This window comes from Telopea speciosissima, chromosome 8 (assembly GCF_018873765.1).
Source record: "Telopea speciosissima isolate NSW1024214 ecotype Mountain lineage chromosome 8, Tspe_v1, whole genome shotgun sequence".
In the NCBI taxonomy this organism is placed as follows: Eukaryota; Viridiplantae; Streptophyta; class Magnoliopsida; order Proteales; family Proteaceae; genus Telopea; species Telopea speciosissima.
This window is the reverse complement of record NC_057923.1, coordinates 39,787,840-39,932,018: the sequence shown is the minus strand read 5'-3', so window position 1 is coordinate 39,932,018 and position 144,179 is coordinate 39,787,840. Positions and strand designations below refer to the sequence as shown.

The following is a 144,179-nucleotide window of genomic DNA, read 5'->3' as shown; positions in this document are numbered from 1 at the left end:
ATTACTCCCCTGAGTCATGACCGCTCCTCTTTTTTTTTGTTTTTTTTTATTTGGAAGTATTGTTACAACTATGTACATTTACTCTCCTTCCCCTCTTCTTTTTTTGTTTATACATTTTGGTATGGATAATGGTGCAATTTTTATGTAAACTTTTCTTCTTCTTCTTTTTTTTGTATAGCTAAATGAATTGTTTATGAATTCATTGGATATTTCTTTCTTTGAAATGCACATGAGACTCCATCCCTTTCCTTAGAAGCACAAATTCCATTGGTAAATGGTTTCATTACATGAGAAAGGACAAACAAATTGAGAAAGGACAGACAAACAAGTAAAGATAGGATCATCAAATTGGTATCACTTACTTATAATATTTTTCGGATAATAGAATCACCACTTCTTGTGTCACATCTCTGGGGTTCTGAAATTCTCCATCTTAGGTTGTTCCTGTCTTGGAGATACTAAGGAAGGGATATAAAAACTGTTGTCAGTTAAACCCATGAACCTCACATAATTGTACCCTGATGTTTCTAATTTTTCTATCTCGGCCTTCATCCAAGGGCAGTTCCATTGGATTTCTTGGACATCTCTCTCCTCCAAATATTTCTTCCAGTCTTGGACCTTGTGGAATTCTGACTCTTCCCTTTGTATTTGATAATGCATAGGCCGTAGGTGAGGACACAGAATTGGTGTGACCAATTTTAGTTTTTCCAACAACCACATTTGGAACACCGCCGGAGATCCATGAAGGAAGTCAGTTCCGTATTTCTGAGACTGACTCATGGTATCAAACCCTTTGAATGTTTCTGCTAAAATGGTAGGAGCGATGTCACATCCTTCTTCAATTTGCCTAACCACTTCTGCAATTATAGGAGACATGCCTTTTCCCGGAGATGCTAACAAGTACCTCCCAATCATACAGAATAAGTACGCCCACTTTCTGCGTTGGATCTGTCTTTCTTCTTCAAATCCATTGTTGTTGAAGATCTTCGCAACTTTCAACGCATCCACCTTGTCATAATTGAGAACTTGCTTTAACTCCTTCTTATTCAAGGCAAAGAAATCTCCCAAATTTTTGAAGAGTTGTTCTTTCTTCATAGTTGGGAGGAACAACTTTCCTCGAGGGGGTAACATCATGCAAGCCCGAAATTCTTCAATGCTCGGAGCCAGCCAGACTTCTCCGAAGCGAAACGCATGCAATTGGGGGTTCCAGCACTTCGACACTTCCCTTAGTAAATCATGATGGAGCTTGAAGCAACCGATCCTTCCCAATACTATTAGATGGTGACCCTCTAGAAGTGTAGGCTCGTCCACATTCATTCGGAGAGTCCACTGACGCAACTGTTCGTCGAGTCCTTCTTTCTTTGGTCCCCTCATACTACCTGCATCAAGGATTGGGTTAGCATTTTACGACACAAAATGAATAAATCCTTTGTTAATAACCAGCTCTAGATGACTTTACTCCTAAGCTAGGTCAAGGAATAGAAGGCCAAATGGCGAGCTTTACTCATATGTGCAACGGACGCCGGCTGGCGGAATTTATGGGACGAAACCAATACAATGCCCTCTCTCTTTTTTCTTTTTTTTTTCTTTTTTTTTTTTTGAGACCATACCCGAATACATCGAGTTGCTTACGTATCCCTTCGGAGGAATCAGGTCGAACGTAGTTCAAATTGCTTCGCATATCTCAGACAAAATACTTCTTTAGCTGGTCCATATTGACCAGACCCCGAAGATCTTCTCCGTCAAGATCAGAGAGTTGGACCGCCTGTCCTGGCAATATGGTCTTGACTTTGTAGGGTCCACTCCAATTGGGTCAGAACTTTCCTCTTGGGTCGTGGATTGGAGCTCGTTGCTCTCTAAGGACCAAATCTCCTTCTTCAATGCTCCGAGTGCGGACACCCTTATTGAATGCCCTAGCCATTCTTTGCTGATATTTCTTGAGATTGTCCATGGCCTTCATCCTTTTCTCATCCAGGAGATTGAGCTCTTCGTATCTGGCCCTTACCCATTCCCCTTCTGGCAATTGACTATCGAGTAAAACTCGAAGAGAAGGGACCTAAATTTCTACCGGTAATACGGCTTCCATCCCATATACCAGGGAATATGGGGTAGCTCCGGTAGAGGTTCGGATGGATGTCCGATATGCCCATAAGGCTAGTGGAAGTTTCTCCGCCCAGTCATTGTGTGTATCTGCCATCTTTTGCAATATGACCTTCATATTCTTGTTGGCTACTTCTACTGCTCTGTTAGTCTATGGCCGGTAAGTAGTAGACTTATTCCTCTTAATGCCAAATTGGTTACAGAGTTCTTCCACTTTTCCCCTAAAATGCAGGCCTTGATCTGAAATCAACTATTACGGCACACCGTATCTACAGATGAGATTCTCTTTTATGAATTTTGCCACCTTGGCGGAAGTTAAAACTGCATAAGATTGAGCCTCCACCCATTTTGTGAAATAGTCGATGGCGACTAACACGAATTGATGTCCATTTGAAGCCTTTGGAGTTATTTTACCAACTACATCAATTCCCGAGGTAGAAAATGGCCAAGGGGCATTTAATGAGTGCAAATCTGTCAGAGGAATATGAATGATGTTGGCAAATATCTGGCATTTATGACATCGCCTTAAAAGGCAGCACACTCAGCCTCCATAGTGACCCAATAGTATCCCATCCTGAGAATTTTCTTGGCCAGCATCCTTGCATTCATGTGTGGTCCACATATTCCTTGATGGATTTCTTCCATAATGATTTGAGCCTGATCCTCATCTACACATAATAGTTGGATACCATCATAAGACCTCTTATACAACAAGTTTCCTTGGAGGATGAATTGAGTAGCATATTTTCGTAAATGCCTCTTCTCTCTTTCTGAAAACTCTTCAGGATATCTCCTTTCCTTGATGTATTCGACCACTAGAGCATACCAAGGTCTTCCATCCTCAGTGAGTGTATTGACTGGTTCTCCATATGCTGGGTGGGTCCTTCTTTCTATTAGGAAGGGCTAGATCTTGTCCCAAGTATCACATTCTACCATGGACGTCAAAGTGGCTAAAGCATCGGCGAACCGATTGCTATCCCTGGGCAGATACTCAAAAGAAACTTCCTTGAAGCATTGCGTCAGTTGTTCCAGATAAACTTGGTAGGGCTTCAGCTTCTCATCCTTAGTCTTCCACTTTCCTTGTGTTTGACAGATCACAACAGAGGAATCTCTGTAAACTTTAATTTTGTCAACTCCTACAGACAGAGCCATTTCTAACCCAATAGCACAAGCTTCATACTCTGCTATGTTATTGGTACAACTAAATTCCAATCTGAAGGCCATTGGCAAGTAAAAGTCCTCTGGAGTTATCAATAATACCCCAGTGCCAAATCCTTTTTGATTGGCGGCTCCATCAAAGTACAATTGCCACCCTCTAGTTGGTTCGGCTTCTATGGAGTGCAAATCTTCATCTGGGAAGAGGTCCTCTATTGCTCGGGAATCATCCTCTGAGGAAAATGCTGCTAGATGGTCAGAGATTGCCCGCCCTTTCACAGAATTTTGACTGACATAAGTTATGTCGAATTCTGATAATAGCAACAACCACCTAGCCATTCTCCCTATCAATGCTGGTTTCTCGAAGAGGTACTTAATTGGATCCATTCGAGAGATCAACCTGACGGGATGTGACACCATGTAGTGCCTCAGGCGCTTAGTTACCCAAACCAGAGATGTACATGTCTTTTCTACTGGAGCATATCGAGTTTCATACTCAAGGAATTTCCTGCTTACATAGTAGATTGCATGCTCTTCTCCATCGACCTTGCCAACTTGGGCCATCATTGATCCGACCGTTGTTTCTCCTACTGATAAGTATAGCAGCAAAGGTTCACCGAACACTGGAGGGACAAGTATAGGAGGAGAAAGTAGATATTCTTTGATTTTCATAAAGGCATCTTGGTATTTCTCGTTCCATTCTTTCGGCTCTTTCTTCCTTAGGAGTTTGAAGATAGGTTCACAAGTGGATGTCAACCGAGATATGAATCTGCTGATGTATTGGATGAGGCCCAAAAACCCTTGTACCTCTTTTTCTGTCCGGGGTGGTGGCATTTCCGTGATGGCTTTTATCTTGTCAGGGTCCACTTCTATCCCTCTTTCACTGACAAGAAATCCCAGTAATTTTCCTGCTTTGGCCCTAAACACACACTTCTGAGGGTTCAGCCTTAGCTTGTATTCTTTGATTCTTTCAAAAAACTTTCTGAGAGCTGCAAAATGGCCTTGTCGGTCAATAGATTTGACTATCATATCATCGACATATACCTCTACTTCTTTGTGTATCATGTCATGTAGGATAGCCGTGGCCGCTCTTTGATATGTTGCCCCAGCATTTTTCAACCCAAAAGGCATTACTTTGTAACAAAATGTGCCCCAAGGTGTGGTGAAGGCAGTTTTCTCCCTGTCCTCCGAGCACATACTAATTTGATTATATCCTGAGAAACCATCCATGAAGGACAATAGAGCTTGGCCTGCAGTATTGTCTACCAAAATGTCAATGTGGGGTAACGGAAAATCATCGTTCGGGCTGACCCTGTTTAGGTCACGAAAATCCACACACATTCTGACATTCCCATCTTTCTTAGGGACTGGGACAATATTGGACAACCATTGAGGGTACTGGGTTACTTGAAGAAATCCTGCATTCCATTGTTTGATGACTTCTTCCCTGATCTTCTCACTCCATTTCGGCCGTATCCTTCTTAACTTCTGCTTGACTGGGCGAGCCTCCGAATATGTTGGTAGTTCATGTTGCACAATCTTTAGATCGATGCTGGGCATATCCTTGTAGGACCAGGCGAAGACTTCCTCAAATTCCTTGAGGAGAGAGATCATTTGGGATGTCTCATCATTGTTGAGAGAAGCACCAATTTTAATTATTCGAGGGCATTGATTGGTCCCTATATTTACGGGATGGGTGTCCTCTCGGATGGGTTGAGCTCTTCTTTGCTCCAATTGTTCTAACAGATTACGATGTTCTAAGACATTATCATCATCAGAGGAAGAAGAAGAAGAAATATACTCAGAATCAGTAATTTCATTCATGATAAGGGGAAGAGTACAGACAGACCCAATGGACTGGACATTTTCATCGGACTCAGATACAGACTTAGACAGGACTATGCTAGAGCTGGTTACAACTTCAGACTCATTAATATGGAAATCTTCCATCATTCTTGCCCAATTTGCTATGGATCCTTGGAGAGGTTGTATGAGAAGATGTGGTGCCGGTCCTTCTTCCTCTTCTTCAATGAACACCGCCACTTCGCACAGTTCACCGATCCCTTGATCCCCTGTGACTTCCTTCTTGCTGGCTTGATCCAATTCCATGCCTATCCAGTCCACTTCATCTTCGAAGAATATTTCGACGCCTAGCAGACGTTTGCCCTGCTCTTGATCGAACCATGGTTCTTGATTTCCACAGTAAGGGAAGTCTTCTCCCTCTTTCACGAAGTATCCATTTAGAGTCTTGAAGTATGGCTCACCATTTACCGCACTATTCTTCTGTTCGGTGGCTTTCTTCCTTGGGTTCTTCAGGTTAAACCCTAATCCACAACGGTTGGCATTGGCTGGTATTTCTGGGAATGCCGGTACCCCTTGTTGGTTTTTTCCCATTCCTAATCCAGGGAAATATTTCATCTTTTTCATAATCTTTACAGAGGCCTCGCTCCATCTTGTCAGGAATTTCCCTTGACTCTGGTCTTCTTCACTTGCAGAGGTAGTACAAATGTGGCCGATTTCAAACCCACCCAGCTGCACTTCTAGCGAGGATGAACCACCTACTTCAATGTTGGCCAAACTGTGTACCATTTCAGGGTCTCCAAAGATGGTAATTACTTTTTGGTCATATATGAACTTCAGCTTTTGATAAAGACTTGATGCTAGAGCTCCTGTTGAATGCAGCCATGGTCTTCCAAGCAACATATTGAAGGATGCTTGAATGTCGATGACTTGGAAGTCTATGGTAAAGCAGGCTGGTCCAATCTTGACACTGGTGGTAAGAATCCCAATTACCTCCCTTCTGGAATTATCGTATGCCCTGATGGTTTGACTGGACGACTTCATCTTGTCTAGAGATAAACCCATGCATCTGGCTGCTTTGAGGGGCATCACATTGAGGGCGGACCCATTGTCTATCGTAACACAGGGGACTGATTCTTGTTACATTCCACCGTAATGTAAAGCGCCCAGCTTGTGATTCTTTCCTCCTGGGGGTAAATCCTCTTCTGAGAAAAAGAGTGACTGAATGGCATAAGTGGCCCCCACTATGTGAGATAATTCCTCAGGCCCCATTTCTATGGGCACTTGAACCTTGGTAAGAGTTTTCAAAACAGCTTCTCGGTGGGTTGGCGACGCCATTAATAATCCCCAGATTGAGATGTTGGCTTGGGCTTTCTTCAATTGGTCTAGTACTCGGTTTTCTGGCTCAACAACCGCCGTTGATTGGTTAGACCGATATTTTTCCACTGTCAACTCTTTATTCTTGAAGTTTCTGCCACTCTTGGTTTCCGCCACATCTGACTCTCTTTCTTTAATGACCAACTGGACTAGGCAAAAGTCCCCATCTTCTTCGTCACTATCAGTGATGATAAGAGGACCCTTGGGACAAATTCGGGTTTTACCTCCTTCATCAGACAAGGCCACAATAGACTTCCAGGCTTGATTTAGGATTCCTGACAGGGTTTCTTGCTTTTCAGCCACCTGCTGGACTGTATGGGATTCTTCTGGTATCAATTGGCCAATGGCATGAAAGGCTTCCGAAGCTGCTTGGTACATCTTTCTTGCTTTCGCCAATGACTTATAGAGGTTGCGATCCTTCTTTTCTCCTTGAGAAACTGAACTTTGGGACCTCTCTTCTGGGCTTGAAATAACTGGGTGGATATTCCCTTTTGGGTCATTTACTGCTCCTTCCTCATTGACATGACACATATAGAAATCATCATGTGCTCTTTCCCACGCACAGTATTCTCTGTTACCTTGATACAGAGACGGGGGAGGAGTCCCACATAGGTCTTGTGCCAAGGCCAAAGTTAGCTTTACAGAGTTTTCCAAATGACGAATTGCTTAAGGGAGTGCCCACTGTTCTCTAACAGGTTCCAGCTATTAAAGCTCCTCCTGGTACTTATCATCCAAGACCACCGTTCTCATGAGCATTTCCTGGATTTTGTCCACATCCCGGTGGATCTTGTTCACCGGGAATGATAATTCCCATGGTGCGGGTCCGTAAATGTTCTCATACTTCTCCAGACGCGTCCTTGGTTGCCAAGGTTCCTCATCCTCCGTTTCTTCTTCCCCTTCGAACACTTCATCATTGGATTCCTCTGATGCAGATTCTTGCTCACTTTCCTCTTCTTCAGATGATTGTTCTTCTTCTAACGGCTCCTCCCCTTCAACATCGATGTCCATGGGAAAAATACCCTTGGTGGGGTCAATCTAAAATTCCCCCAGGCTGATATCATTGATCCATGCGTCCCATGTTTCACTTCTTCGGGGTGGATCCGGATAGGAGAATGAATCTGAATACAAGACCAGGTCTTCTAGAGGAGTTCCGAACAGATCACAGACCAAAGCATTGACTAACCAAGTCATGTTTTTCAGCTCATGGAGGGTTCGAGCGAGTACATCGCTCTCATTTGGCATCACCAAGCTCTCACAACGTGCTTCGAAGTTACTACACACCAGATCTGGAAATAGAAAAGTAGCCTTGTACAGGATCTCTTGAGTATTAGTGGAAACATCGAGTATATCTGCGACCTGGTAGAAGGCGCTCATGCTCCAACGCTCAAAATCTTCTCTGGACACCGTCCAATCGCCTCTGGGAACCTCTGGAGATGATATCTCCTCATCATCTCTGCTTTCATCCTCATCTGATGATATGGGTTTAATAAGGCTAGTAGGGTCATTATTATCATCGCTTCCGATATTATTTACCCAATCCATTGCTTCTACTCCTTTGTCCTCCATCGTTGGACTTTGATCGGCATACTCTATCCATCCCTCATGGATTTCTCGATCGTCTTCCTCATCTGAGCTATTGTCAGTATCCCCCCCTATATGGACAAGAGAGACTTCTTCGGTCAGAGCTTGTCCAATAGCTAGTGCTGAGACTGCTTTAAGGAGTTGAGGTGTGACTCTGGTGATTTCATTCCCTTCTTCTTCTTCAGGAACCAGGTGACATATTTCAGATGATGAGAAACCATACTTGCACAATGGTGTCATTGTCTCGAGACCCTCTAATCCATACTCCAAGAAATCCAACTTTCGAAGCCGGTTGATGGATGCTATACCTCTGCCTTGGTCACATGGTTGCCCGCCTGTTTGAATATTCCCGTCACAGTTGGTTCGGGCGTAATAAATGCAAACCTGCATCCTTTCTGCCCGTGCTTGCCATGACTGCTCATCTCTTCCTAAATACCACGGGATGGGCTGGATCAATGTAATAGGATCTTGGAATGGTGTCTCTTCCTGCAACATGTTTACTGACCCTGTAGATGACTCTGGGGAATAGGTCCCCTTGGTTGTGAGATTTTCCAAGCAGGTATCTGGTTTTCTACCCATGTGGCACCTTCTGACTTTGGATGATAGAAAGGGGAATCGGGCCGATCCACTTCCTGAGACACCTCTTGCCGAATCTGTGGCTCTTTTCCCTCCTTAAGTTCCTTGGTCAACATTGCTATATAGACGTGTACCTTCATTAGCTTCCTCTTCCCGACTGGATGGATCAAAGTTGTAGGATCTGCTTGCTCGACATCCTCTTGAAGCATGTTTACTCCATGGTTAGGTAGAGGATTTATGGTGACATTTGGCGGCTGCTTCTTCTGAAGTTCAATTTTGCCCTCGTCAATCAAGTCCTGGATCGCATGCTTAAGAGCTAGGCATCTATCCGTATGATGGCCTTGTTGGTCGTGGTAATGACAGTACAGATTGGGCTTATACCAAGTAGGTGAATTGTTCAAATCCACAGGCCTAGGAGGAACTGAATTGATCATTCCCTGCTTCTTGAGCTTGGTGAATAACAATGAGGGTGTCATTCCTTTAAAGTTGAAATTCCTCCTGGATGCTTCAGATTCAGTTTGGATCACAAGAGGGGTGGATCATGTGGCTACCACCTGGACTTCTGCCGCCTGGCTGCTTGTCCCTACAGTATTTCCTCCTTTGGCTCTTGGGCTTTTCCTTGCCAAATAGCTTCCAGATGCTTCACGGGTCATACCCTGATTCTGCCTTTCTTTAAAGATCTTATCTTCAATCTTCTTCCCAATTGTTATAAGAGCATCAAAGGTCTTGATGTGCTGGTAGTATATCTTCTCACGGTACTCCCCGTACAAATTTTCTAACAATATCTCGACCTGCTCCTCCTCAGTAGGGCGGTTCCACATTTTTGCGGCTTTCTCCCTGAACCGCATGATGTAGTTTGAGAACTCTTCACTTGGTTCTTGCCTCAAGGTTTCCAATTCTCTTTGAGTAATATCCATCTCGGTGTTGTATGAATATTGCTTAGTGAAAGCTTTAACCATCGAGGCCCATGACTGGGTTTGAGTGTGATCAAGCTGGGTTAACCACCTCAAAGCAGATCCGGCCAAAGAATACAAGAACGCCTGTCCCATTTGGTTTTTAGAAAGTCCCCATGATCTGGCAATAGTGGCAAAAATCTTGAGATGAGCCCTAGGATCTCTCGATCCGTCGAACTTATCCAATTTCCACTTGAAATCTTCGGGGATTTTCCCTTCGGGAAAGAACACCAGGTCTTCCTCATCCTTCTCTTTGACTTTGCCCTTGACAACCACTTCCAACTCGGCTACTTTTTCTCTCATTTTCTTCTCCCTTTCAGTCTCAGGAGGGTCCATAGGGTGGCTATCTTCCCCTTCTTCTACTGGTATGATGATTGGAGTCTTGAGGGTTGCGGGGTTAGTTTTCCAGACTTCTTGCTCTGCTGGTCCAGCTATGGATCCACCCTTAGATAGTTCATTGATCGATTGAACTAGTTGTGCCATGAGTTGGCGCATTTCGGCCATGCCTACTTGCAGCCTATCCACTCGGTCTTCGACGTGACTTTCAGACAAGTGATCCTCCGGAGCATTCATGTTACTCACAAGTGATATCTCAGAAGATGAACTAGAAGAATGAGAAGGAATCAGGGATCTTGAGGAGAATGGTGGGCTGGCTCGAGTCAACCTTCCGCCGTGTAGGACCCAGATGGATAAGGACGGAATCGTGCTTCTACGAAATAGAGAAGAATACCTAGTTTAGACCCTAAGTAGCCTAAAGAAGAATTTCATTTATTTTTTTTTTTTTTTTGTCATTTTTTCCTTTTGAGTTTTTATGATTTTTTGGTATTTTATAACATTTGTTTTAAATTATTTTGTTATTTTATTCGACTCAAGTAATCGGAGTGGTCATCAGAGTTTCAGCAGACTCCTTCTGAGACCAAACTTCGAATGCCGTCATTGCCCAAGCATTTTCGAACACAACAAAAAAAAACAAACAAAAGAAAGATCCTCATTACCGGGTTATTGATGATTATGTCTGCAGTCAAGATGAGATGCCTTCTCTTTTTTTTTCGAGGGACATGTAAGGTTCCATTATATGGAAGTGGACTTCCATTTTTCTTTGAGGGACCATCGTGGGACTATGGAATTCCTTATCTTTGGTGGCATCTCATATCAAAACCAGGTTAATCGTCAAATGACCCTAAACTCGATCTTTCTTACAGCTAACAAAGGTTAGTTTGTGTCGTACCCTAATCATATGTGGTCTATTTTTCTACATGATGCATGTAATGGGTAGGCTTCTATAGGACAGAACAAGGCCACCCTTGACAGAACCGATATACCTATCGCTCGTGGTCGCGAATTGTAGGCACGTGGTTCTTTTGATATACCTGGAGAATAGGTCACACAAACTCAGAGTAATCGAGCTAGTGCCTTTTTTGAGTGGCAAAGCACTCCACAACACACTAGTAAATACCCTCGCTGGTGATTCTAAACTCGTACAGTAAATATCAAGGGCTGTAGCTTCACCGCGAATTACCCATGACTACTCATGGGATCCAACGACTAACTACGGGGGTAAGAGGAGTTCCCATGCAGTGTGTGTGTGCAAGAAACTGGTACAGGAAGCGGCTATCATCCGATCTCAGAGTACTTAGTATGACGTGCCTCACCTCCCCGGGGGTAAAGGCACGACAGGGAGTACCCTCGCCATTTGATTTCACTTCGAGCACTATGCATGATGCGGTTAGTACACACAAGGGTTAGCCAGACAAACATATTATGGTATTTATTTATTCATTTATTTATTTTTTTGCATTTTTTTTTTGTATATATATTTTTTTATTATATTCTTTTATTATTATATTTTTTTTTCTCTTTTTTTTTTTTATAAAAGTTTAGAGAGAACATTCTGTCATTTATTGATAGCACCTATTTAGAGAGTTTGACCTCGGGTGGACATTTGTCCACCAAGTCCCCAGTGAAGTCGCCACTGTAAGTACCGTGGTCCCTCGGGACGAGGGTTTCCTCAACCCTTATGGCATATGGCGATATAGGGTTCTGGGAGATGTATGTGTGTGTGTATATGGATATGGATAATATTGATAAATAGGGGATTGGGATCCTGCATTAAAATATGCTAATATAATGTGAAGTCGCCACCTAGGGTTAGGGCCTAGGACCCATTAAGTGTAGCCCTACCCGTTGTGAGCGGAATCGGGCTACGTGACTCCATATGGTCTGACCAAAGGTTCGGGTAAGGGGTTAGGTTACGAGTGTGGGAAGGTGTTAGGCACCCACCTCGCCCGGCCGAGACCGGTCTCTCTGTGTTAGATGCTACATAAGGACGAATGTTCTCTCTCTTTTATTACGGGGATGGGGGACATTATAAACTACATTTAGATGCTATGAATTGAACTAAAGCATAATAAACTACATTACATACATGAAAAATATGGACTAAAACGATGAAATATGAAAGGACTACATTGAATCAACAAAAATGCAATAATTACACCTGTATGGTTGTATTCCCCTGGCTCAGGGGAGATAGATGCATGGACTGACGCCGATTCTTTCCCGGCAGAGTAACGGCTCTTTCAAATGATTTGGAGAGGAGTAAACAGACAGAATAATGTCTATAACAAAGGAGTTTTGATGGTTATCCATGCACAGACGGGATACCAACGCCAAGGAGCAAAAGCACTCTACACTCAGAGGAACAATCGAAGGATCTGTCCGCCACAAGAAAGCTTCAAGCACTCACATTCCCATGAGAAAAGGAGGAGAAATGAGGGTGAAAAGGGAAGAAAAAAGGCTAGGAATCACTTGGGGAGGGTCTCTCCACCCAAAAATTCCTTGGGAAATGTGGGAGGAGACCCTCCTATTTATAGGGAGGGACCCCTTCTCTCTCCTGGCCAGATAAGTCCTCCACGGTGCCGTGGAGGTGTCCACAGTGCCGTGGGGAACTTTTCCACGGTGCCGTGGGTGACGTCAGCAGGCTGATGTCACACCCCCTCATGGCACCGTGGAAATCCGGTACACATCCCCACGGTGCCGTGGGAAGGCGTCCATGGCGCCGTGGGAAGAGTCCACGGCGCCGTGGGAGCGCAGTGCCATTTTTCCTTGTTTTTGGACTTAAAATGAGCCATTTTGTGTTCAGCATGGTTTTTTGTCTTATGGGTTAGGTATCTTGGGTCTAAAAAGAGGGAGAGTGCGTTGTCCATCGTCCATGTCCCGTTGTCATCATTGCCAATTAGGGGGTGACAAAAAATCAGTGTCTACACATAGGCTAAGCATGCTCTGGCTCCCTCAAAGTAGGTATTGTGCCTCCTTGGGACATATCTTGTACTGTTTGCAAGATTTGGACCATAAGTTGCTTCATCTCTGCCACCTCAGCCTGTAATTGGTCCATTTGTCGACCTAACCGTACTTCGGGTTGATCACTGCCTAACGAATCCATGGTGATTCTATCCGGGAAAAGCCTGATCGAACTCTGCCTCACGATGTTGGGTGGAAAAGGGGAAGTCCTGAACACCTCTGGATTGGATCGGACCAATGTGGGTTAGCCTATTGTCATAACGGGCTCACGTGGGTAACTGGAAGTCCTTTGATGTGAATTGTGCTTTACATAAGTCAAAGAGAAATTTTTTTCTTTTTTGATGGGAAAGTCAGAAGAATTATTACTGGTCACAAGGAATTTACTTGAATAAAAAAATATTATTTTAAACATTTTTTTTTTTGTATTTTATTTTTAGCCTTTTTTTTTGTATTTGGCTCAAGTAATCGAAGTTGTCATTGGAGCTCCTGACATTGTAGGAGTTCTCTCAGACCATACTTCAAATGCCATCGTCGCCCCAAACATTTCTTAAAAAAAGAAAAATAAACAAACAAAGAAGAAAGCCGAGTTTCAGGTTCCTGATGATTATATCTTGAATCAATACGAGGTGCCCCATTTTCGAGGGACATGTAGGAATCCATCATACGGGAGTGGGCTCCCATCTTTCTTCGAGGGACTATCGCGGGACTATGGAATTCCTTACTTTGTGCAGCGTCTCGTATTGAGGCCAGATTAATCATCAAGCAACCTTAAACTTGGCCTTTCTTACAGCTAACAAGGGTTAGTTTGTGTCGTACCCTAATCATATATGGTCTATTTTCCTACATGATGCATGTAAGGGGTAGGCTTGATAGGATAGAAAAAGGTCACCCTTAACAGAACCGATATACCTATCGCTCGTGGTTGCGAATTGCGGGTACGTGGTTCTTTTAATATACCTGGAGAGTAAGTCACACAGTCTCAGAGCAATCAAGCTAGTGCCTTTTTTGGGTGGCTAAAGCACCCCATAGCACACTAGTGAATACCCTCGCTGGTGATTCTAAACTCGTACAGTAAATATCAAGGGCTATAGCTTCACCGCGAATTACCCATGACTACTCATGGGGTCCAACGACTAACTATGGGGGTAAGAGGGGTTCCCATGCAGTGTGTGTGTGCAAGAAAGTGGTACAGGAAGCGGCTATCATCCGATCTCAGAGTACTTAGTATGACGTGCCTCCCTCCCCGGGGGTAAAGGCACGACCGGGAGTACCCTCGTCGTTTGATTTCACTTCGAGCACTATGCATGATGCGGTTAGTACACACAGGGGTTAGCCAAGACAAACATATTATGGTATTTTTTATTTTATTTTTTGTATTTTGTTTTGTACATTTTTTCGTTTTTTTTTGTTTTGTATATAAATATATATATAAATATATATATATATATATATATATATATATATATATATTTTTTTTTTTTTTTTTTTTTTTTTTTTTTATTTATTTATTTATTTACTTTTTTTTTGTACATAAAAGTTTGGAGAGAACATTCTGTCATTTATTGATAGCACCTATTTAGAAAGTTTAACCTCGAGTGGACGTTTGTCCACTCACATCCCTAGTGAAGTCGCCACTGTAAGTACCGTGGTCCTCGGGACGAGGGTTCCTCAGCTTTATGGGCGATATGGGTTTGATATAAATATATGGATGGATAATAGATAATATTGTCAATGTATAATATTGATAAATGGGGGATTAGGATCATGCATTAAAATATGCTAATATAATGTGAAGTCGCCACCTAGGGTTAGGGCCTAGGATCCATTAAGTGTAGCCCTATCCGTTGTGAACGAAATCGGGCTACATGACTCCATATGGTCTGACCAAAGGTTTGGATAAGGGGTCAGGTTACGAGTGTGGGAAGGTGTTAGGCACCCACCTCGCCCGGCCGAAGCCGGTCTCTCTGTATTAGATGCTACATAAAGATGAATGTTCTCTCTCTTTTATTACGGGGATGGGGGATATTATGAACTACATTCAGATGCTATGAATTGAACTAAAACATAATAAACTACATTACATATATGAGAAATACAGACTAAAACGATGAAATACGAAAGGACTACATTGAATCAACAAGAATGCAGTAATTATACCTGTATGGGTGTATTCCCCTAGCTCAGGGGAGATAGACGAATGGACTGACGCCGATTCTTTCTGGGCAGAGTAACGGCTCTTTCAAATGATTTGGAGAGAAAAAAACAGACAAAATAACGACTAAAATAAAGGGGGTTTGATGGTTATCCGTGCACTGACGGGATAACAACGCCTAGGAGCAAGAGTGCTCTATGCTCAAAGGGATAATCGAAGGATCTATCCACGACCAAGAAAATTTCACTCACTCACACTCTCATAAGAGAAAGGAGAGAAAAGAGGGTAAAAAAATGAGACAAAGAGGGTGAAAATCACTTGGGGAGGGTCTCTCTACCCAAAATTCCTTTTTAAATGTGAGAGGGGACCCTCCTATTTATAGGGAGGGACCCCCTCTCTCTCCTGGCCAGATAAGTCCTCCACGACGCCGTGGGGGACTTTTCCACGGCGCCGTGGGTGACATCAGCTTGCTGATGTCACACCCCCTCATGGCGCCATGGAAATCTGGTACACATCCCCATGGCGCCTTAGGAAGGCGCCCACTGCGCCATGGGAAGGAGTTCACGGCGCTGTGGGGGCGCAGTGCCATTTTTCCTTGTTTTTTGGCCTAAAATGGGCCATTTTGTGCTCAGCATGGTTCTTGGTCTTATGGGTCAGGTATCTTGGGTCTAGAAAGAGGGAGAGTGCATCGTCCATCATCCATGTCCCGTTGTCATCATTGCCAATTAGGGGGTGAGAAAAATCAGTGTCTACAATTCCCATACCAATTTGTGTATGGTTGAGGGTTCCAAGGTCATTGGTTTTGAGACATTCTAGATGACCCTTGGTTGTTGGGTGGTCTTTGCACCTTTGGTGGACTTCTCCTATTTTGAGCATTGAAGGGTCTCTTTTGACCATTGAAGGGTCTTCTAGGAGGTCGAAAAGGTTGCTTCATATGATAGCATTCCCAAATAGTGTCCCTTTGTTGCAATTGTTGCATGGATGCACTGGTGAGGAAGAGTGACCAGATTCAGTTTGACAGAGCTAAAAGAGGTAGGGGCAGGCCTAAGATGACTATTGGAGAAGTAGTAAGAAAGGATATGCATGCGGTAGGGCTCAATCCTAGTATGACCGTAGATAGAGTTGTTTGGAGGACTAGGACTCGTGTAGCCGACCCCTAGTAGGGGAATGTTTCTGGGATGCTGTTTTGACCTTTTTTTCCTTTACTTATTTTCTATTCTTCTCTCTTTTACTTCTTGTACTTCTTTTTACTTCTGTTATTTCTTTTACTATCATAGCCTCTTCGGATCCATATAGCCGACCCCATTTAGTTGGGATAAGGTTATGGTTGTTGTTGTTGTTGTTGTTGTTGTTGCATACAACAGTTTGATGAATATTTGGGCTAAGAGTCTTCCCTTAGGGATTTGATTTGTTTAACTGAGGAATTTTCTTTCTAACATAACATTCCTCAATCAAATGTCCTTTCTTTTTGCAATAATTGCAGAACTTCTTCTTCACTTTCTTACTTATTATTTTACTTGAACTTGCCTCATTGGTTTGATTTGAACTCTTGTTCATATCATAGCCTACTCCTTCCTTGTTGAAGGGTGCTTTGGAGGCATTTCCGAGTAAAATATCAAGAGTCTTTTTACCATTTGTGAAAGACTCTAATGCTTTACACAATTTCTCTTTTTCTTCTTTCAAAGTCTCTACTTGAGAAGTTAGAGATGTGTTTTGGTCTTTAAGGGTGTTTATCTCCCTTAGGAGATTTTTCTTAGTAGTGGTCAATTCTATACTACTTTGGTATAAGTCTTCAAAAGCTTCTTCCAATTCTAAATAATCTTTATCTTTGGAAGGAGAAGTAGGAGTTACCTCATTTTGAGTTCCTTCTTCCTCTTCGATAGCCATTAAGGCGAGGTTGGTTTGTTCCTCTTCTTCTTGTGATTCTTCATCATCTTCGTCTTCATCACTTGAGTCGAATGTGTGTTCAGCTTTGTAGGCCTTCTTATATTTCTTCATCTTAGGACAGTCTCCTCTAAAGTATCCAAGTTTCCTACACTCATAACACACAATTTCTTTTGAAGAGGAATCAGAATTATCCTTAGAAAGATTTTTACCTTTTTGGTCTTTGGAGAACCTTCTCTTGTTAAATGAAGTTTTGCCTTTGTTCTTCAAGAATTTTGAGAATTTCTTTGACAGATAGGCAATCTCATCATCTAAGAGTTCTTCATCATCATCGCTGAAGTCATATGTTTTGAATGCGACAACCTTCTTCTTAGGCTCCTTAGACTCATCCTCCTTGGTGTCTTTCTTTAGCTCCATCTCATGTGTTTGGAGTGATCCCAACAGCTCATCTAGGCTTAGCTTGTCAATGTCTTTTGATTCTCTTATGGCTGTAGTCTTGGGTCTCTATTCCTTTGAGAGGGATCTTAGAATCTTTCGGACGTTCTCACCATTGGAGTAGACCTTACCTAATCCTTTCAACTTGTTCACAGGGTATTTATAGGCTAGAGGTCTAGAACCAATTAGGAATCTAATTAAGAAACGGATTCCACATACTATAAGTAATCTGGTATGCTGGATGGGAATCCGGTAAGCCGGATTACCTAACTCCCTTTCAGAAAAATAGCAATAACGGATATATTTAAGCAGTTATAGGTGATCCAGTATGCTGGATTGGGATCCGATATACCGGATCAGTGTACACTGTAGTACACCAGGAATCCGGTATGCTGGATCTCATCCAGCATGCTTAAGTTAAACACTGTGAGTAATTCCTGAGATTTTACCGCTGATCCGGTATGCCGGATTGGGAACCGGTATACCGGACTGGGCAACAATAGTGTAATTTCAGCTTAATTTCCTTGGGGGTTAATTTGGGTATTTCAAACCTACTTGGTCACATAGTTAGGGGGTCAAATGGCCTCCTAAGGTCATTCTAGATGCATGCATGCGTGTGTGTGTGCATTACATCAAATGTGACTCAAGAAATAGAAAAATTTACACAAATATCTAAATTCATACACAGTCTTCAAAAGTGTCTTCTTTTGACTTTCTCCACATATGTTTGACTTTGACTTCCAAGCTCCAATCTTCTTAATGATCTTTGAACACTTGTATATGCTCCCCCTCACTTGGTGCTATGCTTTGACTCTAACACACTTAGAACAAAAAGCATTAGTCCAAGACTTATTTGTTATCATCAAAACATCATCATGGGGATGACTTGGAGGATGTGGAATGTAGGGTCATTTCCCTAATAAGAAGAAGCTCAGAAATTTGAATTTGATTTGGAACTCGTGATCGAAGGAACGGCTATGTAATTAGCAGCTATGCACCTACAGCCGTCGATACGAGAGGAAATAATTGCGAAGCAACCATTGGACCCCAAGCTGGCCAAGATAATTTGGGAAGTTCAATAAGGTGTCCATAAGGACCCAGATTTTTCCTTGCCCCATGATGGTGCATTGAACTTTTGAGCTAGACTGTGTGTGCCTGATGATTTTGATGTCTAAGATCGAATCCTTAAAGAGGCGCACAACTCACCCTACACAATCCACCCCAGGAATACAAAGGTGTACAAAGATTTGAAGAAGTATTACTGGTGGATGGGAATGAAGGAGACCATAGCAGTATACGTGTCCAAGTGCCTCACCTATCAACAGATAAAAGAAGAGAGACACCAACCATATGGATTGTTGCAGCCACTTCCCATACCTGAGTGGAAGTGGGAAAGAATCACTATAGATTTCGTAACAAATCTGCCCAACACCAGGAAGGGCATGAATGCAATTTGGGTGATTGTAGATGGACTAACAAAGGCGGCACACTTCATACCAATCAAGATAAGTTACCCAATGGAGAGGCTTGCCCACATATATATTGAAAACATAGTCCGGTTACACAGCGTGCCTGTCAACATTGTGTCCGACAGAGATCCTCGGTTCACCTTAAGGTTTTGGAGAAGTTTACAAAAGGCACTGGGATCTCAACTAAATCTTAGCATAGCTTTCCATCCGCAGACGAACGGACAATCTGAAAGAACTATTCAGACTCTGGAAGACATGCTCTGAGCCTGTGTTTTGGAAATGAATGATAGTTGGGATGCTCACCTACCTCTGGTGGAATTTGCATACAATAATAGCTATCACTGCACCATCGGCATGGCACCATTCGAAGCATTATATGGACGGAAATGTCGAACTCCGTTATATTGGGATGAAGTTGGCGAGCAGAAATATCTCGGACCTGAGATGATACAAGCGACATGCGACAAGGTGGATATTATAAGAGAAAAGATCAAGACAGCCCAGTCAAGATAGAGAAGTTATGCGGATAATAAAAGGAAGGACATTGAATTTGAAATTGGAAAAAAAATATTCCTTTGAGTATCTCCAACTAAAGGATTGCTACGATTTAACAAGAAAGGCAAGTTGAGCCCAAGATTCATTGGTCCTTATGAAATACTCAATAGAGTGGGACCCATAGCCTACCGACTGGCATTGCCACCTTTTCATGTGTCAATGCTGAGAAAGTACATTAACAATCCGACACATGTATTATCAGCTGAACCTGAACAGTTGAATGTGGATATGACCTACGAAAAATAACCCACGGAGATATTGGACAGAAAGGAGCATAACCTCCGTAACCGCACTATCGCTTTTGTAAAGATTCGTTGGGGAAATAACCCAGTAGAGGAAGCTTCATGGGAACATGAAGAAGAAATGAAAGAAAAGTATCCTCAACTCTTCAAAATGCAAGGTAAGCAAATTTAGAGGATGAAATTTTTGTAAGGTGGGGAGAAATGTCAAATCCTGCCCCTGGCTGACTGGAATTTTGATTGAAGGACAGGAACCCTTGATCAGGCAACCAGGAACACTGTGGAGTATCACTCCAGTGGTTTGGATTGATGAGAAAACCCTGTGTGGATCATCCTACATACCTATCAGAAGATGGACAGCAGACCCCTGCAAATGTGCAGCTCATTGGATTATGTATGGCCTGGACTCCAGGTAATCCCTCTCCTCCCCAAACAGTGGGATCCACTGATGAGCACATTTATGTGTGAAATCTTAGGACATAAAGCATATATTTTACCACATTGGATAGAGTTACTTCGGTGTTGTCTTGTGCTTTTTAGGTTTTAGGTGAATTCTTGTGAAAATGGAGCAAAAGATACTAAGAATAGTTGGAAGCGCCTAGGAGTCGAGAAAATCAAGTTTGGATTGAATACTGAAAGAATCATGCCAATCAATCAAATTTGAATGTGATTACAGTGGCCCCCTTAGCATAATTTTGAGGTGTTATTAGTATGGATACGTAGCCTGTCAAGTCAGCTTCGCAACAGTTCAAACGACACTTGATTCCGAATTGAAACGAAAAATTTACGGCCGTTTCTGTGAATAGAGGTTTATTTGTAATTATTGATAGTTGGTCGGAGACAAAGTAAAGCGTAAGTTCGGATTCTAGGGGCCTTAGTGCAATTATCAGAAATTATCTTTCTGTCAGCTGAAAGATTCTATTTGGAAGGCTCTGGAGTAGTCCAACTTCAACTTGAGATATCTTGGGCTCCCGAACTCCAAATTGGACGAAATTTGGGTCTATTTTGGGTGATTTTTCGTAAGGAATACAACAGTGATCCCTATATAAGCATCCCATGCTCCATGTTTCTTGAAGGATAGATTTGATATTTCATTAATTATGAGTGGAATCCTAGTCATCACCCTTGCTCTCTCTCTCCTCCAACTTTTCAAGGGCACTTTTGGAATTCTACTTGGGATAAATTTCTTTTGAAAGATATTCTCTCATCTATGGAAGGTTGAAAAGTCAAAGATGTCTTTATCTCATTGCTTGGAGAAGACACCTACAAAGAAAAGGAAGCACAAGTTAGAATTAGAAAGTTACTTTTTAATAAATAGAAGGTTTATGTATCTAGGATTCTTTTCTCTCCCTCTTCTATTTTTTTCTTTTTTCTTGGGATTCAAGGCAATGTAAAGGAGGAAGGAGAAGAGAAGATTCGCTTTTCTTAGGGAATATTTCTCCTACCACTTCCCTCTTCTCTCTTCTCCCTTCCCCCTATAAATACCCCTTGCCCTTTGGGTTGTAACAAGTTAGCTCTAGTTCAGTTTTTAAGTTAGTTTTCGTTTAGTTTTAATTCCGTTTTTAGTTCAATTAATTAGTGAAATTTCTTCTTCTCTTCTTCTAGTTTTTGGCTTTCTAAGTTCTAGTTTGATTTCATGCTTTCAATTCCATGGTTGTAATGCTTTTGATTTATGCTTTAATTTTATGTCTTCAATATGGTTGTAATAATTCTAGTTTAGTTTCAAGCTTTCTAGTCTAAGTTCCTAAGTTGATGACAAGACTTGGAGATTTAGAAGAGGAAGCCATGAAAGGTTTGTTCAAGCATCCAGGTTTTTACTCTCTAAACTCTTAAACTCATTCTCCCTCTCCTCTATCTCATTCTCTCTTCTTCTATCTCATTCTCTTTTCTTCTTCTTCTCCCTCTCTTTCTTTTATTTTTTTTTATGTGGTCGTGAAGTCTTTTATTTTTTTTATGTGTTTGTGAAGTGTTGCTGCATTCTTTTTATTCCTTCCAATTTGCGTTAATTTGATCCAATTTGCGTTAGTTTGATAGGTTAGATGCTCATATGTTAGGACGCCAATTTAATCCCTTAGATGCTTGTGAGTTAGGATATGTTAATTTTCATTAGTTTAATTAATTTAATTTAACACGTTAATTTGGTTCACTTTGCATTACTTTAAAGTGAGTAAAATAGGGTGGCGTATATCTCCTCGTGTTCAACCCATACGCTTACGGTATTATTTTAACTCAAATAAGTTTTTGGCGCCGTTGTCGAGGAGATTATTGTCCACTTTATTTTTCTGATTTTTAAGTAATTCGAAGTGCTTTATTTTATTTTACCTTTTCTTCTAAAAAAAATCAGTTTTTGAAAACCTCATCTTGTTTCTCTTCTATTTCAAAGACTGTGTGCCCAATCTAAAGTCCTTCTTATGCTAAAACCCAACCTCTTTTGGTGTCCCTCATAGGATTAAGTTGCCTATGATGCTGCATCTTGACTTGGTTGGGTGGAATGATATATGACTTATCTTTGGAGGTGACCAACTTTGATAACAGGAAAGCGACATAGTGAGTGGTTTGGAAACAAAAACGTATAGTAGTCCTCCACCCTACATTAGAATCCACTTGGAGTCATACGTAGGTGGCTTTTCAAGACTATACGGGTTCCCTTGCTGTCAACCTATATGGCAACCTTATAGCTTTGGAACCATTGTTTCGATTTTTTAGGGTAATGCACCAACTGTCTATTTATTCCCTCATGTTTTTAGTGAATTTTTTCTAGTCTTTTATTTTTCTTTAATTTTTCTAAGGGAGACCTCAATTTGGGATAGGTGGTTAGTTTAGAATAATGGGAGATACACTTCCACCTATGACTTTGGGGGAAAGATGGAACTATGCTAAGGTAACCATGACTTTGGGGGAAAGGTTTAAACAGGCTAGGGAAGCCAAAAGTAGTGAGATAGAGAACAATTTTGCACCACCCCAATATAATTTTGCTCCCCAACCCAACTATGGGCTTTCGGGAAATTTTGATTGGTCACATCCCCAGACTATCCATGTTGTGGAAGGATGCCCTAATCTTTGTGGGGGTAGCTTTGGTGATGAGAATATGAGTCCTCTATTTTAGTACAATTCTTTTGGCACTTACAATCAAGGGTAGAGTGATCATCCCGATTTCTCATGGGATCAATGGAATAACCAAGCTGGACCACCCAATTTCCAATGTCATGGTCAGTTTGGTCCTCCAATGCCTAACCCTCTAATGCATTCCACAAGAATGAATGAGCTAGAAAGGACTATGGATAGAATGGAGAAGCAACTCTCTCAACTGATCACCATGTTATAGGAGGAGGAAATGGGTACATTACCTAGTCAGCCTGAACCTAGTCTATGTTACCAGATTCCTATTCAGAATGAGCCACCCCATCCCCAGTTTAATGATGTTGAAAGTCCACCACCCCAATTTGAAGTTAATGAGAGTCAACCCCAACATACTGATTTTCAAGATGATTTATTTGTTGAGATTGAGCTTCCTGAATATGTTAGTGAAGCGGAGTTTGATGAGCTACCTAGGGAAGTACAACTTTTGCCTGAAATTTCTAATCTTAGTGAGCCTAGTGTTTCTACTAATTTAGAATCAGATTTTCATGATAGCATAAATACCCAGAAAATTCGATCTCCCTCTCCCTCTTTGGAAAACCCAGATGATTATCATACAGAGGATTGTTTTGTCCCACATATTGATTTGTCCAAACCTCCTTAGGTTTGATGATTTTATTGAGGAGAACAATGTTAGTCATGATGCTCTTCAAGCATATTATCGTGATCTTTATTTGGCAAACCAAGTTATGCAAAGGGCGGATAGTTGTATTGCTAGGATTGATTTGAGTAAACCTCCCATTTTTTATGATTATTTTGATGAGGTTATTCATAATCCTTTTTATGCTTATTATGATCCATTCTTGATTGGTTTTTGTGATAATGACATATGTTCTCCATTGCAAACGGGAGAGAATGGGAGGATTTATGGCTTGAGTTTTAATGCCTTCATTTTCCACTGTACTATGTGGACAGATTGTCCTGTTGGGTATTTCTCATTTGTGCTTAACTTTCATATTATTTCTCACTTTACTAAAGTTCATGGTCGAGTATTTTCTGATTTTGAAGCTCTTTTTACATGTACCGACCATGGATTGAGATTTCTGTGGATGATCCTAGTACCTATTGTAGAGCTCATGACTCTTCATGATCCTCTTTGTTGATTATGTCTTGTAAGCCCCCTCATCTCATCCCTTGTCCTTATTCTTTCTTTTCTGCATGCATTGAGGACATATTAAGTGTGGGGAGTGTGTTGGACTTAATTGGTGAATTTTGTGAATTTTGATTGTGGTGGTAGTTTGGTTTTGTGCATACGTTTCTTTGAGTGCAAAGCGAGAGAGAGAGGGAATTAGGTGCCCTAGCATGTGAAATAATAAAGAAATCCCTTTTCAAGGACAGTAGTTGGTTTGTATCCGGTGAGAGGGATTGAGTTGGAAAATATGAGCATTATTTCATTTGATGGCTAAATTCCTCTGTGTTTTATGGACCCCTTGATCTTTTGGCTAGTAGTTGAGACCAATTTGTGGTGTGGCAAGGCAAGGCAAGGCAAGGCAAGGCATGAAAGTGAAAGTGAATGAAAAAGAAAAAAAAGAAAGTGAAATTCCTCGGGACTAGACAGGGCACTATGCCTCATGAAGCAGGGTGACTTGATCGAAATTCCTTGGAAAGAAACTCAAAAAACTCCTGCATCAATGTCTCAAAGTCTATACAGATATATGCAAAAAGCGAAGCTACCAAGTATTTGGGTGTCTGGTGTATGCTCCACCATGTCATTCAGAGAATAGTAGTAGAGTAGAAATAGAACTTGTGGTTGAGAAAGAAAAAAAAAAGCTTTTGCCTTAATGCCTGGAAAAAAAAAGTATGGTCAAAAATACTCAAAGCCTAAGTCTTTGGTTCCATCGACATTATGAGTGGTTTACTTGAAGGTGAGTAGTGTTCAGAAAATATGAGGAGATCCCTTAATCTTGATGCATGCTTGTTACTTGAATTGATGTGGGGTGATAAAATTCAAGTGTGGGGGAACCTTTGGCTCCTTGATCTTTAGTTGAGCACTTTTTGGGATTATGTGCACTGTCCTACTTATGCCATGATTAAAATTTACAGTATTCATTTACAATTGAATTTTTGGTGTATATTCACTGCAAACACCCACGAGACACAACTCGTCCACTAGGGATAACCTAGGGGTTCAAAGGCTTGTTGCACATGTTAAGTGCAACCGTGATTCCTACGAAAGTGAGTTAGGATTTTTTGCATTCTAGATTAGTTTTTCTTCTGCTTTACTTGAGGACAAGTAACGTTCAAGTGTGGGGGAATCTGATGAGCACATTTATGTGTGAAATCTTAGGGCATAAAGCATACATTTTACCACATTGGATAGAGTTACTTCGGTGCTTTCTTGTGCTTTTCAGGTTTTAGGTGAATTCTTGTGAAACTGGAGCAAAAGATACTAAGAATAGTCGAAAGCGCCCAAAAGTTGAGAAAATCAAGTTTGAATTGAGTACTGAAAGAATCACGCCAATCAATCAAAGTTGAATGTGATTACAGTGGGCCCCTTAGCATAATTTTGGGGTGTTAATTGTATGGATGCGTAGCCCGTCAAGTTAGCTTCTCCACAGTTCAAACGGCACTTAATTCCGAGTTGAAACAAAAAAGTTACAGCCGTTTCCGTGGATAGGGGTTTGTTTATAATTATTGACAGTCAACCAGAGAAAAAATCAAGCGGAAGTTCGGATTCTAGGGGCCTTAGCATAATTATCAGAAGTTATCTTTCTGTCAGTCGAAATATTCCATTTGGAAGGCTCTGGAGCAGTCCAACTTCAACTTGAGATATCTTGGGCTCCCGAACTCCAAATTGGACGAAATTTGGGTCTATTTTGGGTGATTTTTCGTAAGGAATACAACAGTGAGGCCTATATAAGCATCCCATGCTCCATGTTTCTTGAAGGACAGATTTGACATTTCATTAATTGTGAGTGGAATCCTAGTCATCACCCTTGCTCTCTCTCTCCTCCAACTTTTCAAGAGCACTTTTGGAATTCTACTTGGGATAAATTTCTTTTGAAAGATATTCTCTCATCTATGGAAGGTTGAAAAGTCAAAGATGCCTTTATCTCATTGCTTGGAGAAGACACCTACAAAGAAAAGGAAGCACAAGTTAGAATTAGAAAGTTACTTTTTAATAAATAGAAGGTTTATGTATCTAGGATTCTTTTCTCTCCCTCTTTCTATTTTTTTTCTTTTTTCTTGGGATTCAAGGCAATGTAAAGGAGGAAGGAGAAGAGAATATTCTCTTTTCTTAGGGAATATTTCTCCTACCACTTCCCTCTTCTCTCTTCTCCCTTCCCCCTATAAATACCCCTTGCCCTTTGGGTTGTAACAAGTTAGTTCTAGTTCAGTTTTTAAGTTAGTTTTAGTTTAGTTTTAATTCAGTTTTTAGTTCAATTAATTAGTGAAATTTCTTCTTCTCTTCTTTTAGTTTTTGGCTTTCTAAGTTCTAGTTTGATTTCATGCTTTCAATTCCATGGTTGTAATGCTTTTGATTTATGCTTTAATTTTATGTCTTCAATATGGTTGTAATAATTCTAGTTTAGTTTCAAGCTTTCTAGTCTAAGTTCCTAAGTTGATGACAAGACTTGAAGATTTAGAAGAGGAAGCCATGAAAGGTTTGTTCAAGCATCCAGGTTTTTACTCTCTAAACTCTTAAACTCATTCTCCCTCTCCTCTATCTCATTCTCTCTTCTTCTATCTCATTATCTTTTCTTCTTCTTCTCCCTCTCTTTCTTTTATTTTTTTTTATGTGGTTGTGAAGTCTTTTATTTTTTTAATGTGGTTGTGAAGTGTTGCTGCATTCTTTTTATTCCTTCCAATTTGCGTTAGTTTGATCCAATTTGCGTTAGTTTGATAGGTTAGATGCTCATGTGTTAGGACGCCAATTTAATCCCTTAGATGCTTGTGAGTTAGGATATGTTAATTTTCATTAGTTTAATTAATTTAATTTAACACGTTAATTTGGTTCACTTTGCATTACTTTAAAGTGAGTAAAATAGGGTGGCGTATATCTCCTCGTGTTCGACCCATAGCTACGATTGACCCATGTGCTCTCGGTATTATTTTAACTCAAACACCCACCTCTGTAAAAGTGTGTGAAATATCCTATAGGGCATGTGGGGACAATACCCTAACCAAAGGTCAAACCCCTGTGCAAGCCCCATTGAATTTTAGCTTGCTGGAATTCTCTGGACGATGGCATTGGGTGATGTAGACAAGGCCCAGTGACATCGCCCAGTGAGTGATTCTTCATATTTAATTGATTTTTAATTATGGGGACCACCCAATATGGACATGGGCACCCTCCTTAGATAGAGGGGAGTCTGAGGGACCACCTCATACCCTTAGTTCACTGAGGACCCCACTAGTGTTCCTAAAATCAGTCAGAATTAATTTAAAAACCCATTTTCCAAAGAGGCCTTCACAGCCAAACAAGCCTCAGTGTGGGCTGGGCCTATAAATAGAAGGGTCTTGAGCTCATTTAGAGCTCTTAGCTCTGTTGGAACCGTGAGGAGAGAAAGGAGAGAAAGAGGAGAGAAAGAAGAGGAAGGAGAAGAAGAAAGAGGAAGAAGAAGGAAGGGGGATTGAAGTCTACCACCCATCCAAGCTTGGGATCAAGCTTCTCTTCCCTGTGCAGGTATAAAACCTTCATAAAAACCTGCTATCCTCTTAAGATTACTGAGTTTTGAATGATTCCCTACTCCCTGGGCAGCCCTGAATGGCTAGGGTTTGCCCTGGACAGCTCCAGATCTGCCATGCAAGCCTTAAGCATGGGAGATCTGTGATTTTTGTTTAATTTTAGCAGGCTGTTGTACTGTTCTTTGGGCCGAAACCTAGCTGTGTACAGCTGTACTGCCAGTTTGCCCTGTTGCCCCGTGATTTGGAATCCTAGATGTGAACCATGGCTGCACAGACCTAACCCTTGTTGATTGCAACCATTAATCATCAAATCTCAGGTGTTTCCAGCCTTGCATGTGGCTAAGACTAAGATCCATGCTTGAAGAAAACCCTATGATACTATTCACTGGGCTGTCTAGGCAGCCATTGGCAGCCTGATGGTAGGCCTAGTGGAGGATCCATTTGGATCAAAATGAAGACCACCCTAGGGGGTACCCAGCACCCTAACATGCATAGGGTGATGTTGTGCACACTTCCCATAAAGCCCCACCTTGGAATCTCAGCCCATTTGTCAATTGTAGCCTCTGGGTGATGCACTGGGCGATGCAGACATCGCCCAGAGCTAGCGCCCAGTGAATGGAAAATTGCCGGAATGATGATCTGGCTCTGGGAACCTCACCCATTGGCCTTAAGACACTGACACTGTGGGAGGTTGGGAAATGACCAAAAAGCCCTTCCCCACATCTGTCCATATTAGAGGAATGTTTTGAAACCCTAGTGGGACCCGCAGGTATAGGAAACCCTGCTGTGCTTGGTCCTACAGCACAGGCAAGCTATGGACAGTACTGTGGACCTGATCTGACCTAGGGTCAGGTACAACTATAGAAATGACCATTTTACCCTTGTGCCACTAACACAAGATGATGCACCGGGACATGACCTAAGAACCAGTGCAAGGCCCAGTGATTCCAAGTGTGAACCAATTGAACACCGGGTCAACCCAGTAAGCCTAGGTTAACCTTAGGACTACCAGTGATAGACTAAAAACTTAATAAGACATTATCTGATTTGTATTTAGAATTTGATCCCGCGCTCGAGGTCAACAACCAAACTGCTTTTGAAACTGAATTTGCAACTGAGGTCTTCGAACCCAACTCAGGTGAGTGAATAATATTATCATATGTGCATGTGTAATTATGATGCTATGCCAGCAATTAAGAATTTTAATCATGAATGTTGTGTTACTTACTTCTGATTAAAGTTACTCAAATCACTGCATAATGACTGTCTGTTGATCAACACTGTGAATTCTTATATGATGATTGTGAATGTTAGACTAGATGTCGTAGTCAGCTTAGAAATGAGGCATGTGGTAGCCTATAGAATGGGATGTGGTTGACACCACCCGACTCATACGATGCCATATAGACATGGGGCTAGAGTTTCATCACCCGTGCTACGCACCCTTGCCAACAGGGGTTTAGGTGTTGGATGCCTGTGAGGGTGACCATATGTATATGTGAAAAGAGAACAGAAATGAAAAGAAATGAAAGAACACCGGAATGGTGAATGAAAAGAAATGAAAGAATACCGGAATGGTGAACAAGGGCTGCAAGCCAAAGAAAAGAAAAGAAAAGAGAAAAGAAATGGATTGCCCTACAGGTTAATCACAGAGGGCTGGTCGGGCTGACCTTGGTGATTGATGCGGGAGCTGACTGGTCCTCTCCGACAACTCAATGGGTGTATCGCGGGAAGGGGTTAGAAGCCCGCACCAGGGATACATGTATTGGGGATTGTAGTAGCATAGACCTGACTTAGTTGTATTGCTAGGTGGCTAATAAAGAATCTAGACTTGCATATCATGTAGGAACATATGAACTGTGGATTGTGATTGCATGTGCATGCATGATGATATGATTTGCTCAGGTGCTCGGGGGGGGCTCACACTTTGTTATATATGTTTCTCTTTAGATGATTTTATAGATTGATGCCGCTGTGGCATGGAGGCTCATCTCCAGGAGGAGAGTCCTGGTTGTTACGATGATGTTGGTGTGGACCCCGACGGAGGTCATACCGATCCTGCGTACTTTCTTGGTGGTCATTGATGAAGACCGTTGAGGAGCGCATCTGATGCTTTTTTTCTTGGGGACTCCTTTTTGTTTTTGATAGGAGTTTATCCCCATCCTGACTGTGGTTCTGTTGTAGTTTTTACTATCTTTTCTTTTTGTGGTTGAGTATGCTCACCCTGTATATATACATGTATATGGTAGTTCTAGCTTTGTTTCTATCAGCTTTGCTTCTATGTTTGTGGGTTGGTGGGAAATGTACAAACTTTCTTATGTATATATTATCATCATTTCCCCGTATCGCTATGCTTCCTTTTATTATTAAAATTATAGTTTAATCATGAATGCTGTGTTACTTACTTCTGATTAAAGTTACTCAAATCACTGCATAATAACTGTCTGTTGATCAACACTGTGAATTCTTATATGATGATTGTGAATGTTAGACTAGATGTCGTAGTCGGCTTGGAAATGAGGCCTATGGTAGCCCATAGAATGGGACGCGGTTGACACCACCCGACTCATACGATGCCATATAGACATGGGGCTAGAGTTTCATCACCCGTGCTACGCACCCTTGCCAACGGGGGTTTAGGTGTTGGATGCCTGTGAGGGTGACCATATGTATATGTGAAAAGAGAAAAGAAATGAAAGAACACCAGAATGGTGAATGAAAAGAAATGAAAGAACACCGGAATGGTGAATATGGGTTGTAGGCCAAAGAAAAGAAAAGAAAAGAGAAAAGAAATGGATTGCCCTACAGGTTAATCACAGAGGGTTGGTCGGGCTGACCTTGGTGATTGATGCGGGAGCTGACTGGTCCTCTCCGACAACTTAATGGGTGTATCGCGGGAAGTGGTTAGAAGCCCGCACCAGGGATACATGTATTGGGGATTCTAGTAGCATAGACCTGACTTAGTTGTATTGCTCGGTGGCTAATAAAGAATCTAGACTTGCATATCATGTAGGAACATATGAACTGTGGATTGTGATTACATGTGCATGCATGATGATATGATTTGCTCACGAGCTCGGTGGGGCTCACACTCTGTTATATATGTTTCTCTTTAGATGATTTTGCAGATCGATGCCGCTGTGGCATAGAGGCACATCTCGAGGAGGAGAGTCCTGGTTGTTATAATGATGTTGGTGTGGATCCCGACAAAGGTCACACCGATCCTGCATACTTTCTCGGTGGCCATTGATGAAGACCGTTGAGGAGCGCATCTGATGCTTTTTGTCTTGGGGACTCCTTTTTGTTTTTGATAGGAGTTTATCCCCATCCTGACTGTGGTTCTGTTGTAGTTTTTACTTTCTTTTCTTTTGGGGGTTGAGTATGCTCACCCTGTATATATACATGTATATGGTAGTTCTAGCTTTGTGTCAGCTTTGCTTCTATGTTTGTGGGTTGGTGGGAAATGTACAAACTTTCTTATGTATATATTATCATCATTTCCCCGCATCGCTATGCTTCCTTTTATTATTAAAATTGTAGTTTATCTGCAGCACTCTGATCTTGCCTTTGGTAAAGTGAATGAATGTGGTTCCGTGAATGTAAGCATTGCTTCTAGATCTGTGGGATTTGGCGGATTGCCGTTATGCAATTCGGGTCACCTACCCAATCCTCCTAGGGGTGGTTTGGGATGTGACAGGCAGTCTCCAAACCCCAGTGTAAGGTTACGCTGCCCTATGGGAGGTTGCTTACTCGAGTCTTTCTGCACTTTGGAGTGGACCTGAGCAGTGAGGCTGCATCAGAGAGCTTTGAGGAGCCATTTGGCTACAATGCTCTCTCCCAGATGCATATACAGTACAACATTTTTAGTGATGGGGAGCCTGTTTACCCCGAAGTAGAGGGTGAGGATGACTAGGAGGAAGAGGAGGACGAGGAAGAAGAGCATGTGAAGACAGTATAGCCCGCTGCAGGGACCAGATCTTCCAGCTTAGGGAGTATCGACATGGGTACAGTTCTAGCTGCCATCGGTCAATTGGGCACCAGTATGGCCCAGCTCAACCCCAGTATGACACAGGGATTTGCTGACATCAGGGGTCAGTTTACTGCATATGATAAGAGGTTCGAGAGGATTGGAAGGACATTCACGACATCAATGCCTATCTCTACTATGAAGGAAATGATGAGGAGGAGGACAACGAGTATAGTGATGACATGGAGGATTAGGCTCCATAGTGTCAGGGTCATCTTTTCTTTTCTTATTTAGTATTGTTGTTATGTTCAGCTTTTTAGTTTTTTTTCAGCCTGTGTATGGACTTGGGATATAAACTATAATTTTGTAATTCTGCTTGGGTTTCAAACCTGATGTATTCACCTCCAAGGGAGGTTTTTAAGTATGGTTCAGCTGAGCTGAAATGGAATAGATATGTATATATGGTCTTTGTTCTTAATGTAGTCTCCTATTATTTGCCACAATTATCGGCTTTCACACCTAGCTAGTCTCCTTCCTATGTTCGCACACACATCAATTATTGTCTTGGAAGCTTTTAAATTACCCTAGTTGTGTGCAATAAATCAAGAGTCCTTGCCAGACTGCGGTTGGTGTAGAGCATCACGTGCTGATACCATGCTATCACACCCCCATTCCAATAAAGAATATAATAATATATAAAAGGGTGACTGGAACGATACACGCCATCCCAAATACTACCAAGATCACAGATACAGTGTCCCAATCCACAGTCCTAAACTAACATTAATATCACATCAATATCAGAGTGTAGAAAGAAAATAAATATTACATTCCAAATCATCAAATGTACAAGCAGAAGCGTTTAAAAATTTAGTAGTTATAGTATGTTCAACTGACTAATGATACATAATACAATTCTGTTGCCGTCACCGACTGACCATGACATAACTACACAAAATATAGTATAACATGAATGTTTATACAAGGCTCGAGTCCCAAAAATCAACACAAAGGGGATCACGTCCCAAAAATCACCACGACCCGTAGGCACAATCATCACATGGGCATCCATCGCCGTGTTCCTCGATTATAGTCTCCGGATCTCCAGTGCCGATATTATCATATCCCAAGGGTTCAACATCGAGACCAGCATGACAGCCAGTACCTGTATCATCATCTAAAAAGATTGTGTACATGGGGGTTAGCTCTACTGAGCCAGTGAGGGGATAGGGATGCACATACACACAATATCACAAATAGTCCATGGTGCATGCCATTATTACTCAAATTTCCACCAAACACACAATGCCAAGTCAATAGGTATATGCTACTATGGTAATTCGGGAATACACTATGGGTCCTTTCTTTCGATGCCATAGTTCAACCTCAATTACCACATTAGAGCCTGCGCCGACCGTAGTCATCACCACCCAGAGGTAGACACCGATAACCATTACTACCTCTGACCTGGCCTCCCTAACTCTCCACAGGTATTAGGTGCTCTAGTTACCTAACACCTAAACCCCTGGTGGTAAGGGTCGTAGCATAGGGAACGAAGACCTAACCACAGTTATACTATATGCTTCCTATCGTGTCCAGAGGTATTTCGGGTGTATCAACGTCCCATTCCATCTAACACCCAGGTACCAGCACAACACGGCACATACAGGCCATCATGACATGTAGAAGTAGTTCTCAATCTTGGGACCCAGTGCCGATTTGACTCGACACTGAAACCCACATGCCAATATAATCAGAATCACATCCCATGCATTTCATAATACATATCATTAATATCCAAAAAGAGAAAGATGCAAAATACAAGCATGATCATAATGAATGCAAGCAATATTATTAAATGCATAGATGCATATAGGTAAACCCAAACAAAGCCCAAACCCACTCACTTATCGTCCACGTATTGTTCGGTGCGTTTGATTCAGATTGCCCAGATACACACTCCCCCGTATTAATTAGATCACCTAGGGATGTGTGAACATGGTTAGAAAGTGTAGGAGGGGCCCCAAGGGGAGTCCCCTAAAATATTTATTGGTTTCATTAAGTACAGCACGAACGGATTCAGGGCTAGAGGCAGCAGGGTGAGTCCGTCCCTGGATCTGCCCAGGCATTTGGCTCAAATAGGTGGACCAGATTATCGGGCGGAAGCACTCTTGTGGTTCCGTTCGTCAGTCTGCCCATGACTGAGACCAAACTGAGAAGAACAGAACATCGGACGGAGGCATTCACTCATATGGTTCCGTTCATTGTTCCGCCCAGGATTGAGGTTTAGCCAGGAGGAATGAAACCACGAATGGAATCACTCCTTGGATCCGTTCGTTGTTCCACCCAAGCATGTCACCCATTTATATAGAACGAAACCACGGACGGAAGCACGATAACTGATTCCGTTTGTTGTTCCGTTTGAGGCAACACAAGCATTTAGTTGGCTTTCATCTCCCAACCCTTTTTTCTTGGGATTCATCAGCCCCAAGGGCTAGGAGGGGGTGTCCTAAGCCTTCCTAGGATCACCATGATCCTAACCTTCCATTGATTCTAGGGCTCACAAGCATTTGGCTCCCATTTGACCATTTCTAGGGTTTTAGAGTTGGGGAAAGCCATTGGTCAGCAATTTGGTTGAAATTAGGGTTTCATAGGCTTGTAGTTGGGTGTAGAACCCATTAGTGGAGTCCCATAGCTCATCAAGTCCATAATCGATGGGTTCCAAGTGGAACCCTAGGTGAAACCCATTCCCTAGAAGATCCCCAAACCCAAAATAGAGTCAGAGGGAATGAGAGAGAGATGGGATGAGGGCCTACCTCAATCAATGTGGGAGTTGAGGGCACCCACCACCAATCGATCAAGCCTTGGCCTTGCCTTTTCCTTCTTCTTCCCCAAACCCAAGCTTCCACGTTTTTGGCTGGTGTACAAATGAATGAGCCATTAAGGCATGCCTTTATTACTTAGTCAAATGGCCCTAAGGCCCTATTTGGTTTACTCTAAGTCATAACACTCACTTTTATTTAAGTTAAGCCTCGTGGGCCCACCTATGTGGCCCAACAATGTAAGTGAAGGCCAAGGGTGGGGCGTACCACACTTGGGGGCAAGGACACCATGTCCGAAGTGCGGGGTTGTGGGTCCCATGCACCAAAATTACCAAAACAACCTTGATAGCTCGAACGGACGATCGAATGGATTCATTAGTAGTGGTTCCGTTCCTACTGTCAAGGCTGAATAAGCCAAGAAATGTCATGGGCTTCGACCCGCACTTCAAGGGCTTCGAGGAGGGTCCAACAATGTGAGTGTTGGGGTAAGGACTATGCCCATGTTATGTGCTCACTTTTCATCCAAGTTCAGTTCCCGGACCCCGAACAACAGTCTCTTCTCAATGCATATGACACAGAGGCACCATTTGTTGATGCACGTGGCCACCGGGTTCTCCTTATGATCCTCTTCGCTTTTGGGACAAGTGTTAGGAGGGCAATCTAGGAAATCACCGTCCACGAACCTTCCCCAGTCTCGGTTAAGGAACCTCTCCTCAATCGGGAGTCCGGTGCTTCGGTCGATGATCTTATGAGTTGGCTTGACGACCATCGTAAATAGTTCCCCAGTATACGCTATTGCCTCGCCTACGTGGCATAACAGTATAATTTTATATTAGGGTTTTGGGTGCGGTTATAACACCAACACTAGGACCCAAGACTGAGAACTACTATTGTATGTCATGATGGCCTATATGCGCCGTGTTGTGCTGGTACCCAGGTGTTAGATGGAATGGGACACTGATACACCCGGAATACCTCTCAACACGATAGGAAGCATGTAGTATAATTGTGGTTAGGACTTCGTTCCTTATGCTATGACCCTTACCAACAGGGGTTTAGGTGTTGGGTAACCAAAGCACCTGATACCTGTGGAGAGTTAGAGAGGCCAAGTCAGGGGTAGTAATGGTTATCGGGGTCTGCCTCTTAGTGGTGATGAATACGGTCGGCGCAGGCTCCAATGTGGTAATTGAGGTTGCATTGTGGCATCGAAAGGAAGGACCCATAGTGTATTCCTGAATTACCATAGTAGCATATACCTATTGACTTAGCATTGTGTGTTAGGTGGTAAATGGATTAATAATGGCATGCACCATGGACTATTTATGATATTGTGCGTATGTGCATCCCCATCCCCTCACTGGCTCAGTGGAGCTAACCCCTGTGTACAAAATCTTTTTAGATGATGATATAGGTACTGGCTGTCTTGCTGGTCTCAAGGTAGAGCCCTCGGGATATGATGATATCGGCACTGGGGATCCGGAGACTGTGATCGGGGAATACGGCGATGGATGCCCGTGTGATGATTGTGCCTACGGGCCGTGGTGATTCTTGGGACGTGGTCCCCTTTTTGTTGACTTTTAGGCCTCGAGCCTTGTATAAACATTCATGCTATACTATATTTTGTGTAGTTATGTCATGGTCAGTCGGTGACGGTAACAAAATTGTATTATGTATCATTAGCCGGTTGAACATACTGTAACTATTAACTTTTAAATGCTTCCGCTTATACATTTGATGATTTGGAATGTAATATTTAATTTCTTTCTGCACTTTGACATTAATGTGATATTGATGTTAGTTTAGGACTGTGGATTGAGACACTGTATCTGTGATCCTTGTAGTGTTTGGGATGACGTGTATCGTCCCAGTCACCTCTTTATTTATTATTATATTCCTTATTGGAATGGGGGCGTGACAACAACCCCTTAAAATTGCTTTTATTGGGAGGGGTTTTTGCTTTCTCCACTTATGAGTTCAAGACGGATCTAGCTCTCCTCTAGCTGTGGCGGGAGCTGGAGGGTCCAACCCAGCAAAAAATACCAAAACACAAGGGTATATGGTCATTTCATAGGGGGACCCAAATCCCGCCACAGCTGGAGGAGAGCCAAATTCGTTCAAGACACCCTAAAAGGATGATCATGTGGGATTTTAGGGGGTGGGAGCATCTAAGGCGGTGAGAATTCCCTCACTCAATCCCCATATACCTCATCAGGGGAGACCTACGCATCCCCGCGTGACCCAAATTGCAACTTCCATTCCATCCTGATGCCCCTTGTCATGGGGAAACCACACACTTATGTGGGACATACTGTAGTGCCCCTAAACCCACATCCCTAATACCCTTAGGTTAGATCTGATATCAAATTTGATAGGTCCGATACACAACATAGTTAGTAAGTTTAGATACGACATTAATACGGGAATGGATACGTACGACAATTAATCAGCCTGCACGACAATAGTTCATTTTCAAAAAATCCTGTGCAATAAAACACATACGACAATTAATTGGTACGTGTTTAATACGTATTTTAATACGATTGCTCTGAATTAGTACGAGAGCAAAAATATGGGTACATCCTAGTAAAAATCAAAGAGCAAACTGATTTCTTTGCAACTAAATTATAATCTCTTCATGCATTCATGAACACTTAAAAACCAAAATGGCTTTTCAACTTGAAATCATTTCCCATTCTTTTGGATATCTACATCTAATATTTATTAAGATTCACCATGTCTATCAAAACAAATGTTGATAGGTAATCCATCAACCACGACCTACCGTAGCAAATAATAGCATGTATCAGTAAAAAAACATAAAAATAAAATTAGACAACCAATTAATACGACGATTAATACATAAATATGTATTAATACAACATTTAATATGGCATTTAGGTTTAGGTTTTAGTTTTTTATTTTGTTTAATTAAATTAAAATTCATAAATATGTACTAATACAAGAATTAATATGACATTTAATATGGCGATTAATACGAGACTGGTTTTAAAAGTTGTGTACAGAATTAAGCTACCCCATAGAATATGATAAGAATCAAGAATTTGAATTATACGATTAGATACGGCAATTAATACAACAATTAATACGCAAACTTAGTAACTATGATGCACGCCCCAAAATGCACCTCTTGGTGGTGGTGGGGGGAAGGGGTTTCCCTTCCGTTTAAAGCTCAAGACACACTTCTAAGTGATGGCCGATGTAACAGGTTCCAGATCCTCTCCAGCGCATATCCAATAGTTGGGAGCATCCGGGCACACACCCTGATTGCCTCCAACCGTCAGATGCGTGCTGGAGAGTATTTCTTTCCGATGTAACATGGGAGGAATTTCTGAGGCCGTGTAGTTCCCTCCTTAATCCCTACACCTTCACCTGGGGAACCCACACCAACACATGGGACCCACATTACAGTGTACTTGAAGCTTCATTTCCATTTCCCAGTCCCCTTGTGAAAAATACAATTAGGTTTCCCTCCGCTTTTAAAAGCGCGAGACACCCTAGAGGAATAACCGACGTGAGATAGAGGAAAATTAGAAAATCTGGCTGGCCGTGACACTTGGGAGTGGCTTATTTGGAACAGAAGGAATAGAAGGAATTTGGAAATGAAAGGGGGAAGAAAGCTTGATTGTAATCTGGTTAGAGGCAATATAAAAGACGAGATCTTCCAATCTTTCTGCTCTACTGTTCATAATCTTTTTTGGAGAGAAAGAGAGAGATTATTTTATCAAAAAAAAAAAGAAAGAGAGAGATTGCCGCTGAGTCTTTTGCCATGGCGTCATTGGTTTCATCGAAGAATCTGTCGTTACCAGTCTCCGATCCTCCGAAGGGCGACGAGAGCCTCTTCAAAGGCTCTGCCATGACCAAAAAGGGTGCCTATGCTGCAATTTCTTACATGGCTTGTGCAGGTCCGTCTCTTCTCAACACATTATTTCCTTAGACTTTTGTTCACGGCTCCTTCGATCCATATCTAAAACTCAAACAATTTTCACTTTTATAACTGACGTATTCAACTTATATAATCTGTGTTCGGATCAATTCTTGTGTCATTTTTTTTTTGGGTTTTATTGCTGTTGTCTGCCTCTGTCGAGTTTAAGTTATTCGTATTAATTGAGCAGCATGCCTCATCATTCTCGAAATTTGGGTGGACAGATTAATTTTTTCCCCGTTGCCTAATCATTGAATTGATGAAAATGTTGCTCCGCAGAACACAATGTTTGATCTCAGAAGGGACGTTGGCTTTGTAGTTTCTCTCATTATAAACATGGCCCTCTGGACACTCCTTCAATTGGGGATATTCAAGTTTCCTTTCCAATTCTAATTTATAGTCCCAAAGTTCATATCATTTAGGCTAATGGATTTGATTAAGTTGTAACATGGTAGTCTAGCATGCATTATTATTGAGCAAAATATGTACTGGCTATACGCTTATGAATAATCAGTCATCCTGATTTTTGGGTTACACATCCGACAATGCTCGACCAATTTGGATAATTATCAATCCTATGAGACCATACTACAAACCTATGGAGAGAGTGATAGAGGAACCACTAAGATGAGTAAAAGGAATGTCAGAACCACTAACCAGTTTGACTTCATTCTGGCAAGGTTTACTGCTGGGAAGGTTTACTAATGTGACTTACAAAGCAATTTGGGAGAGTTTTATTTCTGATCTTAAAATTTATATCATTCCAAGTCTGCTCAATTGATCGTGACAAGGACGCCCATCATCTCTTGTTTCGTTCCCACTAGATATGGTGGATCATTGCATTGAAAGCAAACTTGCCTAAGAGAGTTGTAGGCCATTAAATGATTTTTGGACCCACCTGCATTCTGTGTGAAAAGGAAGGGTAACCCTACGATTTGGCCAGCACTTTCTATAAATATCTTTCCAAACAGAATTGGAGAAAGGACAGGAAAAGAATAAATGATTAACACTTTCCAATAAATTCCAACAGAGACAACAATTGGGAATTGACAAGTTTTTGAAGAAGAAATTCCTGAGTAAGAAGCACTCTGGTCACAGCTCTTCGAGCAGTAACTGAGTAAAACAAGTTCTAGGAATGTTTGAGCTAAACCAGACCAACCTGTACCAGGGAACTTTAGGGGCTCTAGATCTTAGAAGTCACAAGATCCCAAGCAAAAAAAGAAGAGAATTTATTGGAAGAATTTGCAACCCAAAGAACAAGATCCCTGCTATTAGTAGGTCTTAAATGAATGCTAGGAAGCTTGTGCTGGGGTATGATGTCTTGTATTCCGTCGCTTGGTTTTGTGGGTTGATTTCAATATAATATACTGAATATAGTATGCTTAAACCTGTTATTTTTGTACTCTTTCAGAAAAAAGTTGTTCTTATTGTTTGTCATTTGGGTCTTTTGTTTTAATCCTGATAATGATCCATTTCTGGTTTATGATTGCCAATATGTTTTGTTGTCCAACTTTATGTCTACTATAATTCAACTTCTGCTTGCAGTACTACTGGTAATGTTTAACAAGGCTGCTCTTTCTTCATATAGCTTCCCATGTGCAAATGTCATCACACTCTTTCAGGTAGCTTCTCACCAAGTTAATTTCTTAAATGTGAGTGGATTCAGTCTATAGTTGAGTTATTACAGTATTTGGTTGCTCATGCTATTTAAGGACAGAATTTATGGTGTACATATATCTACAATTGCTAATTTACAGTCACAACTGTCACCTTCCGGAGGATGTAGGTACACTACCTTGGATCAACCCGAACCCAGTTGGGTATCCAGATGGAAATGAACCGGGTCGAGTTTGAGTTTTAGATCTAGTAGGATTTTAAGAATTTTTGTAATTTGGGGAAATAATGTCTTTTAGTTTATTTTAGAAGTTAGCTTCGTAGAGTATTTGGTTTCCCAATTTCTTCTTAGTTTCCTAGTTAGAGAGTTGGTCTTTATTTTTAGGAGTCTTTTATTTCTCTTTATATATGATGTAATTCCCCATCATTGGAGATAGATAGAAAAGATGATTTGAGTTGATTGTGTTTGAGAGCCTGCGTGGCTGTGAGTGTGCGAGTTTCTTCCCCCCCCTTTCCTTATGCGATTTGCTCTCCTCCCCTGTAAATCTGAGATCCTCTCAGCTTTCTTGTTCTTCCCTAACCGGCCCTCCACCAATTTGGTATCAGAGATGAATGATGCTTCTCCTTCCCCATCAACCTCTCTCACTCCTTTCCCTTTCCACAGTGCTGCAACCTCACTGCAGCCCTTCATCTCCCCATCTTCTTCTTTCTGTAACAGCGAATAAAAAAAAAAAAACTCCCAACTCTCCCGGCTTCTTTCCGCCATAATGGGAAACCCTAACCCATCTCCTCCCTTCCTGCTGTAACCTTCCTGACACCCCTCTACTCTGTTTTCCATAGACAACCCCTTTAGGGTTCTGTAAAAATAAAAACCATTCTGTTGAAAACAGAAATCAAATCAAAACCCTAACCCCATCTCATCCTCTCCCTGCAGTAACTCCCGCTGAAACCTTACCCCAGCCCATCCTTTCAATTCTAGTTTCCCACCTCACAGCAATTCTGCGACAACCTCCCACAACCCTTTTTTTATTTTTCCCCATCCTCAATCGAACCCCCCTCTCTCGCCTTCAGTTCTGCCAGCAGCAACCAGAAAAAAAAAGAGATAGAAGAAGAGGAGAGAAATCGAGGAGCAGAAAACCACCAAAAAAAGAAAAGAGGGTAAATTACATGTCACTCCCTAGTTTTCAAACGAAACTCAAATCACCCCCTGATTTTTGAAAGTACTCATTCGTCACCCTCTAGAGTAACGGTGTTAACTTAAATCAAACCAAAAAGTGAAATGACGTATTTAACCTGAACCCATCCCTTTGTATAGCAACCCAACCAAACCAACCTTAACCCAACCCAACCCAACTCAACCCAACCAAACCCAACTCTCTTTCTCTCTCTTCTCCGGCAACCATCGTGAGATCGCAACTCAGCATTATCTGATTTCCGCTTCCCACAGTGAGATTGCAACTCAGCATCTCACATTGCAGACGTAAATTCGTTGAATTGATTTGCCTCTACTTCACGCCTTCTTGATCAACTGATTTCTCTCTGGTGAAGTGTTCAGTTTCAGTTCAAATGCCTCTGTTTTCTGGTTTTTTTCTTCTGATCAAAGATGGGGTTACCGCAGAAGCCTCAAGTAGATGGAGGAATAGAACCTGCGTTATTGCCAGAATTCCATTACAAGCCCCGTTGAGAAGGATAAGCACCAATAAGGACGATGGTGCCCAACGACGGCGACCCTAAATGGGTGCCCAACAGGGAAAAGGGAAAAAGGGGTTTCAGGCTTTCTTCACCGAACAGGGAAAAAGGGAAAAAGCTGTTTCAGACGGAAAGGGGTTTCAGGCTTTCTTCACCGTAATTTAATCACATCTCAAAGCTTCTCCTCTGCTTCAAATGGTATCGATCACTTTCTGATTGATTCGAGGGTTAATAATTTCTCTCATCTGGTTTTCATTTGTTTTCAAGAATTTATTCCCATAGAAATCTGCGATCTCTCAGTCTCTCTCCCTAGTCTGTCCAGTTTGGTTTTCCGATTCAGACTTTTGGTAAACAGAATTTGACCATTGTCACAAGAATCAGACTGTTCTTCACTGCCCTTGTTCGATTGCTCCCGCCTGCGGTGTTGGTGTTGGTGTCGGTGGGTTTAGGGGTATGGTTTTAGGGGGCAACAGAGATGGTGACGGGGCAGAGGATTGCAGGTGGAAGGGTTATCCAGGGAATCCGAGTAAAGAATCCTATAGAAAGGATGGTGCAGAGCACCCGTGACCGACAGCAAATTCGAAGTTCCCAACTAACCAGATCTCGGGTTTGATCCCACAGGAGCTCGGCACGTTGACGAATCTGAACATCTTCTTTCTTCTCTCCGGTGAAGTTCAGCTTGAGATTGAGTTGCAGGTGTGAGGAAGAAGATTGAATTTGGGGTTTTTAGTTACAAGGGTAAAATTGTAAATCAACACTGATCAGGGGTAGTTTAGGGATTTAAATTTATTTAACTAGCTGACATCATCACTTAACAGCATAAAACTAATGGTAGGGAGTAATTTGTCATATCGGGGTCTAATACAGGGGGTGATTTGAGTATTTTCAAAAACCAGGGGGTGATTTGAGTTTCGTTTGAAAACGAGGGGGTGACATGTAATTTACCCTAAAAAAGTTATATACCTTCAAGAATCAGAAATATATTTTTGCACATATTCCAAAGCATTATCAGAACGAAAAACTTTAATGGGAATACCAAATTGAGTCCTTATTTCATTATAAAAATTGTAAAACACAGATAAAAATCAGTGCAATCCTTCAAGAGGTACAACCAAGTGAGGAGAATAATTGTCCACAAAAGTCACAAAATACATAAACCCATGTTTATTTTTGACTCGACAAGGTCCCCAAATGTTATAATGGACTAAAGAAAATAAAGATGGACTACGAGACATAGAACATGAAGGGAATGAAGCACGATGATGCTTTCCCAACTCTCAAGCCTCACATTTTAAGCTAGACACAGACGTAAAACTAGGAAACAAGAGTTTCAACCTAGACAAGGACAAATGACATAATCGACAATGCCATTGAAAGGGAGTCACACCACCAATGGTATGGGCAGTAGCAGAAGAAGTCGGGGCAGCACCATTGAGGTAGTATAGTCCATCATTTTTACGCCCTCCACCAATCGTCTTCCTCATGTGAAGATCTTGAAAGACATGATGAGAAGTGTTGATCCCAAGTAGACACTGAGAGGGGGGGTGAATCAGTGTTAAAAAATAATCCCTAAATTCCAACCCTGTGTTGACGTTGATGGAGAAGACTTCAAGCAAACCTGATTGGCCGGGGCAATCCCGTAATTACCAATCCCACAACACACACGCACGTCCACCTTGCAAGCACTGTGTGGCCGGGTCTACCAGATAGTGCACCCCACTTTGCAGATCAAACAAACTCGAATATATGCAATGGAAAGTAAAGTAAACAAGACACCAAATTTACGTGGTTCGGCCAAACTGCCTACGTCCACGGAGCAATACCCTACCCAGGGTTTCGTATATTGCTCAATACGCTACTCAAATTTTGACTGCAACAACAGCCCAGGGACTACAATCCTTGCTTCGGTTTGTGCAACAACACAAACGAGAGCAGCAACCCCTTCTCCAATCAAGCCCCAACTTGAATGGAGTTACAATCCATCAATTGAGAGTACAAAAATGTAAAACCAATTACAAGCCCTTCCCCAATACATGAATAAAACTAGGGTTTTTTTCAACACATAAGCAAATCCTAAAAAATTAATAGGATTTGTAGAATAAAAGAATACCTCTCTCCTATGTATTCCAGAGATCAATTTACTGTAGTACCCCTTCGAGAGTCGATGTATACATCCCAATCTTCATTGCAGCTTCATAGATCGACCAATTAGTGTATTCAATGCATAAAACCTTCTTCTCTACGTTTTTGCCTCTGAAAGTGGCTCCAATGGATAGCTCTAAAAAAATCATGTAGTTTAAAAAAAAAATTCATCCAATTTAGACTCTAGATGGCCATGATACGGCCTTCCAAAGTTGGTAACCAGTGGCAGAATCGTAAATAACTAGATTCTTCGTGACAAAACCACGTGTAACGAGGACACACGTTAGAGATTTTCACACTGTCTTCCTTCGTTAGAATTGGGGGTGATGTCATGCCGATGTCATTCTCCACTACCCAATAATTTATTGGGAAAATTTCCTAGATCTACTAGATTAAAAAAAGATTTACAAAACCAATAGCAGTAAATTATGTTTTACATTTATAAGTTAGTTGATTTAAAAAGATTTACCAAACCCCTTTGTGAGTAAAAGAAGTTAAATGAATAACCCAAAATGCCCCCAACATCCTTTTCTCTCTCCTTCTTCTCCGATGGAACCAACCACTCTCACCCTTTGCCTTGCAAACCCGCCCTGTACCACCACCTCCACCGCCAGCCACCCCTAAGATTTCATCTTCGTCTTCATTAGTGCAGTTGATTTTGTCTTCTCTGTTGCAGAAGACATCGCCATGATTTCTGACGTGCCTCGGGGAAGAATAGTGACCAGGTATTAGCAACCCTTAAAATATCTCAAAAATCTCCTGTAGCTTCTGAAATTCAATCTCGAATCCTTACAATCCGTCCTTGTTTTCACCTGCTTTACAACAGCATACTCAGAATCATACAAGTGAAACAGCTTGGATTCTCTATTAAAGAGACTGAAGCAGACAAGTGACCAAATAGAGAAAAATGATTTCCAAAAAGGCAAAAAAGGGGTGTGGAAGAAGGGTTTTTTGTCTGCAATTTTTTGAGCCACTGTTAAATGGTAGTGGCAGAAAAACATAAACAGAAAGAGATCTCGGTATCTATCCAAACAGAAAGAGGAAGAAATCCCAACTTGCTGTGGTCTAAAATCCTTCCATCGAAAGGAGAAACGGGGAGGAGAAATTTTGACAAAGACATCCAGAAATAACAAAAATTGAAACTTTAAAACAAATTAGAAATAACAAGCAACAACCGAAACCGGAAAACCCAGAACAAGAAGAAATCCACAAAAAATACCCAGATTCTTGAAATTACCGAAAGCAATAATTTCAGAGAAACTAAAACACAAAAAGACGAGCACGTATCAAATGGGACAACATTAAATGACCAAAACAACAAAATAAATTCAATTTCTCAAAGAAAAAAGTTACTTTTTTTTTCTTTCATCTTTGGAGCATCATATGACTCTTACTTCAAAACCCACATCATAAACACGAAAACAAGAGACGAAGAAAACATATTAAAGCATGATAGCTTTTCCGTTTCTTATCAAACACTAACTATGGAACTTGGAAGGTAAACACAAAGAAAGAGAGTAAAAAAGAAAAAGAAATTTACCTGGATTTGGTTTTAGATTCTTTTGTTGGAAGGGCACGTCAGAAATCACGGCGATGTCTTTTGTAACAGAGAAGACAAAATCAACTTCACTAATGAAGACGAAGATGAAATCTTAGGGGTGGCTGGCGGTGGAGGTGGTGGTGCAGGGCGGGTTTGCAAGGAGAAGGGTGGGGCGGGATTGCAGGGGAGGGGGATCAAGGGAGTGGTTGCAGGAGAGAGAGAAAAGGATGTTGGGGGCATTTTGGGTTATTCATTTAACTTCTTTTACTCACATGGGGTTTGATAAATCTTTTTAAATCAAGTAACTTATAAATGTAAAACATAATTTACAGCTACTAGTTTTGTAAATCTTTTTTTAATCTAGTAGATCTAGGAAATTCCCCTAATTTATTACCTTTCTTTCTTCCTTCTTTTTCTTTAATGAACCAAATCTGATGCAAGATGCCGATCTGACGCTCGAGGATATTCTGGAACAGTGGCTTATTAAAGGATAATGACTGTTTACAGAATGGTCATTAAAATAAAGCCAAAAAATTTGGCTAAGTATGAGAGAAAACGTCCTCCAGATCGCTCCATTTTCACGCAACGACACGAAAAACTCCATAACTTCCTCATCTGACATTGAAAAGAGGTGAAACAAATTGTGTTGTAACCACGATTCGACGAGCTACATTTCATGTGAGGAGTGTTTCTCCCAGTTCTGCCATTATCACTTCCAAAAATAGATTCAAAGAGGACCCCACTGCGTGATCCTATGAAAGCGCAGCTTTTGATGTACCAAACCTTCACCTGCTGCTTCGGGCCTTTGCCAAACACTTCTTAGGGACCCAATATACTGCCAATAGTCATCCTCCATGCTCGGATGCCGCTGTAACTCTGCCAAATGACAAAACTACCCTTGACACTTTGTAGAAGCCCTTTTGACCATTCCAACTCTACCAAACCACCAATAGTTATTGCTACAACACCGCTATGACCAAATATGTAGCCAACAATGACAACACACTCCTTTTGACCAACAAGAAGGAAAGAAGGTTACAAAGCAATTTAAAGCCTTTGTTACTTGACTAACAAAAAGTAAACTTAAAGGAAATTGAGGAACATGCAAAACAGAGGAAAGATTGATGGAGGAAGTAGGGGACACTGTACCATGACCAAAAACAGGGGTAAAAGAAGTTAAGATTTATGAATAGGTAAATACAAGAAGTAGGGTAAGAGAAACGTGAAGAAGAAGAAGAAGAGAGAAGAAGTGAAGAAAGTTTGGAGAGAATATGATTGTTGAGAGATTTCTCAACACACATATTAACTTCATTAGTAACTTCTGGAATTACACTGACCTCCCTAGGGAGGTAAATGGAAATAAGGAAAGAAAAAGGAAAAATACAAGTTAAGTCATGTCTTGTAACAAGATAGTGACAGAACTACCCTTATACAAAATACTAACAACTCTAACACTCTCCCTCAAGTTGGAGAATAAATGTCATACATTCCCAGCTTGCTCAATAGGCTACTGAATAGACTAGCTACAAGACCCTTGGTGAAAATATCTGCTATTTGATCACCTGTCTTCACAAAAGGAGTACAAATACAACCAGAATCCAGCTTCTCTTTGATGAAGTGTCGATCAACTTCAATATGTTTGGTTTGATCATGTTGAACAGGATTATGGGCAATACTTATAGCAGCCTTGTTGTCACAATAAAGTCTCATTGGGCCTTTAGTGTCAAAGCCCAAGTCTTGAAGTAGTCTCTTCAGCCATATAAGTTCACATACTCCATGAGCCATGGCTCTAAACTCTGCCTCCGCACTGGATCTAGCTACAACTGGTTGCTTCTTACTCTTGCAGGTAATAAGGTTACCACCCAAAAAAGTGCAGTACCCAGAAGTAGATCTCCTATCAGAGACTGAACCAGCCCAATCAACATCTGTGTAACCTTCAGTCTGCAAATAGTCATGCTTGGCAAATAGAAGACCCTTTCTTGGACAAGATTTCAAGTACCTAATGATGCGATACACTGCATCCAGATGTCCGCTCCTAGAAGCATGCATGAACTGACTCACTACCCCAACTGCATAAGTGATGTTTGGTCGAGTCAAGGAGAGATAGATTAGTTTCCCAACTAATCTTTGATACTTGCTTGCATCTATGAGAGGAGAGCCACATTCATCCCCAAGCTTATGATTCGGATCAATGGGGGAAGTTGTTGGCTTGCACCCCATCATGCCTGTCTCTTTCAGAAGGTCCAAGACAAATTTCCTCTGACAAATATTGATTTAGCAACTTTAATGCCCAAGAAGTATTTCAGGAGTCCAAGGTCTTTGATCTCAAACTGTTTAGCTAGATAAGACTTCAATCTGTTTATCTCAGCCACATCATTCCCAGTTACCACAATGTCATCAACGAAGACAATGAGAGCTGTAACTATACCATTACCTCTCCTGATAAATAAGGTGTGGTCAGCTTGACTCTAATAATACCCATTCTTCAGGATGGCTTGTCTAAATCTCTCAAACCAGGCCTTAGGAGACTGTTTGAGGCCATAGAGAGCTTTCTTCAAGAGACACACTTTCCCTTCAGCCGAGGAACACTTGAAACCAGGTTGAGGCTGCATGTATACTTCTTCTGCTAAATCCCCATGAAGAAATGCATTTTTTACATCTAATTGGTACATTGGTCAATCTTTGTTGGCAGCTACTGAAAGAAGAACCCTGATTGAGTTATGCTTGGCTACAGGGGCAAAAGTTTCCTGGTAGTCAATACCATACACCTGACTATACCCTTTTGCAACCAGCCTAGCTTTGTATCTTTCCACTGTACCATCGGATCTATACATGATTGTATAAACCCATCTACATCCCACTGGAGTTCTCCCCCTGGGAAGATCAATAAGTGTCAAAGTATTGTTTTTTTCCAGAGCCACCATTTCCTTAGACATTGCTTGCATCTATTTTGGATCGGATAGGGCCTCTGTGACATTCTTGGGAATAAAAGAAGACTCAAGGGCAGTGGAAAAGGCAATACCTGTAGGAGAAATAAAGTCATAGGAAACAAACTGGGCTATGGGGTTAGTACATGCTCTCTTCCCCTTTCTCATAGCAATGGGAAGATCTAATTCAGAAGGAGAAGTATTACCTGACTGAGGAGGATGAGACTGAGGATGTGGATCTAAAGAGGGATTTTGGCAGGGTTCGGTTCCCTTCATCACATACCATGGTTGCTTTCCTCTTTCCTTCAACAAGCATTCACTTCTTGTGAATACATGATCTTTGAATATTGTTCCCTTGTATTCTTTTTCCATGCTAGCATCACCACCACTACTAGCATCAATATCAACAACAACATCCTCCACTTCTTTGTACTTTCCTACATCAAATAGGAATGGGGAAGTAGAGGTAAGCAAGGGAGATAGAAAAGGAATATTGTTGACATAGGCTAAAATACCCGATAGGGGTAATTTAGTCTTTTAGCTTTATTAATTTTTGTCCTTTATTTTATTTCCTATTTTTCTGTATTGTTTCCCCCTAACCGATCTCTATTTGGGATTCCTAGTTATAATAGGAATTCCTAATAGGAATAGGTAAGGGGGTTAGTCCTACTTTGATTAGGAGTAAGTTTCATTCCTAATTAGACTAGGAATAAGTTGTAATCCTGTTTACTATAAATAAAGGCTATGGGTGATCGATTATGACATCCAAGCATTCTCTCAATTCTCTCTTCTCACATGGTATCAGAGCTAGATCTGATCTAGGAACAGATTTTCTCGATTTCTGGTTCTCTCCCCTCTCTTCTTTCTCAGTTTTCTCAGTTTTTTCAGGAACCTCTCTCTCGGTTTCTGTTTTTTTTTTCTTTTCTCTCCACCACTCTCGGCCTCTTTCTCTCCATAAGGGCAGCAACTATGAGGTGATCTACTGCAAATTTAGTTGCTGCCCTCAATGTCACCTTATTGAAGAATCAAAGATCTGTGGTATGACCTAAATCTGCCGTCAGGATATTTCCATCCTTGGAGATCGAGCTCATCTACAGCTGAAGTTTGATTTCTACCTTTATGGAGACTGGTTCCTGCCCCTATTGGTCTACAACAGTACTTAGTTGAAGATTGCAGAAGTAATTTCGATCCAGATCTGCACTTTTTCTCCAATTTTTTTTGCATCGATCCAGATCTGCACCTTTTCTGCAATATTTTTCTGCACATTTCTGCAACCCGTTTTATTGGCTCATCAGAAAGAGCTAATATTTTGAGGATACCTTCCCTGCTATTAGAGGGAAATTCGATCAAGGTTTCAGCAGGCTAACAATTCTGCAAATCCCATCATTCACATTCGAATCAGGTTCTTTTTTACAGATCTGATTTTTTCTGTCTAGCTGAATCATGGGTGACTCAGAGATGACTACTGTTACTTTTGGAGGAGATCAGACTAGGTCTGATTTCCTTCCCTATGCTGCTGCCATTAAGATTGATGGTACAAACTACTTAATTTGGGCCAGATCATTGTCCCTAACAGTGGCTGGTAGGGGACTCATTGGCCATCTTACTGGCACCACCAAACAGCCTACCGAAGGTGCTGCTCGTACTAAATGGGCTGCCAATGATGCAATGGTAATGTCCTTTGTTCTGAACTCTATGACCACTGACCTCTCTAGTTAGTATCTTCTCCTTGACACTGCTACACAAATATGGACAGCTGTCAAGGGCACTTATGGTCGTTTAGGTAGTGGTGCTCAGGTTTATGAAATCAGGAAGACATTCCAAACCACTACTCAAAAGGAGATGTCTGTCACCAAATACTATGCTGCCCTCAAGTGTTTATGGCAGCAATTGGATCACTATGCTCGATTCCAGCCTACTACTACTGCTGATATTACTGCCTACCACACCTATGTAGACCAATTCCGTGTCTATGATTTCCTGGCTGGCCTCAAGGATGACTATGACCCTATTCGGGTGCAAGTCCTTGGACGGGTTCCTTTCCCCACTTTAGAGGAGACTTTTTCTTATGTTCACAGTGAAGAGACACGAAGGGCTGCCATGATGATTACTCCTAAAGTTGAGAGATCAGCATTACAGACTGCTGGTCCCACTCCTGTTGCTTCTTATGACAGTGTTGCTGTTTCCACTACTACTACCAAAGAGCCTGTTAAGTGTGAGTATTCTCACAAACCATATCACACTAAGGCTCAGTGTTGGAAATTACATGGGAAGCCAGCTGATTTTGAGGCCAAACGTGGTCGTGCTAAGTCTAAAAACAAAGCCAATCATACTGAAAGTGTAGCTCGAACTCCTACTGCTGACATTGGTTTCTCCTAGGAAGAACTCCAGGCTTTGCGTCGTATGTTGAACACATCAACTGCCTCTACTACGTCTGCTGCCAATTCAGGTTCCTTCTTTGCCCGTACAGGTATTTCTTTTGCTGGTCACTGTGCATCAGTAGTATCCACTCCATGGATCATAGACTCCGGTGCTATTGATCACATGATAGGTTCTTCTAGCCTTTTTAATACATATTCTCCTGCCTTTGGTAAGGATAAAGTCAAAATTGCTGATGGGTCCCTCTCCTCCATCTCAGGGAAAGGATCCATTGGCTGTTCTCCTTCCCTTACACTGTCATCTATGTTGCATATTCCCAAATTTACAACTAACCTTCTTTCCATTAGCAGTATCACTAAATCCCTGAATTGTAAAGTGACATTTTTTCCCACTCACTGTGTTTTTCAGGAACTGGACTCGGGGAAGATGATTGGATCGGGTAAAGTGCATGGCGGATTGTACCTGCTTGATGGTGATCCTACACCTACTCAGGCTTTACCTTCGGCATCTTTCTCTTCTGATTTACATAAATGGCACTCTAGACTAGGCCATCCCCCCTTAGGTACTTTATCAACTTTATTTCCAACATTAGTTAAAGACTGTAATAAGGAAGAATTTTTTTGTGAGCTTTGTGTCTTGGCTAAACAGACGCGTTCAACTTATCCTATTTCTAATAAAAGATCCTCTTCCTTATTTCATATTGTTCATACTGATGTGTGGGGGCCTAGTAGGAAAGCTTCCCTGACTGGCCATCGGTGGTATGTCACTTTCATTGACTGCTATTCTAGGTTCACTTGGGTATACCTTATGCACACAAAAAGTGAAGTTTTTTTTTATGTTTTCAACACTTTCATCAAATGATTAAGACCCAGTGTAATGCCACTCTTCAAATTTTGAGGAGTGACAATGGGAAAGAGTATATGGAAGGTCAGTTCTAAAAATACCTTGCTGCACATGAAATCCTCCATCAGACCAGTTGTGTCGACACTCCAGCCCAAAATGGTGTAGCTGAGAGAAAAAACCGCCACCTCTTGGAGGTGGCTAGGGCCCTTATGTTTGCTCGCAATGTCCCTTCCCTTTATTGGGGGGATGCTGTCCTTACTGTAGCCTATTTAATTAATAGGCTGCCCAGTCGGGTTCTTTCCAAACCCCCTATTGAGCTATTACTTGGCTCTTTTTCCTTTATAGTCCCACCTAAGGTGTTTGGCTGTATTTGTTATGCCAGGGATACAAGGTCCCCTAGTAAACTTGATCCACGTAGCCTCCGCTGCATTTTCTTGGGTTACTTTGCTACTCAAAAGGGGTACAAATGTTACTACCCTCCATCCCGCAGGACTTTTGTCAGCATGGATGTTGTCTTTCATGAAAATGTTCCATATTATGTGTCCCCACCTCTTCAGGGGGAGAGTGTTAGTGAAGATGTGCTGACTATTGACTCTCCACCTCCACTTCAGTCTGTTTACTATGAGTCTGAACCAGTTCGGCCTGCCCCTAGTACTCCCCTTGAGTCAGGGGGAGAGGTTCCTATACAAGGGGAGACCATTTCTAGTCAGGGGGAGCAATCTACCCCGGTCCAGACTCCTATCTAGAGGACTATTAGTGAATTTCAGAGGAGGATTGATGCCAGTAATGTGAAGACCTATGCAAGGAAACATAAGCAGGTTCAATCAACTGTTGCTCTAGTACCCATCCAATTGCCGAACCCGGATCCAGAACCTGCCTCTCCACCTGGTAATGATCCTGACTTACCTATTGCTCTTCGCAAAGGTGTCAGAACTTGCACTCAGCATCCCATATCTCGTGTTGTTTCTTATGATTCCCTTTCCCCATCATTTCGTGCCTTTGTTTCCTCTCTTTCTTCTGTTCGTATTCCTAACAATTGGCAGGAAGCTTTATCAGACGGAAAGAAGAAGGCAGCTATGATGGAAGAAATGGACGCCTTGAAGAAAAATAACACATGGGAGCTTGTGGTTCTTCCACCTGGGAAGAAAACCGTTGGATGTAAATGGGTGTTTGTGGTGAAACAGAAGGTGGATGGCACTGTGGATAGGTATAAGGCACGACTCGTGGCCAAGGGGTTCACTCAGACATACGACATTGATTACCAGGAAACTTTTGCACCTTTTGCAAAGTTAAATACTGTTCGTGTGTTATTATCTTGTGCAGTCAACCTTGGATGGGATTTGCAGCAGCTAGATGTAAAAAATGCCTTCCTAAATGGAGCCCTGGATGAGGAGGTGTATATGGACATTCCACCAGGGTTCTCTTGTGACAGAAACCGAGGAAAAGTATGTAGATTGAAGCGTGCACTTTTTGGGCTGAAGCAGTCACCTTGAGCATGGTTTGGCTGGTTCCACAAGGCCATGATTTCTGTGGGCTATAAGCAGAGTAATGCTGATCACACACTCTTTATAAAGAGGGTTGGTGAAAAACTCACTGTTCTTATAGTCTACGTTGATGATATAGTGGTTACTGGCAATGATGGTGATGAGATCAGACGGTTGATGACCTTCCTTGGACAAGAATTTGAGATTAAAGATCTAGGGAAACTACGATACTTTCTTGGGATTGAAGTAGCCAGATCTTCTAAAGGCATTTTTCTCTCCCAGAGGAAGTATGTCCTAGACTTATTGGCTGAGACTGGGTTGCTAGGCTGTCATCCTTCAGATACTCCTATAGACCCTACTGTTCGACTCAAGGAGAAAGAGGGTGAGCCTGTTGATAAAGGCCAGCACCAAAGACTTGTAGGGAAGCTGATTTATCTTTCACACACTCGTCCTGACATTGCTGTCGCTGTGAGTACTGTGAGCCAGTTTATATATGACCCCTACTCTTCTCATATGGAGGCTGTTCTTCGTATCTTGCACTATTTGAAGTCAGCTCCTGGAAAAGGAATTCTTTTGTCTACGTATGGTCATCTACGGATAGAAGCATACACTGATGCTGATTGGGCTGGTTCTGCAGATCGGAAGTCTATTTCTGGGTATTGCTCCTTTGTAGGTGGAAATCTTGTCACATGGCGTAGCAAGAAGCAAAATGTGGTTGCTCGTTCTAGTGCCGAAGCTGAGTTTCGAGCTTTGGCACAAGGTATTTGTGAGTTACTATGGCTTAAAGGTTTGCTACAAGATCTTGGTGTTCCTATTCGTCTTCCTATGATGTTGTACTGCGACAACAAGGCTGCAATCAGCATAGCACACAACCCAGTACAACATGATCGTACCAAGCATGTTGAGGTGGATAGGCATTTCATCAAAGAGAAGTTAGAAGATGGGCTGATTTGTATTCCCTTTGTGACATCTGCTGATCAACTTGCTGATATCTTCACCAAGGGATTGTCTGGGAAATTATTTCATCCCAATCTAGTCAAGTGGGGCATGATCGACATCTTTGCTCCAACTTGAGTGGGAGTGTTAAAATAGGCTAAAATACCCAATAGGGGTAATTTAGTCTTTTAGCTTTATTAATTTTTGTCCTATATTTTATTTCCTATTTTTCTGTAGTGTTTCCCCCTAACCGATCTCTATTTGGGATTCCTAGTTATAATGGGAATTCCTAATAGGAATAGGTAAGGGGGTTAGTCCTACTTTGATTAGGAGTCATTCCTACTTTGATTAGGAGTAAGTTTCATTCTTAATTAGACTAGGAATAAGTTGTAATTCTGTTTACTATAAATAAAGGCTATGGGTGATCGATTATGACATCCAAGCATTCTCTCAATTCTCTCTTCTCACAAATATCATCAGCATCATGTTCACTGCTAGCATTCTCCCCCTGAACAGGATGTTGAGTGGAAGAAAAGTAAGGAATAGACTCAAAGAAGGTGACATCTTTGGAGAGAAGTCGCCTTCGGGAAGGGGGATGGTGGCACTTATAGCCTTTGGTTGAATCAGAGTAGCCCAAGAAGATATAAAGAGCTTTGGGATCAAGCTTGGTGCGGGCTGATTTGTTGACATGAACATAACAAACACAACCAAAGGCTTTTGGAGGCAAGGAGAAGACTGAGGCTTGAGGAGAAAGAAGAGCCAGGGGAGATTTGGAGCTAAGGAGTGGAGATGGCATCCAATTAATGAGAAAGGTAGCGGTTAGAAGTGCATTAGACCAAAAAGTCTTAGGCACATGCATACCAAAGAGGAGACCCCTAGTTATTTCCAACAAGTGGCGGTTTTTTCTCTCAGCTTGAGGGGTATCCACACACGCCAGTTGATGGATGATACCGTTATCAGTAAAGAACTGTTGGAGCCCGCCATACATGTACTCACCCCCCCTTATCAGACCTAACAATTTGGATCCGAGTACCAAATTGAGTACTGATAAGTTGATAAAAGTCCTTAAAAGCAGCACAAACATCACTCTTTTGTTTCAACAAAACAGTCCAAGTAGACCTAGAATAGTCATCTACAAATGAAACAAAGTAACGAAAACCAGACACAGAAGTAGTAGGGGAAGGTCCCCAAACATCAGAATGAACAATAGAAAAAGGAATAGTGGATCTATTACCATGATAAGGATAAGATGTTCGACAATGTTTAGCAAAAATACATGATTCACATTGAAAAACATAAGAAGGAAAAGCAGTAAACAAATGAGATAACTGTCTCCTTATAACAGCAAAAGAGGGATGACTCAAGCGTTGGTGCCAAAGCATTACAGACTCCAAAGTACTGCAGTTACTCGTACCACAAATAAGCTGCAGCAGTAGATGGCTCTAGTAATCGTGGTTCGAGATGATATAGTCCTCCTTTCTCAGTCCTATTGCCAATAGCCCTCTTTGTCTCCAAATCCTGAAAAAGACAATAGGAAGGGAAGAGGGTGACACAACAATTTAAGGATTTGGTTAGGTGACTCACAGATAATAAGTTAGTAGCAAAATCAGGGACATGAAGGACAGACTCAAGGGAAATAGAAGGGGTAACTCTCACATTACCCTTACCAGAGACAGAGGAAAGGGAACCATCAGCAACCCTTACCTTGTCCCGGCTTGAGCAAATGGAATAGGAGTCATAATACTGTGACATACCAGTCATGTGGTCAGAGGCGCCTGAGTCAATAATCCAAGTGGGAGCAGTGGAAGGAGCAGATGAGACCTGTAAAGCTGAGGCAGAAGAAGCTGACCCTCCAGAGACAGTACCAGTAGGCGACCCTCCAAGGTGAGACATAAGCCGGCGGAGGGCTGCAATGTCATCCTGTGAAAGGGAATCAGAACTAGGCTGGGAGACAGATGTCGCAGGCTCAGATGTGACAGAGAGTGCTCCAGCTCCCCCTCGCTTGCCACCACGGGCACCAGAAGAACCACCACGCATACCAGGGGGCTGCCCATGAAGTTCCCAACACCTGTCCTTGGTGTGTCCCAGTTTTCCACAGTGATCACATTTAAATCTCTCACGGTAATCTCCACAAGTTGGAACTTGGCCTTTCCCCCCAGTTTTGCAGTTTTTATAGGAACTAGAGACGAGAGCAGATCTCTCAGTAGATGGTACAATATCCATAGTTGTTCTCCTGGTTTCTTCACCTTGCAAGTAACTGCAAACTTCATCCAAGGATGGAAAAGGGAGCCTCCCTAAAATCTGCAGACGAATGGGCTCATACTCTGGATTGAGACCACCAAGTAGAGAAAAAATCCGCTCAATTTCCTAATTCTTGTAAACTTTGGCTTCATCTTCAGAGTTTGACAGCCGAAGATACCTGTAGTGATCATATTCTTGCCACAAGCCGATAACAGTGTTGTAGTAGTCAGATATGCTCCTATCACCCTGCTTCATATTGGTGACCTTTTGGTGAATTTGGTACACTTTTGCTTAGTCACAAATTCGATCAAAGGTCTGGGCAACACTATCCCACATATCCTTGGTTATCCTTGTCCATAAATCTCCTACTGATCTCAGGTTTCATGGAGAAAACCAACCAAGTCATAACTGTGGAGTTCTCAGTCTCCCACTTCAGATATCCTGGATCAGTAGTGGCAAGCTCCGTAACAGAGCCAGTGATATACCCCAACATTCCCTTACTTCTAAGGGACATCTTCACAGAACGAGACCAGTCCAAGTAGTTGGAATTGTCCAACTTTACAACAGAGATTTGGGTGTCGGGGTTATCGAAAGAAACCATAGTTGGAGAAGCATTACTTGGCTTGCTAGTAGGTTGTCCAGCAACCTCGGTTGGTCTAGTGACCTCAGAATCATTCCCACTCATGGTGGGTGTGGTTCCAAACAAATGCTCAACACAGCAGAATGGTGACTTGCACAACTAACAAATGGGGAGTAAAAAAAACTCTACCCAATCACAAGGAAACAGCCAAGTAAACAGTCCAACTCAAAGAAACAGGTTGCATAGCAGTTCAGCCAACAACCGAAAGGAAATCCACACTAACAAAGCAATTCGGTTTCACTCCATAATAGTCAAGTGCACTTAAATAGGTGATACTACCAAGCAACAAGAGTCATCTATGCTATTTTTGCCAAAAAATAACTCACAGGCATAAAAAACAGATTCTGCTGATAATTGAGAACCAGCAAAGGATCGAGCTATGCTCCTCAATCAAGGACTTTTGACAACAGGGCCATTGGTGGTCTGAAAGAGGACCCCTTGGCGATCCAAAAGCTGCAGTTCACATGCCAAATGATAGAGAGTTGAGGAAGAGATGAGCAGAATACTCTATAGCTGGCGGAAATGCTCTGTCCAGCTTTTAGGGCCTTAAATCCATTCCACGACCAAGAGAACTCCCTCCATTACTGTTGGATTGAAAGAAGCAACTCCAAAGAATGTTGTATAGTTGGTATTTCACATAATACAACCTCTAATGGAACCCTCTACTTTTCTAGGGTTCCAAGAAGAGGTAAAAGAAGACCAACCGAGCCTTAGTCGACTCTCAAACCAGTGAAGGACTGCTCTGATACCAAGTTAAGATTTATGAATAGGTAAATACAAGAAGAAGGGTAAGAGAAAGGTGAAGAAGAAGAAGAAGAAGAAGAAGAGAGAAGAAGAGAAGAAAGTTTGGAGAGAATATGATTGTGTGTTGAGAGATTTCTTAACACACATATTAACTTCATTAGTAACTTTTGGAATAACATTGACCTCCCTAGGGAGGTAAATGGAAATAAGGAAAAAAAAGGAAAAATACAACTTAAGTCATGTCTTATAACAAGACAGTGACAGAACTACCCTTATAAAAAATACTAACAACTCTAACAAAAGAGCCATTAGCAAGAATGACAGACATGGAAGTATTATTTGTGGTAAATGAAGTAAACAGAGAGGACTTACCAGTCATATGAGTAGATGCCCCAGAATCAATGATCCAGGGAGTAGAGGTAGTGGTAAAGAGAGCAGGTGTACTTGCATGAGCTAAGGTAGCAGCATAAGTGGAAGCCACTGTAGATGTATGAGCATAGTTCAAAATTTCGTCTCATCTTGCCATTTCGGGCTGGTCGAGATTTCCGAAATATTTTGAAATTTCGGCGAAATGTGGTATTTTTTCTGCTATATTTCGGTACTCCCATCTCGGTGGGTTTTTGGCCATATTAAGGCCTGATACTTCATGTACAACCTTATTTAAGATAAATAAACACATTTAAACCTTCATATTGCAAACTCAAAGTGGTGTTTTGGGTTTGCACCCTTGATTGACAGTATACGATCGGACCCTGATGTATAAATAGTTAAATACACATTGTATAAGTACTAAAAGACATAATAAGAAATTTAAACAGAGTAATGAAACAAAAATAAAGTCAAATGTAGCCTTTAGTTTAAACTTTAAACTCATAAAGTCATAAGTGCATAAGTTCATAAGTCATAACTCATAAACTCTATAATAGTCAATAGTTCAATACTCAATGGTTAATACACAAAGTCACAACTCACAACTCACAACTCACAACTCATAAGACTCACAACTGTCATAAAACAAATCCTAGTAATAATTGTTATACCTTCCTGGATCGACCCCACTCATACTCCACTGGAGTCGACGTCCATTGCTCTCTGTCTGAAAGACATACGTGGACCACGGTATAGTTTGGGGGAAGAAACGAGTGTAGTCATCCACAATTGCCATGTAAATGGAGTCATCAACATACTGAAGGTAACCTATCCTAGGATATGAGTTACCAATCTGTGAAGAAGAACCATGACTACTCACTGATCTAGTATGATGTGATGTTGACGTTGGCAGCATGTATGGCTGGTGAGTTGGGTATGCAAAGATGTCGTCCACAAAAGATGATCCAGTACGTCCCTGGGTTTGGGATTGGGACTGGGAGTCATAGCCCCCTACCCCAACAAACTGCCCATATCCATATCCATATCCACCATAAGGTTGTGATGCACTATAATCCGATGACGATGGAGTGGTACGTGCGTCAAAAGATGGGGCAAGCCAATGCCCACTCGATCCTCCCTCCGTATCACCCATACTCAATCCGCTAGCAGAGCTAGATAAGTTATCAATATCCATATAATCAGCCTGTGTCTGTCGACCCCTACGCTTCCTGGTGTAAGAAAGGGGGCTTGTGGGGGTGCGGGTGCGGGTGCGGGTGCGGGCTCATGTTCACCATGGTCCGTATCTTGTGTGGCATGATCAAATTGTGTTTCTCTGGTGAATCAAACTGGTTCTACGGGCATCGTCTGCTCGTTTACCACATAATGCTCTCGCATTCCATTAAATGCTTCACCACCACCACCACCACCATCATCATCATCATCATTGCCATCATCATTGCCATCACCATCACCATCACCTCCATCAGTTTCAGTCTGAGTCTGAGTCTGATTTCTACTACTACCACTTGAGGACCTGGACCAATCATCATCCTCATCAGCATTGCCACCTGTGGGCTGGAATGGTATGGGTGATGCTTCCCGTGCGTGTATTTAATCTTCGTCAGCCATATACTCATCCACATTAGCACCCATCTCGGAAGCTATCATGGGGTCTGGCCTGCCTCCCTTCTGATCCAACACCGGCTCACCTCTATCCCTCACCCAATCCATAATAGGGTCCTCATCGTCTGAGTCAACCTGAAAAATGTTGGCAAGGTCAAGTGCCCCTTTGTCCCTTATGTCCCATGCGTATGTGTTACAGCTTCGGCCTCAAGTTATAGTGCACATACACTCAGTCAGATAGACGTTGGGAACCCAATTTGTTGCGCCTCTTGGAGTGGATGAGCGAAAACGTACTCCAGTTCCTCTCACAGCCAGATGCGGAACATGTATGGGCAAGGACCGTGATTGCTATTCTCCTTAAATTCTTAGCCGATTCCCCATACAACACCCACCATTCAGCTGCATTACAAGTTTACAACAAAAAAAGACGTGTCAAAATTTTCACAAGTTTTAACTTTCAATACATATGTAATTTAAAAGAATAAGATATTGAATTGAGTACCAGCATTACCGTGTTCTCTGCCTTTTACTGTAGCATCGGTTCCAAAACTCCCCAATGCATCCCTAAAAATCTTCATCTATACCTATTTGGAAATTTTTTAAAATTAGTAATGAATCATTACTAATTAGTAATTACTACTTACTAATTATATTCCAAACGAATTATAAGACTCACCTCAGTGTTGCATATAGCTTGTAGTTTACCATCTGACTCCAACTTTTTTACTACTTGTTTCACAGCTTCAATAAGTTGAGTATTCAACCCAAGACTATTATTATATTAATATAGTAATATTACTAAGATATGCATTAGTTACTCACCAACCTTATGCAGTGGATGCAGAAGTTGATTCTCCCAACGATCATTGATAATATCCAAGAAGTGCTTGCTACTACGAGGAGCCACATTGTAGACGCTATCCTTCATCAAGTCAATGGCAACATATAGGACTGGCATGGTGGAGACCTTGAGAGCGGAGTCCGCTATATGTAGAACTTTAACCACTGGCTCTAAAACTTTCACCACTTTGCCTAGCTTTGTCCAGAATTCCTCAGAGGACATGGTTGCCTGTGCTTCCCTCCCACTTTTGGTATTAGAACCCTTCCATCCAAACCACTCATAAAAAACAAACATAGATCTCAGCCTGGCCTTCTTCGCCTCAAAGCTTTTTAGGGCAATGTAGTTTGTGGTGAATCTAGTGATACCCGGCCTTACCAAGTCACACCCACATTTTTTCCTTAATAGATTTAGTGTAAAGGAGTGGTTGTATTCGAAGTTGGTAACTTGTCTTGCACTTTCCACCATAGTCTTCACCAACTTTAATTTTCCCATATCCTTCAGCATTAGATCAATGCAAGGCCACACAAGGAGTTTAGAAGAGCTGCTACTTAGTGTTATTCATCATCTTCTCACCGGCCTTCTTGAAGTTGCTTCCGTTATCCGTTACAATTTGGAGAACGTTCTCTACTCCTACATCAACTTCAACCCCTTCCTTCAACAATCTATAAATGTATTTTGCATCCTTTATCTCTTTGGATGCATCCACAGATTTGAGGAAAATTGTCCTCCCATCACAATAGACTATAAAATTGATGATGAACTTTCTTATAGGCCCAGTCCAACCATCTGCCATTATAGTCATTCCATATGTCTCCCACATACTCCTCATTTGATCAATGTACTCCTTAATCCCAGCCTTCTGTTGAGGTAAATAAATATTCATTACCTCATATTGGGGTAGGCCCCTTAAACCTTAGGCCAGCCTCCGCAATTGTATCAATCATGGTCCCATAATGGGGGCCTTGTGCAGTGTTTGCTGGGATGGTATGGTATAGCATCCACTTAGCTATTGACTCTTTCACTAACCCCTTCATATTCTTCTATGTTCCTTTAATTTTGGGTTGAGTGCTTCCTTTCTTCTTATGTAGTTTAGGATTTGATGATGGTGGTGGTACTGGTACCGATAGAGGTGTTGAAGCTGCCTTCATACTTTGTGATCTTTTAAAAGGATCAAACAACCCACCAGCTCTAGAACCTCCAGATGTGCCAGGTCCTCCACTGCCCCCTACTTTCTGTCTCTACTGATCATCTCAAAAACTAACTTTACTCCTCGAAACAGACCATTGAAAGTCCCTAGCCTCTTGTGGTGTCTATATTTCAGCAGACACATAGATGGGATCATCACTGTCATCATCATCAAAGTCATCATCATCGTCATGGTATTCTCCTTCTCCTCCTCCCATTAAACTCCTCATTGCCTCGTCAAGTTGTTCCCTTACCCTCTGCTTGTCAGCCTTCCTCTTCATCTTTCCCCTCAAACTTTCACCAACTTCCATATGGCAAATTACAACATCTTTAACTCCTCCAGTCAGATGTTTAAGTCTACTGGACCCATCTCCCCAAAATTGCATGTGACGATAGTTACATTGTGATTTTCTCTTATCCCCATCAACTGACACTTCATTTAACCATGCAATGTCACCCCTAGGCTGCCTGGCTGGCGTCTGCTCCCTCTGTTGACTACTTTCCCCTACTTTCTGCTTTCCTTTTGCACATTGTCTTTCACGATCCGCCATAGTAATACTTGTTTACTGCAATGTAAGTAAAACAAATAATTAAAAACTTAATGTAGAAGCACTTCAATTGAGACTTTGAGACTACTAAAACAATTGTATAGTTATTTACTATTTTTTCCCTAACCTTTATATTTTTCTCATAATTAAAAATAATTTTTTATAAATAATTTTCATATCAATATTGACCTGACACAACAAAACCGAAATGATTAAACATAATATATATCTAATGCACTTAAAAAACATGTAGAAATTGCTTTCATGTTTTGTCATGATTTTTCAAACCAAAACCTCATATTTTTCCTTATTTATTTTTTTTTTGAATTTTTAAATATTTCTTCTTATTTTTCAAAAATAAAATTAATTATTTATGGGCAAAAAAATATTTTCGACACCGTGAAGCTGTAGATCGGCCATTGATGTCTAACATATATTTAATTGATCCCCATCCAATTTATATTACCCCTAATTTTTTCCTATTTTTATGGTAGAAAATTCAATTTTTTAAATTAGAAAAAAAAATAAAATAAAATACATATGGAAATTTTTTTTTGACACTGTGAGGTAGATCTGCTTCCGGTGTCTAACATATAATAATATCATCACCATCCAACAAGTATTGAACATAGTATTTTCAAAAAAATAGTTTTAGAGAAAAAAATTACCTTAGACAGTGAAAAATCCTTCACAAATGTGCTAGGGGTGTTTTCGGCAACGATCAATAAAAAATGATGAAGAACAAGTTGGAAGAGGCTTGGAACTATGCTTGGAAGAGTGGAAGACAAAAAAAAAAAAGAAACAAAAGAGAGTCTCTGCAAGTTCTCGGTTGAAATTTTGACCCAGATATGCGAGATTCTGCTTTTGTAGTTAACACTTTAAAGAGTCACATGATGGTTTGTAACATTTTGGCGATATTTCGGTGACATACCGAAATGTTGTCGAAATTTTGGCTTTTTTCATTTCGTATGGTCATCTCGTCTCGGTAGTGTCGAGATTTACGAAATATGCCTATATATTGGCGATATATCGCGAAATTTTGAACCATGTGTATGAGTAGATGTCTCAAGACTGTGTTAACGCCGTAATATCTGAGAAATATCATCACGATTGAAAGATGTACCACCTAAGGAGGATCCGGGTATGTTATCACCAGAAGATATTGTTGAATAATGTAAAACAGAATACCGTGGGGGTATTGTGGTCTTTTTGGGGTTTTATTATGTGTTTTCTGTATTGCTTAGCTAAGTCGGCTAAGCTAGGGGTGTTTTGGTCATTAGTATGTAATTCTTAATGCTATTAATATAAGGTTTGCTTGATCAAATTGATCATTTAAGTATTCTCCCATTTTTTCTGTTTTGTTAACATGGTATTAGAGCCAACTTCTCTGATCTAGGTTTTCAAAACCCCATCCCCTCCATCGTTTTTTCTCTTCCACTCTCTTCCACTCGATCTTCTCTTTTTCTCATCCTTTTTTTCCTTGGTTCCCTTCCCTCATTAGGGCAGCACTAATGAGGTGATCATACGATCTAGATGCTGCCCTCAATCTAACCTCTTCAACAGATGGTTTAATCACATATCAAGTTCGATAGCTGCTGCCCTGTGTCTCTGCGATTTTTTGGAATTCTCCCCTTCTTGAAGATCGAGCTCTTTTTGCCATTGGAAGCTGATTTTCCCTATTGGAGATCCACCATAGTAGTATTGGACAGCAACTATCACAGATATTTCAAGTTATTTGAAGCCCATACCCATTATCGATCTCCCTTCAGGGTTTTGAAAAACCCTGACTCTTGTCGATTTTTCGGTTTTTCTCTTCTTTGCTTGGCTGATCTTAGAAGATCTTATTCACACTACTTCAAGGCTCACTTGACACTGTTGGTGCCCCCTTCTACTGAAGATTTTCCAGATTTCCAGCTTTCCCAACCTTGGATCAAATTCTGCCTAGATCGATCAGGTTTTGCTCCTTTTTTTGGCTCTTGGCTGCTGCATTGTTTTTGATATTTGGCTGCTATGGATGGGTCTGATATTACATCTGCTACTTCTGGTGTTGAAGGACAAAATAAGCCTGAATATCTTCCTTATGCTTCAGCTATTAAGCTTGATGGGACAAATTATCTGATGTTGTCCCGTTCTACTTACTTAACTATTGCTGGCCTTGGTCTTACTGGGCATCTCCTTGGCACTTCTGTTGCACCCTCTGAACCTGGTCATCTTCTTGTTCGATGGCTGTCTAATGATGCTATGGTTATGGCATATTTGATAAACTCTATGCAGCCTGACCTCTCCAGCAATTATCTGTTATTGGAAACTGCCCATCACATATGGAGTGCTGCCAAGGAGACCTATGGACTGGTAGGGAACGATGCTCAAGTGTATGAAATTTGCAAGAAAATTCATGACACTACACAGGAGGAGTTACCTGTCTCTAAATACTATGCTTCCCTTAAAGGTCTATGGCAGCAACTGGATCACTACTCTGCTTTTCAGCCTTCCACTCCTATGGATATTGCAGCCTATAAGAAACATGTGGACAAAATTCGGGTCTATGACTTTCTGGCAGGTCTGAACATTGAGTATGATCCTATTCGTCAGCAAGTTCTTAGTAGGGTTCCCTTCCCTACCCTGGAGCAATCTTTTGCTTTGGTTCATACTGTGGAATCGCGTAGAGCTGCCATGTTTCATCATTCTCCTGTTGATAGGTCTGCCCTACAGGTTGGTTCCGGCCCTGCTACTCCTACTGATGCTTCTCCCACTGCTACTACTTCCACCAAGGAACCTGTTAAGTGTAAGCACTGCAATAAACCTTATCACACTATGGCTACTTGCTGGAAATTACATGGGAAGCCTATTGACTTTGATGCCAAACGTGGTCGTGCTAAAACTAAAAATAAAGCTAATCACACTGAAAGTGTAGCTCCAGCCCCCATTGCTGAAAATGGTCTCTCTTAGGAGGAATTATAGGCTTTCAGGCGTATGTTACAGACTTCTACTGCCTCTACTATATCTCTTCCTGTCAGTTACTCTTCTCCATCAGGTTCCCACTTTGCCCGTTCAGGTATTTTCTTTGGTGGTCATTGTGCTTCGGTTGTCTTCACTCCATGGATCATAGACTCTGGTGCCACTGACCACATGACAGGTTCCTCTAGCCTTTTCCATACTTATTCCCCTATTTCTGGCAAGGATAAGGTGAAAGTGGCTGATGGCTCCCTTTCATCTGTTTCTGGGAAAGGATCCATTAGTTGCTCCCCTTCTCTTACCTTGTCTTCTGTTTTGCATATACCAAATGCCACTACTAATCTTCTCTCTATTAGTAGTCTTACAAAAGATTTGAATTGCAAAGTGATTGTTTTTCCAACTCATTGTGTTTTTCAGGAACTGGACTTGGGGAAGACGTTTGGATCAGGTAAAGTACATGGTGGATTGTATCTGCTTGATGATGGCCAACTTCCTCTACGGGCATTGCCTTCCAAGTTATGTCAGCCTTCATCTTTCTCCTCTAAACTACAGTAATGACATTCTAGATTAGGACACCCCCCTTTAGGACCTTTATCCCATTTATTTTCAGCTTTGGTTAACAGTTGTAATAAGGAAGATTTTTTTTGTGAGGCTTGTGTCTTGGCCAAGCAGGCACGTTCAAACTATCCTATTTCTAATAAAAGATGTTCTTCCCTATTTCAATTGGTTCATTCTGATGTGTGGGGTCCTAGTCGTAAAGTGTCTCTTTCTGGTCATTGGTGGTTTGTTACATTCATTGATTGTTATTCTCGATCCACTTGGGTCTACTTGATGCACACAAAGAATGAAGTTTTTTTTGTTTTTTTTTTTTTTACCTGTTTTCAGCATTTTCACAAAATGGTTCAGACTCAATTTAATGCGACTCTCAAATTCTTGAGAAGTGACAATGGGACAGAGTATATGGAAGGTCAGTTCCAAAAATACCTTGTTGCCCATGGGATTTTACATCAGACCAGCAGTATTGATACTCCAGCCCAGAATGGTATGGCTGAGAGAAAAAATCGCCATTTCTTGGAGGTGGCTAGAGCACTTATGTTTGGAGTGATGTTGTCCTTATTGCGGTCTATTTAATTAATAGGCTGCCTTCACGGGTTCTTGACTCCAAGTCCCCTATTGAGCTCTTACACGACTCTATTACTTTCATTGTTCCTCCTAGGGTTTTTGGCTGTGTTTGTTATGCTAGGGATACTAGATCCCCTAGTAAACTTGAGCCCCGTGGTCTCCGCTGCATTTATTTGGGATACTCTGCCACCCAAAAGGGGTACAAGTGCAATTATCCTCCTGCATGTCATACCATGGTTAGTATGGATGTTGTTTTTCATGAGAATCTCTTATATTATTCGTCCCCACCTCTTCAGGGGGAGAGTGTTAGTGAAGATGTGCTAACCGTAGAACCTCCCCTTCTGTATGTTCACAATGAGTCTAAACCTGTTCCTCCTACTCCAAGTCCTCCCTCTGCCTCAGGGGGAGACCATTACAGATAATGTTGACATTCCTATTCAGGGGGAGGTAAATCCAGTCTAGAAAACCATTAGTGAATTTCAATGGAGGATTAATGATTCTAATGTGTAGACTTATACAAGGAAACATAAGCAGCTTCAATCCATTGCAGTTCCAGTACTCATCCAGTTGCCGAACCTGGTTTCAGAACCTGGTAATACTTCTCTTGATTCACCTATTGTTGTTCACAAAGGTGTCAGGGCTTGCACTAAACACCCTATATCCCATGTTGTTTTCTATGACTCCCTTTCTCCATCTTTTCGTGTTTTTGTTTCTTTTATTTCTCCTGTTTGTATTCCTAACAATTTGCAGGAAGCTCTATCAGATGAAAAGTAGAAGGCAGCAATGATGGAAGAAATGGAAGCCCTGAAAAAAAAATGACACTTAGGATCTTGTGATTCTTCCACCAGGGAAAAGGACTGCTGGATGCAAGTGGATGTTTATGGTGAAACAGAAGGTGGATGGCACTGTGGATAGATATAAGGCACAACTCGTGGCTAAGGGGTTTACTCAGACATACGGGATTGATTACTAGGAGACCGTTGCCCCTGTTGCAAAGCTGAATACTGTCCGAATTTTGCTATCTTGTGCAGTCAATCTTGGATGGGATTTAAAACAGCTGGATGTGAAGAATGCTTTTCTCAATGGAGAACTTGATGAGGAGGTATACATGGACTTTCCACCAGGGTTCTCTTGTAACAAAAACTAAGGCAAAGTGTTGTAAATTGAAGCGTGCACTTTATGGGCTGAAGTAGTCACCTAGAGCATGATTTGGCCGGTTTCACAAGGCCATGATTTTTGTGGGCTACAAGCAGAGTAATGCTGATCACACTCTTTTTATAAAAAGGGTTGGTGGAAAACTTACTGTTCTTATAGTCTACGTTGATAATATTGTTGTCATAGGCAATGATGGTGATGAGATCAGCCGTTTGAAGACTTTTTTTGGACAAGAGTTTGAGATTAAGAATCTAGGAAAGCTAAGGTACTTTCTTGGGATTGAAGTTGCCAGATCTTTTAAGGGCATTTTTCTCTCCCAAAGGAAGTATGTCCTAGATTTATTAGCTGAAACTGGTTTGTTAGGGTGTCACCCTTTAGATACTCTTATGGATGATAGTGTTTGTCTCAAGGAAAAGGAGGGTGAACCTGTTGATAAAGGCCGGTACCAAAGATTAGTGGGGAAGTTTATTTATCTCTCACACACACGTCCAAACATTGCTATTGCTGTGAGTATTGTGAGTCAGTTTATATATGACCCCTACTCTTCCCATATGGAGGCGGTTCTTCGTATTCTTCACTATTTGAAGTCATCTCCAGGGAAAGGCATTCTCTTGTCTCCTCATTATCACCTACGGATTGAAGCATACACTGATGTGGATTGGGCTGGCTCTCCTGATCGCAAATCTATTTATGTGTATTGTTCTTTTGTAGGTGGCAATCTTGTCACTTGGCGTTGCAAGAAGCAGAATGTGGTGGCTCGTTCTAGTGCCGAAGCAGAGTTTCGTGCTATGACACAAGGCATTTGTGAGTTGCTTTGGTTGAAGGGTTTGCTACAAGATCTTGGTGTTCCTATTCGTCTTCCTATGATGTTATACTGTGACAACAATGCTGCAATCAACATTGCACATAATCCGGTACAGCATGATCATACCAAGCATGTTGAAGTGGATAGGCATTTCATCAAGGAAAAATTAGAAGAAGGGCTGATTTGTGTTCCTTTTTTGAAGCCTACTGATCAACTTGCTGATATATTTACCAAGGGACTGCCTGGAAAGATGTTTCATCTTAACTTAGTCAAGTTGGACATGTTTTATATTTTTGCTTCAACTTGAGGGGGAATGTTGAATAATGTAAACCAGAATACCGTGGGGGAATTCTGGTCTTTTTGGGGTTTTATTTTGTGTTTTATGTATTGCCTAGATAGTCGGCTAAGCTAGGGGTGTTTTGGTCATTAGGATGTAATTCTTAATGCTATTAATATAAAGCTTGCTTGATCAAATCGATCATTCAAGCATTCTCCTATTTTTCTGTTTTGTTAACAGATATTGTGTCATTACCACCATCCGACACTACATGATTGGCTAACTGGTGTGCCCAATCTGGCTTGCCATGCTTTGGTCCAACAGGTCTCAACAGTGTGATTAGGCTTGCCACAATAAGAACACTGCCTAGAAGAACAGTCAGTGTGCTGTCCACCAGAACCACGTGCACTATACCCACGGCAACGACAAGCAGTAAAAGCGGAGCTGTCCTTCAAGTAGGAGTCAGATTTCACAGGGGAGAAAATGCATTGAAGGTGAGAATAGAAAGTGTAAGGACTGTTTCGCCAGCAAGTAGGTGACCTTTCATAGTCTTCAGATCAGAATTCAAACCAGCGAAAAATTAGAAACAGAGAATTCACTATGCTGGGTCTTGAGCTTCTCAATATTAGTAGTGAGTGGTTGACAAACATTCAACTCCTCAACCATACCCTTAAATGCACTATAGTAATCCTGGAGAGACTTGTCAGACTGTTGAAGTTGAAACAACTTCTCATAGAGGTCATAGATATAGGTCATATTCTTCTCCTGGGAATAGGTATCCTTCAAGTCGTCCCGCACATCCTTGGCTGTAGTGTGGTACAGAATATTAGCAGCACTATCGGGCTCCACACTGTTCCACAACCAAATAAGTGTAATTGCATTTTCGTTCATCCACTCACCATAATCTTTGTCATTAGAGGCAGGAGGATCAGATGTAATGTACTTGAGTTTGGCTTTGGCCATAATATAAACCCTCAGAGCTTGAGCCCACAGAAAATAGTTGGAGCTCCCTTTGAGTTTGATAGAGGTGATGGTTATGTTTACATTATCCGTAAGAGGGGCAGTGGTCTTCAGCTCAGCCATAACAAAGAGAGGCAAGTATGGGCAGCAAGTGTAACAACTAACAACCGAAGCACCACAAACAAATAAAACTTGGCAGGGTTTTGGAAACCAAATAAAAAAAAAAAAAAAAAAAGGAGGAGATCCAATAGTAGAGGTAAGTAAAGTCCAATATGGATCCGTGGAATATTATGAATACTAGCTTGTGAACAATGTGCCCATAGCCCCTTTATTTATAATAGGAGGAAGAACATTCTAGAATGGATACAATGACCATAATACCCTTATAGCAGAATTACCCTTGTACCCATTACATTACAACACTCCCCCTCAAGTTGGTGCATATATATCAAGCATGCCCAACTTGCTAATTACAAAAGAACAAAACTTATGACAAAGACTTTTAGTAAGAACATCTGCTAGCTGATCACTGGACTGAACAAATGGGACACATACAACTCCTTGCTCCAGTTTTTCCTTGATAAAGTGCCTATTAACCTCTACATGCTTGGTGCGGTCATGTTGGACTAGGTTGTGTGTTATACTAATGGCAGAGTTACTGTCACAGTAGAGGTGTATAGGAAGAGTTACTGGAAGGTGTAGGTCCTGTAAAAGGCCTTGTAACCATAGTAACTCACAAACTCCATGTGCCATAGCCCTAAACTCAGCTTCAACACTTGATCGAGCAACAACAGACTGTTTCTTGCTCCTCTAAGTGACACTAAGTTACCTCCAACAAAGGTACAACACCCTGATGTAGATCTCCTGTCGTCAGGGCAACCGGCCCAATCAGCATCCGTATATGTTTCTACTCGAGTATGGCTGTGAGGAGAATATAAAATTCCCTTTCCAGGGGAAGACTTCAAGTACCTCAAGATTCTGTAGGCAGCCTTCAAATGAGAAGAGTGAGGATCATGCATGTATTGGCTGACCAAGCTAACGAGAAATGCTATATTAGGTCGGGTATGAGATAAGTATATCAAGCGACCAACTAATCTCTGGTAGCTGCCTTTATCAACCGGATCTCCTTCCTTGCTCTTCAGATGAGCAGATCAGGTCGGGTATGGGATAAATATATCAAGCGACTAACTAATCTCTGGTAGCTGCCTTTATCAACCGGATCTCCTTCCTTGCTCTTCAGATGAGATTAGGCTCCAGTGGTGTGTCTGCAGGTTTACATCCTAGCATTCCCGTTTCACTGAGCAGATCAAGGGTATATTTTCGTTGGGACAGAGAGATGCCACGAGCTGAATGGGCAACCTCAATTCCCAAGAAATATCTAAGTTTCCTTAGATTCTTTACTTCAAATTCAGTTCCCAGGTACTTTTTCAACCTCTTTACTTCTTCAGTATCACTCCCAGTGATCACAATGTCAACAACATAGACAATCAACATTGTGATATGCTGCCTCACTTTCTTTATGAATAACGTGTGATCAACATTACTCTGCTTGTAGCCATTTGACACTATAGCTTTGTGAAATCTCCCAATCCAAGCTCTTCGTGACTGCTTCAAGCCATACAATGCTTTCTTCAGATGACACACTTTTCTCTCAGTCTTTGAAGTAGCAAATCCGGGTGGAATTTCCATGTAAACTTCCTCTTCTAGATCACCATCGAGAAAGGCATTCTTTACATCTAGTTGTTGAAGTTCCCAACCTTGGTTAACAGCACAGGAGATTATCACTCTAACTGTGTTCATCTTCGCAACTGGGGCAAATGTTTCCTAGTAATCAATGCCGTGGGTTTGGGTAAACCCTTTTGCAACTAATCTAGCCTTGTACCTTTCAACAGATCCATCTGCCTTTTGTTTGATGACAAAGACCCATTTGCAGCCAACCGGTTTCTTTCCAGGTGGAAGAGATGCCAATTCCCAGGTTTTTATTTTTTCCCAGAGCACTCATCTCCTCATTTATTGCTTCTTTCCACTTCTGTTTGGCAATAGCCTCCTGCCACGAGTTAGGAATGGAAACAGAGGACAGAGAGGAAACAAATGCTTGAAAGGAAGGGGATAGAGAGTCATAAGACACAAAATTAGAGATAGGATGTTGAGTATAACTCTTTTTAGGTTTCCCGATAACAATAGGTAAATCAAGATTAGGATCATAGACAGGCTTACCAGGAGTGGAGCTTGGAGTAGGTTGAGTAGAACTTGGAGCCGGTAGTACAAGTGGAGATGGTTCAGTGGTGATAGTCTTTTTGTTCCATGTTCCTCTGGTGAATGTTTCATTGAAATAAGGATATTTTCCAGTCTCCCCCTAAATAATAGGCTGCTCAACTTCTCCTTGTATTAGAGGCTGGTCCTGTTCCTGCCCAGTGATCCCTTCTTGAAGCTCTATATCTATAGCTGGTTCTTTATTAGTGGGAATCTCAGCCATGGTTTAAAATCTCGTGAAATTTCAAAATTTCGTATATCTCGACATGTCCGAGATACGAAACCAATCCGAAACCAAAAAATACAATATTTCATCGATATATCGTGAGATATCGACGAAATATCGTGGATCTCACGATATATCGCGAGATATTGAAAAAGTGACAAATAGTGTGACACTAGGGGCCATTTTATACCATATTTCGCAGCTCTCGGTCGATATTTCGACCGAGAGCTGCTGAAACTCTATTTTTCTCTCTTCTTCCTCATTTTTTGCTCTTCTTCCTCCCTTCCAAGCCTCATCCAAGCATTGTTGAAGCTCCGTGTCGCCGGGAAGACGTCGGAGGGTCATCTAAGCTCATCATCCAAGCCTATTTTCATTATTTAAGGTAAATTCTATTTCTCTAAAACTATTTTTTTTTAAAATACTTTGTACAAATGTTGTTGGATGTTGATGGTATTAATATATGTTAGACACTGGAGGCCGATCTACAGCCTCACGGTGTCGAAATTTTTTTCCCATATGTATTTTTTTTTTTTTTCTGGTTTTAAAAATTCATTTTCCTACAACTAAAATAGGAAATAATTAGGGGTAATATGACTTAGATGGTAATGAATTAAATATATATTAGACACCAATGGCCGATCTACGGCTTCACAGTGTCGGATTTATTTTTCTGCTCTTAAATAATTATTTTAATTTTCGGAAATTAAGAAAAATATATAAAAAATTAAAAAAACAGAAATAAGTAAGGAAAAATATGAGTTTTAAGTTTAAAAAATAATGAAAAAATATGAAAGTTATTTCTATATGTTTTGAAATGCATTACATGTATATTATGTTTACTAATTTTTGGTTTTGTTGTGTTAGGTCAATACTTATATTAACATTATATATAAAAAATTGGTTTTAATTATGTGAAAAATATAAGGGTTAGGGGAAAAATATTAAATAACTATACAAGTGTATTAGTAATCTAAAAGTATCAATTGAAGTGCGTCTACATTAAGTTTTTTAATTATTTGTGTTACTTACATTGCAGTAAACAAGTATCATTATGGCGGATCGTGATAGACAACGTGCGAAGGGCAAGCAAAAGGTGGGGGAAAGTAGTCAACAAAGGGGGCGGAGGGAACAAAGAGAACAGAGGGAACAAGAGAGACCAGCCAGCCAGCATAGGGGTGACATTGCATGGTTACATGGTACTCCCATTGATGGGGATAAGAGAAAATCTATATGTAACTATTGTTACATGCAATTTATGGGAGGTGGGTTCAGTAGACTTAAACAGCATCTGACTGGAGGATCTAAAGATGTTGTAGGTTGTCATATGGTCCCTACTGAAGGAGCCAAGGAGATTGGTGGTAGTTTGAGGGGAAAGAAGAAGAGGAAGGCTGACAAGCAAAGGATAAGAGAACAACTTGAGGATACAGTGAGGAGTTCGATGGGAGGAGGAAGATGATACAATGATGATGATGATGATGATGACTCCTCCTCTGATGATGATGATGACATTGCAGTACCTGATGACATATAAACAGCAGAGGAGGCTAGGGATTTTAGGCGGACTGTTTCAAGGAGTAGAGTAAGTTTTCAAGATGATCAGCAGAGACAAAGAGTAGGGGGTAGTGGAGGAGCTGGCAGTTCTGGAGGTCCTAGAACTTTGAATCCTTTTAAAAGATCACAAAGTATGAGGGCAGCCCCAACACCTCTACCAGTACTAGTACCACCATCAACATCTGATCCTAAATTGCATAAGAAGAAAGGAAGCAATCAACCCAGAATCAAAGGAGCATGGAAGGGGATGAAGGGATTGGTTAAAGAATCAATAACTAAGTGGATGCTATACCATACCATCCCAGCAAACACTGCAGAAGGCCCCCATTATGATACCATTGCAGAGGCTGGCTCAGGATTCAAAGGCCCCACCCCATATGAGATAATGAATGTTTATCTACCTCAACAAAAGAGTGAGATTGATGAGTACATTAGTGAGATGAGGAATATGTGGGAGACATATGGGGCCTACAAGAAAGTCCATCATCAATTTCATGGTTTATTGTGATCGGAGGACAGTGTTCCTCAAATCTGTGGATGCATCCAAAGAGATAAATGATGCAAAATATATTTACTGATTGTTAAAGGAAGTAGTGGAAAAAGATGTGGGTATTGAGAATGTTGTCCGTTATCAGAGACAATGGAAGGAACTTCAAGCTGGCCGGTGAGAAGATGATGAACAATAGTAAGTACCGGCTCTTCTGGACTCCTTGTGCAGCCCATTGCATTGACTTAATGCTAAAAGATATGGGAAAGTTAAAGTTGGTGAAGACTGTGGTTGAAAGTGCAAGACAAGTCACCAACTTTGTATACAACCACTCCTATGCACTCAATTTATTTAGGGAAAAATGTGGGGGTGACTTGGTTAGGCCTGGCATCACAAGATTTGCCACCAACTACATTGCCTTCAAAAGCATTGAGACAAAGAAGGCCGGGTTGAGAAGCATGTTTGCTTCTGAGGAGTGGTTTGAATGGAAGGGTTCCAAGACTGCAAATGGGAGGGAAGCACAAGCAACGATGTCATCTGAGGACTTTTGGACCAAACTAAGCAAAGTGGTGAAAGTTTTGGAGCCAGTAGTTAAAGTTCTACATGTTGCTGACTCCGCTCTGAAGGGCCCAACCATGCCAGTCCTATATGCTGCAATAGACTTGATGAAAGATAGTGTCTATAGTGTGGTTCCTCGCATTAGCAAACACTTCTTAGATATCATAAATGCTCACTGGGAGAATCAACTTATGCATCCACTGCATAAGGCTGGTGAGTAAATTTGTTTTATGTTTACTAATTCATAGTATTATTATTTACTAATTACCTATGCATTTGACAATACCTCTATTCTATATGTCATATTTCAGCATACTACTTGAACCCTAAGTATCAATATAACAATAGGCTTGGGTTGGAAACTCAACTTATTGATACTGTGAAACAAGTAGTGAAAAGGTTGGAGCCAGATGGTGCACTACAAGCAATTTGCAACAATGAGGTGAGTTCATTTGGAAACTCAACTTATTGATGCTTTCAAATAAGTAGTGAAGAAGTACTTACTAATTTTCCACGTGGGTGTGGATCAAGGTATTTAGGGATGCATTGGGAAGTTTTGGGCCGAGGTGCGATCTAGGCAGGAGCACGTGGTGATGCTGTTAATTCTCTTAAGTTTTAAATTACATATGTATTGAAATTTGAAAGTTGAAACAACATTTGACACATGTCTTTTTTGTTGTAAACTTGTAATGCAGCTGAATGGTGGGTGTTGTATGGGGAATCGGCTGAAAACTTAAGAAGAATAGCAATTAAAGTCCTTGCCCAAACATGTTCTGCATCTGGTTGTGAGAGGAACTGGAGTACCTTTGTACTCATCCACTCCAAGAGGCGCAACAGATTGGGGTCTCAACATTTATCTGACATGGTGTATGTGCACTACAACTTGAGGCTGAAACTGCAACACATACGCATGGGACATGAGGGACAGAAGGGCACCATTGATCTAGCTGACATCTTTCAAGTTGACTCAGATGATGAGGACCCTATTGTGGATTGGGTGAGGGATAGAGGTGAGCCAGTGTTGGATGAGGAGGGAGGTAGGCCCGACTCCATGATAGCTTCTGACATTGGTGCTGATGTGGACGAGTATATGGCTGACGAGGGTCAGATACATGCAAGGGAAGCCTCACCCATACCATTCCAGCCCACTGGTGGCAATGTTGCTGATGATGAAGACTGGTTTAAGTCCTCAAATGATGATGATGGTGATGCTGGTGGTGGTGATGTTGGTGGTGGTGATGCTGGTGAAGAATTTGACGGCATGCGAGAGCGTTATGTGGTAGGCCAGGAGGCCCAGGATACGACACCTGTAGAGCCACTCCGATTTACTGGAGAGACACAGTTTGATCATGCCACACAAGATACGGACCACGGAGCACGTGCCCCCGCACCCTCACCCTCAAGAGGCCCCCTATATACATACAACAGGAAGCGTAGGGGTCGACAAACACAGTTGCAACCTGATCACATGGACATTGATAACCTATCTAGCTCTGTTGGTGGTTTGAGTATGGGTGATAGGGAGGGATGACCGACTGGACATTGGCGTGCTCCATCTTTTGACGCACATACCACTCCATTGGCATCGGATTATGGTGCATCACAACCTTACGGTGGATATGGATATGGATCATCATCATATGGGCAGTTTAGTGGGGTAGGGGACTATGACTACCAGTCTCAATCCCAGGGACATATTGGATCATCTTTTGTAAATAACATCTTTGCATACCCTAGCAGACCTAACTACCAACCTCACCAGCCATACATGCAGCCAATGCCATCGCCTCTTGCGCCGGCACCAACATCATATCACAGTGGATCATCTTCTTCACGGACTGGATCGATTGGTAACCCTAGCTTATATCCTAGGATAGGTTACCTACAGTATGTTGATGATTCTATTTACGTGACACTTGTGGATGACTACACTCGTTTCTTCTCCAATTCTATACCGTGGTCCACATATGTCTTTCAAACAGAGAGCAATGGACGTCGACTCCAGCGAGGCATGAGTGGATTGATCCAGGGAGGCACAGCAACTACTATTAGTAGTTTAGCACTTGTAATTTGTAACTTTAAGTTGTGATTTCATTGATCTATGAACTTGTGAGTTGTGACTTGCGAGTCTTGTGACTTTGACACTTAGTGTATTACCTTTAAGGCTTTAAGCATTTGAGCTATTGAGTTTTGAATTATTGAATATTATGGAGTTTATGAGAATCATGGTACTCATCAATGTGTATTGGCTTTAACTTGATATGTGATGAAGTTAAATACTATTATTAAATATTAACTGCCTAATCTATGACTCTATGTGTATTTAACTATTTATACATTAGGGTCGGCGACCGTATGTCAATCAAGGGTGCAAGCCCAAAACACCAACTTGAATTCACATTTTTGCAAATTTTATGGTTTAAATGTGTTTATTAAGCTTAAATAAGGCTGTCCATGAAGTTTCAGGCCTAGATATGGCCAAATACCCTTTGAGATGGACCCCCGAAATATTGCAGAAAAAATGCAATATTTCGGTCATATTTCGCGATATTTCGGGTATCTCGGATATCTCAGTAGGCCCGAGATACCGAGATATCGCGAAATATTAAATAGCTCAATGAGAGGAGACACATCTTCACTCCTAGGCTCTCCCTGAAGAGGTGTTGCGGGTGAAAAATAGGCCTTAGATTCATGGAAGACAACATCCATAGTAACAAACATCCGCCGTGTGGGGGGATGGTAGCACTTATAGCCCTTCTAAGTGGCAGAATATCCCAATAATACACACTGTAGTCCTCGAGGATCAAGCTTACCAATATGGTGATGATTGCGGGCAAAAACAACACACCCAAACACCTTTGGAGGGACAACAAAGGACGAATTACCCAAAAGGACTTCAAGGGGGCAGCGAGCATCCAAGACCCGAGTAGGTAGGCCATTAATGAGATAGGAGGCAGCAAGAACAGCATCTCCCCAAAACCGTGGAGGGATAGTCATGGTAAACATGAGAGAGCGAGCAACCTCCAAGAGATGTCAATTTTTTTGCTCAGCAACACCATTTTGGGCTGGTGAGTCAACACACGAGGTCTGATGTATAATCCCATGAGAGTCAAAGTAAGTGTGAAGGCGGCTGTCCATGTACTCCTTCCCATTGTCAGTGCGCACAATCTTCACTCGGTCATCAAATTAAGTCTCAACCATTTTATGAAATAATTTGAAGCAAGTAAAGAGATCACTTTTGAAGCAACTAAAGCAATCATTGAAAGTAACGAACCAACGAAACCCAGAAGTCGACACACACCGGGCAGGGTCCCACACATCCTAATGGATCAGACCAAAAGGAACTAAACTTCTTTTGTCAGAAATGGGACAAATAGCTCTAGTTTGTTTAGCAGAGGTGCAAGCATCACAACTAAAATTGTTTGGATTACAACTTTTAATCAAAGTAGGAACTAAAGTACATAACACGTAAAGAGAAGGATGGCCAAGACGACGATGCCATTTATTGAGTTCAGCAAGGGCAGAATCTGAAGTGCCAGAAGTAGATCCTGGAGAAGCCAAAGCAGAAGTTGCAGAAGAGGATCCGTCGAGTACATAGAGACTATCGACCACCTTACCACTACCAATCGTACGACCCGTATCCAAGTCCTGAAACAAACAGTGAGAAGGAAAAAAAGGTTACTTTGCATTTCAAGTCCTGGGTGAGACTACTAATAGACGAGATTAGTAGAGAATTGCGAGACATGTAAAATAGAGGAAATACGTATAGAGGGCAAGCACTGCACAGTCCCTTTTCTAGAGATTGGAGAAAGGGAACCATCAGCAACACGAACTTTGGAATTACCAGGTAAAGGAGAATAAGTCAAAAAATGAGAAGGAGAACCCGTCATGTGATCTGTTGCACCAGAGTCAATTACCCAAGAGATGGAATCGACAGAGGAACAACTACCACTAAAAGAAATTCCTGAACCAGAATTTTCGGGCAAGGAAATTGTAGAGGCAGAGGAAGCATTAGTGGCCTGGTCATCAAAGTGCGAAGGTGCTGCATCTCATCCTAAGAAAGAGGCCCGGTTGGATAAGAGAAGTAATCATTAGATATGGCTTGGTTTGCCAGGGCAAAACGGTTGGAACCATGTCCCTGGGTATCTGCAGGGCGCCCATGAAGCTTCCAACAGCGGTCCTTGGTATGTCGTTCTCTGCCACAGTAATCACACTTGACCGGAGGACGATCATTACCCATACGATCAGTCTTAGTACCACGGGCAGAATTCCCTCGGGTACCAGACTGAGAGCCAAAGAGAAGAGCAGATCGTTCCTAGGTAACCGGCTGGATCATTGCTGTCTGGCGATCGTCTTCAACAACAAGAAGGGAATATGCTTGTTCAAGAGAGGGAAGAGGATCTCGATTGAGTACGGATGCTTGGATCTGATCAAACTCAATGTTGAGTCTAGCAAGAAAATCAAAAACACGCAAGTCCTCTTCCCACTTCTAAAAAGCAATAGTATCCGCATCACATATAGCAGTTCAAGTCCCATAAAAATTCAGTTGTTGCCACATGGTACACAACTTGGAATAATATTGGGAAAGGGTCAACTTCAGTTGCTTGGCCTGAAGAATTTTTTTGGCGAAGCTCATACCGAGCAGCAGCATTACCAACCTTAGAGTAAGTATCCTTGGCTGTCTTCCAAATCTTCACAGTCGTGTCAAGAAGAAGATAACGCCCGACGATTTGTTGTTCCATAGAGTTGACAAGGTATGACATGACAAGAAAATTAGAAGTCACCCACTTGTCCTGTGCAAAACCAACATCAGTTGGTTTGGCCATCGTTCCAGTAATATAGCCAGAGAGACCACGGTCCACAGGAACCGATAGCGAATAGGCAGGAGCGAGACCACAGTAAATAATTGCTACCGTTTAATTTAATGGAGCTGGCTTGGAACGAAAGGAAATCACGCTGAGTCGTGCCTTCGTGTCCAGAGGAGGCAGTGGTGATGTCGGAATCTCTTGGCATGACGGCTGGTGTAAAAAAAATTCAAACAATAAATCACCAGGAAGGGGGAAAAAAATCTGGACAAATAGTTTAAGGCATAGAGATCAGAAACACCCCTTGGTGGGAGTTAACTCACCACCAAGGGTGAAAATTGGTGGCGGTAGCAGGAAGGTGTGGAGAAACCCTTCTGTGAAAAAAGAAAGAGGGGCGGAAGGGCTTAGGGAGGCGAAAGGACTGGGTGGTGGCCGAAGGTGGTGGTGAGGCGGAAGGTGTGGGAGGGTGGCAGAAGGTGGAAGGGAGGCGGAAGAAAGGGTGATTGGTGGTGGTGGATGGTGAGGCTAGGTCGCAATCGCGAGAGAGAAGGGAGGAGAAAACCAAAAAATTATCTCCAGGATTCTCGGATGGATTCCCGCTCTAATGCCATGTGGAATTTTATGAATACTGGCTTGTGAACAATGTGCCCACAACCCCTTTATTTTTAATAGGAGGAAGAACATTCCAGAATGGATACGATGACCATAATACCCTTATAGCAGAATTACCCTTGGACCCATTACATTACAACAGGATCCAATACAGAGCTGGAATAAAGAACCAGCAATAGGATATACTTTCCGGAAGAACCAAACTAGCCAATCACCATAGAAAAAAAATCGAGTAGCAGCAACCAGGCATGAATACCGCTTGAAGAAGCATAAACTAGAAGAACCAAAAATAGGTAGGGTCTAATAAAGAGTAGCAGCAACCAGGCATGAGAGATCCATTGCATCCAAATAATTAGCCATTCCCCAAAAAAAATCGCAGAAGAGAGGTTCGTGGAACAAAAGTAGATTTTAGGTAAAACCCTGAAAATGTCGATTTTAGCAGAGATGGGGAAATTGACTGAATCAATCGGCAATTCAGCAACTTGAAGAAATCTTGTAGGCAGTAGTATAGTTCTCCATTGATGAGAGACGGAAGCTTAAGTCATAGTAGAGGCAGCAATAGGCGGCTGCACACCACACGGTGTTAAGAAAAAGGAAAAAATCAGCCGAAGGGAGAATGAGAAAACCCTGATTCGTTTACAGGTTCTCTGATACCATGTTGCAAAACCAGAATCCTACAATCAAACCAAAGCAAAGAAAAGAGGAAGAGAAGAGAGAGAATAGAAGTCAGCCAATGTCGTGGGAGGCTGCATGTGGCCAGAACTTATGTATAGCCGCAGGCCCCTCCCCCTTATATATATATTTAAGTAACAATGTGCGAGGGGACAGAAATACCCCTGTACAAAGCACAGCCTTACAAATAAAAGAATAAATTAAAAATAACTAGAAAGACCAAACTACCCCTATAATCTCAACAGCCTCCTTGAGTAATCAGCTCTGCATCAATTCCATACCATGATAACACAACATAAAATTGTTGCGAACCACAAAGTCTTCATAAGAAAACACGTTGCTGATAACACAAGCAAATAATAATAATAATCTTTAAATAAGTAGATGACACTATGCTGATGACACAAGTAGATAATAATCTTCAGACAATACTAATCTCAGATAACAATGAATTCATGGAAGATAACAAAGGATAACCCATCAGCATATGGAAGCAACCATGGTTCGAGAACTCATGAGATCTCGCCGAGATCTCTCCGAGTTTCTCGGTATTTCAAAAAACCGAGTCGATACTCCATACGCATTATTTTTTTACATTTTCTCAGCGAGATCTCGGTATCATCTCGACCCAGGCAGCTGACCCATATTTTGAAGATAATTTATCGCCAAGATCTCGAGATCTCGGTATCGGGTCTAGATATGGTTTTGATCCATTTTTTAACCCCTTACAATTTAAAGACTCAAAAATCAAAATGAGTCCAACAACAGTCTGGAAATATTGTAATTTTCTGGCAGATTGTTCATACTTCCTAGTCATATTTCATCAGTTTCTTTAAAGAAGAATCTTAACTGGAGTGGTGTAGTTTATGCCATATCCAATGTGTACCTTTTCCGGCTAGGTTAGGTGTCCGGAGAGTTACAAATATAATTTTTCTGTTATTACAGTATGATGGTACTAAATTGAATGTTTTGATTGCTAATTTGCTATGTATTACTAAATTATGTGTAGAGTAGGTTGTTTTAGTACGACTCGTCGCCTACCAACCTATGGTCCAAAGTGAAACTCATATTTGGACTTGTTTTTTGGGAAATGTGGGCTTGCCATTGTGTTTAAATGGCCTGAAATAGGCTGAATACCAGTTTCAGACCCAAAATATGTGTAAAACCCACCGAGTTGACTTGTCTCGGTTTTTGGCTGGGCCGAGATGCCTCTGAGACCCGAGTTTTAGAACCTTGGAAGCAACAACCAACATCATGAAGATCACATAAACCCCAAAACCCAAAAGCAGCCGTAACAAATAAGATCCAAGATCAGTCATATTTAAATAAATCTGAGCAAATAATAATATCCTCCAATAATTTCAACACATAGTAGATGTAAGGCACCCACAGGATGAAAAAAAACAACAGATGTTGGAGAAGTGTGCTTTCAAATACAAAAAATATGTCCAGGAAATATGATCCTCATCCAATGGTTGGATAGAGTTATGTGGAGAGTCCTTAAAAAATAGAAACTTGTTCCTAAAAAATTGGATCTTGTTACCCCAAAAATAGGAACAGCAAGAACAGCCAATCTGCAGGTCTAATCAAAGTGAAACTTCAGTTAGGTGAACACATAAGGATGATGAACAAACTCCGGGAAAAAAAAAACCCAGCCAAATCTGATGCCTAGAATACCAGTAAGGAACCAGAATACGAGAAAACGAATAGCTTAAGATCCAAGACTCAGATTTGTTCACTTTTCTGGTCGAGTCTCCCTTCTAGTCAACAGACTAAAACCCCATCTGAAGTGTATCCAATGGTTGAATATCAAAATATGTACCTGCTTCAGAAAATAGAAACTCTAGATCCTAAAAATTAGAGAACCAAATATCTCCAAATACTGGTTGTGTGCTACGTCGAAGATAGAGATTAACTGCCCAAAATTATATCCTGATCTGAAGACCTGATTCTCTGTAATGCACGAGTCCAAAACAGATAAAAATAGCCTTAAACAGGGTATCCACAATCTATCACAGTGCAGGAAATCTAAGATAAAAACTGGAACTGAAAATCCCTTTTATTCAGAAGTAGAATCACTTCAACATTCTTCACCAAATCTGACAATAGAATAATAGATCAGCAGCACTTAATCTGCTGTGCTTATAGGTCTGAAATTACTTGAATTGAAGAAAAGTAATGCCACATTCATATGCGATCTTTAATATCTCCAATAAGCTGATTTGTTGGCCTCCAAATTAGGGTTGAGTGGCCCTCCAAATGGATTCAATCATACCCCAAAATATCTCAGAGATTATTTGTGATTCCAAGTGTGCATTAGGGTTCTGACAATCTCAGGCAGAAGAACAGGCCAGGGGTTTGTCAGGTAGAGAAAAAGGGTATTAAACTGAGCTTTATCTGTTGGAAAAGATGGATTTTGATGCCAGGGACTGATATACCTAGTTTATGAGCAATCAGAGTTGAAAATACGACGTTATGAAGAAATTAAGTGGATTGAAAATGAAGGGAAAACAGGGGATCTGTGTGGACAGTTCAACAGGCCAAGAAACAAACCTGTTAATGGTAGAAAAGGGGGGGGGGGAGAAACAGCAGCAAGAGAACAATAGCAAGTCAAAAAATCAATCTTTACAGCACAAGAAACCCTAGTTTGTCTTATCTTACCAACCGTCAGCAGTAACTTGTTATTACAACAACAACTCAGCCTTATCCCAACTAAATGGGATCGGCTAAATGGATCCTTGCCATCCAATAAGCTCTATTCGAGGTCATACTTGATACAAGACCTAAGCTACGCATGTCTTTCCTCACTTCTCCTCATGTCATTTTAGGTCTGCCTCTGGCTCTCTTAGTTCTTTCAATCTGAATCAAGCCACTCCTCCGTAATGGAGCATCCAAAGGCCTCTGTTGAACATGGCCATGCTACCTCAAAACGACTTTCACGTAGCTTATCATGTATCAGAGCTACTATCAAACCAGCTCTAATATGATCATTCCTTACTTTATCCTTCCTAGTTTTGCCACTCATCCATCTCAACATCATCATCTCCGCTACACTAAGTTTATCTATATGACTCTTCTTAACTGCCCAACATTCCGCACCATACATTATAGCCGGTCATATGACTGTCCTATAAAATTTTCTTTTTAACTTTTAAAGGAATACACCAATCACACAACACTCCGGAAGTACTTTTCCACTTCATTCATCCTATTTTAATTATCTGTGAAACATCATCCTCCATATCACCTTCTTTATTTATGATTGAGCCAAGATACCTAAAATAATCACTTTTTGAAATCTCCTACATCAATTTTCACCATCTCATTATCTTTTTTAGTGTAACCAAAGTTGCACACCATATACTCCGTCTTCATTTTACTTATCTAAAACATTTTGATTTCAATTCCAAGGTTGATCTCCATAACTCCAACTTGCCGTTAATCCCTGCTTTTTGTCTCATCCACCAATATAATATTATCAGCAAAAAGCATACAGCAAGGAACCTCATCGTGAATGTCTTTAGTTAAATCATCCATGATAAGAACAAACAAATAAGGTCTTAAAGCTGATCCTTGATGTAATCCAATTGTAATGGGAATTCACTGCCTTGGCACCTCACAGTTCTTACACTTGTCACCGCACCATCATACATATCTTTAATTATGTCCACATATTTACTTGAAACACTTCTCTTCTCTAGTTCGTGCCAGATTAACTCTCTAGGGATTTTATCATAAGCTTTTTTAGGTCAATAAAGACCATATAGAGATCCTTCTTGCAATCTCTGAATCTTTCCATAAGTCTCCTAATTAGGTAAATAGCTTCCATTGTGGATCTTCCTGGCATAAAACCAAATTGGTTCCCTGTAATAGTAGTTTCTTGTCTCAAGCCGTCTTCAATAACCCTCTCTCATAATTTCATAGTGTCACTTATTAGTTTTATGCCTCTATAGTTATTGTAGCTCTGAATATCACCTTTATTTTTGTAAATGAGAACCACGAGGCTTCTCCATTCATCATGGCATTTTTGTAAGCTCTTCCACACTTTTATTGGGTTCTCATTTGGGCCTCGCCTACTTTCATCCTCCTTAAAGCTTCTTTTACTTTAGACACTCTAATTCTTCGTATATCTCTATACAATGTGGTGTCTTGATGGATAATGTAGTCTTTTGGAACACTAATACTCGAAGTATCTTCATTTAGTAGGCTGTGAAAATAACCTTCCCATCTCTTCTTAATGTCCTCATCCCTTATTAGTACTTTACCATCTTCACTTTTAATACATCTAACATGGTCGAGATCTCTACTCTTGCTTTCCCTCACTTTAGCTATCTTATAAATAGTTTTTTCCCCTTCCTTTCTACTCAGATTGTTATAAAGATTTCATATTTCTTCGCCCCTTGTTTTTCCCACAATCTTCTTAGCTTCATTTCTGGCAAATGTATACCTTTGTAGATCTTCTACATCCTTAGTCCTTTGCCATATCTTAAAACTAGTTTTCTTAGTCTTAATGGCTGTTCGAACCTCATCATTCCACCACCAAGTCTCTCTAGAGGAAGGACATTTTCCTTTCGATTCGCCTACGACATATTTCGTAACCTTCTTAATATAATTAGAAATCTCATTCAACATCATATTAGTGTCTCCCTCAAAGTCCCACTTTGCTTGTTTGACCACTTCATTAGTAAATGATTTCAATGTATCTCCTTTTAAGCTCCACTACCTTATCCTAGGGCGAATAAGCTCACCTTTCCTACGATTTTATGTAGTGAGGCACATATCTATGAACACTAATCTATGTTGTCTGTTCTCCCCTAGTATAACCTTACAATCCTTACACAACAGTCTATCGAACCATCTACAACAACAATAACTTAGCCTTATCCCAACTAAATGGGGTCGGCTACATAGATCCTTAACAGAAAAAAAGTAGGGAAAATTGAGAGCCACACGAAGGGAAATGAAAGTAAGGGGATAAAGGATAAAAATGAGGAAATGAGATAAGAAAAGTGAGAAATGGAAAATAGAAAATGAAAAATGAAAGTAGGAGGAAAGAGGATAGCCCAGGAAATCAAGAAAATCTCAGCTATATGGTGTGGACAACATGGATCCTTGCCCTCCAAAAGGCTCTATCTGAGGTCATACCTGGCACAAGACCCAAACTATGCATGTCATTCTTCACAACCTCACCTGTTGTCATTTTAGGCCTGCCCTTAGCTCTTTTAGCTCCTTCAATCGGAATCAGATCACTCCTCCTTACTGGGGCGTCCCCAGGCCTCCGTTGCACATGGCCAAATCACCTCAGACGACATTCTCGGAGCTTGTCACTGATTAGGGGAACTCCCACATCAACTCTAATACGTTCATTCCTCACTTTATCCTTCCTAGGTTTGCCGCACATCCATCTTAACATCCTCATCTCTACAAACATAGTTTCGCTATATGGCACTTCTTAATTGCCCAACATTTCACCCCGTACATCATAGCAGGTCGGATAACAGTCTTGTAGAACTTTCCTTTAGCTTTAAAGGAATGTATCGGTCACACAGTACTCCGGTCGCCCCTCTCCATTTCATCCATCCCACTTTAATTCTTTGTGAAACATCATCGTCTATGTCATCTACTTTGTGTATGATAGACCCCAGATATCTGAAATAGTCACTTGGCGGTATCTCTCTCTCTCTCTTCAATTTTCACCATGTCATCATCCATCATTGTGTGACTAAAGTTACACATCATATACTCCGTCTTTGATCTACTAATCTTAAAGCCTCTTGTTTCCAAGGCCAATCGCCACAACTCTAATTTAGCATTAATCCTTGCTTTTGTCTCATCCACCAAAACAATATCATCGGCGAAGAGCATACACCACGGTACCTCGTCTTGGATGTTCTTGGTTAACTCATCCATGATAAGCGCAAACAAATAAGGGCTTAGGGCTGACCCTTGATGTAACCCAACTGTAATTGGAAATTCCTTGCCTTGGCCTCCCACAGATCTCACACTGGTTGCAACATCCTCATACATATCTTTAATTACCTCTATATATTTACTCGACACCCTTCTCTTCGTAAGAACATGACGGATTAAATCTCTAGGGACTCTGTCATAGGCTTTCTCTAGATCAATAAAGAACATATGGAGATCCTTCTTGCTAGCTCTATATCTTTCCATGAGCCTCCTCAGTCGGTCGCTTTTGTCGTGGATCTTCCTGGCATAAAAGCAAATTGATTCTTCTAGATATGAGTCTCTCTTCTCAGACGGGCTTTTCAATAACCTTCTCCCTATTAAGAGATATGTAACATGATAGGGGGAGTCCCCCTATTGTGGTTTCCTTTATTAGTTTAAGTCTTTAATTGTTAGTTTCCTAGTCTAAGTAAGTTTCTTGTTTTAGGCTTTAGGCTTAATTAGGTTAGAGTTATATTCCTTTTGTTATTCTGTTTTGGCTTAATATAAATATATGTTGGCTGGTATGGTAGAATACACATTCTATCGCACATCCCTTTTCTCCCATTGTTGTCTCTTCTTCTCCATCCCGTTCTCTCTTCTCTCTTCTCTCTTCTCTTTGCCAGGCACTGGTTATAGGTTCTGGGATTCTTTACATGGTATCCAGTTGAAGAAGGGAACCCTATTTCATAGAAGAAAAAGAACTAGGGTCTCGTATGCTGATGTTGCTGATCAATCCATGTTAATCAAAGTTTATTGATGGTGTTAATTGAAAACCTGCCATGTCGATTTGTTTGATGATGAGTGGCCGCTGCTTCCCCTTGATTATACCTGAATCGGTTCCTCTTGGCATGCTACTGTCGGTCGTATGTTGTCATTTTATTTATTTGCCGCTATTTTTTGTCATTGTCGAAGGCGTTTACTTGGTAACCAGTGTTCTTGATGGTTCTCGAAGATTTATTTGCTTAGTTGGTTACCTTTGCTGCTATTTGATGCAATCGATTGCTGGTGATTTCCTGGTCCAAGAAAGTTGCTTTTGGCATGAGTGTTTGCTGTTAATAAATTCCTTGATGATTGGTTTTTTGATCAATCGATCGATCGAAGAAGATGAAGAAGATTTATCAACTGCTGGTTTTCTTGGTTGTCAAACCCTAGTCGAATGCTGTTGGAGCTTTCCTGTTGCTGAAACCCCTTCTGTCTTCGATTATTGCTGCCGCTGCTATGGTTTCTGATATTTGCTGGTTCGAAGGTTTGGTCGATGGAGTCAATGACTGCTCCTGCTTTTTGTTTGCTGATCTGGGTATCGATTTGCACTTGTTGAAGATAGTCACCTGTCGATTATGCGTGCTGATCTCTTGCTGGTTGTGTGAAGAGGAGATCCGATATTTCAGAATGGGTTTCCTTTTATGACTTGGTATCAATTTGAACTACCAGATCCTTCTGAAGTGATATTGGTATGATTGATTCCCAGGTTCCGCCTCTGGTTCAAGCTGAAGATGGGAGACCACTGCTATTCTTCGATTTTCAGGTTTTCTATTACGAACGGGTTTCTTTTTGAGTTGGTTTTCCTGCCATTTGTTTGCTTTGCTGGTTGCGTGACTGTCAAAGAGAAGAAGACAGTCACGTTACCTTCTTGTCTCCTTATGTCCAAATCTTTTTTAAAGTTAGTTTTCCTCTTTAGCCCCTCACTTCTTTACTTATCTCCTTATGTCCATATTTTACCATGCCTTCCAAGTATGTTCCCCATCTATAAATACTAATTCCTTCTATGTCCTTTGCTTTTATATATCATTTGACCCTCCACTATTTGGTTAATTACAGCTATGCCATTCCTTTTTCAACTTTGAGTTATTTACCATTCTGCCATTCCCCTATTTATCTACCCAAGAGCCACTTGAAAATTCTGGTTAATTACCAGATTGCCACTACTTCCTTGTGTTTGTGTTTACCTCTCTTGGGTGGATCAATAGTTGGGTTTTAAGATTGGGATTACATTGGGATTGATAGATTAATTACAAATTTGCCATTATCTTGCTTTGGTGGACCCCAGATCGCATTGGTTTGGGATTTTAGTTGCTATCGTGAGGGGTGTTTCTTTTATTGGCAATTATATGTGGCTGCTCTTGATTGAAGATTAATTTATTGGGATCTTATTTTCTGGTGGTCTTGCTTATAAGATTTGTTGAGATGTTATTGGTCGTTATTTGTTCACATGTAATGCTACATGTGAGGGGGGAGATTGAAGATGCCTACTGTTTGTGAAGGTGTCTATTGCAAGCAATTATATCTGAGACCTTTTTATGTGTTCGGGACTCAAGAGCGAGTCTGATTGTTGTTGGAGTGCCTTCCTCGAGATGGACTTTTGTGTAGCCATTGGAGCTGCATTTTTGTGGAATCTTGTGTAGCCATTGGAGTTGCACTTTTACAGGCTTTTGTGTAGTCATTGGAGCTGCAATTTTATGGGATTTTGTGTAACCATTGGAGTTGCACTTTTGTTTGTCTTTGTTGGAGCAGGTTACTACTTGCATTTTATTGCCTTCATTGGAAAGGACATTTGATGTAGCCGTTGGGTGCTGCATTTTGTTGACTTCCTTGGGAAGAGCTTTTGGTGTTGGTGTGTTGCTGTTGTCGATTGGATTTGTTTGGACTGCTATTGTTGATGGATTTATTGGTTGGAGTGCTGCTTTGAGCTCACTGGCGTCTATGACTACAAGTGTTCAAGACTGGTGTTGCCTTTCATTTTTGACCTTGTTGGTCCAAGCTGGAGCTTTCTTCTGATATGTGTATACTCCAGCTTGAGGGGGAGTGTTAAGAGATATGTAACACGATAAGGGGAGTCCCATCGTGGTTTCCTTTATTAGTTTATGTCTTTAATTGTTACTTTCCTAGTCTAAGTAAGTTTCTTGTTTTAGGCTTTAGGGTTAATTAGGTTAGAGTTATATTCCTTTTGTAATTCTGTTTTGGCTTAATATAAATATATGTTGGCTGGTACGGTAGAATACACATTCTATCGCACATCCCTTTTCTCCCATTGTTCTCTCTTCTTCTCCATCCCATTCTCTCTTCTCTCTTCTCTTTGCCAGGCACTGGTTACAGGTTTTGGGATTCTTTACACTCCTAAAGTTTCATAGTATGACTCATTAGTTTTATGTTTCTATAGTTATTGCATCTCTGGACATCCCCCTTATTTTTGTAAACCAAAACTACAATGCTTCTCCTCCAATCATCAGACATTTTCCTTGTGATCATAATTTTGTTAAATAACTTGGTTAACCAATATACCCCACAAACTCCTAGGGCCTTCCACACTTCTATTGGGATCTCATCCGGGTCTGGTGTCTTGTCTACTTTCATCTTTCTTAAGGCCTCTTTAACTTTCGCCACACCAACCTTTCGTACATATCTTTGAAGTATGGTGTCTTGATGAATAATGCAGTTAACCGATTCGGTCATATTCGAACTTTCTCTATTTAGAAGTTCATAAATATACTCATCCCATCTCCTCACAATGTCCTCACCCCTTACCAACACTCTTCCATCCTCCCCTTTTATACATCTCACTTGGTCGAAATCTCTACTCTTCCTTTTTCTCATTTTAGCTATTTTATAAATACGTTTATCCCCTTCCTTTGTGTTTAGATTAATATAGAGCTCCTCATATTTCCTCGTCCTAGCCATCCCTACCATCTTTTTAGCCTCGTTTCTGGCCTCATTATACCTCTTTTTATCTTCTGATTCTTTAGTCCGTTGCCAAGTCTTAAATCTCTCTTTCTTGGTCTTGATGGCTGCTTGGACCTTCTCATCCCTCCACCAAGTCTCCCTAGGGGCCTGATGCCTACCCTTTGATTACCCTAGAACTTCTTTGGCGGCCCTCTTAATATAAGTCATCATCTCATTCCACATCACATTGGTATCTCCCTCAAAGTCCCACTTTCCTTGTTTGACTACATTTTCTGTAAATGTACCTAAGGACTCCCCTTTTAATCTCCACCACATTATATTAGGGTACATAGGTTCCCTCCTACGCTTTTGTGCACTGAGGCACATATCCAAGATCACCAGTCAATGTTGGGTAGTTAGACTCTCCCCAGGAATAACCTTACAATCCTTACACAACAATCTGTTTGCACTTCTAGTTAGGAAGAAATCTATTTGACTGGTATGAATCTCAGTTTTGTGGGTAACTAAGTGTTCTTCTCTTTTATCAAAGAAAGTGTTCACAATGGATAGATCATAAGCTACCGTAAAGGCTAGGATTGCGGTCCCCTTCTCATTCCTCTCCCTAACCCCGAAGCCTCCATGGACACCTTCAAAGCCTCGACAATTGCTCCCAACATGGCCGTTCAGGTCACCTCCAATAATAATCATTTCATCTTGGCTAAAATCCTGCACTAACTCATCCATGGTGCTTACTACTTTCATCTAATCTTATCTAAGGTGCGTAAGCACAAACTGTTGAGAGATTAGAATTAGGAGTGAATGCTTGGATGGTCTAAGGTAGACCCCAAGTCATATATTTAGAATAAGGAATCAAAATTACATAGACAGAATTGTCCCTATCATAGTCGACATGGCTGTACATGAAATAAAACGGTAAAAAGTCCAGAATACCCCCCACGGTATTCTGGCCCATATAATCCAACACTCTCCCTCAAGTTGGAGCTAATATGTCGTGCATGCCTAACTTGACTAAGATAGGAAGAAACACTTTGCCACTTAGCCCCTTGGTGAACACATCGGCTAACTAATCAGCAGATCTCACAAAGGGAACACAGATAAGTCCGGCTTCGAGCTTCTCCTTAATGAAATGTCGGTCAACCTCAACATGCTTAGTACGATCTTGCTGGAAAGGGTTATAAGCAATGCTAATGGTTGCTTTATTATCACAATAAAACGTCATGGGAAGATGGACAACAACACCAATATCCTGCAACAATCCTCTAAGCCACAAAAGTTCACAAATTCCTTGTGCCATTGCACGAAACTCTGCTTCAGCACTGGACCTTGCTACAACATTCTGCTTCTTGCTACGCCACGTGACAGGGTTTCCACCCACTAAGGAACAATAGCCAGAAATTGATTTTCTGTTAGTAGAGCCAGCCCAATCGGCATCAGTATAAGCTTCAACCTTCAGATGACCATTAAGAGAGAGAAGAATTCCTTTTCCTGGAACAGACTTTAAATGACACAAAATACGGAGGACTGCCTCAATGTGAGAGGAATAAGGATCATGCATAAACTGGCTCACCAAACCTACAGCAATGGCTATATCAGGTTGTGTGTGAGAGAGATAGATTAGTTTGCCCACTAATCGCTGATAACGGCCTTTGTCGACAGGTTTACTCTCTTTCTCCCTAAGTCTTGTAGAAGCTTCCATAGGAATATCTGAAGGATGACAACCTAGCAACCCAGTCTCAGACAACAGATCTAGGATATATTTCCCTTGAGAAAGAAAGATGCCCTTTGAAGATCGAACAACTTCTATCCCTAGAAAATATTTTAGAGTCTCCAAATCCTTTACTTTAAACTCACGACCAAGAAAGTGCTTCAATTTCTTGATAGCATCACCATCATTACTAGTGACCACAATATCATCCACATAGACTATGAGAATAGTTACTTTGTCACCAACTTGTCTGATGAACAAAGTGCGATCAGCATTGCTTTGCTTATATCCTGCTGAAATCATAGCCTTGTGAAACCTACCAAACCAGGCCCTAGGTGACTGCTTCAACCATAAAGAGCATGCTTCAATTTACAGACCTTGCCCCTAGTCCTGTCATCAGAGAAACCTGGTGGAACATCCATATATACCTCTTCCTCAAGCTCCCCATGGAGGAAGGCATTCTTTACATCCAACTGCTGAAGATCCCACCCAAGATTTGCAGCACAAGATGATAATACCCTTATAGTGTTGAGTTTCGCCACTGGTGTGAAGGTCTCTTGATAGTCAACTCCATAAGTTTGAGTGGACCCCTTTGCAACCAGTTGTGCTTTATAACGATCCACTGTCCCATCTGCCTTCTGTTTGACCACAAAGACTCATTTACATCCAACTGGTTTTTTCCCTGGAGGAAGAGCCACAAGATCCCACGTATTATTTTTGTGTAGTGCTCTTATTTCTTCTAACATTGCTGCCTTCCACTTTCCATCTGTAGATCTTCCTACCAATTTTTAGGAATGGAAACAGAAGAAAGAGAAAATACAAATGCACGAAAAGAAGGAGAAAGAGAACTATAAGAAACAAAATGAGATGTAGGATGCAGAGTGCAAGTCCTAGTACCTTTGCGATGAGCAATAGGTAGGTCGGAGGAAGAGGGCTTACCAGGAGAGGAAGGATCTAGATCTTGAGCCGGCAACTGGATGGGTATCGGTGCTACAGTGGATTGAAGCTGTCCTCTTTTGGTGCTTCCCTTTTTATAGGTGATCATATTGGAGTTGTTAATCTTCTTTTGAAACTCACCAATAGTTCTCTGGATAGGAGTCAACTCCCCCTGAATAGGAACATCAACAACACTCTTTCCGATGGTCTCCCCCTATAAAGGACTCCCTTCGGATGAGGGGAGAACAGCCAGAGGGGGCAGGGCAGCAGCTAAGGGAGATTGGGCAGCAGTTAAAGGAGGCTGGGCAGCAGTCGTAGGTGGCTGGACAGCAGCCGTAGGGGTTAGAAAAGGAGGAACCTCAAAGGACAACACATCTTCACTAGAATTCTCCCCTTGAAGAGGTGGTGAAGAATAATAGGAAACGGTCTCATGAAAAATAAAATCCATACTGACCAAAGTACGACGGGAAGGGGGGTGGCAGCACTTGTGACCCTTCTGGGTTGGAGAATAACCCAAGAAAATACAACGTAACCCCCTAGGTTCAAGTTTGCCTGGAGATTTTGTATCTCTAACATAATACACACAACTAAACACCTTGGGAGTAACAACAAAGGAGGAATTCCCCAGTAAAACTTTAGCTGGACTACGGGAGTCAAGAACCCAGAAAGGTAGTCTATTAATGAGATAGGCAGCAGTGAGGACGACATCTCCCCAATACTGAGATGGGACATGTCTAGCAAACATCAAAGCCCTGGCCACCTTTAACAAGTGGCGGTTTTTTCTTTCTGCCACACCATTCTGTGCAAGGGTATCAATACAACGGGTCTGCTGAACAATACCATGGTCAGCTAGATAGTTTAGATACACCCATGTGTGCTTAGAGTGACGGTCAATAAAAGAAACAAACCATCGATGACTAGAAAGATATGTTTTACGACTAGGACCCCAAACATCAGAATGCACCAATTGAAAACAAGAAGAACTCCTTTTGTTTGATAAAGAATAAGTTGATCGTGTCTGTTTGGCCAGAACACAACCCTTACAAAAAAAGTCATCATTAGTACATGGGGTGACCAAACTAGGAAATAAATGTGCTAAAATTCCTAATGGAGGGTGACCTAATCTAGAGTGTCATTGGTAAAGTTCAGAAGAGACCAAGGAGTTCTGAGGTAGCAGAGAAGGTAATGGTGGTGGAGAGGGACGACCATCTTCAAGCAGGTATAATCCACCATATACTTTACCCAATCCAATCGTCTTCCCAGAGTCCAGATCTTGAAAAGCACAATGGGAAGGAAAAAAAGTTACTTTGCAATTAAGATCACGAGTAATAAACTAATAGAAAGAAGGTTAGTAGTAAAATTAGGAATATGTAAACCAGAGGACAAAGGAAGAGAAGTACAGTTGATGATTCCTTTTTCAGATATGGAGAAAAGGGAACCATCAGCTACTTTGACCTTGTCTTTCCTAGAAGTGGGAGAATAACGATGGAATAGGCTAGAGGAACCGGTCATGTGATTTATAGCTCCAGAATCTATGATCCAAGGATGGGAAGCTACAGAAGCACAATGACCACCAAATGGAATACCTGACCAGGCAAAGTGTGAACCTGAAGGAGCAGCAAAGTTGGCAGCATCAGCTGATGTAGTAGAGGTAGTAGCAGCGGAAGTCCTTAGCACACGTAGGAATGCCTGTAGATCATCCTGGGATAGACCAATGTCAGTAGCAGGGGCTGTAGTAACAGTCTCAATGTGATGAACCTTCTTCTTTGGCTTTGGTTTTGTCTTAGCAGCCCTTTTTGCTTCGAAGTCAGCTGGTTTCCCATGAAGTTTTCAGTACTTCTCTTTGGTGTGGTAGGGTTTGGGACAGTGCTCACAAACAACAGTCCATGTAGTAGAATCATCAAGAGAAGCAGTGCCAACAGGTGCAAGAGTAGCCGGGGCAGCAGCCTTGAGGGCTGATTTGTCAGTAATAGGTGGGTGTAGCATGGCAGCCCTGCGGTTTTCCTCGGAGGAGACCAAAGCATAGGACTGTTCAAGGGTGGGAAAAGGTTTATGGCCCAACACCTGAACCTGAATTTGGTCATACTCCACATTCAAACCAGCAAGAAAGTCATATACTCTGATCTTGTCCACTTGCTTCTTGTAGTAGGGTGATAATCAGAGAAGTGGTCCAATTGCTGCCAAAGGCTGCGCAAAGTAGAGTAGTATTTGGAGACTGACAACTCTCCCTGAGTAGTGTGAAGCGCCTTCTGCCTGAGTTTATACACCTGGGCATCATTGCTAAGCTGCCAATAAGTTTCCTTGCAAACAGCCCATATTTGAGAGGTTGTAATAAGGAGAAGAAATCCATGCTCAAGATCTGAAGTCATCGAACCAATGAGGTATGACATGAGCACCCCATTATTGGCAAGCCATCTTTCTTGACCATGACCAGTCTCAGTTGGCATAACAGTGGTGCCATTAATGTGACCAATAAGGGCAAGGCCAGCAATGGCAAAGGAAGCAGAACGTGACCAAAGCAAGTAATTGGAATAGGAAGAAAGGTATGAAATTCTGATTTGCCTTGGCCATCACCAACAGAAGTTGCAGTCGAATTAACTGAGTCACCCATGATCACAGAGAAGTTGGTGTGATGAGAAACCCAAGAATCCCTTCAAGCTAAGGGCTGAAATTTGGTGGAGAATGCTCTTTTAATGTAGGGAGAGATGTCTAAAAAAACCAGCAGCATCTGACAGAGAAATCCTTGAGATCGACTTTTTCAGGGGTTTGAAAAAAACCCTGATTTTGCTGAAATCGATGGAGGGCTGATTGCTGACAAAAAAACACCAGATAGAGCTGAAACTTGGATCGAATATGCTTCTAATAGGACTGAAGTACTCCTCCAAAAACCAGCCCCAAAAGAAACCTAAAACTCCTAGATCGATATTTGTCAGGGTTTTTCAGAAAACCCTAATTTGATGAAAAGAATTCGATCTAGGTCTTCAATCTTGTTGGAGATGGGAACTGATCCAAAGAAATAAATACTGCCGCAGTTCTTGAGTCTTCAATGATGTAGATTGGTCCCTTGGAAAGAAGTGGAAGCAATCCTAAAAAAAAACTGAAGAATCAAATATCGCAGGCAGCAAGTACTTGTCCCTATCGATCAAAAAACTGTATCATAGGATGAGGTAAAGGAGGGCAGCAATTGGATCTATCGATCACCTCATCAGTGCTGCCCTAGTGGGAGAATGATGGAGAGAGAAGATCAAAACAGAAGAGGGGGGTGGGAAGAAGAGATCGAGAGTCAAAGGGAGGAGGGGGGAAATCGAGAATAGAAGGAAATTCCCTAATTCAAACCTACTCTGATACCATGTTGAGAGATTAGAATTAGGAGTGAATGCTTGGATGGTCTAAGGTAGACCCCAAGTCATATATTTATAATAAGGAATCAAAATTACATGGACAGAATTGTTCTTATCATAGCCAACATGGCTGTACATGAAATAAAACAGTAAAAAGTCCAGAATACCCCCCACGGTATTCTGGCCAACATAATCCAACACAAACGATATTGACAGCCTCTTTCTCCAATAGTAGTTTGATGGATATAATCCTATCACCTAATCTTTTGACCTCCACTATATTTGTTTTTAGATCTTTATCCACTATTATTCCCACTCCATTTCTATTACTTTGGTCTCCCGAATACCAAAGCTTGAAGTCGTCCATCACTTTAGCTTTGTTACCCTTCCATCTAGTCTTTTGGACACAAGCTATATTAATCTTACACCTCCTCATAACATCTATCAACTCCAGGCTCTTACCCGTTAAGGATCCAATGTTCCAGGAAGCTAATCTAACCCTACGTTTGTCACACCCCGGCCCGGTTCATAAGGGCCAAGTATGACTGGATGTCTTTGACATCCAACCAATCCACCAGGATCGCAAGTGCAATACCCTATTTACAACAATTATCACAATATACAGAATTTAAACCCAGCGGAAGCAATTTAAATATTAGAGAATAAGGCAGTAATAAAGGAGTCTAGTAATAATGCTGTCATATATATATAAGTGAAGTTTGAGTTACAAGGCAATCCCACACAGTAACCCAAAACCAAAAAGACATATCTACATAAGACTCAGTATACAAAAGTGTTTATAAACAAAAAGAGAGGAGATAGCCTGGTCTGTCAAGCAGTTCAAGAGAAGGCACAGTCGTCACACGAGCACGAGACATCGTGCTCCACAAGAAGCGGAGTATAAACTCCATGAGCTGTAGGAAGGTCCTGAGTAGAAGAAACTCCCACAGAAACAGCCACAGTAGAAGCAATATCATCTGAAAAATAAGGTATACCACAGGGGTGAGCTCCACTAAGCCCAGCAAGGAAAAGCATACAAGCATATGCAGATAGTCCATGATGAATGACCTAAATTGAACATGCTCCTAACATGGATACTAGGTCGCATGAGGTATAAGTACTACTGTAATAGAATGATAGCCTCGGTCCCGAAAACACATAACCAGACGTCGGTTACCCGAGCGAAACCATTCTACTACGGTGGAGACTCGGCAGCTCAGGCATCAAACATCTGATGCTAACGAACCCCCAGTGACTAACCCTACTATTTGTTCCCACTCCTGTAATGTTCTTCGGAAATGGGACAGTGAATAGCATTCTGGAATCATCCCTTCGGACCTACCACGGATTATCCAACACCTCTCCCCTATTGGTAAGGGCCGTAGTACTGGGTTTATACCAATCCTAACCATATGCAGTCTAATATGAGGACATATGTTTCAATAAGAGTAATAATAAGCTGATCAGTAACATCATCAATAATCATACAGTTCCAAGAACAATAATATGTGCAATGCAATATGCAGATGCATCCTAAATAATGCACATCTAATGCAAAGAAGTAAAAGCTAATAAACTATATGAACAGAGTTGTAGGAATGATGCATGATATGGCATACTTAACAAAACAGAAATTAATTTTACAAACACACCAAAATTAAGATCAATTTCCCTTACCTGAGATAGCAAACTAGCCTAGCCAAATAGAATCCCAAAACTCCAAGTAAACCATACAAAGATGGGGTCTAACAGTCCTAGATAGACACAAAATATCATGAATTAGTTATGGAAAGAGTCCTAGGTCAAAACCCTAACATTAGGGTTCAAGACTGGGCCAAAATCATGGACCGGATTCACAACAGGGACCCTACGGTCGACCGGTTGCAGGTCTGCAACTCCATCCGATCCAAAAGTCAGAATTGGGGGTTTTTCATGTGTACCTTGGATCTTGAATTGCAAGGCTTCAATTTCATGTTTTAAGTCTTATTTAAGGTGGGTCAATAGAATTGGGTTGATTAAACCCAAAACCACTAACCAATTTGGGGATTTGGTCAATTTAGCCTAATTTCCTATGCTACGGTTTAATAGGTTATAAGATTCAACTTATAATTGAAGGAGAAGAAGAGAAATTCAGGTTATTTCTCACTTAGGTCAAATTGGATCCTATTATCATGATGAAATTGACGATTTGGTTAAGTTCATATCCATCCTTTAGCTTAGGACAGAATTGGGTTTTAAAACCCAAATGAAATTTGGAGAATTGAGAGGAAGAATCAGGTACAGCAATTGTATTGATGACATACCTTGAAACTGAAGATGAAATTGATGATGGCAGCCCTCAATTGCAAGCTCCAAGCCTTAATTCCAAGCTAGGCTTCAATTTCCAAGTGATAGCCCTTCCTTTCCCTTCTCTTTTCTCTTCTTCTACTTTCTCTCCTCTAGAATTCCTAGGCTGAACCGAATTCTGTTTTGGTGAATAATGATTCCTAAAACTAAGTATGGTATATATGGTAGTGTATGACTAAGGCATGTTTGCCTTAGTCAATCAAAAACAGATTTTAGAAAGTGTTTTTATAATCTAATTTTTATATAAATTAGTTACCTAATTAGCTATAATTAATCATTGGGGTGATGTCATGTGACATCAGGGGGAATCCAGCTAGGGTAGGCTATAGGGAATTGATTCCACACTGGGGACATGGGTCCCACAGATGGAAAATACCATTCTGCCCCTATATATTAATTAATTGATATTTTATGTATATATACATAAGGATAGATTATAACTTACAATTCAGTTTAGGAAATGGAGAGATTCTGCATACGTTCGAGCCAACAAATCTGACACAAGTAACTCTGGTGCTGGGAGCCGGCAGGATTTTCAGGCTCAAGAATAGCTAGCTGTGATGACTCCCTGGAATCCTCCACAGGTGAGTCGAGGAGTTGATCTGCATCTTCTACTGATGCAGCCCACAGCATCGAGGCAACCGTAGACACAGAACTAGAACCTGAAATCACACAAGTTCCAAAGTTCAAACTTGCAGTGGATTTCACAACGTTTCTGGGCTGGCATCATTCCTCTCACTTGCTCTTGCCTACTTATCACCACATTCGGGCATCGATGCGGCGTGTCGCATACCGGAGACGCCCTAGCCAAATAAAGACGAGAAGACATGATAACAGGAAAAAGAACAAGAAGCCAGAAAACAAGAGGATCCATGCAAAACGGTGATTGGCTGAATAAATAAAGTGCCGACAGCCGACCTCACGCACTACTATATGAAAATAGATATAAAGTAGATAAGAATATACAAAAGGGTACTTAATGCGTTAAACTACAGTCACACAACTGAAAAAAATGTGCATATTCAAACAAAGCAAAATATCGGGATGGTACAGCAGTGCATAGAACTAAACAAAGAAGTGCTTAAAACTAACAAAAAATAAATGAAGCTAAAGTACAGAAGTAAGTTCAGACTAGCGTCAATAAGAGGAGCAAGTAGTACAACATGGTATATATAAAAATGCAATCAAGGCTACAGCATATATGGCCAAACAAAAAAAATGAAACGATTCAATAGCAAACAGAAATATAACAGGTTCTAACACACCTAATGCATTAAATCCAGCTAAGCAAGGCACATAGGTGCTAGAGCAGTGCTTAACATTAAATGAATAATGCAGAGAAGCAAACAAGTAGATCAGAATAGCTTCAATGTTAGGAGGGGTAGGTAAGGAATCTTTTTTTTTTTTGGTAAGAAGGTAAGGAATCTACAAGCATGATATATACAAGCAGCCGATAAACAAATCAAGCATAAACAAATTAAGCTAGAGTTGCAGGGAAACTAGCAAAGCAAAGAGGTGGATATGCAGTATAAAATAATAAAAATTACAAATAAAATTAAAATTGTACCCAGACTCCACAGCCCACAGGTGCAACCCAGGACAACACAAGGAAAACAGGGGTTGTGGGGATGGGAAGAAGGCTAGAGGTGGGGCTGATAGGGGATAGGTGAGATGGGTAGAGGGATGGGGGTGAATGTAGTCGGTTATGGGTGAAGAAGGTCGGAGATGGGTACTGGTGAGTGGGCCAAGACGTGGAATCTACTATGTTTTTTTTTAATGCCCTTTGGTTCTGGATGATGGGAAAGGGATTGGTGGGGTAGAAGATGAGGGGTAAGAAGTCGGGGTGGGGCTTAGAGGAAATCTATTTGTCTACTATGATGTCCACTTTTTAAGGTAACTAAATGCTCCTCTCTTTTCAAAGTAGGTGTTTACAATAGATAAATCCATAAGCCACAGAAAAATCTAAAATTGAGATCCCCTCCTCATTCCTCTCTCCGAAACCATATCCTCCATGTACACCTTCATAGCCTCTACGATCTTTCCCAACATGTCCATTCAGATCGCCCCATATAATAATCTTTTCTCCTTGATGAAAACTTTGCACTAATCCATCTATGTGTTCCCAAATAGTAACTTATTACTTTCATCCAATCCTACTTAAGGTGCATAAGCGCTAATTATATTGACAACCTCTTTCTCCAACACAAGCATGATGGATATAATCCTATCTCTAATCTTTTAACATCCACCACATCATTCTCTAAATCTTTATGCACTATTATACCCACTCCACTTCTATCACTTTTATCCCCTGTTCACCACCATTTAAAGTCGTCCAACTCCTTATCTTTTTTACCGTTCCATCTAGTCTCTTGAATACAGGCTATGTTAATCCTTCTTTTCCTCATAACATCTATCAATTCTAGAGTCTTACCTGCTAAAGATCCAATGTTCCAAGATGCTAATCTAATCCTACACTTTTGAACTAGCTTTTTTTACCCATACTCGCCCACGGTGCGAGAACTCTTGTCTACTTGTCACCGCATCCGGGCGCTGACGCAGCCCATCACTTAGAGGGGAAGCCCTAGCTAACCCTTGCTTACTTTCCACTACACCTGGGTCATAGTGTAGTGTGCCGCTTATTCTGTCTGAACGCCCTAGCATAATGTTCATAATATAAGGTTTTAGAATCCATGTAAAAGGGTTTGGCTGGTTTTTTTCAGTTCCGACTATCGACCTAACACATCAACCCTCCTCCTTTATCCAGGCTTGGGACCGGAATCAAACACTGGCAGAGTTCAGTATCTTGCATTAATAATCCTAATTTCTTATAATGACACTTGTAACAGAGTATAGATGAAGAAAACTAGAACCGAGAATGGGGGAAGAAGAGAGAAAGATAAGAAGATGAGGAAGAGGAGAGAACTGTTAAATTAATCAATCTCCCTCATAGTGCTTGTATTTATACTCTCAAATTACAATAGAAAGGGGAACTCCTAATCAGATTAGGAATTCCTAATCATGATAGGATTCTAAGTTACAATAGGAAAAGAACCATGAAATAAAACTAGAACTAGAACTAACAACTCAAACTGAAACTAAGACTAACAACTCATAGTAGAATTAGGACTTGACATAATTAGAAACTAGGACTCCAACTAGGACTAGGAAAATAGAAGATACACATATCAACCAAATCACTGTTCACTTGAACAGTGTCACATGAACAATACTTCAACACTCCCCCTCAAGCTGGAGCGTACAAATCACCTAAACCCAGCTTGGTACAACTTCAACGAAAAGTAGGCCCAAATAGAGCCTTTGTAAACATATCACCAAGTTGATTGGTAGTAGAGACAAACGGACTAGCAATTAACTTCTTCATAACAGCATCCCGAACAAAGTGACAATCAATCGCAATGTGCTTGGTCCTTTCATGAAATACAGGATTACTTGCAATATAGATGGCGGCTTGATTATCACAAAACATTTGCATAGGCTGAGTGATGGGAAATCCCAATTCTTGGAGCAAGGATTTTACCCACATCAATTCAGCTGTAGTATGTGCCATTGCTCGATATTCAGCTTCAGCACTTGATCGAGTAATAGTTGTTTGTTTCTTGCTTTTCCATGTGACCAAATTACCACCCACGAAGGTACAAAAGCCAGTAGTAGAACGCCTATCACCATCAGCACCTGCCCAAATAGCATCAGAAAACTCAACCAGATAAGCATTCCGATTAGGTCGATAAATAAGACCTTTACCAGGAGCACTCTTCAGATAGCGTAATACATGGCAAGCAACATCCCAATGAATTTTCTTTAGACACTGCATAAATTGACTAATAACCCCAACAACAAAGGATATATCCGGACGAGTGACTGTAAGGTAAATGAGTTTGCCAACTAATCTTCTATATCGATGAACATCTGAAAAATCCTCACCCTCGATGGACCTAAGTTTCTGATGGGGATCCATGGGAGTATCTGCTGGTTTGGAAGCTAGCATTCCAATGCCAGTCAGAAGGTCAAGAACATATTTCCTTTGAGATAGGTTAATACCTTTCTTGCTTCGCAAAATCTCAATACCAAGAAAATACTTGAGAACTCCCAAGTCCTTCATCTGAAAGTGTTGATGAAGATATGCTTTAACTTGGGCAATACCAGAAGCATCATTACCAGATATAATAATGTCATCCACATAAACTACCATCACCACCACTTTTGAATTCTAACTGCGAACAAAAACAGAGTGGTCTAACACTGTGAGAATCCTACCTGAGTAACAATGGAGATGAACTTATCAAACCATGCTCTTGGAGATTGTTTCAACCCATAAATTGCCTTACGAAGCTTGCAGACTTTGGTAGACTCTCCCTGAGCAACATACCCAGGAGGTTGCTCCATATAAACCTCCTCTTGAAGATCACCATAGAGAAAAGCATTTTTGATATCCATTTGATATAAGGGCCAATCAAAATTAACAGCCAAAGAAGTAAGGATCCGAACAGAGTTCAGACGAACAATAGGAGAAAAAGTCTCAAAGTAATCCACACCATATGTTTGAGTATAGCCTTTAGCAACTAAGCGGGCCTTCAGCCGCTCAACAGAACCATTTGGGTTGTATTTGATAGTATATACCCACCGACATTTAACAAGATCCTTCCCAGCAGGTAATGAAACCAGAGTCCAGGTATTGCGAGATAACAATGCATCCATCTCTGTGTCCATGGCAACTTTCCAACCAGGGTGAGAAAATGCCTCATGGTGGGTGTGAGGGATAGACTTAGTAGACAATGCAGAAGCAAGTGGGTAATAATGGGAAGGAAGATGAGAAATAGAAACATAGTGCTCAATAGGATAAACAGTTAAGGATTTTTGGGTACAAGAGCAAGTACCTTTACGAAAGCAATAGGTAAGTCGATGGAGCCTTTAGCATTAGAATCAGATTGACTGTCGGGCTGATCGGCATCCGTTGTATCACTTGGCAAGACCGGAATAGTAGGTGTTGTGGGTAATGGAGGAGGAGCCGGTACAGGTGGCGGAATAGTGGTGGCTGGTACAAGTGTAGTGGTGGAAGGTAAGGGCGGTGGTCGACGTCGATGACAGTGATAGACCTGAATTGGTGAATGAATAGGAATAGTGACAGGTATGGGTGGACCTAGAGGATCTTCATTGTTCATAGTGGATGGTATAGTAGAAGAAAAATAGGGAGTATTTTCAAAAAATGTGACATCTGCACTAATAAACTGTTTGTTGGACATGGGATCAAAACATTTATACCCTTTTTGGGTACGAGGATAACCAAGAAAAAGACATTTAATAGAATGAGGAGATAGTTTATCAATGGCGGGATAAAGAATGTGAACAAAACACACAACCAAAAACACGTGGTGGAGAAGAAAACAAAGGACTATCAGGATGAAGAATAAAAAACGGAATTTTATTTTGTAAAACAGAGGATGGCAAACAATTAATAAGATAACAGGCAATAAGAACGGCATCACACCAAAAACGTTTGGGGACATTCATGTGAATCATAATAGATCGGGCAACTTTAAGTAAGTGCCGATTTTTGCGTGCATCCACCCCATTTTGTTGTGGAGTGTACGAGCAACTAGTTTGGTGAATAATACCATGGGTGACGCAAAAATCAGAAATCTCAGTTTGAGTGTACTCCAAAGTATTATCTGAACGAAAAACTCGAATGGATGTAGCAAATTGAGTCTTTATTTCATGATAAAAATTTTTAAATACAATATGAAATTGAGTCCGATCATTTAACAAATAAACCCAAGTGGAGCGAGAATAATCGTCCACGAAACTAACTAAATAAGAAAACCCTAACCTATTACGAACTCTACACGGACCCCAAATGTCAGAATGAACAAAAGAAAACAATGAAGAACTTCTAGGTAAAGTACGGGCAGGAAAAGAGGCACAATGATGTTTGCCTAGTTCACAAGCCTCACATTCAAGGTGAGATGTGGACTTGCAACTAGGGACCATTAATTGGAGTTTAGGTAAGGATGGATGACCAAGCCGGAGATGCCATTGCATGGGGGATGGTATGGTAGTAGATGTCTCAGCAGTGGAAGGTTCGGTGCTATCCAAGTAATACAGTCCACGCTCAAGCTCTCCACCAATCTTCTTCCTTGTCTGAAGGTCCTGAAAAACACAATAAGAAGGATAAAAAGTTACAGAATAGTCAAGGGACTTAGTAAGTTGACTAATAGATACAAGGTTTAAAGGTAACTTAGGAACATGAAGAACAGGAGAGAAGGTCATGGAAGATGTTGGAGCAACAGTTCCATGGCCAATTATCTTAGTAGAGGATCCATCAGCAAGGATAACATTGGAAGGGGTTTGAATGGAATTTATGGAAGAAAATAAACTTGACTCGCCAGTCATGTGACATGAAGCACCTAAATCGATGAGCCATGAAGTAGAAGAAGGGAAAAATGCAGCATTACCTTTATAAGCTAGAGTGGCGGTAGAGGTGGAGGCAGATGCAGCTTCAAGGTGTTGGAGGTGTTTGACTAGCTGGTTGTAATCATCACGAGACACAAATGAAGTAATTGGACTCTGGTTCATGTCACTGGTGGTTTTCTCATTAGCAGTGTCAGTGGTGGCAGCATTGTCTAGTTCATTCGCCCACTCAGGTTTTCCATGCTTGGCCCAACAAGTATCCACTATATGATTTGGTTTGCCACAATGAGTGCACTGGCGGGCAGATTTGTCAATATATTGAGATCCTGTACCTCGTCTACCAGAGCCAAAGCCACGGCCACGGCCTCTAAATTGGCCACGACCACGTCCCCATCCACGATTAGCAACAAATGCTGAGTTGTCCTTGGGAATATTGTCAGGCTTGGAGGAATTAGCCAGACAGTTGAGAGGAGAAAAAACTTCATTGAGAGAAGGAACCTTCTCTCCTATAAGTAACTGACTCTTCACAGACTGGTAGTCAGGATGTAGCCCAACAAGAAATTTTGCAACATGAAACTCATCTCTTTGTTGCTTTAACTGATCCAGATTAGTAGTCAAGGATTGGTGTATATGCAGTTCTTCAACCATGCCCTTATAATTGGTAAAATACTCATTCAAGGTTTTATCTACTTGTTGGAAGGTAAAAGTTTCTCATATAGATCATACCTACGGGAGATATTCCTTTCTTGAGAGAAGCTTTCATGCAAGTCATTCCAGGCATCCTTAGCAAGAGTGTGAAACATCACATTGGAAGCAATAGCAGGTTCAACACTGTTCCAAAGCCATATCTTTATAATAGAGTTTTCACGCATCCACTCCTCATGAGCTGTAAATGTGGTAAGATCATTAGGATCATGATTAGGAGGATCATCTGTAATATATTTCAGTTTGCCCTTGGCATGTATGTAAGCTTGTACTGCCTGGATCCATAATAAATAATTTGAAAACTCCATCTAGGGTTTAATCCATAGCAATATGCAGCAGTGGGTGCTGCACCCTTTGAAGAGAAAAGGCTTTAGAGATCATCTGTAATATATTTCAGTTTGCCCTCGGCATGTATGTAGGCTTGTACTGCCTGGGCCCATAATAAATAATTTGGAACTCCAAATAGTTTAGTGGTGGTAATCTGTATTTGGCAATTGTCCGATGGTGGTTTAGGATCAGCCATCAAGTCCAAAAAGTAATAGCAGCAGCACAGTAATCGGCTCTTGAACAGAACCTGGTTAGGTTTAACAGAGAAACCCAAAAAAAAAACAGCAGTAATATTCCAACCAGCAGTAGCAGTAGCAGTAATCACAAACCGCTCTTACTCAGGTTCTGATTAGGGTTTGAAAATCTGAGAAGAGTGGCAGGAACCAATTGGCTGCAGTAGGGTATGTAAACCCAGAAGTGGCAGCAGTAAATAGGGGTTTGAAAACCCAAATGTAGTAGCAGTAAATAGGGTTTGAAAACCCAAAAGGAAACAATAGAGAAGATGAACTGCAAGGTGAATCTGTAAGAGAAATCAGATTTCCCAAATTAATGGATCAATTGGAGATAAAATAGCACCTGATATGAAAACCCTCAATGGGTTATTGCAGGAAGTAGTAGAGAGAAAAATTAAGTTGAATCTGCAGTCTTCAATAGTAGAGAGGATCCACAGATTTGGATCAGTATTATATGTAGAAGAAGTCTTCAACAAAGGCAGCTTCAACTTAAGGATCTCCAATCGATCTAAGAACTCAGGTAGATAGTATTAGTAGAAACCCTAGTTTTCACTTGAAAACTCCATCTAGGGTTTAATCCATAGCAATATGCCGCAGTGGGTGCTGCACCCCTTGAAGAAAAAAGGCTTTAGAAGACCCTCAAACCAGAATTGCAGATTACTTCCATTCTAAAGGTGATGCTCTGATACCATGTAACAGAGTATTGATGAAGAAAACCAGAACCGAGAATGGAGGAAGAAGAGAGAAAGAGAAGAAGATAAAGAAAAGGAGAGAACTGTTAAATTAACATAATGCTTGTATTTATAATCTCAAATTACAATAGAAAGGGGAACTCCTAATCATGATAGGATTCCAAATTACAATAGGAAAAGAACCATGAAATAAAACTAGAACTAGAACTAACAACTCACAACTGAAACTAAGACTAATAACTCACGGTAGAATAAAGACTTGACATAATTAGAAACTAGGACTCCAACTAGGACTAGGAAAATAGAAGATATGCATATCAACCAAATCACTGTTCATGTGAACAGTACTTCAACAACACTGATACCTTTACGTACTCTATCACTTAACTTAAACACCAACACACTTTCTAAACAATACCATGGCTCATAAAAGTAAGCCTAAACACTACCACAAATTACAAATGTCACCACTCACCACACTACTAAATGTCCTCACAACTTCGACACAACCCATATTGGTTGGTGAAAGTGCTTGAAGAGAAGCCCGATCCCTTTTGAAAGGGTTAGGGATTCAATTTTCATGAGGTCTGAATTATCAGTTCCAATTTATCAGTTAGATGGAACGCTTGTCTCTCTATGTTGTCCATTAACAACTGTTTCTGACTCATGTGTGGCAATTAAGCTTATTCATGGGGTGTGTCACTTTGTCCAGAATAAACTTGGGCTGCCAGGTCATAGTGATTATTGCCTTTGACTAATCAGTCCTGAATGAAGCTGGTAAAGGGTTTCCTTGTAAAGCTCTCAGAAACTTTCATAAGTTTTTCTTCCAGTCGAAATCACCCTTAATATAGATATTAAAGCATGAAATATCCTTGGGTTCTGATGTCACAAAATACACTGAGTAATGGAGTGGGATAACTTTTCAGAGACAGTTCAATCTTTTGCTATAAGGATGTCAAAAAGTGCTATTATAGATTCCAGAAAATCTATGCAAGAGCTCCCTCCCCCCTCCATCCAACATAGGGTTTGTTTAATGTTTTTCCAATGAGTCGTAAACTGTTGAATTTGATTCCACTAGTTAATTGTTTTGATGCTCTATTATTGCATTCATGCTTCAGTTTTTTCAAGTCATACAATACCAACACTGATTACACAATTTGATTTCTAACACCCACCCCCCCTCCCCCCCAAAAAAAAATGTTGCTAAGACAGACACAATGTTTTTTGCTTTGTTTATTGAAGTATTTTATCTTGTATTTGCTACAGATGATATGTTCATCTGCATTCCTCTATGCATTGAGACGGTGGAGAATTATTTCTTTCACAGTTGGTGAATCTCGAGTTCTTACTGATAACTCACCAACTCTTGTTCCCCTTAAGACATTGATTCAGACATCACCTCTTGCAATAACTTATTTGCTTTACATGGTATGCTTACCTGTATAGTTTTCCAATTTTATTTTGATGAAGAATTGAGTTCTCTCATGTGAGCTTTAAATAGTGTATCACTCTATCATTATGTTTCCCCCGTTGAAAGCTGGCATCAATGGAGTCTGTGCGTGGAGTTAATGTTCCCATGTACACTACCCTTAGGAGGACTACTGTGGTATTTACAATGATTGTGGAGTATCTTTTGACGAGGCAAAAGTATTCATCTTCTGTTGTTGGCAGGTAATGGCCCTTTCTCACTGTTGTTTTCTTGTAATGCATGCATGTTTGGTTGAGTTGAGTACATGCTAATATCTCAATCACTCTAACATTCATCTTTCATTATCTGAAGATTAACTGTCCATTTGTACTGAGCATGCGATTTTGATGGTATTGAAGACATGCTGATGTCTGAATTTTTTGTCTGCTGTATTTCATTCTCTTAGAGGGTGATAACCTAACAATGTAATAATTGAGGTGGATTGGTGGACCAGTGCTGTATAAACCTATATTATTTGTTGCAATAGAGGTCTACTTCTTTTAGCTCCTTCAATATGAAGTCATAATGCAGAAGCATGCTGAGTATAAAGTTCAGGATAGAATGTCCCCATTTTATGTTTTGTTTAAATTCATCATGATTTCTTTGGCTTCAAACTTTTTATGTTTCTAATTCCTTTTTTAATGGTAAATCCAAGGGTTTCATCAGTGTGGGGATGATAGTTCTTGGTGCATTTATTGCTGGTGCTCGAGACTTGTCATTTGATTCCTTTGGCTATGCAATTGTTTTCATTGCCAACATCACTACAGCAATATACCTTGCAACTATAGCCCGTCTTGGTAGTATTTCTTATATCTTCCAATATTTCATTCTTTCCTACTGGAATTTGCTGTTTGGTTACTGAAATATGGTATTTTTATCATCACAGGCAAATCTAGTGGCCTTAATAGCTTTGGTCTAATGTGGTGCAATGGTGAGATAAACACATGTTAAGCTGACCCACATTTGTTCTTTTAGTGTCACAGTACATTGATGTTTAAAAACTGTGGTTGCTCTAGCTTATGTTATACCTATATTTTTGTAGGGATAATATGTGGACCAGTGTTGCTTTTCTGGACGTTTGTCCGAGGTGACTTGGAGATGACAATGAATTTTCCTCATTTATATTCCCCTGGATTTCAGGTGCTTCCTGTTCACAGCCAAACTTGTCTTTCTTATTGCATATTGTATGATTGGAGCACCTTGGAGGTGTTGGAATGATGTTACTTTTGGACAAAGGTCATGGATTTCTTGCTTCTGTCTATATGCTCTGTTTTTTCTATAGGTCTGTTGATGATTGCATACAGATTCCCGTGCATCTTATGCAAATCTATTGTGCATTCAGCTCACATGCTTCTTTTGTGCTGTGTTTTTTTTCCCCTCCTTACCAATGTTATGCTTATTCTGACCATGTCTTATATTTTTCTTGTACGTGATGACTTGTACAAGTGGATCAAAAAAGAGCTAGATAGCCGTTTCTCTTACTAGGAAGGTATTATGGTTTACCAGGATATCCTTGGTGAGATTTTAACTGCACAGATTTTGTTTTTAAATTTGAAATTTATAGGTTTATACGACCAGCCACGTTGTATGGAGGAGAATGTTGGTCGACCAATAAATAAGTCATGCATAAAATTAGTGCAGCTGAGGGCAGAAATTGTTATGGATGAGTGGCAAGTTTTGAAAGGATGTAACTAGAAATGTAGGCTGTAGGCATTTTTGTTAACTTGTTGTGGCACAAGCAGGGGACAAGATGAAGAAACCATATTGATATGGTTTAATAATGTACAACAAAATCCATCATGCACCAGTGAAGAGATATGGTGCAAACTTCTTTTTTGTAACTTTTAATGAATACTGTTATGGTTCAAGGCATCAAGAGAATAAGAGTAAGGCCTAAAAAATGACTTGGTTTGAAGTAATGAGAAAAAAATATAAATGCTTATGATCTAAAACAAGGAGTGGCAAGATGTGGCCCTACCTTTATTGCAATGGCTGAACATGATTCTTGTAGGCCAGTTATAGCCCACCTGAGTTGTTGATAAAGCTTTGTTGATTTGATTAAGTTGACTTGAGTGTCTTGGAATTTTTCATATTTCAGAGCAAATTCAAAATTCCACATTTTTCTTCATTTTAATCGATCTTCAATTCTTCATGTTCCTTTTACACAGTTAGTGGAATCAGTTATCGTCTTAAATATACGAGAAGACAAACATTTACATTATCTGGTTGTTCTTGTTGTGGTATTTTACCCCCCCCCCATGCATTAAAGTTCAGTGGGTCTAATTAAAAATAGTGCATTTTTTTTTGCAGGCTGTCATGCTTCTTTCCTGTATAATGGCTTTCTTATTGAACTACTGTATCTTTGTGAATACGACTCTTAATTCAGCGCTCACACAAACAATGTGCGGTAATTTAAAGGTTTGTTTTTACCAATCTTTTGTAGTACCTTGCACATTAATATGCGCACACACACATCGATCAAAACCTTCTTTGGCCCTGAGACAATTATTAATGTAATGAATGTTCTGAAGCCTGGATCGCAAGTTAAACCAGCAATTGATTGTTCAATTGTTCTGGCCTTCTGTTCAACCCCAAGTCCTCAAACAACCACACGACGTATCTTATTGACAAAATCATTAAACTATATGAAGTAGATACTAGATATACTAAAATAATAATCTTCCTTTCATCACCTACCTGTGTTTCTTTCTTTGTTGACGATGAGAATATGCAGTTCTGCAACAATATGAACAAAGTATCGTGTGCCATATAGAGCCTATATTTTTGGTAGGTACAACCTCAGGAGATCATCTTCACATATTGATGTGGTGGATGATTGAAAATACTCATTTTCAGCAAACTGAGAAAAGATGTTGTATAGTCCTGCACATTTTCATGTTATCCTCTTCATATTACAATCTTCTCATCAGTTCACTTTATGTATAGGAGATAAGACTAGACCTTACACTTGTATGGTATGGACAATAATCCCTTACATTATCTCGGCATTGCCGATCTTTGTTCTGTGGCAGGATTTTTTTACTGTCGGGTTTGGCTGGCTTGTATTTGGTGGGCTTCCGTTTGATATTGTATGTTTAAGTTTCCGTTCTGTCTTATCTTATTTGACGTCCTCTACCCAAAGTTTTTGTTTTTCTCATATGAACTATCTGCCATGTTTTGTTGCCAGTTGAACGTTATTGGGCAACTTCTTGGTTTCCTTGGCTCTGGTTTGTATGCCTACTGTAAGCTCAAGGGGAAGTAGCAAGTCATTCTCCAGGAGCTTGTTTTCAGTTGGTGGTTCTTATTCTGGTTGATGTTGCTGTGCCTTCATCATCTCCTAATTTTGATTGAATGGTCCCTGCCTTATTATAAGGAGTGGCTGATGGTTCTTTGTGGTGACGGAAGAACGTTTTAGCATATAGCTTTTGCTATATCAGGATAATTTATAGTAGGTCAGGGATAAGAACTTAAATGTAGAAGTGGTTAACGACCATCTGATGTGCAGTTTGATTTCTTTAAGGAAATGAAAAATGTCATTCTGATACATCAATTGTGCAAATATGGGTTCAAATATCTCTTGCAAAAGGTGACATCATGTGTTCCTTAGTTCTGCAAAACGCTTTTATGAAGCAGTGTAGCTCAAGTGCATCAGCTGTTAGGCCCTGGGAGCAATGTTTTATTTCATGGCAGTGCTTCCATGTTGGCCCTCTTCAGATGGTTTCCGTGTTTGAAATCCTGTTATAAATGCTTGTCCTCTTGTTTTTTTTTATTTTTTTGTTGTTGCTTGGACCTCATTTCAGATATTTATTTACTTCAATCTTTGCACTGTATAGTGATCAATGTCAAATTGTTCCCCATATGGTGCACACTTATCATATCCTGTTCTATTCATCTCACATATAAGAAGTGGATACATCATACATGCTATGTACTTATTAGGAGTTGCTAATATTTCTCTATGGGATCTGGGTGGAATTATTTAAATTTTTATTTGTGCACTCTTTTGCTTTTACAATTGGTCTTGAGGACAAGACAAAATTTTAGGGGGATGGATTATTATGTGTCGGTATGAACGTGAGTAGTTGTAAGTAGTTAATATAGCCTATATAACTATGTTAGTGGTTACGTACACGTGGAGTTATGGTTATTTGTTGTAGTTATTTCGGAATGTAACTGAAGTTGTACATGAGGTGTGGGAGAAGTTTTAGGAATTAGTTACTACTTGTTCGGCTTTGCCTATTTAATAGGCTAATATGAAATGGAAGATAGACTTTAAAATCCCTAAAATTTCTCTTAAATGAGATGAGATAGGCTTTCTCATCCAAGTGGATCCGGATCGTCTACTTCCAAAGCTTGTATTTCCATTCTACTTCTATGTCCTCTCACTGTGCCACCTGGCTTGACAGCCATCCAACAACTGAGATTAAAAAAATTCAATTTTTTTTTTTAAATCATAATGGGATCCTTGTGAACTACCTTAAACCCCAAAAAGAAACCCACCCGACCGGTTCGGCTCATCAACACAAAACCCATTTCACTCAAACTAAACCCAAACCTCTCATTTGGTTCAGATCGTTTCGAAGAAATCCCTAAAATTCCCAAATCCTCTCCATCTCTCCAAAGCTTCTCTCCCTATTTTTTTAGCTGGTTTCTTGAATTGGGTTATTTGAACTTGAGAGGTCGTGTTGAAGTTCTTGCGATTTGGATGTTGAGAATCAGAACTCTGCAAACGATTTCACATCCTCATTGTACAAGAAAATGGCGAAGAGAAAGACAAAGAAGACGACGATGAAGATGGAGAGATTGTTGTTCTTACAGCCACTGCCGACGTTCTTCATCCTTTTTTTGTTTCTCATTATCGAAATTTTCTACCGACGAATTGAATCCAGATTTCAGAAACCTAACTTTTAAGTTTTGGAGTTTTTTAATTTCCCTTCCATTGCTTCAACGCCTTGCTTCCTCAATCACTCAATTTGGATTCATCTCCTTTATACTTGCCATCTGAACAAGGGATTCAAAATACGGAATGATTTTAGAAACCTAACCTTTTAAGTTTTGGAGTTCTTTAATTTCCCTTCCATTGCTTCAATGCCTTGCTTCCTCAATCACTCAATTTGGATTCATCTCCTTTATACTTGTTAGAACAAGGGATTCAAAACATAGAATGGGGATTCCGGGATTCAAAACACAGAATGGGGATTCCAACGGAGAAGAAGACACCTTCAGTGGTAGTAATTTGGGGCTTTTTTTGGGGGATTTAGATGGATACAAGCATCACTTTTAAAACTCTTATCATCCAGATTGTGGGTTTTTGAAGATCTTTAAATCGAATGTATATGAGAATCTGAGAAATATAAAGTGTGGTTAACATCCACACTTATGAATGAAAGAATCCATGGTGAATCAGGATTTCAACTTTAAACTTTACCACTGAGACTTCTCTCCCTCTTCGGATTTCTACCCCAATCTTCTCTGTGTTCTCAACATCTTTAGGAGAATAAAGTTGCAATATTTGACAGAGACAACTCCTAACCACGAAATTTGAAGATTTGGGCATTCTTTGAATGATAGTTACAATGTAACCCAAATAATCCTTTATTATCTGTAAAAGAACTGTTGAATGATCGAAATCATGGCCGGTGAAAGCAAGATTCATCGCCATGAAAGTTGCGAGAGAGAGAGGTATCTAACCTTGATGCGATGTTGACTGAGTATTCGAATATGGATGGGTTTTAACAATGAACAACCGAACCATGTAGATAGATAGACAGATAGAGAGAGAGAGAGAGAGAGAGAGAAACCGTGGGAAGAAGAAGAACTGTGAGCTTAGATTTGGGGATTTTTAGTTTTCTAAACGATTTGAAACCTAGTTTGGTTTGAGTGTTGAAGGGTTTGGTTTGGGTGAGTTTGGACTGGTGGGTGGGTTTGTTTTTGGGTCTAAGGTGGTTCAAATAGGATGCTATGAGGTTTTCAAAAAAATTTGAATTTTTTTAATCTCAGTCGTTGGATGGCTGTCAATCCAGGTGGCACAGTGAGAGGTCATGGAAGTAGGATGGAAGTACAAGCTTTGGAAGTAGAGGATCCAGATCCCATCCAAGTCAGATGTCCGACTTCGCCTATAAAGCCAAAAACCTACCTTAATTGTTCTCTCTCTCTCTCTCTCTCTCTCTCTCTTCTTTATTTTCTCTTTCTATTATCCTTGCACGTATCAAATGGCATCAAAGCCAGGCACGACAGAGGAAATCGACTGTCACGGGTTTATACGGGAACATTCTCCTCTGTCTAACGGCTTAAAACAATAGTGGATGGAAGTGATTTGTTCAACAGAGATTGATCACCTCGGGTCCGTATAGGATTTTCATTTGCCTGTGACACGTTGCTTCTCAAACCTCTAATCTCAAGTATTGTTGGACCAATGAGTTCGTGGGCATAACATCCAATTCGTCTCCATTGGCCATTGGAGGAAGCAACTTGTGAATTACCCCCAAAAAAATTTGAGATCTAGGTGAGAATTATTTTAATTTTCATTTGTAACTAAGTGTTCTTGAGAACAAGACCAAATTTAAGGGGGTGTGAGGATCCGTTCTCGCCGCGTCGCGATGCATAGGGTATTATACTCCTCAATGGAGAGGAGTCTATGTGTCAATTAACGGGGGATGCAGGTCATGTTATTCATGTGAAATGGAGTTGCCACCTAGGATTAGGGCCTAGGACCCAATTGATGCAGCCCTAAGAAGGGTTACGAGATTATGTTTGGTCTGAACAGAGATTCAGGGTAAGCGGTCAGGTTACGAGAGTGGGAAGATGTTAGGCACCCACCTCGCTCGGGTAAATCGGTTTTTCTACTAGATGTTTGTTTTTGAATATTCTCCCTTTATGAATGTCCTATACCCACATGCATGGCTAAATAATGATGCACAAACTATTTAAATAAATTAAACTATGTTATACTAACTACTATGTACACTGCACATGAATACTTAAGAGTCTGCATCATGCCAAAATTAAAGGTTAACGATAGAAATATATATATGTATGCTAAATCAATGCGATTATGAAAAATACAAGATGCAGAGCGTCCCCCGGCTCAGGTGGAGACAAATGACTGACTTTGTGTTATAGCCACACCCGAGATCCTAATTATTTCTTATTTTTCCTCATGATGTGTAGATACTGCTACCTTGTATGCTTGTGAGCTGTTCTCAATTGTGGTAAAGCCCAACTACAAGGTCATCGATTTCAGCATGGGTTTGCCCGTCGAGGAAAGGTTTCATAACCGGGAGTGGGGGAAATTCGTCGATGGCAACTTCGTTGACTACCCTCCTAGTACAAGCCCTAGTAGCCAGGAGTACCAGACGGAACACCCTATGTCATGCCATATCAACATTTCACTCACTGATGAGGTCAGCATCGCAGTGGGGAAGCTCTTCGGAATCACGGGGGATACACCGTGATAGACAAGGGCTAAGTTACTAACCTCTTGATATGTGGTTTATCCTCCCCTTTAAGCCCTTGAAGTGTGGGCTTAAACTCCGAGATTTTTCTTCATGTTTCAGCCCTTTTAACTGCAACAGATTTACGAATGGACCCACTGTTAGTGAGTCCGTCTGATAATCCGTTCGTGCTGTAAGGCTTGTTGTGTGTTTCCTTGTGTGGGACCCACGTATCTATGTTCCGGACACGATGGCCATGTCCTCGAACATGATGGACCCTACTCCTAACCTCCCTCACAATTATTGGACCTTGATTGTGAGCCCACAAGGCCCAAAACCTATTTTAACCAGAACCATGGTTACTAAGGCCTAGTCAAATAGGCCCTAAGTGGCCACTTCCTATAAATAGAGCCTAAGCCATTTATTGGCTCATTTAACACTCCACCAAAATAAGGACCGATCATTCAAGAGGAAAAGAGAAAGAAAAGGAAGGAAGAAGAGAAAAGGGAGAAAGGAGGGAAGGTCTTGCCACTTGGAGGGGCCATCATTGGCTCACCTTGCTTAGGTAAGAGCTCTCAAATATCTCTCTTCCTCTTCTCTAATTTTGAATTTAATGGCATTTATGGAGTTCAGTTTTAGCCTAGGGTTCCCTTGGAACCCAATGTTGCTAGTGGAGCACTTACCTAACTCATGGATGATTTAATGCTCATCCTTGGACCAATAATACCTTACTTAGACCTTCCCATTTTACTCTTGACCATTAAACAACCTTGACCTAGAAATGGAAGCCTTGGAGGGATCCAATTCTTGAATCCCCAAGACCAACTTAGGGCTAGGCTCTCTTGACATTATTGGACCTTGCAAATGACCCTCTCCAAGCCCTAAGAACATAATACAACTAAGGATTTGGGTTAGAAATCAAACAACTTAAGAAATTCGTATGCTGGTGCAAACGGATTCACAAACAAACCCAAGCATCGGCCTCTGTTCAACAATCCGTTCAGCAATTTAAGGTTTAAAATTTGAATGTTGGCTTGAACGGATTCACCAACGGACCCAGGATCGTACCTCCATTCGAGAATCCATTTAGTCCATTTTATCCCTTTCCATTTGGGTTTTTCATTACTGAGAATGGATCCACGAACGGACTAAGGCTCCTGCCTCCGTTCGAGAATCTGTTCGAGTTCTTTTGTGTTGTCATGAATGGCAGCTTGTGGGGACTCTTTGTGGGACCCACCTACACTCTTCTAACACCCTATTCATGCATCCCTAAATAGCCTAACTTGTACGGCAGAGCGCATACCAAAGTAACCTATTCTAGACACAACATATTATATGCAAATCTTTGGTGAGTGGGTTTGGGCTTTGTTGGGTTTACTATTATCTATACATGTATTAACCATGTTATTGCATCCTCATTAAGCATGTTGCATAATTGCATATTCTTTACCTTGATTGTGAATGGATTTATTAGTGTTATGGGTTATGCTTCATCTTGTATCGGTTTACGGTGCCGGATGTACCGATACCAAAACCCCAGAAATGTTCATAAACTTATATTGCTTGTCATATTGGCCTGTATGTGCTGTATCGTGTTGGTACCCGGGTGCTAGATGGAATGGGACGTTGATGCACCCGTAATACCTCTCGAGACGATAGGATTTGCATGTAGTATATATGTGGCTAGGATTCATTTCCCCTATGCTACGACCCTTACCAACAGGGGCTTAGGTGTTGGGTGATCAAAGCTTCTTGGCTTATGGAGGAGAGAGGTCAGGTCAAGGATGACCACTGATCATCAGGGTCTATCTCTGGGTGGTTTTGGTGGCTTCGACCGGCGCAGCCCCCTAGTGACAATTGAGGTTTCATTGTGGTGATAACATAAGTGACCCACAGTATCTCCCGAGTTGTCACAGTACCGTATACCATTCACTTAGACTGTGTGTTAGGTGAAAAATCTACTAGCATTTACATTCATCATGGACTATGTGTGAATTGTGTGTTTGTGCATTCCTCATCCCCTCACTAGCTCGGTGGAACAAACCCCCATTGTACATACTCTTTTAGATTATGATGCAGATGACAGATACTTCGTTGGTCTTGAAGTCCAGTCCGCGGGATATGATGATATCGGTACCGAGGAACCGGAGGCTATGTCGGAGGAACACGGTGATGGATGTCCTTGTGATGATTGCGCCTATGGACCGTATTGATGCTGTTATCTATGTGTTGAGCAACATATTTACAACACATGTATTGTAATTGGTGTCAACATTGCCAAAGTGTCTGCATTTAATTGGTAGATTTAATGGACTGGTTAAATTGAGGACCAAGTGTATTGGTTCAATTTCGAAGTGGCTCAGTTTGAACCAAACCAATTCTGTTTTTGTGGATTGATGATAGCTTAAGTGGAATAGTGATCTCAGCAGCACATGCACATTAGTTGAATATAAATATAGCTACTGCCCGTATGATGCCCTGATGCAGTGTATATGATGATGGACAACATCATGCATTATTATTAAATAAAAAGAGAAAAAGAAGCTGCCACATGCCCTTTAAGGATTTTTCATGCACATAAGTTCAACAAGTGTTAGAGATAAACCTTATGCGTACACAGCAGATTGCATAGCTATTGAGTTGGTTTAAAAATTAATAAAAGAGGAGAAGGCAGCAAACATGTTAAACAAGGACTCTAGGAGGAGTCTCGGGCAGATTTCAGAATTCTTATATGGTAATTTGGACAGCTGGCATGATGGGCAAGAAGTTCCACGAAATTAGAAACTCTCCCTCTTGGATTGGACATAATCTATTTTTGGACTCTTCTTATTCTCTAATACAGATCCGCTACAGTTAGAGAAAGGATTTGATTCTTTTAAATCAAGGTTTCCTAATTAGAATAACCTTGCGGCCCAAGTTTGCACATAGAATGGAAACTCTTAAGTTTCTTTTTTCTCTCGCAGAAGTTGTGCTGCCTAGGATTCGGCTCTTATCCAACCGTGGCGGGAGCTGCATGGTGTAGTACCCCTAAGATATTAACACGTGGCACCCAGTAAATCCAAGGGTCTCAAATCTCTGCTATGTAAATGCACTCTTTACTCCTCTCTATTGACGACCCAACCCGGCTCGGATCTCACACTTCCAATTTTAAAAAAACGAAAGCAAAACCAGTCGTCTTCCTCGTTCTCTTTCCCTCTTTTGCTTGATCTGCTCTAAATCTCAAACCTCACCATATTTCGGTTCTTGGCGCAGGAGATCCGGCGACGGCGAGAGGTGGCGAAGACAAGAGCTGGTACGCCCGTCCTTCTCTTCCCCTAACCTCCTTTGCGATATGGGTTCTGAACCCAAAATTTCAAAACCTAGAACTCACCTCACCCTTTCGGTTCTTGGCGCAGGAATCTAGCGACAACGAGAGGCGGCGAAGACAGGAGCAGGTACACTGGTCCTTCTCTTCTCCCGCTGAGGTCGATAACTTGAAGGGGGATTCGAGTAAGGCGAGGAAGGAATTTGGATGGAAACCCAAGGTCGGATTTGAGAAATTGGTGAAGATGATGGTTGATGAGGATATTGAGTTGGCCAAGAGGGAGAAGGTGCTTGTCGATGCTGGTTATATGGATGCACAACAACAGCCATAATTGGATCTGATGAGATTTGATTTCCTTGTTTGTTTCATTTTGTTCTTTATCACTTCTTCTTTAGAGGTTATTTTAGAATGATATCAGAAATTCGTAATTAGGGAAATAGGTATTCCCTTTTTCTGTTTTTTCTTTTAATTTATAATGTAATTCATTTTTTTTCCCATTACTCTTCTTGTTTGATCTGATCAATTCAATTCTAGAATTGCTATGCTTTGTGGTGTAATTGGCTCTGTTCATCTGGGCTCAGGATCTCTGCTTTTCTATATTTTTAATACACAGTAGAGCGGTGGATTCGAGGAAGATGAAATGCGGTTGGACAATGGTTACTCATTGCTGATCTCATTTCTGCAATCTTTCTTACAATCTGTAATTGTTTTACTACCATGAACCCTGGCAAGAGCATATGCTAGTATTTAATTTAATATTACTCGATGGAAGGCGAGACTGAAGCAAAAGGAATATTTCATCTTATTTCAATATTCCATGGTCCTCTGAAACTCAATTCATCTTACATATAATGCCAAACTCTGGATATAAAAAGGTGATACGAGACAACAAATATAAGCAAACCTCGGGGCAGGAATTTTAAGACACTACTACAGTACATAAAATCTTCAATCCTGTGTCCCTCCATCTCCCTCCCCTGCCCATTCCACACACACCTCAAAGACTCAAACCGGGCAACCTAATGTGCAAACAGAACAAGATCCTGAAAATACCAAGCTATAATCAAGCTCAACATCAGTCTCTACTGTAGATGCTCATGAGAAAAGGCTGATCAAATGTCTTCAACACCTCTGTATTCGAGGTCTTTCAGAGATATTCTCATCTTTGCCATTTTCTATCTGAATAAAAAAAAATTCAATTTGTTAGAAGAAAAAATCATCAGTAATAATAGTAAGGATGATTCGTCTAGGGATACTACTATATTCCCCCTATATCTGTCACACAGTATAATGAGTCTGAAATTTCTTCAAGATAGATGTATATGCAGTGGCATTTTCTGCAACTAACACAATTATATTAGAAAATGCCAGTTCAAGCAAGTTAGTTAATGGACATATATCCCTGTAACATTTTCTATAGCCTAAATTAACCAAGTGAAAACAGAACAAGACAACAAGATATAGAAGTCTAGACTAAGTTACCATGAGGAGAATGTGTTCCATTTCCCTTTACACCCTGTTGTGATGCTGATCACTGCATACGCAACAAGATTCAGAACCCATAGCGCAAAGGAGGTGAGGAGAAGAAAAGGACCAGTGTACCTGCTCCTGTCTTTGCCGCCTCTCGCCGTCACCGGATTTCTACTCCAAGAACGGAAAGGGTGACGTGAGTTCTAGGTATTGAAATTTTGGGTTCAGAACCCATATCGCAAAGGAGGTTAGGGGAAGAGAAGGACGGATGTACCTGCTCTTGTCTTCGCCACCTCTCGCCGTCGCCGGATCTCCTGCGCCAAGAACCGAAATATGATGAGGTTTGAGATTTAAGGCAGATCGAGCAAAAGAGGGAAAGAGGAGGAGGAAGACGACTGGTTTTGCTTTCGTTTTTTTTAAATTGAAAGTGTGAGATCCGGGTCAGGTCGTCAACAGAGAGGAATAAAGAGTGCATTTACAGAGCAGAGATTTGAGACCCTTGGATTTACTGGGTGCCACGTGTCAATATCTTAGGGGGGTGCTGCACCATGCAGCTCCCGCCACGGCTGGATAAGAGCCGAATCCTGCTGCCTATCTATGTTCATATAAAAAGAGGGGCTGCAGTATGCAAAAAAATCTCTTCTAGTGCATGAGAATTGTGAAGGAAAAGAGTGAGAAATAGAGCAGCTGTTTGGGAGTATGTGAAGTGGCAGAATTGAAAGAAGATCTGAGAATTATGGTGGTTGCTGTCATGGTTCTATTAGAAGGCATCATACTAGTATTCAAGAGAGAAGCTTGATCGAGAGATTTGGTCCGTGCTTATTAAGGTTTAACGAAGCTTGCTGCCAAGAGATTTGAAGGATGCTACTACTGTGTTACAGAATATATTGATGATCTCCAAGCTACTGCTGCTGTCCAGATTTGAAAGGAAGGAGGTGCTGTTTGCAGAAGTTAAAGAGGAATTACTCAACTATATTTGATAGAAGGAAGGTGTTGCATGTGTTACTATCCTGAAATCAAGTTCACCGTGTTGCTGCCCATATTTGAGAAGATAGAGATGAATGCTTCGGGTCATGTGGAGTTGAGAATCTGAGTACAGAGAAGGCAGCCTTGGATTTTCTATTATTGCTACTGTCATCTAAGAGGTGCACGTTGAGAAGAGGTATTGTTGCTACTGCCATTACATTCCCTTGATGATTTGATTTTAATTGCTGCTGTTATGATCGAATGGTGCAATGGTGCTGCTATTGTTTTACTGAAGTTTTGGTACTGTAAGAAGTAATATCAGATTGCTCGATTATATGCTGCCATGGTTTCATGTTGTTCCTCTTTGATTCATTGAGAGTAATTATAAAGAGGGTTATATGATTGTTGCTGTTGCCACTATTCTGTACTGTTGCTACCATGACTTGATATATTGCTACTGATTGTGAACTGGTGTCTCTTGGAGGTTTGGTTATCATATCCTGTAAGGTGCTGCCATACTTATCTATTTTTGATTGGTGAAGTTGGAGTTGCTGCACCTTGTCTGATAAGGTGTTTGTAAGAAGACATAGAAATCAGAGAGGGTGCCACATTGTCTATTTAAATTCTGATTTTTACATTTTTACATGTATGTTTACTTTGGGACTTGGGTAGACATCATGTATTAGGGGTTTTCATTATAAACCTTGATTTATTGGTGATTGGCTGTAAACACTGTTACGTGGGTGCGTGACTAGTGTCTTTGGGGTTGTAGCTCCAAACATAGTGGGTGTTGTGTTGAATTTTTATAACGGGAGGGTGCTCCTCATTGGTGGGTGCTAGTGGAATTGTTCCGTATTGTGCTTATACATTTACGCCACCTTTTGAGTCGGTGCTCGAGTGGTCATTGCACTGTGGATGTAGCCTTCGGGTGAACCACGTAATTCTCTGTGTGCCTTGTGGATTGTGTTTGTGCTTTCAGGTATTTGTTGACGAGAATGGCACGTGAGGGAACAATTTTAGACATCACTGATTCACCCCCCCTCTCAGTGATCCATTGGGTATAACAGATGCTTGGGACTTGGTCGCTTTTTGATTATTTTGGGGCTTTAGCCCTTGTATAAACATTCATGTTATACCATTTTGTAGTTACTTGATGGTCATAGGGAGCTGTGTAAACTACAGTATTTATTACCATTTAGTCGGTGAACATCATGTAACTATTAACTACACGCTTTCGCTTATTTCTGATCCATTTGAAATATTATATTTCTTTCTCCGCATTCTGATGTTAATGTATTTTTAATAGGGTTTTTTACAATTACCACCCCAAAAACTTTACTATTTACTATTACCCCCCCAAAAACTTTGAAACAACTGTTACCCCCCCCCCCTTGTTGCATACTAATAACCAACTACCCCCCCACCGTTACAGACCCGTAACAGTGGGGGTTAGTAGTGAGAGTGTGCCTTTGTCACGGTTTTTTAAGGACCAAAATGCCCTTAATAGTGAAATAAACCGTTGTCACTGATATTTTAGGACTAAAATGCCCTTAGTAGTGAAATAAACCCTAGTTCAAAGGGTATCTTCATTTTCTCTGCACTTCATCCTCTTCGCTTCATCTCTGCGCTTCACCTGCTGCTGCAAACCGGAGGAAGAAGAAGAAGAAGGTCTCAGCCCTCTTCTCAGGCCACGATTTCTTCAGGAGTACAAAAGGATAGAGAGGTGCCACCGTTAAAGCTCTCGGAGCAAGACAGAAGAAAAAAACACAGTTGATTGCTCTCTGAGAAGGGAAGAGAGAAGCGAGCAAGGACAAAGGTATATTTTTCTGCTCAAACTCGGTAAGAACTAAGGTTTTTCGACTGAAATTTCTATTTGTTTTGAATTTTTTGAAAAGATTTACTGTCAATTTGTTGTTACCATAGATCTGTTTCGTTTATTGAACTTATCTGTCTCTCTTTTGTTTTATTCTTTCCATACCCTGCAACAATGAATAAAGTAGAAGTCTGCTATCTACTTCATTCCTTCATCCCTACACTGTTCTACAGTCATTATAAGTTGTCTTCAACCTTCAAACCTCTCTGCTGCAAGTCTCAATCTGTGATTAGTTTCTAATTTGACCCTACCTTCTAATTCTAGTTCTTCCCCCTGTTAGAGGACCCTTCGATCCAAATTCCAACCCTTTTGGACCTGTGGATCTGCTGTTACTTCCCCCCTACCATCTCAGCCTGTCCTTGGATTGAGTCCTCTAGTCTCAGCCTTGTGTTTTGAGATCGGCAGGAAGTATTTCACCTGTTGCCTGCAATTAAGCCCTAGAAATTAAACACTAATTTGTTTCAGGCCTTTATCTACATACATTATTTTGTTCCCATCCCCTAAACTGTTACTATACTGTTTTCCCTATTCTGATCCATTCCCTTAACCCATCAACCTTACCACAGCCTGAATATACCATTCGTGTGACTTATTCCCTGTTCTAAGACCTTATTTTGGTTAAATTTCAGCTCAAAACAGTAAAGGGAAGTGGTTGAAAAGTCAATGTGAAGTTTCACAAAATTATAAGCATGACATTTTACATAGTGGCCTGTTCATAATCTTGTCACCTTAGACTCATTTTTTAGGCATTTCAGTTGCTTGTTTAGGGCTGAAATTTGACGAGTGGGATGGGTACTAGTTGTCATTTATTTTTTTTCTGTCACAGAACATCATAAGAGAGAGAGAGCAGGTGGGTGGATGCATTAGCTCTCTATTTTGCAAACCTTTCTTTCCCAAGGGGCAAATGTTGCAGTGTAAAATCACAAGTTCTGAAAGTTTTTCTGTCTGACTTTGCTATGTCATAGTTTTTAGACTGCTTTACTCACGAGTTTGAAAGGGTAAAATCATCAACGGAAACCAGAAGTTGAAGCTTAACTCCTTTTTTCCTTTTTTTTTTTTTTTTTGTTAAATTGACTCAGAGGTGTACAGTTTGTAGAAAGATGAATTTCTGCTCAAGTGCATCTTGTGATTGGTTTAATATCAAGTGAACTTAGTCTTTCCCTTCGAACGGTTGAATTCTGTCTTCTCATTTGTCAAGAAAACCTTTTTCCCCAGAAAGATATCCCTTGTTCTTGTTCATAAGCTTTTCCATGTGTAGATGGTTGCTGGCCTAAAATCTAGTTGTGCTTTTCTTGAAGGTGGAGTTGAATGCATGTGAGGTTCTTTCATGTGGTTATTGTTGTCATGACTTAGTTCTCTGGAATGCAAGCTTTCATGATAAATTTTGTTGGCAATGAGTGTTCCAGGCATAAACAACTTAGCTATCTGCATAGCTTCAGGATGGTCATGACAGTTTTAGTTTGCATGGGCTGCAGTCTCTTTAATTTCATGTGTAACATGATCTTGTGTATTTACTTAGCATCCGCAGAGTCATGAAAAAAATAGTGATGACCTTCACATGCATAGTTGGGGTCAATAAAAGGACCTTTCTATTATTTTTCATGCCCTTCATTTTAGTTTATAATTCAGTTGTATATGGAGTCCAGCCAGTTCCCAAGTTTTATTGACTTGCTTACTGTTTTCCTTTTTCTTCTAGCTTCTTTGGTTGCACCCAAATATGCAAGTACTACTTGCAACTCTTGTTTATAACACTTGTTTCCCTTTCATCTTGCATCTTCCACCAAGTTTCCATTGGGGGAGGGGAATTTTACTTTCCTTGTTGCACTACAAGTTATTGGAATTATAGAAATGAAAATAGAAGCTTTATATAAATTTGTACCTGACTTAATGGATAATCTTGTATTTGTTTCTTTAGTTGAGAAGTTTATCAAATAATATTGATACTTGGATGTAATTTGTCAAACCTGAATTTTAATGACTGTTCTTGACTAATGTGATTAATTGTTGCTTCTCCCACTTTTCTATAAAATCCATATACCATGCAGCCAAACAGTCTCTAATCTTCAAGATGACAATGACTGAAGTACAGTATCACTATCTTCAAGGCACATTTACAAAGATTATTGATGTTGAACGATATGGTTACCTAGATATGGTTTGTGATATATATAACTCACTTTTGAGTACTGTTCCCAAAGGGAGATCTGTGGACTTCAATGTCAAATATATGACAACTGACAATATGAAAGATATGGTAGTGAAGACAGATAAAGATGTGATGGAAATGTTAAACAAGCTTGGTACTCAGGTGGATTGTATCCACATGTATGTCTACAATGTCCAAGTTGGTAACAACACTGATCATGTTACCATCAATGGACACCATGTCCAGTTTGTGGGTGATACTGCAAGAAATAGACCAGAGATTGGAGCACCATATCCAGCTTTTCCCCTTACTAATATGTCTACAAGTACTAGGCCAAAAGCTAATATAAGAAGGGGTGGCCTCAGTAATCCTCAAAGGAATGGTGCCAAAAATATTCAAAGGGATGGTGACATGAATGTTCAAAAGGGTGGTTCTATTGTGATGCATAATAGCAGTCAGACCGCTGTTCTTGGGCTAACTACTGCATCTCATAACCGAGTCACATTTGACAATAGGAGTTCTGCAGTTATGCATGATAGTGGAGTTTCTTTTACTGAAGTTGGTATGTCTAGTAGGTGTAGGAGTGCTAGTATTATGAGATCTACTACAACTACTACTACCACTATAGATTTGGGAAGTAATGATGCAATCATTCCATTAGCTGATCCAACCAATCCATCAGCTAGCAGGGTACTTGAGGGTGAGGAACAGGAAGTGAACAATGACACATCAGATTCTGATTATGTAGCTGGAGAATCTGATGATTTAAGTGAGAGTTCAGAGAGTTGTGATGAAGACTATGAAGAATTTGGAAGTGATGCAGAAGAGGAAGAGAACAGTAAAGAGGGATCAAATGGTGAGGAAGAGGATGGTTCCACCCAGTCTGATATAGTGAGGGATCCAAGCAATAGGATCCATTTGACAGTTGGACAATTGTTCAAGAATGGGCAACACTTCAGAGAAGTCCTGAAGGATTATGAAGTGCAAGAATGTTTTGAGACATTGAAGATAAAAAATGAGGGCAAAAAGGTGAGTGCAATTTGTACAGGAAGAGGGTGTCCATGGAAGATATATGCTTCACGTTTAAAAGATGGCATTACATTTGCTATCAAGACATTTACTCCCACTCACACATGTATGAAATTGATTAGAAATAAGGGAGTAAGTGCACGTTGGATAGCAGGAAAGATTGGGTCCAAAATTAGATCGGACCCAGATGTGAGTCTGAAAACCATGGAACAACTGTTGAGTGATCAGTATTCATTGGATATAGGCAATATGCAATTGTATAGGGCTAAATGGATTGCCCTAGGGGAAGATAGTTCAAGTCATAAAAAAGCATTTAGGAGACTGGAAAGTTATGCAGACATGATAATGATAGCAAATGTTGGGAATCAAGTAGCGATAGAATATCAGAATGGATTCCAACATGGACTGGTAGAGAGTGGATTAATCAGAGATGAATACAGAGTAGATCGTCAGTTCAAGCGTTTGTTTATATGCTTTAATGCTTGTGTTCAAGGTTTTTTGAAGGGATGCAAGCCATTCTTGGGCCTTGATGGATGTCATTTGAAGGGAATATATGGTGGAGTTCTTGTATCTGCTGTTTCACTGGATGGAAACAATGGCATGTATCCAGTTGCTTACGGTGTGCTTGAGAATGAATCCACTGACAGTTGGTTATTCTTTCTCAGTTGTTTACGTGATGCCATTGGTCCAGTCACACCTACAGGACTTCCATATACATTTATGACAGATAAACAGAAGGTATGACTAATATCATTGACATTATATTTGTGATTTTATGACAATGTTTAGGTTTTTGACTAGTGAATATTCTTTTCATATATACGGTCTTATTGAAGCTATTGCAAAATTATTCCCTGAGGCACACCATAGGCATTGCTGCAGACACCTATACAATAACTTCAAGTCACGATGGGGTAGTGGCATTCTACTAAGGAGCCAGTTCTGGGCTGCATGCAAATCATATAATGCCTATGGATTCCAAAAGGCTATGAATGAAATGAAGGAAGATAATGAAGGGGCCTATGATTGGTTGATGAAGACACCAGCACCGATGTGGGCAAGACATGCTTTTGATCATAGAGCCAAAAGTGACCACATCACCAACAACTGTACTGAGTCATTCAATCACTAGGTAGGACCCTTGAGGAGTAAGCCTATCCTTACTTTGGTGGATGGTCTTAGAGTGAAGATGATGAAAAGATTATATAAAAGGTATGAGAGTGGCTTAACCAGTGTCACAAGGCTGACTCCAATAATTTGTGAGAAACTGGAGGCGGTACGGAAGGGTATGAGGCACTGTGTACCCATTTCAGTAGGTAGAGAGCTGTTTGAGATACAAGATGGATCTGGCCTAAGATATGTTGTTAACATGACTGAGTCAACTTGTGAGTGTGGGGTCTGGGTAGCAACGGGATTACCTTGTAAACATGCTGGAGTTTGCATTCTAAATTATAGGGGAACTTTAGAGGACTATTGTGATCCAGCTTACACCACAGAAAGATATTTAATCGCCTATCAAGAAATAATTTACCCAATGAGTGATCTTAGTACACTACAAGAGACTGACTTGCTTCCTCCAATATTAAAGAGGGGGATTGGTAGACCTCGTATGAGTAGGAGAAGAGAATCAGATGAGGCAGCCCCATGTAATTCAAGGAAGAAGACAAGGAGTATCAAATGTCAACTCTGTGGAGGTACTGATCATAACAAGAGGACTTGCAAGTATAAAGACAAGAGACCATCTACTTCTCACAGTGCTCCTAAGGTATGGCATGATAACATACTCAATGTCATATTTAGTTTTGCATGATAAAACTATGTAGAATCTAATGTTTTTGTTCTTGCCTTTTTTAGAGAAAGAGAAACAGCAGGGATGATGATGCTACCTCTTCACAGAGGGTAACCAGGTCCTCACAGAGGTCCTCACAGCAATCTACTACAACTTCAATTGTGTCTGCACAAGAGAAGGTGAAGAGAAAAATGGCTGCCAAGTCTGCAAAGGTTGTAGCATTCAGAAGAGCAAACCCACAACAATAATGGTATGAGTTAAATTACTAATTATCAATGGGGTGTAAAACTTGATTAACTTGATTTGTTTAAAACAAACATTTAACATTTACTTAAGTATAGTTGGTCACTTGGAATTTGTTTCATGACTTGTAGGTATGGTGAGGTGATCTTGAGCTGAGGAGCCAACTTCAATGAGATGCTGCAACCATGTCTTTGGGAGTTACAAATATGTCTTGGAGTTGGGCTGATATTAAGGTGTAGGGTCATAGGTTGTTTGTAACAAGATTAAGCACAATGGGTCTTTGTAATTTCATTGTGACTTTTTTAGAGAGACTATTTACATGTACTTGTATTGGGGTTCTTGACTTGGCTTGACTACTATCCTATCATTTGGACTTGATTTTCAGTAACTTTATTTGTGAATCTTTGTGTTTGAGGTTCTCTGTGCTATTTTTTATGTGATACAAACTTCCATATTTCTCTGTGCTGTTTTTTATGTAACTTTATTTGGAAGCCCAGGCCAAGGAGAATGGAGCCTAAATTTAGCCATCAGTTCCAGCAGTTTTGTCTTTTAGGGGTAATTGGGGTCCATATTTTAATTGGTGGTCGACATGTAGAGGATTTGGTTCCAGTGTTTGAATCAACAGGTCTGCTTTCCATGCCTTATTTTCTGGCTTTCCTATTACCAGTCCAACTGTCCCTAATCTGTTATAAAACTGTCTTTCCTGGTTTAGTGAAACTCACGTAATATCAATATCCAATCCCTTCCCTAAAGTTACAATTCAGGCTAGTAAATCTTTAACAAACAAGTTACAGTTGAATTTTTCCAGCCTCTATTCACTGTCTAATTTCTCCTTCTGTTTCTGAAATTTCACAAGTATTAACTCTTAAGTACAAGGTCTAGGTACCATTTGGTAATTTACCAAAATAACTGATTTTTCTACAGAACTGCCAAATTCCCCTTAGAGCAAGTATTGGGTACTCTGGTATTGGGTGCTGTTTCTTCCTGGCCTTTCGAGAGAGAAAAAGAGAGAGACTTACCTGTTGGAAACTTAAGAAAAAAAAATATAAAAAAGGTACTAAATTAAGGAAGTCTTTCTTTTCAGTTCTTGGATTGTCTTTGTATCTCTCCTGGCTCAAACTCATCCTGCTTTTGTATAAATTCCTTGGACAGTGGAGATGATGATTCTGAGAGAAGCTCATTCATTCCAAGTAATGGAAAACAGTTGCTGAAAATGAGGGATTTTGTTAATAACAATCAGTCTTTGGCTTTCCATTTGAAGTGTTGGAGAGTGTTTCAAGGGTCAAAACTGAAGAGCTATGGACTTCCTTTTGAGCAAGAAAACAGAGCCATGGCCAACATCCATTGTGGGTTTGTGGTTCCTTGATCATCTTTTGATTCTCATGACATTAAAGTGGGCAAAATGGTTGCAGGAAGAAGTTAATAAACAAATCCAGTAGTCAAGAGAGTATTGAACATACACCATGGATGCTTAATTCTACCGCCTTTCTAATACCAGAGAACAGTTCACAAGATGCTATTTTACTACAATATTCAACCATAATTAACATCCATCATTACAACCCAAAACTAAAAAACATCCATGACTACAACCCAAGACTAACCAAAATAGACTTCAACAAAATGACTTTGAAATTCCCAGACTTAAATCACTACATTCCAAATACAGTACAATACAATCAGAACTATTACTACTTGATTTGTGATCTTCATTATTGCTACACTCTTCTCCACAGTATTCAATCTAATATTTAGACTACCGATCTCTTCACTTCTCTGCTGTTCTATTTCACCCTCATTGTTTGGTGCATCACTACCATGCACAGATTGAGTTGTTTCACCAATGGGTACTGCCCATCTGAAGAATCTGCAACCACCATTGTCTCTGTTAAAACAAATATAATACAGCCTATCTGGGTTGTCCATTGACTCTGAAATCCTCATAGCAGATCTCCTCCGGCAATAACATTCCATGTTTTGGAACCTCACCCACGTTGCACAGCCAGTATTCACACTCCCAGATGACATCTTACCTGCAAACATTCCAAGAGAACAAGCCATAGATTAATTAGTCTTTGTTTCCTTTTTAAACAAAGAAGTATTTGATGTTTTCATAAATTGTCAAACAAATACCCACTTCCATAATTTCTTTACAAATTCCTTGGCTTTTCATTTACTAGAAACCCATTTGTAGCTGGGTGTTTGTACATAGGGATCTAAATGAGTTGACAAAAAGATCACTATCCACTTGTTCCCCAAGTCCTAGAACCAAGCACAAGTGCATTCTCTCAAGACCACTCAATGAGTACCTTGATCTCTTGGTCAAGACAAGCTTAAATTTTAACAACAAATTACTAGGTGAGTCAATGCTTTGCCATCTCAGGAAGTTATTACTAGACAAAATAAGGAGAAGAAGACATGCCCAGGCTGCAAGGAGCTCAAGAACAGGGGTGAGTAATCACATGCTGTCTAGATGGACTGTCAAGAAATGGTAGCTTATCTAATGCAATAAAGTGTCAAAGAGCTGACATTGGGATTTTATATTGTATGATGCATCTTGGCTGATGTATTTTGAATCTGTGTGCCTTGTTAAGAAGTCTAAGGGAGAGGTGTCTACTGCTGATAAATGGGCAGTTAAGGCTATAATAGATAAGCTCTCCACCTTAAAAAATACACACACACACTTGTGTAAAGTAAAAGCTTCTGCTTCACCAGGTCCTACCAAACTATTGGCCGGGCCTCTCAAGTCTCAAGTATTCTTCACCTTCCTTCATCATCATCTTTGGTTCATTCTATTATTCTGTAGCTGCATTTTTATCGACTCTCTTTCTCCGCTTGATCTATAGCTCTAATTCTGCCATTTTCATAAGTTGGTCTGCAAGCTTCTTTGTCTTTGCATTTTGAATCCTTTAGCATTTTCTTGATCTTCATACAAAGATACATCGCTCCAATTTATCTCCAAAAAATTTCGGTCAGATCTTCATTCACATTTGCTCTATTTTATCCTTTTCTGATTTTAATTCCCATCCTCTCATGGAGTTCGTTGGGCCATTTGTGAGTGTTATTGACAGTTATCTGATTGCTCCCTTTGTTCGATAGATAAACCACTTGAGAAGGTCCAATGACAATGTCAATGACCTTCAAACTGTAGTTCAAAATCTAAAGGCAAGGAGGAATGATGATCAAACCACTCTAAAAGCAGAAGAAACAGTTGGAAAAGTAAAGACCGACATGGCGACCAATTGGTTCCAGGCCGTTGAGAAAATCGAAATGGAAGCCGATGTCATAGAAACAGAGTACAATCAAGGGAAGTGTGCAGGGGGTTGGTGTGTGAACTGTTGGTCACGCTACAAATTAGAAACTAATCACAGATTGAGACTTGCAGCAGAGAGGTTTGAAGGTTGAAGACAACTTATAATGACTGTAGAACAGTGTAGGGATGAAGGAATGAAGTAGATAGCAGACTTCTACTTTATTCATTGTTGCAGGGTATGGAAAGAATAAAACAAAAGAGAGACAGATAAGTTCAATAAACGAAACAGATCTATGGTAACAACAAATTGACAGTAAATCTTTTCAAAAAATTCAAAACAAATAGAAATTTCAGTCGAAAAACCTTAGTTCTTACCGAGTTTGAGCAGAAAAATATACCTTTGTCCTTGCTCGCTTCTCTCTTCCCTTCTCGTAGAGCAATCAACTCGTGTTTTTTTCTTCTGTCTTGCTCCGAGAGCTTTAATGGTGGCACCTCTCTATCCTTTTGTACTCCTGAAGAAATCGTGGCCTCGAGAAGAGGGCTGAGACCTTCTTCTTCTTCTTCCTCCGGTTTGCGAACAGTGAAGCGCAGAGATGAAGCGAAGAGGATGAAGTGCGAGAGAAAATGAAGATACCCTTTGAACTAGGGTTTATTTCACTACTAAGGGCATTTTAGTCCTAAAATATCAGTGACAACGGTTTATTTCACTATTAAGGGCATTTTGGTCCTTAAAAAACCGTGACAAAGGCACACTCTCACTACTAACCCCCACCGTTACGGGTCTGTAACGGTAGGGGGTAGTTGGTTATTAGTATGCAACAAGGGGGGGTAACAATTGTTTCAAAGTTTTTTTGGGGGGGGGGGTAATAGTAAATAGTAAAGTTTTTGGGGTGGTAATTGTAAAAAACCCATTTTTAATATTGGTTTATTGACTGTGACTTGGGACACTGTATCTGTGATTTTGGAGGCTTATTTGGATGACATGTGTCATCCTAGTCACCCCTTTTATTGTACTTTATTCCTGTCTGGAATGGGGGCATGACCCTTTGTCCTCTGTTGGACAGAGTAAAGGCTCTTGGGAACCAAATCGGAACAACTTCAGCAGAGTATGGGTGTAACGAGAATTTGGGAGTCGAATACTTGATTCTCGGACAAAATAGCTATACTATGAGGAATTTCTGAGGATCGGGCGAAAAAGGGTCGAAGAAGTTGGGTTCGAATAACCCGGACTTCGGACAAGGGGGTAAGCCTCAAAAGATTGGAAACGGGTTGGGGGAAGGCCCCGAAATAAAGGGAAACGGGAAAAAGGCAAAAACTGGGCTCTGAGGGGCTCCCTTCCCCCAAAAACTTTGATTGTCCAAATGAGGGGGGAAGGGGATATTTATAGGCAAAAATGGGCTCTGCGGCGGGGCTTTTGGGTGCCCACGATGAGGCCGTAGATGGCCATGGCGGTGCCGCATGGCAAGGTCGTGCCGGTTTACGACGCCGCATGGTGGGGTCACGCCCGTTTGTAGCGCCGCATGGTGGTGGTGCATGGCGGGGCCGAGCTTGTTTGTGGTGCCGCGGGGGTGTGCTGCCATGCTGCCATGCTAGACTGTCGTGCTTGTGTCCGCGATGCTACCGCACCTGCGGTACACGCTCCATGGGGCTCGGGTTTTTTGCTCCCTTTTGACTTTTCATGAAATTTTCTGTCTCGGGGCTCCACCCCCTTACACCCCCAGTAGGGGAGCTGCCTGCCCCCTACAACCCCCACGCCCTCTAACCAGCTAGTGGGACCGTCGTGGTCGGGGAAGTTGAGCAGTGCCTCCTTCAGTATTTGGTAAAAGGGTCTTATAAATCATTTTTTTAGGGATATAGGGGTGATATGGCTCATGTGCAGGGGTAAAGGTCCTTGGGGGGACGTCGTCAGTCATTTGTGTTCAGTTGTCGTCATTGTTGGAGGTGGTGACCAAATTCAGCGTCTACAGGGGCATAGATTATTACGTACACACGTGGCATAGACCTTTATTAGTTATTTTTTATGTTAAGTATATTATAGGAAGTTATCCGGTAATGGTTAGTTATCCGGGGTTATTAGTGAATGCGTAGGAGTTACTATAGTAGTGGGATACTTAATTAGTGGGTAGTTATCCTTGGATGTATTCCTAATTAAATGCAACTTACACAATAAAGAGTAGACTTTTAAATCCTAAAATAATTCTGACAGATGAGGTAGGCTTCCTCACCCAAATCAAGACATCCGGCTTTGTACGTAACGCAAAACCCTTTTCATATATATATATATATATATATATATATATCCTATAAAAGTACGTACTCTACATTTTTTGTCAAAATTTTCAGCTGACAAAAGTGCCCCTGACACACCCCAATACTTTTTCTACCCTCTATGAAAGAAAGAATTTTGGCATAGATTTTCTACAATGGAAAAATGGTCCATCTATCTTCAAACATCACCAACCCAATTCCTCTCATTAGTGTCACTCTCTGAAAAGCTACAATGCTTCAGTGCTTCCTCAATCTCTCTTAATGGAGAGTTCCTTTGAGAGTTGCTAAAGGAGATCATTGGTGGTTTCATGAACTCTAGGTTAAGGGTTTGTAATACCCAGTGATGAACCCCAGACAAAGCTAACCGATCAGAAACCGCCACGTGGTGGGACCAGGCAAGGAAAAGTGAGCTCCCCCACTTGGGCGAACTCCCCGTTGGGTGAGTTCCCCCATTTGGGGGAACTCCCCTTGGGTGAGCTCTCTCATTTGGGGGAACTCCCCCTGAGCAACCTCCCCTTAGGCGAACCCCCCTCTTTTGGCGCCGACCCTGTGCACATGGACAGACACAACGGACTCTAGGCCCCGCCTCCAATTGCAAGACGTACGCTACCTCCAGGACTCTAGGCTACCGCCTATCAGTCAACGTACCCACAACGGACTCAAACACTAAAAGCCTATCACCATGGGCCGAGGTCTATCCACCAAGGATCCTAACATCGCCAGAACACTCCCTCCTGTAGGGCGGCCAATCAGAAAGGAACCCTGCTACCCAGGGACTCTATCAATCACGAAGGCCACTCTACATCAACTGGGACTCTCCTCACTGCCAAGCACTACTATATAAGGGAAGGTAATCTACCCCTACACCCATCTTGAGTTTCATTCACTCATCTGTTGGCGTAGAGAGATCTGACTTTGGCATCGGAGAGTCCTAGGTCGGAACCATACCGGTTCTCCTTTGTCACCCAGGGTCTTTTGCAAGTTACGGCACTCGAAGGACCGCTGAGTGATTTCTTGATGCAACACCCAGTCTCTGAATTAAAATGCAAAGCAAGAGAGCCCTCTTGACTGGGGAGACGTTGCGGTTCACATCATCAAGATGACAAACATTGCTGGAAGAGCAAGTCGAACATGGATGCCCAAAGGTAGGCTTAATCAACTATCTCATCCACATCTATCCGATGTTTCACGATGTTCACACATCCTGCGAGTCTCTCTCCCATGTATTCTCTCTCAAACTGAAAGCAGAGGGCACGAATGTATGTGTGTCCCACCACCACCACACATACATTAAGAAAATTGATCAGACATAATGTATTCTAAATCAAAATATTGTCGTGAGAAGCATCACATAAATACTCTCTCACCATTCTAAGGTCGCCAAAGAAACTCTGAAAGATGTGCAATCTCTTCTCTCTTAAGTTATCTTTCCTCTTTTCTAGGATTTCGTTTTGGTCTTCATTTAAATTCATTGCAGGTTGTCTTCTTTATTGGATTCAATTGCAGAGACGGAGGGTTGGAATCTAGGGTTTTGTACAAAGAAACGTTGAAAGAGGTGTGATTTCTTCTCTCTCTCGATTTGCTCTTATTTGCTTGCATATGTTGTGTTTAGTCTCCTAAATTTTTTGTATTTTGGCTATGTGCGGTTTTGGATGCCACTTGTGATCATGAGTTCTATCTAGCTGTTTAGATTGGACTATGGAGTATAGTTGCATCTTCAATTGGATCTAAAAATATTGGCATAACTGCCAAGTTAATGAATTATGGTTCTGTGGTATGCTTGAATTCGACGGAGTCTAATTTGTTGAGGAAAGTGTGCATAGGAAAAAAGATTTGTTTTTTTTTTTTTTCCCTTTTTGGTAGGGTTGAATCGTTTTTTGGAACTTGGGTATGTGATTTTGGCTGGGAGGTTTTGCGGTCCTACGGATAGGGCCATCGTGGGACTGACGGTTTGAATTGTGGTTATAAATATGGAATCTGGGTGTAATTTTTATGTAACGCTTGGTTCTACTTGGTTTTGACCGGGTTTGGATTCTTATTGTGAATTAAGAGAATTGTTAGGTTTACTTCTATGAATTGTCACAGATAAATGGTTGTCACTGTGTGTGAAAAATTCCAGTTTGCAAACTGTTTGAGCCATTTGAAGATACTCTTTGGAGAGCTTATTAGAAAATTGTGTTTCCTTTGTTATTGTGTTATCAAGTGATTTCTGTGAACACCTCAGAAGATACAATGTTTTGTATTTAGCAATAATCAAAGTAGAGTTCATAGTTCCTATTACGTTTATGTGCCATGCCTGCTTTTTAATCATGACCACTTAATTAATTCTCTATTACTTACTTCAACCCTTAGTTTAAGTGTTAGCCCTATTCTCTCAACACCTTTATTTGTCACGGGTGAGTCATTTGTCTCCTTTTTACATGACTGAACCCCTTTGGCCTACTTTTTGTTTTATTGTTACCTGTTGTTGCTACTGTTGCCTGTAGTTTCTTGTGAATGTGCCCATTTTTCAATTCCCTCCTTTATAGTCGCCACTTATCCAGCTTCTGCATTTATCCCACATCCATTTTATGGGTATGTTGGTTATTGGTCTCCCAAACTTTTTTTGTTATTGGTGTTACTTCTTTACTTCTCCTTTTGATAAGTTGAAGTTGTAAATTGTAATTCTTAGAAAAGAAAACAGCATGCCCCATATAGAATATTGTTCTCATTGGTGTGTAAGCAATCTCATGGGATCTACTACTGTTACTTCCTATTGTTATGTTTCAACTTTTTTTTTTTGTTGAATTCAAGTTAATGCAGACCTTGAAGCCATAATTCCCCAAAACAGGACCAGGTAAAAAGGTGTATAATTTATATGAGTAGGTTTTACACTGAGCGGTAACCAATCAAGACACATAATGAGACGCAGGGGCTTAACATGATATATATTAGAGAATAGATTCAGAAATCATGCATGTGATAATGAAGGTAATCAGGATAAATAATCAGAATAGGAATTTAAGAGAAGAAATCAGAAAAGATAGTTTTGCTAGATAAAATACATATAATCAAACACTTATAGAAAGATTTGTTTTTCTTAGATGGTAGTGCATGTTATAACAATATATGACTCATTCTTCAGCGTAGAGGCGTTGGTAGAAATCAAGGGTTATATTTCATTTCTTTCGTCCCCCCTTTCTTTCTCTTAAATTAAAAAATGTACCTAGATTGCAGAAGATATGGCGCTACAGACTTGAGGTACAAATGATCGAACCTCTTCAAGGGTTCACTCTTGCTACAATGGGTAGTTGTAATCGATTTCCCCAATCTCTCCAATAATGATATAGAGATATTCTGAAAATATCTTTGTAGGCTGTAGCATAATTTGCATCTTATGCACTTGGAGTTTCACATGTGATGAATCCAACTCCAGCAAAACAGTGTCAGCGGTAAGATATTGTTGAGGATTTATTTCTTTCTTCATGATGTTGGGTGCAAAACCATTGATAAAGTAGCACCTTTAACCAACCCGCCACTCTTCCTTTCTCCTCCTTTTTAACAGATCGATGCATCTCTGACTTTGAAGAGTTTGATTTCTGGTTCTCGAGGGATACTTGTTTATCAATACAGATAAACAACTAGCCCCCCTTGGTTCAATGTCTTCAGCTTGTCAATAACACGTGACCAGAATGGGGTCCAAGAGAGAAGAAACATCTACATTGGCATATTTGGTTCTGTCTGATGACCTGCTGATCTCAAGTGACTGACAATTGCAATAATCGATTTGCTTTATTTATTGCATCCCCCTTAATTTGGTTACATCTTCCTCCCCATCTCCCCTGGGTCGTTTGGCAATAATATGGTGTCACTAAGTATGCATTAGTATCAGCGAAATGGTGAAAGAGTTATATTTGACATTCAGTTTTTTTGGTATTGCTAAACTCTACCCTTCTAAGGACATTAGCTAAAAAATAGCCTGAGGTATTACTTGCATTGGATTCTGTTATGTTGATGAGGTCTTGATTTTTCAGATTTATGTAAGCAATGTGAAATAATGGGTCTAAAAAGCTTCAGGAGCCTATAAGAGCAATAGTTTACGTTTGAACCATATTCCATTCTCCATAGGTAGAAGGTTATAATTAACAAAGGGATCTTAATCAAAATCTATTGTTAGATGGTTATTCCCTTGGTACTTGGTAGAACTTTCACTCAATTATGATTAATCTGAAAGGATATTAATGCATAGTCTGATGTTAGATGGTTATTCCCTTGGTACTTGGTAGAAAAATCTGATGTTAAATGGTTATTCCCTTGGTACTTGGTAAAACTTTCTCTCTATCATTATTTGGGTCTATCTCTTTCTTCCCACTACTCTCCCCTATCTTCCTCTTCTATTTTTTTCCCCATCTTACGTTTACTCTCTTTGTCTCTTCTCGCCCCTCTCTTTTCCTGTTGATCTTTGATCTCACTCTCCCCCCTCTAATTAGCATTTAATCACTGCAAGTCCAAGAAAAGAAAAGAAGAGAAACACCTTGGAAACCCCTGATTCCGATAGTTGTGAACATCGGTGAGTACTTGAAAAGGTTAACAAAATATTTCATCATCTTCCCTTGGCCTGATTTAAACTTGGTCTCGCTTTTTAATGATAAATATAAGAAATAATTCTCTATGTATTTTATGGTCGTGTATAGATGTGGGTACACGTTGAGAACGTGTATAGAAAAGAATCCAGCACGTATATCTTATGTATTGCTACTGGTTATGTGTGTGATATATTTACCCGCCACTCAATGGTCTTTGACCTGAGAGATCCCATTTGTTGCAGTGTAGCATTACAGATTTTGGTAAACCAATGGTTAATGTCCAATCGGACTATAAATTGGTACACTAGATTCGTGATCCTGCATTGTAAGCAAAGAGCTTTCTCAACATAAAATCCACTACCCATTTACGGAGAATATTTAGGAGAGAGAAAGTCAGTGATTGATCGGACAAAAATCTAGATCCAGTGTTTATTTGAAATGTTTTATAAATTTATTTTCAATAAAAAATTATAATATATAATATATTGAGAATTGATTTCGAAGTTTTTTGACCGTCCGATCATGATCACATATTCTCTCGATCAACGTACATGATGAATTTGGGATTAGTAGCATTAAAGTACATACCCTATAATTCATTATGGGATATTAGAAAAGTAGAAGGGCTTATGTGCAATAAAAGAGTTTATTGGACACATGGTATTTTATGGGAGAACAAAATATTTATGATTAAATATCTTTTTATATCATGGGAAGAGATATTAAGAGAATATCTCTTGCACCATAAAGTAGAAAGATTGCATCCCTTTTGAGATTCTATTTCTTCAACTTTAGTAGCAAATTGAGTTGCGAGGAGAGAAGCTCCAACGAATTTTTTGTGCTCCTCCCTCTCTCCAAGTTTCTCTCTCTCCCCTCCCTCTTGTGTGGTGTGTGAGTGAGTGAGAATTGGGTTTTGTGAAACCCAAGTGGCTTTGGTGATTTGTGCTATTCTACAACTTGCAAAGATTGATCAAGCTTCAAAGTATTGAACAAGATTTTCAATCTCCAAGCTTGCACAAGTTAGAAGACCTATTATTTATAGGATGAGTTTCACTTGCGACTTTAAGATAACCATGAATGTTATTTTGAAATTATTTCTTCCCTACTCTTGATCATGAACTACAAGTATTGACCCAATCCAAATTTCGTTGCGCATCGGGTTCATTCCCAACAGTTTTGATCTTTGTCTGTTTCATGTTCTATGTGAATGATGTTGATCTTTTTTCTTTGTTTCAGGTGCAACATGGATCTTCAAATGGGAAGTATGTTGCTTCTCATGACATGAATTAGATTTATTACATTTTTAAAAAAATAGTTTACTTTAGTCTACTATCTTTGGAATATGTTAGGTAAGTTTTTCATCTGGTTCTCACAAAAAAAAAAGTTTTTCATCTGGTCATATAAACGATTGATAACTGCATCATACATGTATTGTTTTAACTGTCTAACTACAGGTGTTCTATGATTACAAAATGTGTTCTATCTCCATGGTAAAAGTTACGAGGCAAAACTCATTAAGGTCCTTGATATAGCTACTGAACAAAAAATTTTGGTGGTTGAAATGAGCTCAAAGAAGCTATTTTATTTTACTACTTAACAGGCAAAACAAGATAGTAAAAAAGGAATTTTTAAATTAGATGGTAAATTTTTACAAGGATCATACATATAGGGATATTTTAAATTACATTCACAGGCCATTGAGTTGAGTTTAGTTAGCAAAAATTTGTTGTCCTCAATATGTCGGAAAACCATATCCATAGAAAGATCAGAGATCTCAAAAAATAGGTTAACAGTTTAAAAGGGCAAGGAGAACGGGATGGAGTTGGAAGAAGTCCAGGCAAGAGAGTATTTGAGCACCAAACTTCTTATATCTGATAGAATAAAACTCATGCGGAACATTCATGGAGATCAATGAGCAAGTTAAAACTCATGTGGAACATTCATGGAGATCAATGAGCACACAAAATAAACCCAGAGGTGTTCTTGGCGTACCTGGATCCATGGTTGTGGAAGCCGAACTCTTGACAATCCCTATCGCACACGAACTATATTGGTCTAGTCTGCCCTCTTCCACTCAACTTTAGATTTTCTCATTAGTTGGTCACTTAATGGGCCAATGACAACTATTTATAGTGGTGAGCGTAGGGACCAACCCTGTATAGAAACTAAGGTTTTCTTTCCATTAAGGAAACAACACTTTAGGTCCACACATATAACTAGACTCATACCATTAAGGCAACTCACATCAATAGAACTAAATCTGTTTTATTCAAAAAAAAGTGGGACTATGCCAGCCCACCTTATGGAAATCTTGCAATCTCCCACTTGGGCTGCATATGTCACAAGTTTTGATTTTGAAAACCTTTTAAAATGACTCTTCGATTTAGACAAACTGATTGTGACCACAAAAGATAGTGTTGACTGGAGTACACCTTAAATCTGATGTCTTGGTCCGAATGAAACTACAAACACCCAACAGTGTAGATCATCACATCTAAAGAGACATGGGACCTAACATGTCAAAGTGCTTATGGCCTCACCGACTTGGGCTATACAGTATGAGAGTGTAGTATGAAGAATGTATGATACAATGATCAACATGTCAATTTTCAAATTGGTCCAGGCTCGGTAACCGAATGAGCCCCATGAGACAAATATTGGAGATCTCATTTACCATAAGCGTTGCCCAAACGCAAACACTTCACATAAGAAAACTCGTTAGGACTGGGTCCGCATGTTCCAACATACTAGTTTACGTCCTTGAGATCGAATGAGGTTCTTCTAGTGAACAAAATGTGCGTATATTTACTGAAGGCCTCAGATACCATAGGAGACAAATACACCACATAGCCTCAAATATCTGAAGGAGGCAAAAAAATAAGTGTACACAATAGAATCTATATGTCTTTACTTAATAACTGGATGTGTGTGTATTGACTAGAACCTCATATACCGAATGAGGTAAATACACCACATATGACTTCAATTAATTCTCTATAAGGCAATTAATCAAGTATATACACATAAACAAATGGCCATAATAAAAGATGCATGTATATTCTCGAGAATAAAATGTGACAAAAAGATAAGAATCTGAAATCAGCTGCAACTGTATAGACAAGCAAAACTCCCACTAGTAAAATACATCAAAAGAACTAACAAGTTCCATATTACTGACGTACTCCTGAAAACTTTTGGAGTCAAGTCCTTAGTGAAAGTATCAACAATCATACTATCTATAGTATTGCACCCTATTGAGTTTTATAACTCACATACTTTCTCTCTAATAAGAAATTTCGAGTTAAAATTCCTTAGTCATAGAGTCTAAACGGTGACATCACAATAAGACACAAAACTCTGCTTATCTAGAGAAAAGCAGTCGGTGTCCATAAGACACCCTCTTAACATATAGCACCATCTATCATCCCAAACAAATATCAACATATGGTCTTTTAGGTCATCTCGACAGTTATCTAATGTGCTATTCCAAGATTATTCAAAATAAACAATAAACAATATCAATCCATATGTATTCTTGAGGTTACATTAAACTATCAACTTTAGTTGCACAAAGAGTATTATTCACCTGAGTTCACTGTGTGTTGGTGAATTTGTTTTCTTTCATAAAAGTCTTTTGAGACAAACCAAGAATATATGTGGCTCTATTACGATGAATCTTAATGCCTAAACACAAGAGGCTTCACCAAGATCTTCTTATCAAAAAATGGTTACTATTATTTTGTCTCAAGTAAAATGATAATATTATTACTTGCAGCAAGAATATCATTACTATAAAATACAAGAAAATGTTATCTAACCCCACTGATCTTTAGATAAATATTGTCAAACTAAGATTACTGAACAATATACCATACAAGAAAACGTATTAAATATTTTATCTCCATTTCACTCAACTTGAATGACATAATTTATAATATATCTATTCACGAACATACTCACACTATTATAAGAACTGGGTGTACACAACACAAAATCCATGTAAGTGTTCTTTAAAGCTCATCATACACAATGAATCTTATGTTTACAGGTGTAATGAGTTTCTGTTCCTTAGCACTCTCAATCAAAATGATACTTTCCTAGATGGTCATGCCCATAATGTATATTATAACTATCAGACATAACCGATTTGACTCCTCCCACTTTTCATAAAGACCTTTATGTTCAATGAAACTGTCAGCCAAAGGCTGGGGAGGTTTGTCAACTTTAAAATGGCAAAAATCATACTCACTGTAGCCACATAAAATATTAAAGAATCCGTTCTAATCCTTAAATTGGAACCATTCAAGATTTTGATAGAAGATAATTGGGAACTTAAAGCTGGTAAACATGATCACACAAAATTTACCAAAATATACAATATGCAATAACTGAAGGCATATCAATATCCCAATAATATAACTGAAACTGATTAATTAGGGCTTATTAATCAGATTTATCCCAGTTTTATTTTCAATAACTGTAGGAAAACATAAATTAGGGAAAGATCTGGCGTCATCGGGATCACACCTGTGCTGGCAAGATCGCCCAACACGCAGTGGAATCTCTCACATGTGAGGTGAGATGCTTGCAACAACACCACTCTAAGGATTCCGTCACCTGTAGTGGCAAGACAATAACCTCCAAAGTAGCGAAGCCCAAAACGTCACCCTCATACCATCAAGCAAAACCGACCAAATGATGACTCACCTGTGGTGGCAAGAGCACATCATTCGCCATATGGTTTCCTTGACGGCAATCCATCCCAATAGTCAATGATGATCTCACAATCCAAATAACTAGCCCACTGAGTGGAAGCATAGTCACTTAAATCGTGAACCCCATAGACTTGGATTGCTACTGGATGCCTATTTTACTTCAATAATTTTTATCAATATCACTTTTATCATAAAACACACATGGCCAATACATTTACAGAAATGTCACATAAATTGATCTTTTCGTGACGTACAGAATTATCGCAGGATATCAATATCATGAATAGACTACATGCAATTCCTTGTGACGAAACTGAATGTCACAAACTGTATAACAGCGATGAGCAAGTCAAAATACATCAAATTGGCTAAAAAAAAAACATGAAAGGCCAGTATAATGCATATAAACCAATGTGTAATGCATCCATCACCCATAGTAGGATAGAATTCTATCTTCCCATGGTGACACCATAAGAGAACTTCATTTAAAACCTAGAACTTGTTCATTATTCAACTAATCAACCTTGTTCAAATCTCTGTCTTAAATCAAAAGACCAAAATCGGTCAAAATCAAAAGACCATACTGATAACGAGTCTACTGGCCCATAACAAATCGACGGGCTGGATTATTGAGTCGACCCAACCAAGCGGAATACGATGATAGAAAAACCAGTGCACAATAGTAGAACTAACAGGTCAATAGATTCATAATTTCAACATCCTAGAGGTTCCAAAATAATGACTGTAAGTACGAAAATAATCTACAAATATTTATTGATAAATAATTTTCAAGATAAAAAAAGGATATTAGAACCAATCTACAGGAACGATATCTAGAAATGAACCTAAACTCAATAATCATAAAGTCATATCTAGACTTCAGAAAATTATTTCAAACTTAAAACTGTAGGATTTTTGATTCACTTCCCTAAAGAATTTATAGTCAATCTATTTATAAGACTTTTCAAATAGGTTTCATTAAAACTATGATGGAAGTATCTAATCTGTAACTTTATAAGCGCATGCTTACTACCTTAATGATCCAAAAGCTCAATCAT

The 144,179-nt window shown here is 40.6% G+C and overlaps 1 protein-coding gene and 1 long non-coding RNA gene across 2 annotated transcripts; one reads left to right on the top strand and one right to left on the bottom strand.

Annotated features, from left to right (window-relative positions):
- Positions 1-37,852: 37,852 nt before the first annotated feature.
- LOC122670430 (UDP-N-acetylglucosamine transporter UGNT1-like) lies at positions 37,853-111,504 on the top strand. Its single transcript, XM_043867302.1, has 11 exons — positions 37,853-37,866; positions 37,912-38,055; positions 39,621-39,697; positions 107,866-108,027; positions 108,137-108,270; positions 108,734-108,864; positions 108,954-108,998; positions 109,110-109,207; positions 110,378-110,485; positions 111,100-111,156; positions 111,255-111,504. The coding sequence occupies exons 2-11, from the start codon at positions 37,920-37,922 to the stop codon at positions 111,327-111,329; spliced, it is 1,023 nt and encodes a 340-aa protein (XP_043723237.1). The 5' UTR covers positions 37,853-37,866; positions 37,912-37,919; the 3' UTR covers positions 111,330-111,504.
- Positions 111,505-119,583: 8,079 nt separating this feature from the next.
- On the bottom strand, positions 119,584-120,341 carry LOC122671977. Its single transcript, XR_006334423.1, has 2 exons — positions 120,287-120,341; positions 119,584-119,983 (listed from the first exon to the last, which is right to left on the bottom strand). It is a non-coding gene; the product is annotated as an uncharacterized LOC122671977 (long non-coding RNA).
- Between the last annotated feature and the right edge of the window lie 23,838 nt (positions 120,342-144,179).

What these genes read in the sequence shown, in the direction of transcription:
- LOC122670430 (XM_043867302.1), top strand. Translation starts at nt 37,920, where the DNA reads ATGGCGTCATTGGTTTCATCGAAGAATCTGTCGTTACCAGTCTCCGAT. An exon ending in TATATTCCCCTGGATTTCAG is followed by an intron (nt 109,208 to 110,377) that starts GTGCTTCCTGTT and finishes TTTTTTTTGCAG; the next exon opens with GCTGTCATGCTTCTTTCCTG. An exon ending in GTGGGCTTCCGTTTGATATT is followed by an intron (nt 111,157 to 111,254) that starts GTATGTTTAAGT and finishes TTTTGTTGCCAG; the next exon opens with TTGAACGTTATTGGGCAACT.